Source organism: Microcaecilia unicolor, chromosome 6, assembly GCF_901765095.1.
Source record: "Microcaecilia unicolor chromosome 6, aMicUni1.1, whole genome shotgun sequence".
In the NCBI taxonomy this organism is placed as follows: Eukaryota; Metazoa; Chordata; class Amphibia; order Gymnophiona; family Siphonopidae; genus Microcaecilia; species Microcaecilia unicolor.
Genome location: NC_044036.1, coordinates 18,019,118 through 18,137,701, shown reverse-complemented (window position 1 = coordinate 18,137,701; position 118,584 = coordinate 18,019,118). Strand labels below are relative to the sequence as shown.

Below are 118,584 nucleotides of genomic sequence, written 5' to 3'. Positions count from 1 at the left end.
AGATAAGAACTCAGTGTCTGCTCACTGCATATAAATACTTTTAGTAATTTAGGGGAAGCCAAAGCGGACTTCAACAGCGAGAGACATGTACTATGTTCAAGATAAGTTTTTTCTATTTTTCTTTTGAATTTTGAGCACGTATATTTTGGGCACCAGTGGAGTGTGTTTGCCACAGCATTTATTTAAGGTTTAAGAAAAGGGAGTACCCGATGAAGAGAGGCCTGGCCACTAGGCAAAAACTAATGAAATTGCTTTTAAGTGGCATCGTCCGAGGGCTCCCAATATCCAAACCATATGAGAATTTGCATTACTAAAAGTATTTATATGCAGTGAGCAGACACTGAGTTCTTATCTTTGGCTATTCCACTAGCAACATTCCATGTAGAAGGCTGCGCAGGCTTCTGTTTCTGTGAGTCTGACGTCCTGCACGTACGTGCAGGACGTCAGACTCACAGAAGCAGAAGCCTGCGCGGCCACATTGGTGATCTGCAAGGGCTGACTTCTAGTGGAATAGCAACATTCCATGTAGAATCTCAAATAGTAAGAACAGTGGAAGAGTGGCCTAGTGGTTAGAGTGGTGGACTTTGGTCCTGAGGAACTGAGTTCAATTCCCGGCACAGGCAGCTCCTTGTGACTCTGGCAAGTCACTTAACCCTCCATTGCCCCATGTAAGCTGCATTGAGCCTGCCATGTGTGGGGAAAGTGCTGGGTACAAATGTAACAAAAATAAAATAGATACTATTGGAGATTCTACATGGAATGTTGCTACTATTGGACATTCTACATGGAATGTTGCTACTATTGGAGATTCTACATGGAATGTTGCTACTCCACTAGCAACATTCCATGTAGAAGGCTGCGCAGGCTTCTAGGACGTCAGACTCACAGAAGCAGAAGGCTGCGCGGCCACATTGGTGATCTGCAAGGGCCGACTTCTAGTGGAATAGCAACATTCCATGTAGAATCTCCAATAGTAGCAACAGTGGAGGAGTGGCCTAGTGGTTAGGGTGGTGGACTTTGGTCCTGGGGAACTGAGTTCAATTCCCACTTCAGGCACAGGCAGCTCCTTGTGACTCTGGGCAAGTCACTTAACCCTCCATTGCCCCATGTAAGCTGCATTGAGCCTGCCATGTGTGGGGAAAGTGCTGGGTACAAATGTAACAAAAAAAACAAAAACATAAGCACCGCCACACTGGGAAAAGACCCACGGTCCATCAAGCCCAGCACTCCATCTCCGACAGCGGCCAATTATCCAGGCCCCAAGAACCTGGCAAAAACCCCAAATGTAATAATGATCAATGGACTTTTCCTTCAGGAATCTATCCAGACCCCCCTTTAAATTCAGCAAGGCCAGCTGCCGTCACTACCTTCTCCAGCAATGAGTTCCAGAGTCTAACTAGGCGCTGAGTAAAGAAAATGGAGATATATCTCACATTTATTTACCCTCACGCTTGCTTCAGAAATTACTGAAAAGCATTCAGGCTGCAAATTCTAAACTGAGATTTAAATGCAATAGAAGATCAGGTCTGCAGTGGCGTACCTAGCGTATTTGGCACCCGGGGCCGATCATTTTTTAACACCCCCGCCTCTATATGAAAATATTATTTTTAGTAATAATAATAATCCACGAGTCACACAACAAGGGCGTACCTAGGAAAGGCAGCATCTTAAACACTGCAGTGAGCACTAGAACATCAACACACCCATTGTAAAACTAACCAAGACATTAGTAAAAATGATCCTGTCAACAGAAAACCATGTCTTTTTCAGAAATATAGAACACCAACGATACATCCTCACCAAGTACTACTACTACTTAACATTTCTAGAGCGCTACTAGGGTTACGCAGCGCTGTACAGTTTAACAAAGAGAGACAGTCCCTGCTCAAAGAGCTTACAATCTAATAGATAAGAGTGAGACAAATATAGGACAATCAAGCCATTGTGACATCACTGATGAGGTTGGCTCTTAGGCATTGGTGGAATGAGGCATTATGACATCACAATCTCAGCTCTGGTTAAATCACTGCTATATGTAATACTACTACTACTACTTAACATTTCTAGAGCGCTACTAGGGTTACGCAGCGCTGTACAATTTAACAAAGAGAGACAGTCCCTGCTCAAAGAGCTTACAATCTAATAGATAAGAGTGAGACAAATATAGGACAATCAAGCCATTGTGACATCACTGATGAGGCTGGCTCTTAGGCATTGGTGGAATGAGGCATTATGACATCACAATCTCAGCTCTGGATACCAGAGACTGAAACTCTTCACACTAAGGGGGGAAGTGGCCCAAGTATAGGACAGTCGAGCCATTGTGACATCACTGATGAGGTTGGCTCTTAGGCATTGGTGGAATGAGGCATTATGACATCACAATCTCAGCTCTGGTTAAATCACTGCTATATGTAATACTACTACTACTTAACCTTTCTAGAGCGCTACTAGGGTTACGCAGCGCTGTACAATTTAACAAAGAGAGACAGTCCCTGCTCAAAGAGCTTACAATCTATAGGACGAAATGTCAAGTTGGGGCAGTCAGGATTTGCTGAATAGAGGTATGGTGGTTAGGTGCCAAAGGCGACAAGGTTTTGAAGATGGGCAGGGAGGGGGCCTGGCGTATGGGCTCATGGAGTTTATTCCAAGCATGGGGTGAGGTGAGGCAGAAAGTATAGAATAAGTAACCACAAACTACTCCAGTGGCCTAGCTACAGGGGGCCTTGGGGGCCTGGGCCCCCCAAAATTGGATCTGGGGCCCCTAGTTTGGCTGGTGGAGGTTCACACCCCCCACCCGCTGAAGCCTTTCTCCAGCACTGTTCTCTGTGCATTGCCTGCCCTGCTTCCTCTCACGTCACGTGCATGCCCCCCGCATTTTGGGCTCCGAACCCCCCAAACATTGAGGTCTGGCTATGCCTCTGCCCTACCCTCGAGGTATCCAGCATCTCCCTCCTTCTCAATCTGCCCCTGTCTTTCACCTGCCAGATCGACCTTTGATGAATGCATTGCACAACCCTGTCTGCCCATACCATGTCCTTTAAACTACAGTGAGACAAGCAGGTCTCGAGCTGCATGAATGCTGAAAACCCTGCAGCCAGCTGACCTGCCACTGACTGCTGCCCTGGTGCCATCCTCATAATTGTGCTGCCCTAGGCAGATGCCTTAGCTGCATGGTAACTGGGCAGTCCCTATAGATATGCTGTTCAAGGTCAGTGGGGAGGAGAGGGAAGACACTTTTTTTTTTTTTAAAGTTGTTGGGATTCTGTCCTGGGAATTAAGGAGAATCACATATTGCCACTGAGTTTACCATAATCCCCATCCCTCTCCCTTTATAGCTTTCAAATCTTATCTCTTTTTAGGTTTTTCTGATTAATACAAATTACTCTTTGCCTATTGCCAACCACAGGATGATCTCAGTCACACAGGTGACCCATTTCCATGGATCTACAATGCAAACAGCAAATCCCTGGTATCCTATATAATAATTCTCACCTCCAACAGGATGTGCTTGGGACCGTGCCTGCCAGAAGTGGTCTGCTAGGCAGGCACGCACTGACCTCAGTGACATCAGTGACAGACAATTTGGCAAAGCAAAACAATCTGAGTGCTGGCCATTAGGACACAGGGTAAATAGGAGAGTTTTAAAAGACTGAAGGAACCAAAAGTGTTCGGGGGGGGGGGGGGGGGGGGAGTTCTGAATGAATGAAAGAAATGAAAATTTACGAGAGGAACACAATCTGAATGCCGGGCATTTGTACACAGGGTAGATAGAACACTTTTTTTAAAAATTCGTTGCCGGAGAACGTGGTACGGGCGGTTAGCTTGACGGAGTTTAAAAAGGGGTTAGATAGATTCCTAAAGGACAAGTCCATAGACCGCTATTAAATGGACTTGGAAAAATTCCGCATTTTTAGGTATAACTTGTCTGGAATGTTTTTACGTTTGGGGAGCGTGCCAGGTGCCCTTGACCTGGATTGGCCACTGTCGGTGACAGGATGCTGGGCTAGATGGACCTTTGGTCTTTCCCAGTATGGCACTACTTATGTACTTATGTACTTATGTAAAGTATTACATCTTGGGGGAGGGGTGAGGAGGAAAGCGGTGGGGTATCCGGATACTGGGCGTTAGGGCCACGGGGGTACATAGACTTTTGAAAGCCTTAAGGAACCCAAAGTGTGGGAAGGAGGAGGAAAAGGAGGGGAGGGAACGGGGTGAGGGGCATTAGGAACAGGGGAGGGGGCCCTGTCACACACTCTCATTCTCACACACGCACTGTCACACAGACAGTCTCACTCTGTCACACACCCACACATTCACTCTGGCTCTCTCTCTCAAACATACACACTCCCAAGAAAACCTTGCTAGCGCCCGTTTCATTCGTTCCAGAAATGGGCCTTTTTTACTAGTATATTCATAATCTTCTTAAATGTAGTTACGTATAAAAATATATATACAGCCATATATTGTACTGATGGCAACAGATGCAAAAAGTGACTGAACAGACTCAGCCAGTCAGGTTTTCAGGCTATCCACAATGAATATGCATGAGACAGATAAAGCTAGTGCATTCAGATTTCCCTCATGTATATTCATTGTGGATAGCCTGAAAACCAGACCAGCTGGGTTTGTTCTGGGTTGAGAACTCCTGGGGCCAGATGCACTAAACTTAATGAACCATTAATGAGCCATTAAAGAGCCATTAACGAGCAAGTAGTAAACCCTGGCATGCACTAAAGACTTTTTTCCCATGATGGTAGCAGCTAAGGAAAACAGAATGCAAATGAGCAAATTCTGTGGAAACCCTATTGTAATGAGATGCACTAACCTTTTCCGATTGCCTTAATGCTGGAAAATCTAACGAGAGGTCTGTACCTCTCGTTAAACTGCTACAAAAGTAAAAAAAACGAAAAATCGGGGGAAAAAAGTCAAGTGCTCATCAGTGCAATAATAAAAACATCTACTTTAGCTGTCATTCCCCCCCCCCTCGAAGACACCGCGCTGCTCACCCCCTCCAATGCACCTTGATCCAGAGGACAGTGCAGTTGAGGACGCCCATCCAAAAAAACGCCCATTTTGGCCGCCTTTCCCCCCCTTGCAATAATAAAAGTGTCTTTTTTGGCAGTGCTTCACTCAGCTGAGAGACCTGGAAGTCTCTGAGCCAATCACAGCGCATTGACCTTGTTGAGAATTCTAACCTTACTTTGGCTGCATAAAGAGAGCGATCTGCCACCAGGTACCAGGGGAAATGACGCTCTGCTTGCCAAACGCCAGCGCATGCGCGCAGTAGACATGTCCTTTGCATCTTAAAGACGTCTTGAGTTTGTCAGGTGCCTATCCCTAGCCACTCTACTTCCTTCTTTCGACTCAGCGGGCTCACAGTTTTCCATTCAAATATCAATCGCGTTCTTTAAAAAACATTTTCCGCATTATCTTACCCACTTCCATTATATGCAAATTTACTGGGATATCCTGAAAGGTCGACTGGCTGGTGGTCCTCCAGGACAGCTTTAAGAACCAACTGCTATATGCAAAGATAGAAGTTTATCCACCCTTCTTGGCATTTCAAAGAAGCCAGCAATGGAAATTCCGGTTTGGTCCACAAGAGGCAGAAAAGAGTGAGAAATGCCCCCAATTTGGGGCTCAAAATAGAGAGAGAGAGAGGCACAGTGTGGAAAACTCCCAGTGGGGTTTTATTTATTTATTTGTGACATTTATATCCAGTGGTGTGCTGGAGCCAGCTCGCACCGCCTCGCAAGAGCCGGTTGTTAATTTTTGTAGCATTTTGCGAGCCGCTTGTTCAGACAGGGCGAACTGGTTTGCCTCTCTTCCCCCCGAGCTGCAGGGTCCCCGCACAGTCTTTCCTGCCTGCTGCCCGCGCTGACCCTCCCGCCAGGGGCGTAGCCAGACAACAGATTTTGGGTGGGCCTAGGCAAGAAGTGGGTGGGCATCAAGTGTTCTCCCCTTCACCCACCACCAAACAAAAATCTCAGCTGGTGGGAAAACGCTTCTTTCCACCTTAGTAGTCTGCAGCAGGCATGCATGAAAACTGAGCATGCGCAGGTCAGTGGCGTAGCCACACGTGGGCCTGGGTGGGCCGGGGCCCACCCACTTAGGGCTCAGGCCCACCCAACAGTAGCTGATGGGGATTCCAAGCTCTACCAGCTAAAGACTTCCCCCTGATGGTAATGAAAATGGTGTGCTCCACGTTACTGGCACCTGTGAATGCTCAGTTTTCAGCTCATGCATGCTGCAGACTGCCAAGATGGAGAGAAACATTTTCCACCAGCTTAGATATTTTTTTTGGGGGGGGGGAGGGGTAGAACACTTGGTGCCCACCCACTTCTTGCCTAGGCCCACCCAAAATCTGCTGTCTGGCTACGCCCCTGGCGCAGGTGCCAGTATCAAGGAGAGTAGCGTTTTCATTACCATCAGGGGGGAAGTCTTCAGCTGGCGGAGCTTGGGATTCCCACCAGCTACCGCTAAATGTGTGCTACTGTTGGGTGGGCCTGAGCCTTAATTGGGTGGGCCCAGGCCCACCTGTGGCTACTACTACTACTACTACTATTTAGCATTTCTATAGCGCTACAAGGCGTACGCAGTGCTGCACAAACATAGAAGAAAGACAGTCCCTGCTCAAAGAGCTTACAATCTAATAGACAAAAAATAAATAAAGTAAGCAAATCAAATCAATTAATGTGTACAGGAAGGAGGAGAGGAGGGTAGGTGGAGGCGAGTGGTTACAAGTGGTTACGAGTCAAAAGCAATGTTAAAGAGGTGGGCTTTCAGTCTAGATTTAAAGGTGGCCAAGGATGGGGCAAGACGTAGGGGCTCAGGAAGTTTATTCCAAGCGTAGGGTGCAGCGAGACAGAAGGCGCGAAGTCTGGAGTTGGCAGTAGTGGAGAAGGGAACAGATAAGAAGGATTTATCCATGGAGCGGAGTGCACGGGAAGGGGTGTAGGGAAGGACGAGTGTGGAGAGATACTGGGGAGCAGCAGAGTGAGTACATTTATAGGTTAGTACACCACTGCCTCCCGCTGCCGCATTGCTCTTTAAAAATGGCTGCTGAGACTTCTGTTGGAGTCTTGAGGGGCCACCCTTGTAACCACCTCTGTGCCCCCTCCCCCCCCCCCTCAAATTGCAGGGCTGGCTATACCCGAGAAGAGAGAGCCTGTTGTTAAAATTTTGCCAGCACACCACTGTTTATATCCCACATTATCCCAAACAATTTGAGTTCAATGTGGCTTACAATAAACAGTATACGTAACAAAGGATAATGCATAAGAAAGTACTTTGTTTGTAAGAATCCAATTTTACAATACAGTATCGTAAACATACTGGGATAACTATGGGAGTTTAACATTTAGAAAACCTATTATGAATGAGAAATTGTACATGAAGCAAAGAGAAAGTTAATGGTAAATAGAGTAATAACCAATTCAGGTCATAATTAGTTGTTTGAGATATGGTTGTTCTTTGTGAGGGATTGTTTGAATAGGAACGATTTGAGGATTTTCCGGACTCTAGTATATTCCTGTAGATTTCTTATTTTGAGTGGTAAGGAGTTTCACCGTTTGACTCCTAGGTATATAGTAACATAGTAACATAGTAGATGACGGCAGAAATAAGACCTGCACGGTCCATCCAGTCTGCCCAACAAGATAACTCATATTTGCTACTTTTTGTGTATACCCTACTTTGATTTGTACCTGTGCTCTTGAGGGCACAGACCGTATAAGTCTGTCCAGCACTATCCCCGCCTCCCAACCACCAGCCCCGCCTCCTGATCTTGACTAAGCTCCTGAGGATCCATTCCTTCGGCACAGGATTCCTTTATGCTTATCCCACGCATGTTTGAATTCCGTTACCGTTTTCATCTCCACCACCTCCCACGGGAGGGCATTCCAAGTATCCACCACTCTCTCCGTGAAAAAATACTTCCTGACATTTTTCTTGAGTCTGCCCCCCTTCAATCTCATTTCATGTCCTCTCGTTCTACCGCCTTCCCATCTCCGGAAAAGGTTCGTTTGTGGATTAATACCTTTCAAATATTTGAACGTCTGTATCATATCACCCCTGTTTCTCCTTTCCACCATCGTATACATGTTCAGGTCAGCAAGTCTCTGCTCATACGTCTTGTAACGCAAATCCCATACCATTCTCGTAGCTTTTTTTGCACCGCTTCGATTCTTTTTACATCCTTAACAAGATACGGCCTCCAAAACTGAACACAATACTCCAGGTGGGGCCTCACCAACGACTTATACAGGGGCATCAACACTTCCTTTCTTCTGCTGATCACACCTCTCTCTATGTGAAGTCTGTGGCGTGTACATTTTTTAGATAACTTTTTTTGCAATTTGGGAGGTGCAGTCTGAGATAGTTTCTCGCCTCGTATTTAGTGTTTCTGTGACGCAAGTTTATTAATTTTGTATGATGAAAAGCATTTCAGTGAGAAGGCGGAAGATTTTTTATAAGAACTAGAGGTCCAAGTTCAAGGGATTAGGTTTACCGAGAAGCTGGGAAACCCTAAATTCTGAAGAATTGGCTGCAAACATTGAAATGGTGTGTTTTCGTGTGACCCAGTGTGGTAAAACTCTGTATAAAGCGTTCTTTCAAAGCCATTTCCCCCCATTTTACACAAAGTTGGAAAGACTAGCTATAACATCCCACAAAGGACCTGGTGAGCCTGGATGAGTCACTCTGAGTCTTGAAGGAAGATCTGTTCCCGTTCAGCTCCCATTGCGGTGTGTGCATGTTTATTCATTTATTAGGATTTTATTTACCGCCTTTTTGAAGGAAGTCAGTCAAGGCGGTGTTCAGTGAGAATAAATCAAACATGAGCAATAGGCAATTACAGCAGTGAAAACATTCAAATAACAATACAAAGTATGGCATAGTAGACTACTTACAATGTCAACACAATACGTAATAGAACATTTTAATTGACAGTGGAGGAGGAGTGGCCTAGTGGTTAGGGTGGTGGGCTTTGGTCCTGGGGAACTGAGGAACTGAGTTGATTCCTACTTCAGGCACAGGCAGCTCCTTGTGACTCTGGGCAAGTCACTTAACCCTCCATTGCCCCAGGTAAGCCGCGTTGAGCCTGCCATGAGTGGGAAAGCGCAGGGTACAAATGTAACAAAAATAAAATAGATACTATTGGAGATTCTACATGGAATGTTGCTACTATTGGAGATTCTACATGGAATGTTGCTATTCCACTAGCAACATTCCATGTAGAAGCCTGCGCGGCCACATTGGTGATCTGCAAGGGCCGACTTCTACATGGAATGTTGCTAGTGGAATAGCTACATTCCATGTAGAATCTCAAATAGTAGCAACAGTGGAGGAGTGGCCTAGTGGTTAGGGTGGTGGACTTTGGTCCTGGGGAACTGAGGAACTGAGTTTGATTCCCACTTCAGGCACAGGCAGCTCCATGTGACTCTGGGCAAGTCACTTAACCCTCCATTGCCCCATGTAAGCCGCATTGAGCCTGCCATGAGTGGGAAAGCGCAGGGTACAAATAAAAAAAATAATAATAATATAAGCAAAGATGGAACATAGAGATAGGTAAGAGAGTAAGAGGAGTTAGAAAATAAGGTGACTAATTTAAGAAAGGTGCACATGAGGTCAGAGAGACGATTAAATGTGATCTCAGATAGGGTAGGAGCGGATACGTATGCCCTGATTTGCGCACACAACTCAAGTTGCGCTATATAGAATCTTGGGGATTACGGCTGAGCACAGGGCCCCTTTTACAAAGCTGATGGTCTTCGCCATCTCTGTTCGTAGGGGCTCTTTCAGGCCTTCCCATCTTCGTCTTTGCTTCCTGTAAGACCAATCATTATAGGGTTACCTTATGTCCTCTTTTTGGACTTCTTCAGAAAAGGCCTCCAGGTTTTTTTAATTTTTAGGGACTGTCCTCTTTTTCTTTTATGTGCCTATGACCAACACATGATGCAAAAAAAAACAAAAAACAGAAGAAACCAACAATGCACAAAACAGCGAAGATGACTAACAAAAATGAGAAAAGGGGGAAGGAAAAAGAAAAATAAATAGAGCAAGACACTCTATACGGTGAGAAGACTCCTGACACAGGCCTGACCGGCCGAAATACAGCTGTGTCGAGTCCTGTTCTCCCTAATTTTGTATTATTTTTTATGGCTAATAAATTTTTTAAAGTTTTTATATTTAAAGTTTTGTCTTTATTTTTATTGTTTTTTTATATTTTTCATATTTATTTTTCTTTTTCCTTCCCGCTTTTTTCATTTTTGTTAGTCATCTTCGCTGTTTTGTCGACCTATGACCAACACACCTATCCACATAATGAGAGAAACCATAAGTACATAAGTATTGCCACACTGAGACAGACCAAAGGTCCATCAAGCCCAGCATCCTGTTTCCAACAGTGGCCAATCCAGGTCACAAATACCTGGCAAGATCCTGAAAAAGTTCAATACATTTTATGCTGCTTATCCCAGAAATAAGCAGTGGATTTTCCCCATGTCCATTTTAATAAAGCCCTATGCACTTTTCCTTTAGGAAGCTGTCCAAACGTTTTTTAAACCCTGCTAAGCTAACGGCCTTTACCACATTCTCTGGTAACGAATTCCAGAGTTTCATTACAGGTTGAGTGAAGAACCATTTTCTCCGATTCCTTTTAAATGTACTACATTGTAGCTTCATTGCATGCCCCCTAAACCTAGTATTTTTGGAAAGAGTAAACAAACGATTCATATCTACCCGTGCCACTCCACTCATTATTTTACAGACCTCTATCATATCTTCCCTCAGCCATCTTTTCTCCAAGCTGAAGAGCCCCAGCTGCTTCAGTCTTTCCTCATAGGGAAGACGACCCATCCCCTTTCTCATTTTCGTCGCCCTTCTCTGTACCTTTTCTAATTCCACTATATCTTTTTTGAGACTGTGGCCTATTAGTCAATGCTGATCACCTCTTTGTTCCCCTGCTGGTTGAATCTGTCAAAGGATTTGTGTTTGTGCAGCATAACTTTAAGCATATGTCATGCAAAGACTTTCACACATATCTCAGAAGCCAGCCAAAGTTGTTGAGGGATAGTCGCTCTTCTGATAAGTACACTTGAGCCCAGACTCAGTCATACTCAAATCCGGAAGTTTTTGAAAAGCAGATTGTCTACTGCTGTACTGTAAATAAATCACTGTTTGATGTGTGTTCATTAACTAAAGGCTGTGATTAAATATTTCTGTAGCAAAGGTAGCAACCATTTTTATTTTTTCTATCCTCTTTTTTTTTGTCTCCACAAATATGGTAACCCTAAATCATTAACCAGATACTTGGGCCCCTACGGGTTGCTGCGGTAACATGACAGTACTTCCCCTTTAGCGAGCATTAAGCCCGCATTGGGCTTACCGCCGTTTCATAAAAGGACCCCTTAGTGCTTCCTAAATAGGTGATATAGAGGGACATAATTGAACAGGGGCGTCCATCTCTAAGGGCGGCCATCTCCGGGGATGGCCCGGGAAGGGGCAGAGCCAACCGTATTATCAAACAAGATGGGCGGCCATCTTTCGTTTCGATAATACGGTCGGGGCTGGCCAAATCTCAACATTTAGGTCAACCTAAATGTTGAGATCGCCGGACTTAGAGATGGCGGGCCTCAGTTTTCGCTGATAATGGAAACCGAGGCCGGCCATCTCAAATCCGGCCAAATCCAAGCCTTTGGTCCTGGGAGGAGCTAGCATTTGTAGTGCACTGGTCCCCCTCACATGCCAGGACACCAACTGGGCACCCTAGAGGGCACTGCAGTGGACTTCATTAATTGTTCCCAGGTACATAGCTGCCTTCCCTTGGGTACTGAGCCCCCCAAATCCCTCTCAAAACCCACTCTCCACAACTGTACACCACTACCATAGCCTTAGGGATGAAGCGGGGCACCTACATGTGGGTACAGTGGGTTTCGGGTAGGTTTTGAAGGGCTCCCATTTACCACCACAAGTGTAACAGGTGGGGGGGGGTGGGCCTGGGTCTGTCTGCCTGAAGTCCACTGCAACCAACAAAAACTGTTCCAGGGACCTGCATACTGCTGTGATGGAGCTGGGTATGACATTTGAGGCTGGCATAAATGCTGGCAAAAAAATGTTTTTTTTTTTAGGGTGGGAGGGGGTTGGTGACCACTGGGGGAGTAAGGGGAGGTGATCCCTGATTCCCTTTGGTGGTCATCTGGTCAGTTCGGGCACCTTTTCAAGGCTTGGTCTTGAACAAAAAAGGACCAAGTAAAGTTGGCCAAATGCTCGTCAGAGCCAGCCTTCTTTTTTCCATTTTCGGCCGAGGCTGGCCATCTCTTAACCACGCCCCCTTCCCGCCTTTGGTACACTGCCGACATGCCCCCTTAAACTTTGGCCGGCCCTGCGACGGAAAGCAGTTGAAGCCGGCCAAAATCAGCTTTCGATTATACCGATTTGGCCGGCCTTAGGAGAAAGCCGGCCATCTCCCGATTTGTGTCGGAAGATGGCCACCCTTCTCTTTCGAAAATAAGCAGGCTATACTCCTCCGTGTGTGTGGGTTTTTTTTTTTTTTTTGCAAATACCATGTGCTAATGCAAACAGTAACATAGAACCTGTAATAAAAGAAAACTGCCCAACTTAGATACCATTACAAATCTGGGCTTAGCATGCAAAAAAGTCCAGATTTTGGCGTGGCTTAGTTAAAAGGCCCCTAAGTACTTACAAAATATCAGTACATAAGTACATAAGTATTGCCCTACTGGGAAAGACCAAAGGTCCATCGAGCCCAGCATCCTGTTTCCAACAGTGGCCAATCCAGGTCACAAATACCCGGCAAGATCCCAAAAAAGTACAAAACATTTTATACTGCTTACCCCAGAAATAGTGGATTTTCCCCAAGTCCATTTAAAAATGGTCTATGGACTTTTCCTTTAGGAAGCCGTCCAAACCTTTTTAAAACTCCGCTAAGCTGACTGCCTTTACCACATTCTCTGGCAACTAATTCCAGAGTTTAATTGCACGTACCATAGGTACCATAGTTGAGTTTTGAAATGGCTTTAACCCGAGCCCCTGAAGAAAGACTCTATGAAACCCGCAGAGTTGGGCGTTTCAAGGGGAGGCCATAATCTGTTGTGAAGCAACAAGGCAACATATTTTGATTCAGATAAGTTCACATTTTGATTTCATTTTGAATAGGGCACTAAGGTGTGAGGCAATAGCACATACAGAAAATTAAGAGAGACCCGATGAAAGAAGTGCTATACCACTTGGCAAAGAAACATATTGCCTTCAAAAAAAAGTGGTTTTTGCTGAGGGCTCTCCTTATCACATTTACACTAAGAGCAGTGAGTAAAAAATCTGTATTGCATTAGCCAGGATTTGGAACGGTTCAGGAGTCTTGGTTTTTTGTTTTTTGAGTTCCAGAAAAAGGACATATTGACCCAATCCTGGTTTTGCTTCCAATGAAAGCAACGGAAGTAAAACCCAGACTGGCTCAATCTGTCCTCTTTTTCTGGAGCCATATGGTAACCCATTGTGCACCCTATCTAGAGGAGTCACATACCTGATGTATGACCCATGAGGAGGGAGAGATGAGGAGAGGCACTGGTGGCAAAGGAGCACTGCACTTTTCCCTCTGAAACCCTCCCCCCAGGCAGTTGCCTGGCTTGCCTACCCAGCTACCCCCTTCGTTCAGCCCCGACTCCATATAATTGGCATTCACATGGTGCACATGTAGAGTGCACATGTAAAAAAGTTTCATGTTTCTCCGAGGTCTCCTGGCCTGCATTTCTGAAAATTACACCTTCTGTGAGTCATTCACATGGAGCACATGTAGAAAAGTTTCATGTTTCCCCGAGGTCTCCTGGCCTGCATTTCTGAATATTACACCTTCTGTGAGTATCACCACACTGGTTATGTGGTCTACAACTCTGTATATAAATATTTAGGATCCAGTGAAGAAATCTGGTGAATATTGTATGGCCACAATACATAATAAACCGGTGAATATCCTTTTGGGTATACCTATTTTCTTAGCGTCATTTATTAACAGTTAGTATGTGAAAACGTTGTTATTACATGTAATTTGCCACAGGGCCCATTTTATTCTGTATTATTGGCATTTAACACCTACTGTTAGTGAATGGCATATTCTCCCCCACGAATGCTAGAATTTAAAGGTAAAAGCCCAACAATCATTACACATATTAAACTTAGGAGCATCTACAAGGGTCGCTAAGAAGGAGTCACTGAAATAGGCTATATTCTGTTTCAATACAAAAATGTATATTACAGCCCTGATCATACCACTATTTTGGAGGCAATGACACTGCTACCAAAAGGTCACAACACTTTCCATGTCTTTGTGTATCTGATATTAGTATGCTTTGAGTTCATTCAGGAGGTGGGAAAACATTATCTCAGCCCAAGATAAGGCTATGCACCATCAGGCCCTTTTAGTTAATATTAATTATACATAAAAGTGATTAGGTGAAAAGTTACTTTCATCGGCAGTCAGGGTTCTCCTATGTGGGGAGGAGAGATGAATTGTGACAGCTGCCTAAAGTTACCTTTCCCCCTTCCAAAAATAAAATCCATCCAGTCAGCAAACTCGATAGGTCATGTGGTCTTTACTTCTCATTGTTTTCTACATTTACATAGACATCAAATAAGATGATACCTTTTTTATTAGACATAACTTAATACATTTCTTGATTAGCTTTCGAAGGTTGCCCTTCTTCGTCAGATCGGAAATAAGCAAATGTGTTAGCAGATAGTATATATAAGAGAAACATCAAAGCATTGAAATAAGAATGATTGAATATTTTGACACCCAACAAACAGGACTTAACAAGGATCTGGGTTTTCTAACCCATTATAAACCATAAAGCTGTATTTCTCAGTTTATTTCTCTGTTTATTACCCTCCTCTCACCTACCAACACCCAACCTGTTAGAATATCAATGAAATGCTTTGATGTCCCCATGCATACCCCCACCCTCCCACTCTGTCAGACTGTCAAAGTAATGCTTTGATGTTTCTCTTATATATACTATCTGCTAACACATTTGCTTATTTCCGATCTGACGAAGAAGGGCAACCTTCGAAAGCTAATCAAGAAATGTATTAAGTTATGTCCAATAAAAAAGGTATCATCTTATTTTCTTTTCCATGTTTTATTTTGTTTGATTTCTACTGATAACCTTAAGAGTGGACTAACACGGCTACCACACCTCTCTACATTTACATAGAAACATAGAAATATGACGGCAGATAAAGGCAACCTGATACAATCAATGGTACTAAGCCACAGATTACTGCAATGGAATTTATGCAGGATGTAAAGAACAAACCTTAAAGAAACTTCAGATAGCTCAAAACACGGCAGCTAGGCTTATGTTTGGTAAAACGTGATTTGAAAGCGCAAAACTCCTTCGTGAAAAACTACACTGGCTTCCAATCAAAGAACGCATCGCCTTCAAAATCTGCACCCTGGTTCAGAAAATCATCTACGGAGAAGCCCCGAGTTACATGATAGACTTGATCGACTTACCAATTAGAAATACATCCGAATCATCACAATCTTATCTAAATCTGCAGTACCCAAGCTGCAAAGGACTTAAATACAAAACAACTTACGCATCTAGTTTTTCCTACATAAGCACACAACTGTGGAACGCATTACCAAAAGCCTTGAAAACGACGTACGACCACCTAAACTTCCGGAAATCACTAAAAACCAACCTGTTTAGAAAGGCATACCCTACCAATCCAACTTAAATGCCTAATCTCTGCAACTCAACCAAACTAAAGCACGTAATGGACATAACACAACTCTTCCGTTCTCCGATTGCCTAATGTGGCTGTGCCACATGAACTTGATCTTAACGCAACATCACCCTGTATTTGTTCACACTGGAGCCTGCAAAGGCCTCTCCGGTACTATGTAAGCCACATTGAGCCTATAAATAGGTGGGAAAATGTGGGATACAAATGTAACAAATAAATAAATAAATCCAGTCTGCCCGACCACCATAACCCTCAACTCCTCCTTTTCCTAAGGGATCCCACATGCTTGTCCCATGCTTTCTTAAACTCTGACACAGTCCTCGTCTCCACAACCTCAACCGAGAGGCCATTCCATGCTTCCACCACCCTTTCCGTAAATTAATAACTTTCTTAGTTAGATTCCTCCTAAGCCTATTTCCTCTTAACTTCATCGTATGCCCCTTCATTCCAGAGTTTTCCTTCATTTGAAAAAGACTCTCTTCCTGTACATTAATGCCCCTGAGATATTTAAATGTTTCGATCATATCTCCTCTTTCCCTCCTCTCTTTCAGCATATACATATTGAGGTTAATAAGCCTATCCTTATATGTTATGTCCAAGACCACTTACCAATTTTGTAGCCGCCCTCTGGACCGACTCCATCCTGTTTATATTTTTTCATAGGTGCGGTCTCCAGAATGTAGCTACTTGGGGCCACGGGGGCCTGGGCCCCCCAAAATTTCCTGTGGGCCCCTGGTTTTGCTGGCGGGGGTCCCCAACCCCCACCAGCTGAAGCCTTGTCCAGCACCAGTCGCTGCGTTGCCTGCCTTGCTCTGTCTTCCCCTCATGTCCGGCACACAGTGAAACTGAGCATGCTGAGCATGCTCTGAGGCTTATTAACCTCAATATGTATATGCTGAAAGAGAGGAGGGAAAGAGGAGATATGCTCAGTTTCACTAAAAGGAGCGTGCTGGGCATTAGGAGAAGACAGAGCAGGGCAGGCAACATGGTGGCGCCAGAGACTGGTGCTGGACAACGCTTCAGCTGGCAGCGGTTGGGGACCCCCGCCAGCCAAGGTATTTGTTGCGGCAGTGGGTGGGAAGTGGGAGGGTGGCAGACCAAAATGTGCCCCCCTCCTCGGACTCTGGCCCCCTCCCACCGCGAGGTCTGGCTACGCCCCTGGCACACAGTAGTCTAAATGGGGCCTCACCAGAGACTTATAGAAGGGCACCATCACCTCTTTCAACTCTTCCCTTGCTCCTCTTGGATCTCAGCAGCCAACCTGAAGTCACCTCAGGGTAGTGACAGCAGCAGCAGCTCATTGTGAAACAGCGACTGAACCAGTAAAGCCTGTGTTCCCAGACTCCCACCTCCTACCTGGAAACCAGGACGAGGACAAGAGTGGAAGGTGCACTGGTCCCCTAAATGCCCACACTTGAAGAATTGCTATCACCGAGAACCACTTATGATCTTGGGCAATTCACTCAACCCTCCATTGCCTCAGGTACAAACTCAGACCGAGCTCTTCAGGGACATATAAGTACATAAGTACATAAGTAGTGCCATACTGGGAAAGACCAAAGGTCCATCTAGCCCAGCATCCTGTCACCGACAGTGGCCAATCCAGGTCAAGGGCACCTGGCACGCTCCCCAAACGTAAAAACATTCCAGACAAGTTATACCTAAAAATGCGGAATTTTTCCAAGTCCATTTAATAGCGGTCTATGGACTTGTCCTTTAGGAATCTATCTAACCCCTTTTTAAACTCCGTCAAGCTAACCGCCCGTACCACGTTCTCCGGCAACGAATTCCAGAGTCTAATTACACGTTGGGTGAAGAAAAATTTTCTCCGATTCGTTTTAAATTTACCACACTGTAGCTTCAACTCATGCCCTCTAGTCCTATTATTTTTGGATAGCGTGAACAGTCGCTTCACATCCACCCGATCCATTCCACTCATTATTTTATACACTTCTATCATATCTCCCCTCAGCCGTCTCTTCTCCAAGCTGAAAAGCCCTAGCCTTCTCAGCCTCTCTTCATAGGAAAGTCGTCCCATCCCCATTATCATTTTCGTCGCCCTTCGCTGTACCTTTTCCAATTCTACTATATCTTTTTTGAGATACGGAGACCAGTACTGAACACAATACTCCAGGTGCGGTCGCACCATGGAGCGATACAACGGCATTATAACATCCGCACACCTGGACTCCATACCCTTCCTAATAACACCCAACATTCTATTTGCTTTCCTAGCCGCAGCAGCACACTGAGCAGAAGGTTTCAGCGTATCATCGACGACGACACCCAGATCCCTTTCTTGATCCGTAACTCCTAACGCGGAACCTTGCAAGACGTAGCTATAATTCGGGTTCCTCTTACCCACATGCATCACTTTGCACTTGTCAACATTGAACTTCATCTGCCACTTGCACGCCCATTCTCCCAGTCTCGCAAGGTCCTCCTGTAATCGTTCACATTCCTCCTGCGACTTGACGACCCTGAATAATTTTGTGTCATCGGCGAATTTAATTACCTCACTAGTTATTCCCATCTCTAGGTCATTTATAAATACATTAAAAAGCAACGGACCCAGCACAGACCCCTGCGGGACCCCACTAACTACCCTCCTCCACTGAGAATACTGGCCACGCAATCCTACTCTCTGCTTCCTATCTTTCAACCAGTTCTTAATCCATAATAATACCCTACCTCCGATTCCATGACTCTGCAATTTCTTCAGGAGTCTTTCGTGCGGCACTTTGTCAAACGCCTTCTGAAAATCCAGATATACAATATCAACCGGCTCCCCATTGTCCACATGTTTGCTTACCCCCTCAAAAAAATGCATTAGATTGGTGAGGCAAGACTTCCCTTCACTAAATCCGTGCTGACTTTGTCTCATCAGTCCATGTTTTTGTATATGCTCTGAAAAATACTTCTGTACCTGAATGTTCATTGCTTTATAGCTTTTGGGCTATTAAAATAAAAATTTTGCATATGTCAATAGGGGCTGAAAACTGGGCCAACAAGTGAGGACATGTGTGAAAAACAGTTGCCCGATGTTAGGACCAACCCTGGCTGTCACCCCCGTGATCGGGCCTGATCAGATTGTGCTGTTTTTGATATTTTTAAAAAGCTTATCACCTATTCATCTGCAGATCTAGGTGAGGTACAATAAAACAATTATAAGCATACACAATAAAGAGGATATTATCCACAGGGCTTTGAAGAGGGAGGATGGAGTTTGTACTGGTCTAGAGGCCGATGATCAGAAGCAAACGCGGGCACTAAAGGCTATTAGTGCCATACTAGCGACTGCGTTCTCTACCGCCCCATGATTAGAGCTCCCAAGCATGTGAAACAACGTGTTTGCAGGCTCTGAACGCAACTAGCATGCAAATGCATGCAAAACAGGGATCTTAGTGCAAGTAGCATGCAAATGTATGCTAAACGTATTCCTCCTCAGTGAGCAGTGTGCCAACCATTGGCGTGCTGTCCGCAGCAAACCCTACACCAGCTCAGAGGAATGGTGAGCCTTGTCCAGCATGCATGCATCCCCCCCCCCCACAGGAGCAGGAACCCCAACCCCCCCACCCAAGCCAGTGACACAGGGGCTGGAGATCCAGTGTACCTCCATTCCCCCCAACCCCCCACACACAAATGTTTTGGGGGGTCTGGAGACCTGGTGGGTTTCCAGCTCCCCTAAGCCCCCCTGGCACCCCCCCACCCCAAAAAAGCCCTGGTGGCCCAGTGGGCCTCAAATCAAGCCTCCCCCCCGACCTGGTGGTCTAGCGGCCCTATCTCCATACCTTTGTTGGAGGAGGGAGGTTAACTCCCTCCTCTTCCAGCAGCGCTACCTCAAAAATGGCAGTGCCCAGTGCATCCTGGGATGTGCTGGGCAGGGCTTATATGGTGTGAAGCCCTGCCCAGGACATCTCAGGATGCACTGGGCAGGGCGCCACCATATTCAAGGCGGCACAGCTGGAAGAGGAGGGCATGTACCTCCTCCAACAAAGGTATGGGGGGGGGGTGGGGAAGAAGGCCACTAGACCACTAGGTCAAGGGGGGGGGGTGATTTGCAGCCCACTAGGTCACCAGGAATTTTTTTGGGGGGATGCTAGGGGGGTTAGGTTGGCTACAGACCCACTGGATCTCCAGCCCTCCCTGAACTTGTGTAAGGGGTTCCGGGGGCCTGGGGGTCTGCTGGACCTCCAGCCGTCATGTCATTGGCTTGGGGTGGGGGTTTGGTGGGGGCACTGACCAGGGTCATGCTGTTTGGGGTCTGGTGGTCCCATGGACCTCCAGCCCCTGTGTTTGACAGATCTGGGCTTTACCCTATGACAGGTCTGGGCTTTACACTATGATCAGAAGTAATAGTGCACATAAATTTGCATGTTATTATCGCTGATCATAGGGGCAGTAAAGCCCGGCGATGTTTCAGTGCTATTTTTAGAGCACTGTTTGGAACATTTTTGAGGGGTGGGAGCAGGTTAGTGACCACTGGGGGAGTAAGAGGAGGTCATCTGACAGAGTAGGCCATGCTTTCAATTCCAGGACTCTACCACCTGCCCAAGGAAACTGAGGAGAACAAGTAGCGTACTCAGTCTGATCACCATCCTCCGAGTGAAATAACACACACTTAAAATGAGACCATGCTTAACTGATGCACTCGTAAATGCCACGCTTAAATGTCACAGTCGCTTCTGCTGCCGCTTAAATGGAAGCTACTCAGCGGGAGATCCCGTCTCCCCAGCAGATGACGACCCACAAAAAAAATCAGGAGTCTCCCATTGAATACAGGAGATTTGCTAGGTCTGAATTCATCAAGGGCCAGTCTCGCCACCGTTTTCGAACATGGCCATGCTTTTCAGCCCCATTCTTGAGCTCTTACTGTCCTATGCAAATGAGGCTCCATAATAAATCCCTGCACAGGATCGCCACACATCCCTATATAATCCCCCACAGGCTGCCCTTGAATTCCATCTGCAAATCCTATCCCACAGAAGGGAAAGTGGGGGCATTGTGACAATCATCATCATTATGCGGGAACCTTGAGAGCCTCTCTCTGATTGGCTCAGATTTGTTCAGTCACACCAATGACCAGTGAGGGCTTCTGTGCTAGAATAATAAAATGAAAAAGTGTAATACTATATTACACCATTAAATAGCACTGGCGCTCTTTTATACTACTACTACTACTCATCATTTCTATAGCGCTACTAGACGTACGCAGCACTGTACACTTGAACATGAAGAGACAGCCCCTGCTCAACAGAGCTTACAATCTAATTAGGACAGAAAAACAGGACAAGTAAGGGATAAGGACAAAGAGTAGCAAGATTCCGGAATCCCACAGTAGCAAGATTCTGTGCAGAATCCCAAAGAGTAGCAAGATTCCGGAATCCCAAAGACTACTACTACTACTTATCATTTCTATAGCTCTACTAGACGTACGCAGCGCTGTACACTTGAACATGAAGAGACAGTCCCTGCTCAACAGAGCTTACAATCTAATTAGGACAGAAAAACAGGACAAGTAAGGGATAAGGACAAAGAGTAGCAAGATTCCGGAATCCCACAGTAGCAAGATTCTGTGCAGAAACTCAAAGAGTAGCAAGATTCCGGAATCCCAAAGACTACTACTACTACTTATCATTTCTATAGCACTACTAGACATACGCAGCGCTGTACACTTGAACATGAAGAGACAGTCCCTGCTCAACAGAGCTTACAATCTAATTAGGACAGAAAAACAGGACAAGTAAGGGATAAGGGAATATTAAAGTGAGGATGATAAAATAAGGGTTATGAACAAGTGAATAAGGGTTAAGAGTTAAAAGCAGCATCAAAAAGGTGGGCTTTTAGCTTAGATTTGAAGACGGCCAGAGATGGAGCTTGACGTACCGGCTCAGGAAGTCTATTCCAGGCATATGGTGCAGCAAGATAAAAGGAACGAAGTCTGGAGTTAGCAGTAGAGGAGAAGGGTGCAGATAAGAGAGATTTACCCAGTGAACGGAGTTCTCGAGGAGGAGTGTAGGGAGAAATGAGAGTGGAGAGGTACTGAGGAGCTGCAGAGTGAATGCATTTATAGGTCAATAAGAGGAGTTTGAACTGTATGCGGAAACGGATAGGAAGCCAGTGAAGTGACTTGAGGAGAGTGTTTATTAACGTTTTCTTAACTGCCTTTCAATGATAATCACCTAAGTGGATTCCAATATCTATGAAGTCATAGATGGGGGTGGGGGGAGGGTAGAAGTGCAACGGATGCTGACCCTCCCCCCCCCCCCCCCCCCCCCCGAAACCTTATGTGGAGTATACATACACCAACTGGAAAAAAATAAAAGGGTCTTTGAGTCCATGTTTTTGCTCAGTTGTTGCTTCCTGTTCTAAAAATCAGCATGTGCTCAACGCATCTTAGTGTTTAATGCAGGCTAAATCCGCTAGTGCGCCTTCGCAAAAGGGACCCTTTATTTGAAGGGACAGACCAAATAAAGGTGTTTTTGCATACAAGTACACCATGGTGTAAAAATGACTTTCCTTCAGGAGTGGCGAGCGTTTGGTAGTCATGTGTCAACCAGTGAAGGTCTTGAGGTATCCTGCCTCCCCATCCATCAGAACTCCATCGCTTCAATTTTGTGGGGCGGAGGAGGAGTAGCCTAGCAATTTAAGTACCAGTCTGACAACTGGCAAAGCCAAGTTTAAATCCTGCTGCTGCTCCTTCTGATCAAGTCACTTAATCCTCCATTACCTGAAGTGCAAAATAAGTACCTGTATATAATATGTAAGCTGCTTTGATGGGAATCCCAGAAGGGCGGTACAGTACAGTCTTGATTATCCAACCTTTGCTAATCTGACCATCTGGCATATCAGACATGCACCCCTCATGGCCATTAAGAAGTACGTGGCTTCTCTTCCAGTTTTCCAGCACTGCATGTGTAATAGCTTTTGTTGCAGCGAGGGAACCATGTTTGATGTGAGATGCTGCTTCTAACGATGCATGTTTGAGCATTGGAAGATGCTAAGTAAAGTGAACATTTAAGATGTTTAGAGCTGAGCCCTTGCTTTTACAGCATGGCAGCAATTTTTAGTCCTGACACTGCTGCTCTGCACTATTTGACCCGAGAGCCTGCTTTTCCTACCAGGATCCGAGACCACACTTTTGCAGGAAGGGAACCATAGTAAGATTCTTGTGCACAGTGAGTTTTATGCAGTACTGCATGTACACCTATTCCTGTTTGTTCATTTGCTTTTTACAGTGCTTTCTTTATTCTTACACTCATTCTTAGATCTGTTTGCCTCTGAGTGTGGAGAGTTTCCAGTTTCTTCATGTCTGCTTCATACAGTACTGTTATCGAATCGAGAAGAGAAAGCAGCGAGCTTGAGAAATGGAGCTCCAAATCGCCTGCTGAAGAAGACAACCCAAGTGAGGCTGGACGTGCAATAGATAAATTCTATATGGTTCCCTCGCTCGGTTCTGTAATTTTGTTCACATTGCCTTTGTACAATTGCTGTTTTGTACAGTACTGTGAAATATACGGTGTGTTTTTGCTCAAACTGCCTGCACTATCATGCCCTATACAATTTTCCGGGGATTTTTTTTTTTTTTTGGTTGTTGCACAGTGTGAATAAACAATACTGCATTTTAAATGCAGATACCAAATGCTTGTTATTTATGCATAAAGTATTTTTTTCTGTATTATCTGACAACAGCTCGGTCCCGCTCAGTGGTGTGCTGGTACATTTTTAACAATGGGCTCTCTCTCCAGGCGTAGCCAGCCCTGCAATTTGGGGGCGGTAATACATGTCTCTCCGCCCCACCCATGTGGACATTAGGCATACCTTTGCTGGCAGGAATGCCGAGCCCCACCAGCCAAAATACACTGCCACTGCTCCCCACTGGTTGTTTCTGGCTCTGAGCAGCATGCCGGGACTTCTCACGCATGGTCAGAGCATACACGAGAAGTCTCGGCCTGCTGCTCAGAGCCAGAAACAACCAGTGGGGAGCAGTGGCAGTCTATTTATTTGGCCAGTGGGGCTCAGAGTCCCTGCCAGCAAAGTAAAAGGGAGTTCAGGAGGGGGCTCGAGCCCACATTTTGGGAGCAGGTTATTAAAGTAGCCACATGGGGCCTATTTTAACAACCAGCTCTTAAAATTCTTAAAAATTTAACAAACGGCTCTTGCAAGCTGGTGAGAGCCCACTCCAGCACACCACTGGTCCCCCTTGTGTTGGATAATTGAGACTGTACTGTATATCATAGTAACATATAGTAACATAGTAGATGACGGCAGAAAAAGACCTGCACGGTCCATCCAGTCTGCCCAAGAAGATAAATTCATATGTGCTACTTTTTTTATTTGTACTGTCCTCTTCAGTGCACAGACCGTATAAGTCTGGCCAGCCCTATCCCCGCCTCCCAACCACCAACCCCGCCTCCCAACCACCAGCTCTGGCACAGACCCTATAAGTCTGCCCAGCACTATCCCTGCCACCCACCACCGGCTCTGGCACAGACCGTATAAGTCTGCCCAGCACTATCCCCGCTGCCCAACCACCAGCCCCGGCACAGACCGTATAAGTCTGCCCAGCACTAGTCCCGCCTCCCAACCACCAGCCCCAGCACAGACCGTATATGTCTGCCCACACTAGCCCCGCCTCCCAACCACCATCCTCTTACTTCAGGTACAACCCCCCCCCCCCCCCCGTTTACTAAACCACAGTAGCGGTTGTCATGCGCTAATACCGACACAGCACATTCACTCTGAACGGGCTGTGTCGGTATTGCCACACGGCTTAGTAAACAGGGGAGGTTAGATTGCGAGCCTTCTATCGACAGGGAAACATCTATGGGCCGATGATCAGAAGCAAACGCGGGTGCTAAAGGCTGTTAGTGCCATACTAGCGACTGCGTTCGCTACCGCCCCAAGATCAGAGCTCCCAAGCATGTGAAACAACGTGTTTGCAGGCTCTGAACGCAACTAGCATGCAAATGTATGCTAAACGTATTCCTCCTCAGTGATCAGTGAGCAGTGTGTCAAACATTGGCGTGCTGTCCGCAGCAAACCCTACACCAGCTCAGAGGAATGGTGAGCCTTGTCCAGCATGCATGCATCCCCCCCCCCCCCCCCACAGGAGCAGGAACCCCAACCCCCCCCCCCACCCACCCAAGCCAGTGACACGGGGGCTGGAGGTCCAGCGTACCTCCATTCCCCCCAACCCCCCACACACAAATTTTATGGGGGGTCTGGAGATCTGGTGGGTCTCCCCTGGCATCCCCCCCCCCAAAAAAAAAAGCCCTGGTGGCCCAGTGGGCCTCAAATCAAGCCCTCCCACCCGACCTGGTGGTCTAGCAGCCCTATCTCCATACCTTTGTTGGAGGAGAGAGGTTGACTCCCTCCTATTCCAGCAGCGCTACCTTGAAAATGGCGGTGCCCAGTCCTGCCCAGTGCATCCTGGGATGTGCTGGGCAGGGCTTATATGGTGTGAAGCACTGCCCAGGATGCTAGAAATTATTAGGAAATGGACGGTGAAGAAGACCAAGAATATTATAATGCTTCTGTATCGCTCCATGGTGCGACCTCACCTTCAGTGTTGTGTTGAATTCTGGTCGTGGTATCTCAAAAAGATATAGCGGAATTAGAAAAAAGGATAAAAGAGCAACCAAAACGGTAAAGGGGCTGGAACTCCTATGAGGAAAGGCTAAGGAGGTTAGGGCTCTTCAGCTTGGAAAAGAGACAGCTGGGGAACTCGATGCCAGAGGATGCGGCAACAACAGTTAGTGTATCTGGGTTTAAAAAAGGTTTGGACAAGTTCCTGGAGGAAAAGTCCACAGTCTATTATTGAGATGGACATGGGGGAAGCCACTGCTTGCCCTGGGACTGGTAGCATGGAATGTTGCTACTAATTGGGTTTCTGCCAGGCACTTGTGACCTGGATTGGCCACTGTTGAAAACAGGATACTGGACTAGATGGACCATTGGTCAGACCCTTATGGCTGTTCTTACGGTATAAATGCCAATGAGGACATTTTTTAAAATATGTGCATGCTTATGATATTGGGGTCAGTATTAACCCTGCACATCAGTATCCATCAGAAGACTCTGCACTTTTATGAAATTTCACTTTATTGCACATAAGCGTATTTAATTTACTTACAGTTCATAGTAGAATGCTAGATACATTTTTTTCTGTGTAAGTTGCGTGAAATAAAAAGAAAATGAAGGCAAAAATTACTGTCTCCATTTATTTAACAGATATCCATGCATACAGGTTACAAATAGTTACTGGTGGGTCCTCTTAATTTTCTTTAAGTACAGGTGGATACCATTCATGGATGTCAGAACTACCTGAGGTATTTTGATAGGGGGGCGTGTTTCATCAGGGGAGACTTGGAAGCGCTGCAGGGTCAGAGCGGTGGCCACTTTCATCTCGTTCATGGCGAAGTTTTGTCCGATGCAGTTCCTGAGACATGAGATGAGAAATGCTTTAAAGCAAAAAAAACAGCAAGTACTCTATCATTCTACACACAGAAAGGGAGAAAGCCTTTGCAAACACAAACCTAAAATCTATAATCAGTGATATAACTGTGCTCCAACTATTACAGACCAAAACAGGCATTTAAATTGCATTAGGTGTGCAACCAGTGGACAAATGCATGTTTGGCCTCTGTTCTACAACCAGGCAGTGGCGTAGTCACGGGGTGGGCCCAGGCCCACCCACTTTGGGCTCAGGCCCACCCGGCAGCAGCACACCTATGATGTGGCTGGCAGGGATCCCTGAGCCCCACCAGCCGAAAACTCCAAACAACTGTCCCTACTGCATACCTTGTAAATAACAGATCTTCGCTTGCAGCGAGCAGGAACTGATACATGCTATGGGGCCAACATGAGCAGTGCGTATTAGTTGCTGCCTGTGATAATCCGATATTTAAAAGGTATGCGGAGGTGGAGGTGGGGGAATGTATCAGAGACCACATGATATACAGGCGAGAGAGGGAGAGCCCAAATCACTTGTGGGACAAGGTGGAGTTCTTGGGCCCAGGCCCACCCAAAATTGGGTGTCTGGCTACGCCCCTACTACTACTACTACTTAACATTTCTAGAGCGCTACTAGGGTTACGCAGCGCTGTACAATTTAACAAAGAGAGACAGTCCCTGCTCAAAGAGCTTACAATCTAATAGATAAGAGTGAGACAAATATAGGACAATCAAGCCATTGTGACATCACTGATGAGGTTGGCTCTTAGGCATTGGTGGAATGAGGCATTATGACATCACAATCTCAGCTCTGGTTAAATCACTGCTATATGTAATACTACTACTACTACTTAACATTTCTAGAGCGCTACTAGGGTCACGCAGCGCTGTACAATTTAACAAAGAGAGACAGTCCCTGCTCAAAGAGCTTACAATCTAATAGACAAGTGAACGGTCGGTCCGATAGGGGCAGTCAAATTGGGGTAGTCTGGGTTCACCGAACGGTAAGAGTTAGGTGCCGAACGCAGCATTGAAGAGGTGGGCTTTAAGCAAAGACTTGAAGACGGGCAGGGAGGGGGCTTGGCGTAAGGGCTCGGGAAGGTTATTCCAAGCATAGGGTGAGGCGAGGCAGAATGAGCAGAGCCTGGAGTTGGGGGTGTTGGAGAAGGGTACTGAGAGGAGGGATTTATCCTGTGAACGGAGGTTACGGGCGGGAACGTAAGGGGAGATGAGGGTAGAAAGATAGTGAGGGGCAGCAGACTGAGTGCATTTGTAGGTACTACTACTACTACTTAACATTTCTAGAGTGCTACTAGGGTTACGCAGCACTGTACAATTTAACATAGAAGGACAGTCCCTGCTCAAAGAGCTTACAATCTAAAAGACAATTGAAAGGTCGGTCCGATAGGGGCAGTCAAATTGGGGCAGTCTGGATTCACCGAACGGTAAGGGTTAGGTGCTGAACGCAGCATTGAAGAGGTGGGCTTTAAGCAAAGACTTGAAGACGGGCAGGGAGGGGGCTTGGCGTAAGGGTTCAGGAAGGCTGTTCCAAGCATAGGGTGAGGCGAGGCAGAATGAGCGGAGGCAGAAGCCCCTGTAATCAGAGCACTTAGCCGGCATCAGAAGCTGGATGAAAATACTGGCACATGACGTACAGAGACCTGCCTCTCTCGTCCCCACACACATAACAAGTTATAGCAAGGAAATGCAGGCCGTAAAGCAAAATAACACAGTAAATCATAAACACCACAGTGGGCTAAGCTGCCCAGTTGAGATTCATCCATCCTGGTAGATGAACACATGATCTTATCCCCAACTTATGGACCCCCAACTTAAAGTCTCAACAATAGGGACCACAGCAGATACTATCACAGGCAAACTAAGGGCCCCTTTAACCAAGTTGCGGCAAAAGGGGGCCAGCACTGGTGTCGGCGCATGTTTAACACTCGCTCCGAGGCCCCCTTTTACCGCAGCTGGTAAAAGGGAAGGTCTCGCTTTCCTGCAGGAAATGGCCAGGTGGCAAGTGAAGCACTTGCAGCAGGGCCATTTCAAGGGGGGGGGGAGTCCTTACCGCCACCCATTGAGGTGGCAGTAAGGGCTCCCACGCTAACCCAGCAGTAACCGGGCAGCATGCAGCACCACCCATTTACTGATGGGTACAGTCCAGCGCTACAAAATATAAATACATTTTTTGTAGCGCCAGAAATGATGGCACAGTAAGGGTGGGAAGTACCACTGGGCTGCTGCGGTAGCCTGGCGCTACTTTTTTTTTTTTGTTACATTTGTACCCTGCGCTTTCCCACTCGTGGCAGCAGCAGGCTCAATTTGGCTTACATGGGGCAATGGAGGGTTAAGTGACTTGCCCAGAGTCACAAGGAGCTGCCTGTGCCTGAAGTGGGAATTGAACTCAGTTCCCCAGGACCAAAGTCCACCACCCTAACCACTAGGCCACTCCTCCACTGTTGCTATCATTTGAGATTCTACATGGAATGTTGCTAGTGGAATAGCAACATTCCATGTAGAATCTCCAATAGTAGCAACATTCCCTGTAGAATCTCCAATAGTATCTATTTTATTTTTGTTACATTTGTACCCTGCGCTTTCCCACTCATGGCAGGCTCAATGCGGCTTACATGGGGCAATGGAGGGTTAAGTGACTTGCCCAGAGTCACAAGGAGCTGCCTGTGCCTGAAGTGGGAATCGAACTCAGTTCCTCAGTTCCCCAGGACCAAAGTCCACCACCCTAACCACTAGGCCACTAGGCCATGTTGGGCTTTCCGCTGTGATGGAAAATATTAAAAAATGCTTTTCAGTCTTGCTTTAATCGATAATACATTTTTTTAAAATCCCCTGTCTTTGACCCGAAAGTGACTTTCCTGGTATATCTCAAAGAACAGGCTGGAATGTAAGGCACATAGTAACACAATAACATAGTACATGACAGCAGAAAAAGACCTGCACGGTCCATCCAGTCTGCCCAACAAGATAATTTCACGTGTGCTACTTTTTGTGTATACCTTACCTTGATTTGTATCTGCCATTGTCAGGGCACAGACCGTGTAAGTCTGCCCAGCACTAGCCCCGCCTCCCAACCACCAGCCCCGCCTCCCACCACCGGCTCTCAAGAACAATGTATATAAACCAAATTCTGAGTTCAAACTCATAAACTAGTCACTCATCTAAATATACTACACGTACCATACAGTGACCACCTTATTTTTTCTTTGATGTTTCAATATGCTTTATTTCTTAAATTTTCAAATCTTAATATGCACCTCATGTAAATATCATATACTAATTATCCTCACCATCCAATCACTTCACTCATTCATACATTCTTACTCATACTTTCAACAGAACTTGCCACAATGTATCAAATACACATTTTCAAGGTGTTAACAGTTTCCTTGTTTTCAAGCCTGTATAACTAACATAATACCACTAACTACTCGCTGTTGAAAATTCAGAGTCCCACGTAGGTCTCTAGCCTCTATAACGTCTTATCTCTCTTGTGCAGTTAGAACTTCTTAAGCCAAAACTGGCTACAGTTATATTTAGTCCCGATTATACAAGCAAACTCCTTATACGACCTTTGTGTTCTTTCTGTAGAGAGGAAACTTCCCTTGAAAATTGCGTGCTAAAACAAATGTTCTTGATGTACTTTCAGTTTGCTGTCATCCGAAGAAGACCACTGTCACAGGTCTGATATCCAATTTCTTATGTCAAGAACAATGTATGATAACAATGTGCGATAAGGCACACTCAAGAACAATGTATGAGATAAGGCACCTCTCAAGAACAGGTTGGAATGCCTCTGAAGCCAGCTTGTGCAGGAGGGAGGCGGGGTATGCTTGAGGTTCGGGAGATAAACCACCTGGCCAGTGGTTTGTTTACCTGAAATGAGAGCATATGACTGAAACCTCATGTACATTCCTGGACAAGTTTAAGCTTAATAAGAAGGGGGCTTTTTGCAGCAGAGCCTTGGAGCTCATTCTGTGGATGGACGCATCGTGCAGAAAAGACTTGTTCCTGATCATATGGAGACTTCGGGCTTTTCGCTGCAACGGGCCCCCCAGCTGATTAGATAAGGGCCTGAATGATGTAATTCCTGACCAGTGATGATGTATGTATATATATATCTCTTTCTTATTTTACTTTTCTATAGCCTTCCTTTAGTAATGTACTAGTGTGTGTATTTCTTAATCATTGTGTAGTTGCAACAATAATGACTTATACACTCTCCAATTAAAGTGCAAATAAAGAGTTTCATTTACCCAATACGAATCTAAGAGAATCTGTAGTATTTTAGTCTTTGAGCAGTCTGTGGTGATCAAGTGAGCAGGCTGCAATACCAAAGCAATACAACCGCCACTTAGGAAAAGGAGCCCTAAGGTGCCAACGATCAAAATAAATGTGGGCACTAGAAGCCATTAATGCTGTACTAACATCCGCATTTATCAGTGCTGAATGAATGATTAGAGGGGTCTAGTGTGGTAAAACAACAAGCACACCAGGCCTTAGTGCAGATAGCATGCGAATATAATCAAGCTCATTTAAATTAGGTCATTTTGTATTCCTCCCCAATGATCAGAAAAGAGTGCCTGAAACAAAGGTGCCTTAACGCTGTAAAAAATAACGCCAAGTTGGAGCAGGCGTTAGGATGCTGGAAGCGAGGAATTCCCATGATTCTTTCTGCAAAATCTACTGGTTTGAATTGCTTTTGGAGCAGAAGGAAGCCTGTGCGAGCCCTTGAGCACTGTTGTGCCAAACAGCAGACCCAAACGTGAAGCACACATTGGCGTTCTTGTCCTACATCGAAATTTAAAGTGGCCATGTTTAAAATGAAACTCAGAGCACACATTGGTGTCTGTTACTTGCATCCAGTGGCGTACCAAGGGCGGGGCAGTGGGGGCGGTCCGCCCCGGGTGCATGCTGCTGGAGGGTGCAGAGAGCAGCCTTGCGCCTCTCGGCTCTGCTGGTTTCCTACTCCCTCTGCCCCGGAACAGGTTACTTCCTGTTCTGGGGCAGAGGGAGCCAGTGGAGCCGACAGGCGCGCGGCTGCTCTCTGCACCCTCCAGTAGCAAAGAATGCACCCGGGGGGGGGGGGGGGGCTTGATGCGCAGGGGAGGGGGGTGTCATTGCGCCGGGGGGGGGGGGGGGGGTGTCATGCTGCACCCTGGTGGGACGGACGCTGACCTAGGATCTCCACTGTTTGCATGTAAATATGAGCATCCAAGGAAAATAATTTAAAACACTTATATTTAGGCTGCAGAAAACAGATGCTAATGTGTGTTTCACCTTCGGGTTTTACCAGGTGCATGCGCACAGGAGCTGAGCTTACCGCTGAACTCTTCTGCGATTGCGCCAAGCATGATCCTCCTGTGCCAAAGCGCTGAACTCCCTAATGCTCAAAACTATGAGTGCACCTATATTTACATGTCATTAGATTTGAGCATTAGGGCATTGTTCTGCACTGTTCCGGAAGTATTTGTATGGCGCTATTCAGAATACTGCCGGAGTTTTGATCATTGGACCATTACTGTCACTACCGAACAACACAATACAGGTGGAGGAAAACCCCATACGAACACCAGCTGGTCGGATGACTTTTGCAGCTCAACTTTTGTGTTCCATTGAGGATCCAATGACTTGGATGTTGACAATACTATTTTCTTAAATGTTTCACCATAACATTAGAGATTTACTGGACCCTTGGGGCTGGCCTTTTGTGCCAAAATACGGCCATTTCAGGTCGTTTTATAGCTTGTTCACAATAAAGTTTCTTCGATATCCTCTCTGGATCCACCTCACTTTTGTACCTACTACTCATAGTTTCGTGAGGGTTGGCTCCTCCTCATCTTGTTCCAGAAGGGCTCCCATATTTATTTATTTATTTATTTATTTGTTGCATTTATATCCCACATTTTCCCACCTATTTGCAGGCTCAATGTGGCTTACATAATACCATGATGGTGATCGCCAGTTTCGGTAGGAGAAATACAAAGTGGTCTATTGTTGATGTTCATAGATGACAGAATATTTTAAGTGATCATGGAGAGAGAGTTAGATTATGTACAGTTCTGGTAAGAGTTTCAGTTGTTTTGCAGAGTTCAGGTATTTAGGTTGATTCTTTCTGGTATGCCTTTGTGAACAGTTGGGTTTTTAATGATTTCCGGAAGTTTGTTAAGTCGTGCATTCTTTTCGTGATGTTTGGAACTGCATTCCATAGTTGTGTGCTTATATAAGAGAAGCTGGATGCATGTTGTTTTATATTGTAGACCTTTGCAGCTTGGGAAGTGGAGATTTAGGTAAGATCGTGCTGATCTTTTTGTGTTCTTGGTTGGGAGGTCTATAATGTTTGCCATGTAGGCTGGGGCCTCGCCATGAATGATTTTATGAACTAGGGTACAGACCTTGAACGTGGTTCGCTCTTTGATTGGGAGCCAATGTAGTTTTTCATGTAAGGGCTTAGCACTATCGTATTTCGTTCTTCCAAATATGAGTCTTGCTGCGGTGTTTTGGGCAGTTTGGAGTTTCTTCAAGATTTGTTCTTTGTATCCTGCGTAGATTGCATTGCAGTAATCTATCTGTAGAAAGCATTGCCCTTGAGCAGAAGACAAGTCCATGACTTTACATCTTTCCATAGATAACATATTGATCATCTGAGATCTCCATAGTTGTTCTGTTGGGGCTTCAGGAGAAATCCAAAGCAACATTATAGATTTCAAGGTCTTCAATATTGTCCATCTCAAGAATGCCCGTATTCCTTTTCTTGAGGGTCAGGCTCTGGGATAACACCAAATCAGACAGATGGAGTAGGAGTCATTGATACCAACCAAATATTGCAAACAAAATCGAAAATGCATGTCCATAATGTTTTAATTAATCCACGTCCAAAACATATGTCCCAACGAGGCTTCCAGGCGTGTACACCTTGGGCATGTAGATGTCAATTGCAGTTTAAATAAAGTTGCCTTTTGGGGGGAAACATATAACCTCAGGAGGATTTTATACTGCATCTCCCAAAAGGACGTATAATCCGAAAACAGTCTTAAACCCTTCAGACCAGATAAGATCACCTCATCTTGAATTTGTATTCCCAGATCAGTAGTCCAAGACAAGGTAAGTCGATTACAATCCAGCCAAGGTGTGTTCTCTTGAAGATGCTTGTAATGAAACTTTAATGGAACTTTTATCTGAGATATCTGAGCTGTTTTGTTTTTTTTGCGCTATATTTGAGTTTGTGTAGGTCACATGTATGCTGACAAGTTGAGCAGGGAATTTTGTTTTTGATTGTATGGTAGTTTGCCCTGCTTCCTCTGTAGACTGTATATATTGTCTCCCATATCATTTACAGGATTTTATTTTTTTTGGGGGGGGGGGGAGGTAGCAATGTTGTTAAGCGTGTATGCTCCATCAGAAAGGGTGTGCAATGTTCCAGAAGAGTACACATTCTTTCCCAATAATACATGCATGTGTAATGGTTTGTGTATGTGCAGACTATTGGGAAAGAGTGTACCCATCTTTGCAAATAGTCAGTGGCGTAGGAAGGAGGGGGCGGTGGGGCGGTCCGCCCTAGGTGCATGCCGCTGGGGGGGTGTCGGCTCCGCTGGTTCACTGCTCTCTCTGCCCCGGAACAGGTTACTTCCTGTTCCGGGGCAGAGAGAGCAGGGAACCAGCGGAGCCGACGCAGCTCCCAGTGACGACGTGCACTCAGGGCGGAGCGCCAGTGGTAAGAATGCGCTCCGAGGGGGGGATGTGTGCGCCGGGGGGGAGGGGGTGAGCAGTGGCGACCCACCCCGGGTGTCAGCCGCCCTCGCTATGCCACTGCAAATAGTTCACACTCTTCATGACACAACCCCCCCCCCCCCCCCCCAGGTTTTGTTGTTTTTTTCCTGTCAATTGTGTTTGAAAGTGACATGAAATGAATGCACTTCCTTAGCTGTAACACTGTTGTTTCCTGTTGAAAAACCACAGGACTTGCACCATCAGACTGAATGTGTGGCAGGAGTGAAAGATAACATAACAGGCTGAGTGTGAACGGGGAAAGATGGGTCTTCCATATCTTCCCAGAAGATGGAAAGGCTGCAGCCCACCAGTAAAATTGAGCACAGCAATTAGAACACACTTTGATCCCCTGACGAAGCTATGGATGAAACAGGTCCCCGTTGGAACAGATAAGTGCTCTTTATGTTCCACTTTTTCAAAAGAAGATATGACGTTATTAAAGCATTTTTGTTGAAATGACTTAACACTTTTTCAAGTTTTGCACATTAACGATTATATGGAGGTCTTTTGATCGATGATTGATTTTAGCCTATTTCAGCAGCAACAAATTAGTCCACCCAGGTTAGCAGGACATCAGTGTTGCTTTAGCCATCAGCAACTGAGGTCTTTTCCTCCACAATTAAATTTATGTTGATATTCAATATTGAGTCAACTTTGTTCCACAGTTTGGGGTTTTTTTTGCACCGTACCTTACTCCAGCAGCAAATGGCACAAAAGCATGGCAGTGTCGACCGGACGAATTCTCTGGTGAAAACCTCAGAGGGTCAAACACCTGCAACAGAAAAATCCAACCTCCTGTGAAATTCAAAGAAAATGCAACTTTCCTTCATCTAGCAATTATACTGTAAGGGTCTGAATTAGAGAGTTCCACGGGGACAGAAATCTTACCCATCCCCGTCCCTGCTGGAATCTTACCCGTCCCCACTGGAATCTTACCCATCCTCATCCATCCCCGCAAAACCTTAACCCATCCCAACCCATCCCCAGTAGAATTTAATGGTACATAAAAGAAAATTCCAGTCAGCTCCCTCAGTCTCTCTCTGGATTTGAGCCACAGCACTGTAGGCAAGGAAGGAATGAAAGTTGAAACTTGGAACACTCTGGTGTGCACATGTGAGATTTGTCTCTGATTTACTGGCACTGTGTGCTGAGAGGTCAGGATATGCACGTGCCAGTAGGTCAGGTGACATCCAATGCTCATGCCTGTGTCAGAGCTGAGGTCTGCACATCAGCCCAGGAGCAAAGAGGATTAATTGTATCATAGTAAGTGACAGCAAATAAACACCTGACCGGTCCATCCAGTCTGCCCAATAGTCACACTCATTAGCAATTCATGATTAAATCAACGAGTGTGATATTATATGCTTGATTACGGTCTTTCTTTTGTGTTTCTGGAACATAGACAATAGAAGTCTATCTGGCCCTATCCCACTAGGAGTAACCTAGTGGTTAGTGCAGTGGACTTTGATCCCACAGAACTGAGTTCGATTCCCACTGCAGCTCCTTGTGACTCTGGGCAAGTCAGTTAACCCTCCATTGCCCCAGGCACAAAATAAGTACCTGTATATATGTAGATCACTTTGAATGTAGTTGCAAAATACCATAGAAAGGTGGTATATCAAGTCCCATTTCCCTTTCCTTTTCCCCCTTATGCCTGCAGGTGTCACTTCCATGTAGGTACTGTAGGTTTTTGGTGGGATTTGAAGGGCTCACACTTTCTACCACAAGTGTAACAGTTAGAGTGGGATATGGGCCTGAGTCCCCTTCTTCACTGCATTGACCACTAAGCTCCTCCAGGGACCTGCTTGCTGCTTTTGTAGGAGTGGCCATAATATCTGATGGTGTCATAGAGGTTGATGTGTACTGTTTCTTTCACATCTTTGAGGGGTGGGAGGGGGTCAGTGGCCACTGGAGGAGTAGGGGGGTTTACGCCTTAATCTCTCCAGTGCTCACTTGATCATGATTGAAACAGGTCTAGCCAAAAAGTCTTAATTTTGGCCCTAGATGTTTTCATTTTGTTCCATTATAGCAGAAAAGGTCTATCTTTTGGTGGGGCCCATTTCCAGCCCAAAACACGCTCCCAACCTGTCCCTGTGGAGGAAAACATAAAATCAGGGTGTCGAAAATTGCAACTTGGACGTTTATGAGAGAAAAACGTCCTTCTGCCTCCTTATGGCGGTTTTTTTTTGTTTTACATTTTTCTCTTTCAAAAATGTGGCAAACTCTAAAAATACCCTTGTGCACATTTAGTTTGAGGACATTCTGGAGCCCCTAGTGCAAACTAGTGCAATCACTGGTATTGAGCCATTTGGATTACTGCAATTCCTTATATGCGGGATGCAAAGCTCAAACCATTAAGAAACTCCAGACTGCCCAGAACACCGCAGCCAGGCTGATATTCGGAAAGGCGAAATACTACAGTGCTAAACCCCTTAGAGAAAAATTACACTGGCTTCCACTAAAGGATCGAGTTACATTCAAAATATGCACCTTAGTTCATAAAATTATTGATGGAGATGCCCCACCTTACATATCAGACCTTATAGATCTACCAGAGAGAAACAACAAAAGTTCATCACGTACTTTCTTAAACCTCCATTATCCCAATTGCAGAGGACTTAAATACAAATCAATACATACATCTAGCTTTTCATACATCTGTACACTACGATGGAATGAATTACCAACCACTATAAGAAAAACACGCGACTTGATGACCTTCTGGAAACTATTGAAGACCTACTTGTTCAAAAAAGCGTACAAAATGGATCCCTCATAACGATCTGACTCCTAAACTACACCAGACACAATTTTATATTGGAACTCTTTTATTTTGCCTATTTTATTTACACCCTAATTACTGATAATCATACCCTGTCCTGATATCATTGTTATGTCATAAGTACATAAGTACATAAGTAATGCCATACTGGGAAAAGACCAAGGGTCCATCGACAGCGGCCAATCCAGGCCAAGGGCACCTGGCAAGCTTCCCAAACGTACAAACATTCTATACATGTTATTCCTGGAATTGTGGATTTTTCCCAAGTCCATTTAGTAGTGGTTTATGGACTTGTCCTTTAGGAAACCATCTAACCCCTTTTTAAACTCTGCTAAGCTAACCGCCTTCACCACGTTCTCCGGCAACAAATTCTAGAGTTTAATTATGCGTTGGGTGAAGAAAACTTTTCTCCGATTTGTTTTAAATTTACTTCACTGTAGTTTCATCGCATGCCCCCTAGTCCTAGTATTTTTGGAAAGCGTGAACAGACGCTTCACATCCACCTGTTCCACTCCACTCATTATTTTATATACCTCTATCATGTCTCCCCTCAGCCTTCTCTTCTCCAAGCTGAATAGCCCTAGCCTTCTTAATCTTTCTTCATAGGGAAGTCGTCCCATCCCCGTTATCCATTTATCCTAATTACTGACAATTATACCTTGTCCTGATATCATTATATTATGTTGTTATCCACTTACCCACTTCTTAATCAACATAATTTTCGTATGAACCTTAATAGCAATAATTCTGAAATTCTTCTCCGTTAATATGATTGCCATAATATTCCTAGGCACCTTATCTGTTATATATACTCTGCTTCTCTATTCCATCAATGTGATTGTAGTTGTATTATATTGTAAGCCACACTGAGCCTGCAAATAGGTGGGAAAATGTGGGATATAAATGCGGCAAAATAAATAAATAAACTATGAAAGGCCACGTGGTCTTATAGAAAGGGGGTGTGGAGATTTCTGCTTAAGGAAGGAGTAGGGGTGTTCTTGTTTCCAGGGTGGTCTTAGGCCTGGACAAGGAGAGGAGCTTCCATATACCAGCTAGGCCTATACACTGCAAAGAGAGGGCCACGGAGAGCTAGAGTTTTGAGATGTGTATATTTGTGATAAACACGACTTTTGGATACATTTTTGTAGGACTTTTTTTGAGGGGGTACTTGGGGGTACTGAGTACCGGCACCTTTTCCATTGTCTGCTAAAATTGACCTGTGGTCCCCAAGTTTTAATGAAAGAGCTCAGGCTCTACACACCAATTCCGCCTTGTCATAGATTCTGTGACTGGCTGCAGGGGGCCTGGCTATTGTGGGGTTTGTCCCTCAGTGATCACCCCACCCCTGAAGGGTGGCCTGGCATTTGAGTACTGGCACCTTATTTGCTAGAAAAAATGCACTGCATTTTTGGAAGATGAGAAGCTTTTTGGCAACCTTCTTTAGGTGTATATTAGAGAATTTGTGTCATTTTTTTTTTAAATGAGATGTTTTGCTGCCTTCCTAGGATCGATCTAGATACTGAGTGTATTTTTGAAGAGGTGTTTCTGGATGCCTCACAGGTGCTCCACAGGGAATAAGTCATCTACAACCTAGGAAACAGAAAGGAGACCATCCTTCCTGTACGAGAGGCTGTAGAGAAAGCCAGAAGCATTGTCTAGTTCAGTTACTCAGCAGAGGTGGAGAAAGGAAGACCTACTGAGAGAGTATTTACTGTTTCTGAAAAGAACCTTTTGCACTGTCATTCTTCATTCTATTACTCTCTTGACGCCCCCCCCCCCCCCCAATTCACTATAGCTATTCATCTCCCATTCCCTTCAACTGCTCGCCCTAACCGAAACCTGGCTCACCCCTGACGACTCTGTCTCAGTCGCGGCCCTATGCCACGGAGGCTATCTTTTCTCCCATTCGCCCCGCCCAGTTGGCCGCGGTGGCGGCGTTGGTCTACTACTTTCACCCTCCTGCAGTTTTCAACCCCTCCTCCTACCACAGTCTCACTGCTTCTCATCCTTTGAAGTCCACTCCATCCGTCTATTCTACCCGCTGCCACTCAGAGTGGCAGTCATTTACCGCCCCCCTGATAAGTCCCTCCCTTCCTTCCTTACCGACTTCGATGCCTGGCTCTCCGTTTTTCTTGACCCCTCATCCCCATCCCTCATTCTTGGTGACTTCAACATACACATTGATAACCCATCCGACTCATATGCTTCTCAGTTCCTCACTCTAACCTCCTCCTTCAACCTCCAACTGAGCTCCACCACCCCCACTCACAAATCTGGTCACTGTCTTGATCTCGTCCTCTCTTCTACCTGCTCACCCTCCAATTTCTGCGCCTCAGCTCTTCCTCTCTCTGACCATCACCTGATCACATTCACACTTCATCACCCCCCCCCCCCTCAGTCCCACCCAACACTAACCACTACCTCCAGGAATCTCCAGGCTGTTGACGCCCCCACCTTATCCTCTAGTATCTCTGATCTCCTCCCGTCCATCATGTCCTCCGAGTCTGTCGACAAGGCTGTCTCCGCTTACAATGCCACTCTCTCCTCTGCCCTAGACACCGTCCATTTCCCGTCCCACAAGGCGCACTAATCCCCAGCCCTGGCTTAACCCTTGCACCCGATACCTCCGCTCCTGCACCCGATCGGCTGAATGCCTATGGAGGAAATCACTACAAATTCATGCTATCCTCCTTCCAGTCCTCCCTATTCCTTGCCAAACAGGACTATTACACCCAATTGACTAATTCCCTCAGCTCTAACCCTCGTCGTCTCTTCGCCACCCTCAACTCCCTCCTCAAAGTGCCCTCCGCTCCCACCCCCCCCCCCTCACTCTCTCCTCAATTACTGGCTGACTACTTCCGCAACAAGGTCCAGAAGATCAACCTCGAATTCACCACTAAACCTTCTCCTCCTCTTCATCCCATAACCCACTCCCTTAACCAACCAACCCAGGCCTCCTTCTCCTCTTTTCCTGATATCACCGAAGAGGAATCCGCCCATCTTCTCTCCTCCTCAAAATGCACCACCTGTTCCTCTGACCCCATCCCCACCAACTTACTTAACACCATATCTCCTAATATCACTCCCCCATCTGTCATATCCTCAACTTCTCTCTCTCCACTGCAACTGTCCCTGACACCTTCAAGCATGCTGTAGTCACACCACTCCTCAAAAAGCCATCACTTGACCCTACCTGTCCCTCCAACTACCGCCCCATTTCCCTCCTACCCTTCCTCTCCAAAATACTTGAACACGCCGTTCACAGCCGTTGCCTTGACTTTCTCTCCTCTCATGCCATCCTCGATCCGCCTCAATCTGGCTTTCGCCCACTACACTGGACAGAAACGGCACTATCTAAAGTCTGCAATGACCTGTTCCTCGCCATATCCAAAGGTCATTACTCCATCCTCATCCTCCTCGACCTATCTGCCGCTTTTGACACTGTCAATCACAACTTACTTCTCAACACACTGTCCTCTTTTGGGTTCCAGGGCTCTGTCCTCTCCTGGTTCTCCTCTTATCTCTCCCATTGTACCTTCAGAGTACACTCTCATGGTTCTTCCTCCACCCCTATCCCGCTCTCTGTTGGCGTCCCTCAGGGATCTGTCCTTGGACCCCTTCTTTTCTCAATCTACACCTCTTCCCTGGGCTCCCTGATCTCATCTCATGGCTTCCACTATCATCTTTATGCTGATGACACCCAGCTTTATCTCTCCACACCAGACATCACTGCGGAAACCCAGGCTAAAGTATCGGCCTGCTTATCCGACATTGCTGCCTGGATGTCCAACCGCCACCTGAAACTGAACATGGCCAAGACCGAACTTCTTGTTTTCCCACCCAATCCCACTTCTCCTCTCCCTCCACTCTCTATCTTGGTTGATAACACCCTCATCGTCCCCGTCTCATCTGCCCGCAACCTCGGTGTCATCTTCGACTCCTCTCTCTCCTTCTCTGTGCATATCCAGCAGATAGCCAAGACCTGTCGCTTCTTTAACATTAGCAAAATTCGCCCTTTCCTCTTGGAGCACACCACCCGAACTCTCATCCACTCTCTCATTACCTCTCGCCTTAACTACTGCAACCTACTCCTCACTGGTCTCCACTTAGCCATCTATCCCCCCTTCAGTCCGTTCAGAACTCTGCTGCATGCCTTATCTTCCGCCTGGACCGATACACTCATATCACCCCTCTCCTCAAGTCACTTCATTGGCTTCCAATCAGGTACCGCATTCAGTTCAAGCTTCTGCTTCTAACCTACAAATGCACTCGATCTGCAGCCCCTCCTTACCTCTCAACCCTCATCTCCCCTTACGTTCCTACCCGTAACCTCCGCTCTCAGGACAAATCCCTCCTTTCAGTACCCTTCTCCACCACCGCCAACTCCAGGCTCCGCCCTTTCTGCCTCGCCTCACCCCATGCGTGGAACGGACTCCCTGAGCCCATACGCCAGGCCCCCTCCCTGCCCATCTTCAAATCATTGCTCAAAGCCCACCTCTTCAATGTTGCCTTCGGCACCTAACCACTACACCTCTACTCAGGAAATCTAGACTGCCCCAACTTGACATTTTGTCCTTTAGATTATAAGCTCCTTTGAGCAGGGACCGTCCTTCTTTGTTAACTTGTACAGCGCTGCGTAACCCTAGTAGCGCTCTAGAAATGTTAAGTAGTAGTAGTATTTCAGAAGAAAAGGTTACCTCTGGATCTTCCCACACACTGAGACTTCTGTGAATAGCATAAATGTTCAGCATAACCAAAGACCCTGTGAAAAACAGTAGGATAGAGTTTGTTAGAAAGGAATCTGTGACATTCTATGAAGGGGCCCTTTCACCAAGCTGCGGGAAAAAGGGCCCCGCGCTGGCGGCGGGGGCCATTTTTCCCGTGCGCAAGGGCCCTTTTTACCACAGTGGGTAAAAAAGCCCCCAGCACACGTGGCCATGCGGTAAGAGAGCTCTTACCGCATGGCCATGCGACGGGGAGCCCTTACCGCCACCCACTGAGGTGGAGAGAAGGGATCCTGCGCTAACCCAGCGGTAACTGGGCAGTGCGCGGCGATGCCTGATTACCGCCAGGTTACCATCGCGCAAGCCATTTCCGGGGGTTTTCTCTTTCCACCGGAAATGCCACATGCTTGGGGCGGGATGACCACCGGCAGCTGCGTTGGGTCCGGCGGTCGTCCCAAAAGAGAGATCGGTAAGCCCGCACTGGGCTTATTACCGCTCTGTAAAAGGGTCCCTAAGGTTTTATATTTAATTAGACAGTCATTTGCTAACAACGTTCGCACGTCCATATATCACAGGGTCTTTAGAAATAGATCTTTTGGAAAATGACCCTCGAGCTGTTGCGTTCCCTTGCCCAAATGGCCGTGTGCTCAGGTTCATTTAGGGTGGCCAACTTTCGTAACTGGAGAAAAATAAACAGCCCTTCCACCAACTTCATCATCCCCTCGATATAACCAACAATTGCACATCCTCTAATCCTCCCTGTCCTGCAGACCTGTTCTGCTCCCCAGTATCTCTCCACACTCGTCCTTCCCTTCACCACTTCCCGTGCACTCCGTTCCCTGGATAAATCCTTCTTATCTGTTCCCTTCTCCGCTACTGCCAACTCCAGACTTCGCTCCTTCTGTCTTGCTGCGCCCTATGCCTGGAATAGACTTCCTGAGCCCCTACGTCTTGCCAGTGGCGTTCCTAGGGGTGCTGACACCCGGGGCGGTTGCCCCTGGGTGCAGCGTCTCGCCCCCCCCCCCCCCGGTGCAGCGCGAACCCCCTCATCACCCTCCCACCCCAGCGAAAGAACCCCCCGGGTGCACACCGCTGGGGGGGGGGGTGCCGCACGCCGGTCAGCTTCGTTGTTTCCGTGCTCCCTCTGCCCCGGAACAGGAAGTAACCTGTTCTGGGGCAGAGGGAGCATGGAAACAATGAAGCTGACCGGCGCACGGCACCCCCCCAGCGGCGTGCACCCGGGGCGGGCCGCACCCCCACCTTAGTACGCCACTGCGTCTTGCCCCATCCTTGACCATCTTTAAATCTAGACTGAAAGCCCACCTCTTTAACATTGCTTTTGACTCGTAACCACTTGTATCCACTCGCCTCCACCTATCTTCCTCTCTTCTTTCCTCTACACAATAATTGATTTGTTTGCTTTATTTTTTTGCCTACTAGATTGTAAGCTCTTTGAGCAGGGACTGTCTTTCTTCTACGTTTGTGCAGCGCTGCGTACGCCTTGTAGCGCTATAGAAATGCTAAATAGTAGTAGTTCTTGGTAAAAGCAGGAACACTATGCTGGCTTCAAGGAGAACTGATCTGAAGAGCCCATCCTTGCACATTTCATTGCCAGACCCCAGGGTGGCTCTGGCCCTCCTGCTTCTGTACAGCAGGTAGGGCGTGGGTGTGGAGTGAGCCCTGCCCAATTCACCTTTCCAAAACAATATTGTTGCAAACTGGCCCCTGCTTTACCAAAATCTGGTCCACAGGATACGGAGGACTCTTTTCCAGTTTGGAGGCTGACAGTGAGGAGAAAACTGACACACACATTGACTGGTTGAAAGTTCCTGCTGATTAGCTATCTCCCTTAATGGAAACTGGCCAGGCTGGTTGGCAACCCTAGGATTTCTCTGAGCAGAGTTTCTTGCACCTTTATCAGTACCTGAAACTCTGCTTCTTTGTGTAATTATTCACTAAGCAGAAAGATTTCACTGCAAAAACATGGTTTGGCTTTGGGCTCCAGAAAACAAAACAAAACAAAAAAAACCTTTCTGAAGTCACAAGCAATCACCTCTGGGAAAAATGTGACTAAACAGCATGCATGGGGGGGGGGGGGGGGGGGGGGGGTTGGCACTGAAGCAGCAGCTCATGGGCAGTGCCACCGACTGCAGAGTGTAGGGAAGTGTTCTCACTCATTAGTGACCCAAGAACTTGGAAAGCACAACATGGAATAAGCTGGCCAGGAATCATGAGTAAAACAATCAAAAATATTCCTGACTATTTAGAGAAAAAGTGATCCAGGTGCTTTTGGCAGAGATGATGCCCTAAGCAAACCATCAGCCTTTTGCCCCTCCCCCAATCAACTTTTAGGCTCCTTGGTCCTCCTCCCTCCCCCCCCCCCTCAAAAAAAAAAGATGATCCGAGCACAACTCTTCCCAGAATAGGGAAAGTCACTTCTTGCCCTGGGATTGGTAGCATGGAATGTTGCTACTATTTGAGATTCTGAATGGAATCTTGCTACTCTTTGGGGTTCTACATGGAATGTTGCTACTCTTTGGGGTTCTACATGGAATGTTGCTACTCTTTGAGATTCTGAATGGAATGTTGCTACTCTTTAGGGTTCTGCATGGAATGTTGCTACTAATTGGATTTCTGCCAGGTACTTGTGACCTGAATTGGCCACTGCTGGAAGCAGGATACTGGGCTAGATGGACCATTGGTCTGACCCAGTCTGACTGTTCTTGTGTTCTTATGTTATGTTCAGAATAATCTGGGTAAATGGGCTATTTCAAAACTGCCTCCACTCCCCTGCTGGTTAAAGAACCTCCCGTTTCTTCGAGTTTGTGTGGTTGATAGGACCTATTGTTTTGCACTGACTACTGCTGCTCTTTGGTGCCCCCCCCCCTAAAAAAAAAAATAATAATAATAAAGCTGCAGTCTTAGGCAACTGCCTAGACTGGCCAAATGATTGAGCTGGCCCTGGCTCTTAGCATTATCTGCCATACATAAGACTTCATAAAAAACTGACCTGCAGGGAGGGAGCGTCCATCAAAGAAAGTGATAGGTTTGGTGAGCTGCCGTAACACTAAAGGGGCTGGCGGGTACATTCGCATACTTTCCTTAATGCACATTGTGGTATAATTCATCTTCCCAAGGTCATCCCTAAAAATAAGCATAACAAGTGTTGTGAGATCATGACAGGAATGGTTCTCTCTATTTACTGTCCACTTTTTCCAGTTTAAGCTCAGGGCAAATAATGGCATACATTTCCACATATACTCCCAGATTCTATATAGCACGACTTTAGGCTGCGCGTGCAAATCCGGGCATATTCTTAATTAGTTAACAAGCCAATCAGCACCGATAATTGCCAATTAGCAGGCAATTATTAACTCTAATTGGCATTAATTAGAATTTATGCACACAACTGTTTAAGTGCATTCTGTAACATGACGCACCTAAATTGTAAGTTACGTGGAAGGGCATAATCGAACGGGGCCAGCCATCTATAAGGGCGGTCATATCTAAGGCCGGCCCTGGAAAGCGGCATACCCGACCGTATTATCGAAACAAGATGGCCGGCCATCTTTCGTTTCGAAAATGCGGTCGAGGCCGGCCAAATCTCAACATTTGGGCCGGCGTTACAGATTGCCGCCATTGGTTTTTGCCAATAATGGAAACTAATGGCGGCCATCTCAAACCCGGCCAAATCCAAGCCATTTGGTTGTGGGAGGAGCCAGCATTTGTAGTGCACTGGTCCCCCTCACATGCCAGGACACCAACCGGGCACCCTAGGGGACACTGCAGTGGACTTCACAAATTGCTCCCAGGTACATAGCTCCCTTACCATCGGTGCTGAGCCCCCCCCCCAAGCCCCCCAAACCCACTCCTCATAACTGTACAACACTACCATAGCCCTTATGGGTGAAGGGGGGCACCTAGATGTGGGTACAGTGGGTTTTGGGTGGGTTTTGGAGGGCTCACATTTGCCACCACAAGTGCAACAGGTAGGGGGAGTGGGCCTGGGTCTGCCTGCCTGAAGTCCACTGCAGCACCCACTAAAACTGCTCCAGGGACCTGCATACTGCTGTCATGGAGCTGGGTATGACATTTCAGGCTGGCATAGAGGCTGGCACATAAGTGTTTAAAAAAATTTTGGGGGGGGTGGGAGGGGGTTGGTGACCACTGGAGGAGTAAGGGGAAGTGATCCCCGGTTCCCTCCGGTGGTCATCTGGTCAGTTGGGGCACTTTTTTGAGGCTTGGTCCTAAAAATAAATGGACCAAGTGAAGCTGTCCAAGTGCTCGTCAGAGCCGGCCTTCTTTTTTCCATTATTGGCCGAAGCTGGCCATCTCGTAACCACACTCTCGTCCCGCCTTCCGTACCCTGCCGAAACGCCCCCTTTAACTTTGGCCAGCCAAATTCAGCTTTCGATTATACCCATCTGGCCGTGTTTATGAGATGGCCGGCCATCTCCCGATTTGTGTCGGAAGATGGTTGGCCTTCTCCTTCGAAAATAAGCAGGATAGTTGGAAAGGGGGCATGGCCGTGCATATGCAATGGGCAGGTTGTGGGCGTTTCTAAAATCTATGCACGTCATTATAGAATTCACCCGCTCCGCACCTAATTTTGGCATCAGCGTTTACACCAGGTTTTACTTGGCATAACTGCCCGTGACTAAATTTAATCACATGGACAGGTGCTTGGCATTTTCTATAAACTGCACAGAAATGTAGGTGTATTCTATAAAGTAGGCGTACTTTATAGAATATGCCTAGGTGGGGTTTTTTGGTGTTGATTTTTTAAGGACTGATATATAGAATCTAGTCCATATTGCTAGTCAGAGAAAAGAGAGGTAAGGACTTCAGAGCTGGAGCTGGAATAAATTATCATCTGTATCTTTAGCAGATTAGTTGTATGGCTAGAATAATTCCTGTGGGTTCTTCCTCTGCAAACTGTATAAAAGATTTTGTTGGAAAATCAAGCACTCAGTGGTAAATCATGCATGGTCTCATGTCTGAATGTACTGCATCTATTGTAACGTAATTGCTGAGTTTAATTATTTATTTATTTATTTATTACATTTGTACTCCGTGCTTTCCCACACATGGCAGGCTCAATGCGGCTTTCATAGTAAAAAAACATTACAAAGGACATGTAAGAAGACTATTATAAACTGTGATAAAACATAGTGGCAACAGTGCCCAATAATATATAGTAGATGACGGCAGAAAAAGACCTGCACGGTCCATCCAGTCTGCCCAAGAAGATAAATTCATATGTGCTACTTTTTTATTTGTACTGTCCTCTTCAGGGCACAGACCGTATAAGTCTGGCCAGCCCTATCCCCGCCTCCCAACCACCAACCCCGCCTCCCTCCACCAGCTCTGGCACAGACCATACAAGTCTGCCCAGCACTATCCTCGCCTCCCAACTACCAGTCCCGCCTCCCACCACCAGCTCTGGCACAGACCGTATAAGTCTGCCCAACACTATCCCTGCCTCCCACCATCGGCTCTGGCACAGACCATATAAGTCTGCCCAGCACTAGTCCCGCCTCCCAACCACCAGCATATGGGGAGGTAGACAAGGATAGGATAGGATAGGATAGGTAAGAGGGGAAGGAATAAAAAGAATAAAAAGGTCCTTGTAAATACACTGCATCTGGATTTCCATGCGAAGCTTGTAAGTTCATTCAAACAAGAATCTGGATGCAATCCATCAAGTGTTCTGTGGACTGCTCCAAGTTCTGTAACCTAGTGCAAAATGTCCCCGGATCAGGGCCAGCCCAAGGATATCCGATGCCCTAGGCAAACCTTCAGCCATGCCATACTCTTTATGTTAGAGGTCTGAATGCGCAACTGAAACAGGGCTCACCACGAAGAGTAGCAGAAAGCGTGCGGCGGTGTTGTTCAACTGAACAAAGTGGTTGGAAGCAGTATGCTGCGACGTTGTCTTGTCCTTCTGGAGTTACATATATTGTAAGTGCAAAAAATGCAAACGATTGTAAACACATTGATTTTCAAAAAACGTTTGCAAATAGAATCCGCTTCAGACAACAGTTAGCGGTGATAATAATAATATGCGGAACATGCTACTACCGAGTAGCGATGCAGGTATTAGTGAGCAGTGACTGTAAAATACCAACCTATGGAAGCTAAATTAAATGGCAATGCTATAATAATAGGTAGTGGCATTCAGTATCAGCGAGGGGCGTAGCTACGTGGGGCCACGGGGGCATGGGCCCCTGTAGATTTGGCTCTGGCTCCCCCTGCCGCCAACCCCTTTGACCCCCCCCCCTCCCGCCGCCAACCCTCCCCCGTTGCCATTGGGTACCTTTGCTGGCGGGGGTCCCCAACCCCTGCCAGCCGAAGGCCTCTTCTCCGGCGCGGCCGCGTTGCTGATCTGCAAAGGCAGGCTTCTGTTTCTGTGAGTCTGACATCCTGCACGTTGTGAGGACTCTGAAAGGAGTCCAGTTCCAGTCATGCTGAGACCAGGATGGGGAAGAGGTTTTCCTTTGAAATGTAATGATTCTTCTTCACTAATCCCTTCTAGACAAAAGGTTTGCCCTCTAGTGGTCAAAGCCCCAGTGAAAACACTAGTTAGGGAGAGAAACTACCAGTCCCAGAAACCACTGGGGCATCAGCAGGACTCTCAGGAACTGTAGGGAGGGGTGAATGATTGGGAAATGAGTTCTGATCCAGGGAATGAGCAGCAGCTGGGGGAACCCAGGGTGGAGGAGGAGATGGAATGGGATATAGAGGAAGGAGGAGAAGAGAAAAAGGAGGGGTGCATGGAGGTTGGAGGCAGGGGCGTAGCCACGGGTGGGCCTGGGTGGGCCCAGGCCCACCCATTTTCCCTCCAGGCCCGCCCATCCGCATTGCTGTCTCCCTTTTGTCCCACGGAGGCAGCGCTTCCTTCCTGCCCTGTCTTCTCCCGAAGCTCGGCTGCATCGGTCCCTCCCTGCAAGTAGAATCCTCCTTCGCCGGTCGCGCAGCTACGCTCCTCCCCCTGCCGCGTCTATCTGGCCCTCTGTGATGCACTTCCTGTTTAGGGCCGGATGAACGCGGCAGGGGGAGGAGCGAAACTCCATGTGCATGGCAGCGCAGCGCAACCGGCGAAGGAGGATTCTACTTGCAGGGAGGGACCGATGCAGCGGAGCTTCAGGAGAAGACAGGGCAGGAAGGAAGCGTTGCCTCCGTGGGGCAAAAGGGATAGAGACAGCGCGAAGGATGCGGATGGGCGGACCTGGAGGAAAAATGGCTGAGCTGCTGGGACATGGGAGGGAGAGGAGGAAGGGGCTGGAGGGAAGGGAGAGAGTTGCTGGGACATGGGAGGGAGAGGAAGAAGGGACTGGAGGGAAGGGAGAGAGCTACTGGATATGGGAGGGAGAGGAAGAAGGGACTGGAGGGAAGGGAGAGAGCTGCTGGGACATGGGAGGGAGAGGAAGAAGGGACTGGAGGGAAGGGAGAGAGCTTCTGGGACATGGGAGGGAGAGGAAGAAGGGACTGGAGGGAAGGGAGAGAGCTTCTGGGACATGGGAGGGAGAGGAAGAAGGGACTGGAGGGAAGGGAGAGAGCCGCTGGGACATGGGAGGGAGAGGAAGAAGGGACTGGAGGGAAGGGAGAGAGCCGCTGGGACATGGGAGGGAGAGGAAGAAGGGACTGGAGGGAAGGGAGAGAGCTACTGGATATGGGAGGGAGAGGAAGAAGGGACTGGAAGAAAGGGAGAGAGCTGCTGGATATGGGAGGGAGAGGAAAAAGGGACTGGAGGGAAGGGAGAGAGCTGCTGGGACATGGGAGGGAGAGGAAGAAGGGACTGGAGGGAAGGGAGAGAGCTTCTGGGACATGGGAGGGAGAGGAAGAAGGGACTGGAGGGAAGCTAGAGAGCTTCTGGGACATGGGAGGGAAAGGAAGAAGGGACAGGAGGGAAGGGAGAGCCGCTGGGACATGGGAGGGAGAGGAAGAAGGGACAGGAGGGAAGGGAGAGAGCCGCTGGGACATGGGAGGGAGAGGAAGAAGGGACAGGAGGGAAGGGAGAGAGCCGCTGGACATGAGAGGATAGGGAGAGGAAGAGGGGAGATGGATGGAAGGATGCAGAGAGAAAGGGGAGAGACTGGAAGGATGTGGAGAGAGAGAGAGAGGGGAGACTGAACAGAAAAGGGTAGAGAGATAGAGACACTAGATGGAAGGATCAGGAGAGAGGGTAGATGGGTGGAAGGATGAGGAGAGAAAGAGGGAAGACACTGGATGGAAGGGTAGGGAGAAAAAGGAGACGCTGGATGCAAAAGAAAGAGGGGAGACACTGGAAGGATGGGGAGAGAAAGAGGGGAGCTGCTGGATGGAAAGAGGGAGAGGACAGAGTAGGGAAAGACTGGAGAATAAGAGGAAGGGGCATGTGGAGAACAAGGGTGAGGAAAAGATGAAAAGCCATAGGTGGTGAATGGACAGGAAACCCTGGCAAGAGAAAGACGAAGGAAAGCAGAATCTAGAGACTGGGAGCAACACAATGAGAAAAAGTAAATGGCCATACAACAAAGGTAAAGAAAATAATTTTATTTTAATTTAGGATAAAGTAATATGGTACCTGTGTTAATAAAGTTTCAGAGACCAATACTTCCTTCCTTAGGTCAGGCGAGGATACCGTAACAGCATTATACTGACCTGAGGCAGGAGGTTTTGGCCTCTGAAAGCTCATTGAAAAGGATGTTAAGCTATGAAATCTGATGCACTGAAAAGCACTGAAAAGGAAGAAAAGGGTCGGCGCTGGGGAGGGGTCAAAGGTGGTGGTGGCGGCGGGGAGGTAAAAAATGGCAGGTGGGGATCAGCGGCGGGGGCTAAAGTGTGCCTCCTCACCTCAGGCTGACCTCCCTCCTGCGAAGTCTGGCTACGTCCCTGGTATCAGCATATATATTAGCGAATGTCGCCTTGTCTAATGAGTGCTGGGAAGCAGCAACCCTTGAAGGTAGCCATAATTCTTTGAGCTGACGCCGTGAGGTTTAAAACAATATGTCTATTGCGGTGCTGAGGTTGTGTGGTATTAAAAACAAACGGTCCAGAGAGATGTGGCAAAAAGGCGGGAAAAGCCACTGATTCCGGCGTTTACACTCACACACATTTAAAAAAACGGCTTAATTTCAAAATTAGTACTTATAGAGAAGAACGGAAAGACTGAATAAAATATATTATAAGGTTACGTTCAGGCAGTTGTTCTAAAAGAGCTTACCGTCGCAAAAAATCATCAAAAAAGATTCTCGAGTAAAGAGACGCTCTCCTTCAGTAACGGAGTCAGTGAAGTAAACAGAGCGACTGTTATCGGCACTGATATAAATATGTATAAGCTAGTGACGTCAATGATGACGTCCCTAATTCTAAACGTAAAATGCAGTAAGCTCAGCACAATTAGTATTGAGAATAACTAATGTGTGTGTCCAAAATGATATATATTGATTAGGAATAATAAAAACATTTTTTAAGAATAATAAGGACATTTTTAATTGTTGTAAGGAAGGACGTGTACATGTGTACTGCCATACTGAAAAACGCTAACCGGTCATCGTTTGCATATGTATGAGTTCAAATTCAAGTTAAACCAAGGTGGGCAAATATCATGACCTGTGCTGAATAATAATTATATATGTTATTTAGTGACAACACAAATCTGAAAAATTGTATTATTAATTAAAAAGAATAATGATTGCTTGTTTGGATTCTTTATCAGATGTTTACATTGCTATGAGAAGATCAAAATATACCCTTATTATAAAAAGATCAAAAAAACAAAAAATACATTATGAACAGCTTGCCAGGTGCACCTATGAATGTGCAACGTGGATATAGACGTGGATATGTACATGCGTGCACATAAACATGCATGTTTAGGGACAATAAAGAATTTCTTGACAAATGGAGGGGCATTTTCGAACGAGGACGCCCATCTCTAAGGGTGCCCATCTCTGAGGATGTCCCTGCGAAGGGGTGAGGAAACCCGTATTATCGAAACAAGATGGGCGTCCATCTTTCGTTTCAATAATACAGTCGGGGACGCCCAAATCTCAACATTTAGGTCGACCTTAGAGATGGTTGTCCCCGGTTTTCGGCCATAATGGAAACCGAGGACGCCCATCTCAAAAATGACCAAATGCAAGCCCTTTGGTTGTGGGAGGAGCCAGCATTCGTAGTGCACTGGTCCTCCTCACATGCCAGGACACCAACCGGGCACCCTAGGGGGCACTGCAGTGGACTTCAGAAATTGCTCCCAACCCCCCCCCCCTAAAACCCACTCCCCACAACTGTACACCACTACTATAGCCCTTAGGGATGAAGGGGGGCACTTACATGTGGGTACAGTGGGTTTCGGGTGGGCTTTGGAGGGCTCACATTTACCTCCACAAGTGCAACAGGTGGGGGGGGGGGGTGGGCCTGGGTCCGCCTGCCTAAAGTGCACTGCACCCACTAACAACTGTTTCAGGGACCTGCATACTGCTGTGATGGAGCTGGGTATGACATTTGAGGCTGGCATAGAGGCTGGAAAAATGTTTTTTTAATTTTTTTTTTAGGGTGGGAGGGGGTTGGTGACCACTGGGGGAGTAAGGGGAGGTCATCCCCAATTCCCTCTGGTGGTCAACTGGTCAGTTTCAGGCACCTTTTCGAAGCTTGGTCGTGAAAAAAAAAGGGAACAAGTAATGTCGACCAAATGCTTTTGAGGGACGCCCTTCTTTTTTCCATTATCGGCTGAGGACGCCTATCTCTTAACCTCGCCCCCATCCCGACTTCGGTACACTGCCGACAGGCCCCCATGAACTTTGGTTGTCCCCTCGACGGAAAGCAGTTGAGGACGCAAAAAATTGGCTTTTGATTATGCTGATTTGGGCAACCTCTGGAGAAGGACGCCCATCTCCCGATTTGTGTCGGAAGATGGGCGTCCTTCCCTTTCGAAAATAAGATAGATGGTGTGCCATTCTGAACAAGTGTTCATTTGATTTAATGATCTTGCTAATAGAGACATCAAAAGAAAAAGTGGATGATCTTAAGAGAGAAATTCAAATAAAAACTGAAGAACTATCTAAAAAAGACACTAATTATGACATGCATTTTCGAAGAGAAATTAAGCGAAATAAATATGAGAAATTCAAACACAATGAAAATGATTATAAAAGAGGAAACATATACAAAAGGGCAATTCCCAAACATATTAATAAACAGAACAGACATAGATCAAGCTACAGAGATGAATTTATGCAACACCATACTAACACACAGGCCAATGAAGGGCCTTCAAAAGCCTTTCCAGAAAGGGCCAGAAAAAGGATTAGAAATGATTTTGATGAACTATTTATATCACCTTGTTCAACCCCTAAGCAGGACTCAACTATCGTCAATAGAAAGATGGATGATAAACAACAACAGGATCATTTTTTAGACAAAGTTTGGAACCTGAACAATCCAACCAGGACCACCAGAGGAGCCTATCATTCGACCAATTCGTACCGTGGAAGAGGACGAGGCAGAGGAAGAATATGGAGAGGAAGAACATGGCGGACGAACAGCTTCCAACAGTGGGACAACAGATTACCGAAATCCCGGTAATCAACCTATCTGAGTATACACTAACTAATGAGCAGCTGAATGTTTTATAAAAAGGTCTCAAATTCATATCAACTAATCGTTATGACCCTCTACAGTCAAGAATTGACCTACACTGATTTGAGAGGAAATTAAAAATCACTCATTTCTTCAATGAACAATCCGTCAACTACAATGACCAAAGTGTCATCAAAAATAAATCACGTTGGAACCCACCAGATCCACTTATTCAAACATTCCAGAAATGTGTGATATGAGATCTGACTGTACTAGAAAATTATTACAATTTGTAAAAAAATGAAAAAGAAGCACTGATGTCCCTTCGTTCCAACAACGATATTGTTATCAAACCAGCAGATAAGGGAGGAGGAATCGTCATACAAAATACAAATGATTACATAAATGAAGTCCTGCGACAACTATCAGACACCTCCTTTTATCAACCTTTGGAGAAGGACCCAACCACTGACCTGAAAGTCGAAGTAGATTTCTGGATAAACTTTGGATTTGACTCCGGTTTCTTAACTTATAAAGAAAAAGATTTTCTGACAGTCCTTCATCCAATCACAGCGACCATTTACATGCTACCTAAGGTGCACAAAACACTCTACAATCCACCAGGGAGACCCATTGTCGCTGCAATCGGATCACTATTGGAACCACTATCCAAATTTGTAGATGTTTTTCTGCGTCCTTTTATTCCACAAGTCAAATCCTATGTACACGACACCGCTCATGTAATCCAATTGTTAGATGAGTTTGAGGGAGACAATGAGAATATTATACTTGTCACATTTGATATCGAGAGTCTTTACACCAACATTCCCCAGGACAAAGCACTTACTATACTCACTGACATTCTCAATGACCGTATAGAGACACTATCCAGCTTATTTTCGAAAGAGAAAGACGCCCATATTTCGACCCAAATTGGGAGATGGGCGTCTTTCTCCCATGGGCGTCCAAATCGGTAAAATCGAAAGCCGATTTTGGGCGTCTTAAACTGCAATCTGTCGCGGAAATGGCCAAAGCTGATGGGGGCGTGTTGGAGGCGTAGTGAAGGCGGGACTGGGGCGTGTTTATCGGCCGAGGAGAGATGGGCGTCCTCGGCCGATAATTGAATAAAGAAAGGTGTTTTTAGCGTGAATTTGGGTCACTTTTTTTGGACCTTTTTTTTCACGAACAAGTCCCAAAAAAGTGCCCTAAATGACCAGATGATCACCGGAGGGAATGGGGGATGACCACCCCTGACTCCCCCAGTGGTCACTAACTCCCTCCTATGCAAAAAAAACAACTTTAACAACTTTTTTTCCACCCTTTATGCCAGCCTCAAATGTCATGCCTAGCTCCATCACAGCAGTATGCAGGTCCCTGGAGCAGTTGTTAGTGGGTGCAGTGGACTTCAGCCAGGTGGACCCAGGCCCATCCTCCCCCCCCCCACCTGTCACACTTGTGGTGGTAAATGGGAGCGCTCCAAACCGCCCCCACAACCCACTGTACCCACATCTAGGTGCCCACCTTCAGCCATAAGGGCTATGGTAATGGTGTAGAGTTGTGGGCAGTGGGTTTTGGGGGGGATTTGGGGAGCTCAGCACCCAAAGGAAGGGAGCTATGGACTTCAGAGGTAGTTAACTGTTTATTTTAAATTGTTACAAGTGCCCCCTAGGGTGCCCGGTTGGTGTCCTGGCATGTGAGGTGGACCAGTGTACTACGAATCTTGGCCCCTCCCACGAACCAATGCCTTGAATTTGGTCGTTTTTGAGCTGGGCGCCTTCGGTTTCCATTATCGCTGAAAAATGAAACCGCCCAGCTCAAATCCGCACAAATCCGATGCATTTGCCCGGCACAAAATGTATTATCGGAATAAAGATGGATGCCCATTTTTTTCCAAAATACAGTTTGTCCCGCCCCTTCACGTACCCGTTCTCGGAGATAGACACCCATGGAGATGGGCGTTTGCATTCGATTATGCCCCTCTAAGGGTACCAACCTTTTTCATTGCTCAGCTAGCAACATTAGCGTTAAAAGAGAATTTCCTATGCTTTCAAGGGAAATTTTATAAGGGGTACAGCCATGGGGACAACCATGGCCCCATACATCGCCATTTTATATGTTGCACACTTTGAACAGAAATTTTTAGAATCTCACCCCTTCAAAGCAGTGGCGTAGCCACAGGTGGGCCTGGGTGGGCTCAGGCCCACCTAGTTAGGGCTCAGGCCCACCCAACAGTAGCACATGTTTAGTGGCAGCTGGTGGGATCCCAAGCTCGGCCAGCTGAAGACTGCGAATGTTCAGTTTTCAGTGCATGCCTGCTGCAGACTGCCAAGGTGGAAAGATGTGTTTCCCCACCAGCTGAGATATTCTTTGGGTGGTGGTTGGGGGAGGGGGGGAGAACAATTGGTGCCTACCCACTTCTTCCCTAGGCCCACCCAAAATCTGTTGTCTGGCTACGCCCCTGCTTCAAAGATGAAATCATATTATGGAAAAGATACATCGACGACATTCTGATGTTCTGGAAAGGTGATCTTGAAGGACTCCAAACATTTCACATCTGGCTTAACTCTCTGGACCCTAATTTAAAGTTCACTATGCACTATCATCACCAATCTATCTCAATTCTGGACATTAATATATCACCAAACATATGGTTTTGACACCACCATTTTCAGAAAGACAATAAACAAGAATCAATTCTTGCATTTTGACACCTTTCACAGTAGGAACCTTAAAGAAAACCTCCCCAAATCTCAATTCCTACGTTTAAGAAGACTATGTAGTCAATTCGAGGAGTTTGAACAACAATCTATACCAATGAAAAAAAGATTCCAAGATAGAGGCTACCCTCTATGATGCATCAGCACAGGTCTTCAAAAAGCAAAGGCAGCAGACAGAGAGCAACTCCTTAAACCACGCGCCAAGAAAGAACCACCGGATATCGTATGCAGTTTAAGATTTTCCAACCTCTCTGGTGACATTCGGAAAATTATTGAAAAAAATTGGCATATTCTTGAAGGACTCCGCTGTTTCCAAAACAAAAAAGTCACTGTTGCATATACCCGGGGAAGAAACATTAAGGAGATTATCGCACCATCTACTCTACCGGTCAGCAAAACTTTGTAAAACCTTGAGACAAGAGATCCTGTTACAGGACACCATCCATGTGGTGAGTGTTCCGTCTGCTCATTATCATTAGACATTGATAGCTTCAAGCATCCACGGACTGGCAAAATTTATCCTTTACATAACAACACAGACTGCAACACAGCACAAGTCGTTTATGTTATAACCTGTCCTTGCTCACTGTTATATGTAGGTAAGACCACAAGGAAGATCAAGACATGCATTATCGAACTCAGGAGCAATATCAGACGGGGCAATCTCACCACCCCTCTTGTCCAACACTTCATAGACTCATCACACTCCCCTTCTGAGCTTCGGTTCTTCATATATCAGGTCGTCAAAACACCATGGCGGGGTGGTAATCTTGACCTGTTACTGCTACAAAAAGAACAGAGATGCATTTTCGAACTGAATACGGTCACCCCAGCCGGCCTTAACATTGATATTGATCTGTCTGTCTTTTGATCTATCCAGTGGCAATCCTAGGGGGGCTGACACCCGGGGCGGATCGCAAATGCGCCTCGTCCCCCCGGGTGCAGCACCCCCCCGGATGCAGCGCGACCCCTCCCGGCGAAAGGTCACCCCCCCCGCCCGGGTGCACGCCGCTGGGGGGGTGCCGCACGTGCCTGTCCGTCGTTCGTTCCATGCTCCCTCTGCCCCGGAACAGGAAGTAACCTGTTCTGGGGAAGAGGGAGCATGGAATGAACGACGGACAGGCGCATGCGGCACCCCCCCAGTGGCGTGCACCCGGGCGGACCGCACCTACCGCCCCCCCAGGAACGCCACTGGATCTATCAAATCATCATCCCCCTGTTTGGACTTTCATTTTGGACCATTATGTTGTGCTTAAGGTTTTTGTTCGCATTGATTTGTCATAGTGATTTTTGTTATGCTTTTTATTATATCTCTGTAGTTTTTATGGAATTTCTGCAACATTCGTGCCATACGCACATGTGTATATTCCTGCTCTATTTATTTTGTATATATTTTATGTATCATTTTTTATACATGTGGTTATGCTTCCCATCCAATTTATTTAATGTCTACATTTCTATTACACCTCTGCATTTTCATGGCATGTACATAACCATGCATGTATATTTTTTCATATTTTTAAAAATCTTTTGACACTCACACAGACATGCATGTATATACATGTTTGTATGCACACGTGTACATACTGTATGTATGTTCTATATCCATGTCGCACATTCATAGGTGCACCTGGCAAGTTGTTCATAATGTATTTTTTGCTTTTTTTAAATCTGCTTATAATAAGGGATTAGTAATCTACCATGCAACCCCATTTGAAATACAAAGATGTTATTTTATCATTGCTAATGCAGATGGATTAAACCTCCTACTTTAAAATTTAAAAATATATAATATGAAAATGAAATACTAAATAAAAGCAAGGTTTAAGATGTTGAATACAGACACTCTCACCATTCCACCGTGTCACGATCTCCCAGAATCTCTCGGATTTCCTCCCTGCATTTTTCCTGGTGCTCTGGGTACTTGGCCATGCAGTACAGGATCCAGGAGATGCCGCTGGCTACAGTATCCTGGCCTTCAAACATGAAGGTGTCCACCTCAGCACGGAGATCCTTGTCGGAGATGCCGTTTCCATTGTCATCCTAAGCACGAAACCTCAGAATTAAGAAAAGGTCCACTTCGAACTGATTTTTATATTTCTGCAATAAAATGAACACTTTAAGCACAAAAGCTTCTATGCACAAAATTTTATCGATTGTAGAAATGTTCTGTCCCCTGACAGCCTGGCACTAGTTATAGTGTGACCCTAAAATGTGTTAATGCCTTCACTGCTATTCTTACTCCTAAAGATCTTGACTGCTGCAGTCTTCACTGCTAAGATATGTGTGTGAGCAATGCATTGTGTGTAATGTAGTTCACAGACAACGCAACCCCACTTGCCTGTCTGTATAAGATCTGTTACTACTGGTTGTGATGCTGCTTAGATCACTCCTCTGTCTCAGCCAAGCTTGGCTTCTTTGTTTATGTGCCAGCACTTCCTGGCCATTCTTACTATCTCTGTCCTGAGAGGTCAGCCAGGTATGACCTTTTCCTCCAATCAGTGGCTGCCTCCTAGAGCCGACCTTGCCACTCGAGGGCAGGCTTTGTCCCTATTGACCTTTCTACTCTTTCCTTTCTAAATCTGTATGAGCTCCTGGCTCCACCCCCTCTGCCCATGAGGAGGACAGTATTCCATCTTGCTCTAGGACAAAGCAATGATCCTGTTGTAGCTCTGGAAAAGCACTAGTCTTTTCACCCTGAAAATACCCTCCTAAAAGAGGGTACTGCACTCCCAAACACCTAACTCCGAGCTGCCTCTATCTGTGGAACTACTTTTCTTATCTCTGCAATGAGCTGATCCTGGTTAAACTTCTACCTTCTCTCCACTGATAAAGCTCACAAACTACAGGGTTCCTTTGTGCTTGTGAACATCTAACTGTGAGTAATCATCTATGTTATTCAATAAAGGAACTTCAGAAAAGAACAAGAGATTTAGGTGTGTTGATGTGCTAGGGGTTTATACTTCAAGATATTGAGACTTACAGCTAAATAACTCTTAAGAAACAGCTATACAAGTCTCGAGAGACTTGACAAAAACAGATAGAGTCAGCACATGTTAATGTTCACCCTGTGCTTTGGTAACACTGGAAACAAATGGGTCAATCTCTACCTGCTGTGGTCAGTGCTTTTTTAAAATGCCAACTGCAGCAGTCAAAAAATATGCAGATACCTGTATCATTCTGCTATCCAGATAATTTAGGAGAGCCGTTTATCTGTCCGAAATTATCCAGTTAAGTTATCGGGATAGCAGGCTGCATATTGCCACTATCAGGATACGTCGCAGGAGTGTCTTGGCTCCGCCCACACTCCGCCCTGGCCCTAGCTGCATTGTGCAGAGTCAGCATATATGGATATTCAAGACATTATGGGCTGGATGCAGTAAATGGTGCCCAAATTTGAGTGCTGTAAAAAATTGGCCCCCGGCGCTATTCTGTAAAGGGCATTCTGGGATGAGCATTCTTTACAGAATAGCATTGGGAGCAGAAGCTGAAACCTGATGTAAATCCTCTCATGCAAGTTGGGTGCATATCCATGGGATTCTATAAAACTGAGTCTAATTTTCTGGAACCCCCGACCTGCCCATGCCTTTCCCATGGCCACGCCCCCTTTACAGTTACACGCAAAAACACTTAGGCGCTTTCTTATATCTGCTGTTTCAGTCTCATTTCAGCATCCCTTTCCAAATCAAAAGTTGGCTGCCAAATTGGGGCCCTTTTACTAAGACGTGTAGGTGCCCACGCACGCCCAATGTGTGTCCGTTTTGAGTTACCGCCTGGCTACCATGTGGCCCTTGCAGTAATTTCACTTTTGATGCACGTCCGCTACGCGTCCTGGAAAATATTTTTATCTTCTGGCATGCGAGTGGTAATCGGCATTTTATGTGTGTAGACCATTACCACCCGGTTACCGTGTGAGACCTTACCACTAGGTCAATGGTTGGCAGTAAGATCTCAGACCCAAAATGGACGTGTGGCAATTTTGCATTTTGCCGCACATCCATTTTCGGCAACAATTTTAAAGAGGCATTTTTTACAGGCATGCCGAAAAATGATTCTACGCGAGCCCAAAACACGTGTCTACACTACCGCTGGCCATTTTTCAGTGTGCCGCCCCTTAGTGTCTAACTTTAGCTGTCATCTATAGAATTCCCTAATTTAGGAGTTGTGCCTCTGAATATCCCAGTTAGCAGGTGCTGGTATTCGGACCAGTACTTTGGAATATTAACTCAAAAATGTCTAGTGGTATCCACTGGGAAAGCATAACACAGGTTATGTTCAAATACTTCTGCTTTTTCCCTAGAAACATAGAGGGGCATTTTCGAAAGTAACGTCCAAGTTGCGATTTGGACGTCCTTGCAAAATGACGAAATCCATAAGCACATAAGCACTGCCACGCTGGGAAAAGACCAAAGGTCAATCAAGCCCAGCACTCTGTCTCCGACAGCGGCTAATCCAGGCCCCAAGAACCTGGCAAAAACCCCAAAATTTAATAACGATCAATGGACTTTTCCTTCAGGAATCTGTCCAGACCCCCTTTGAACTCAGCAAGGCCAGCTGCTGTCACTACCTTCTCCAGCAGTGAGTTCCAGAGTCTAACTACGCGCTGAGTAAAGAAAAACTTTCTCCGAATTGTTTTAAACCTACCACATTCTAATTTCATCTTGTGTCCCCTGGTTCTATTACTGTTAGAAAGTGTAAACAAACGCTTCACATCTGTCCGCTCTACCCCACTCATTATTTTGTAAACCTCTATCATATCACCTCTTAGTCGCCTTCTCTCCAGGCTAAAGAGTCCTAGCCGTCTTAATCTCTCCTCATAGGGTAGTTGTCTCATCCCTTTTATCATTTTTGTCGCCCTTCTCTGCACCTTCTCCAATTCTTTTATATCTTTTTTGAGATGAGGCGACCAGGATTGAACACAATACTCCAGGTGCGGTCGCACTATGGAGTGATATAAAAGCATTATAACACCCTCATGCTTGTTTTCCATCCCTTTTCTAATAATACTCAACATTATGTTCGCCTTCTTAGCCGCTGCATTTCATTGAGCTGAAGATTTCAACATCCTATCCACGATGATTCCCAGATCCCTTTCTTGGTCCGTAACTCCTAAAGCGGAACCTTGCATAACATAGCTGTAATTCGGGTTCTTCCTTCCCACATGCATCACTTTGCACTTGTCAACACTGAACTTCATCTGCCATTTGGACGCCCAATCCCCCAGTCTCATGAAGTCTTCTTGTAATCTTTCACACTCCTCCTGCGACGAGACGACCCTGGATAACTTTGTGTCATCTGCGAATTTAATTACCTCGCTAATTACTCCCATCTCAATGTCGTTTATAAATACGTTAAAAAGCAGCGGTCCCGGCACAGACCCCTGAGGGACCCCACTAACTACCCTTCTCCATTCAACCCTACTCTCTGCTTCCTATCTTTTAACCAGCTCTTAATCCATAATAATACACTGCCTCCGATCCCATGACTCTCCAGTTTCCTTTGGAGTCTTTCATGAGGCACTTTGTCAAATACCTTCTGAAAATCTAGATATACAATATCCACCAGCTCCCCTTTGTCTACATGTTTGTTCACCCCCTCAAAAAAATGCAGTAGATTTGTGAAGCAAGACTTCCCTTCACTAAATCCGTGCTGACTTTGTCTCAGTAGCCCATGCTTTTGTATGTGCTCTGTAGTTTTATTCTTAATAATAGCCGCCACCATTTTTCCCAGCACCGATGTCAGACTCACCGGTCTATAATTTCCCGGATCTCCTCTGGAACCCTTTTTGAAAATCAACGTTACATGTACATGCAGGATGTCAGACTCACAGAAACAGAAGCCTGCGCGGCCACGCTGCTGATCTGCAAGGGCAGGCTTCTACATGGAATGTTGCTAGTGGAGGAGTAGCCTAGTGGTTAGTGCAGTGGACTTTGATCATGGGGAACTGGGTTTGATTCCCCCTGCAGCTCTTTGGGACTCTGGGCAAGTCACTTAACCCTCCATTGCCCCTGGTACAAAATAAGTACCTGAATATAGGTAAACCGCTTTGAATGTAGTTGCAAAAACCTCAGAAAGGCAGTATATCAAGTCCCATTTCCCTTTCCCTATTTGAGATTCTACATGGAATGTTGCTACTATTGGAGATTCTAGATGGAATGTTGCTACTATTGAGATTCTGTTGCTACTATTTGAGATTCTACATGGAATGTTGCTATTCCACTAGCAACATTCCACGTAGAAGCCTGCCCTTGCAGATCAGCAGTGCGACGCGCAGGCTTCTGTTTCTGTGAGTCTGACGTACGTGCAGGACGTCAGACTCACAGAAACAGAAGCCTGCGCGGCTGCGTTGCTGATCTGCAAGGGCAGGCTTCTACATGGAATGTTGCTAGTGGAGGAGTAGCCTAGTGGTTAGTGCATCGGACTGATTCTGGGGAACTGGGTTCAATTCCCACTGCAGCTCCTTGTGACTCTGGGCAAGTCACTTAACCCACCATTGCCCCTGGTACAAAATAAGTACCTGAATATATGTAAACCACTTTGAATGTAGTTGCAAAACCTCAGAAAGGTGGTATATCAAGTCCCATTTCCCTTTCCCTTAATTAAAGCAGAAAGGCTACTATCTTACCAAGATTTTTCTCTTCAAAGCATTTTTTTTCATATGCACCCTTTTCTTTCTCACTCATTCGGTGGCCTACAGTAGGTCAATTCCTTCAACTTTAGACTAGAGACTACTTTCTTTAATTTTCCTAATACATCTGGCTCAAAAATTAACCCTTGCTTTACCCATGGACACTGGGCCTAATTTCACCATCCTGCCCTGCTCTTCACTCTTCTATGTATTTTTAGTCAGGTGGTGGTGGGGGGTTTGCAACCAGGATAATTTACCCAGATAAATGGCTTTGAAAATTGTTCTCAAAAGTATTTATTTTCCTGAGTAACAGCAGGCAGGCAGGCAGAAGGCACATAATATATTTGATACACCACCTCTCTGTGGTATAACCAAAATGGTTTATGCATTATTTACAGGTAGTTTCTCTGTTCTTGACGGGCTCACAATCTCTGTTTTGTACCTGGAGCAATGGAGGGTTAAGTGAATTGTTCAGGGTCACAAGGAGTTGCAGTGGGAACTGAACCCAGGTCCCCTGGTTCTTACCTCACTGCTCACCTAACCAGTGCTTTACCCAGCAACCAGCCCAAATAGCAAATTGCTTTGCTGTAGTGACTTCATTTAATTGGGAATTTGCATACCACTTTTTCAAAGACTGAATGTGGATTACAGCACATCAAAGTAACAATATAGCAGAATTGGAAAAGGTGCAGCGAAGGGCGACTAAAATGATAGCGGGGATGGGACGACTTCCCTATGAAGAAAGACTAAGGAGGAAAGGGCTTTTCAGCTTGGAGAACAGACGGCTGAGGGGAGACATGATAGAGGTATATAAAATAATGAGTGGAGTGGAACGGGTGGATGTGAAGCATCTGTTCACGCTTTCCAAAAATACTAGGACTAGGGGGCATGCGATGAAACTACAGTGTAGTAAATTTAAAATAAATCGAGGAAACGTTTTCTTCACCCAACGTGTAATTAAACTCTGGAATTCGTTGCCGGAGAAAGTGGTGAAGGTGGTTAGCTTAGCAGAGTTTAAAAAGGGGTTGGACGAAACCACTACTAAACGGACTTGGAAAAATCCACAATTCCAGGAATAACATGTATAGAATGTTTGTATGTTTGGGAAGCTTGCCAGGTGCCCTTGGCCTGGATTGGCCACTGTCGTGGACAGGATGCTGGGCTCGATGGACCCTTGGTCTTTTCCCAGTATGGCATTACTTATGTACTTATGTACTAATCACACAATGTATATCTCATAAAACTATATCTGATCTTCAAGGCCCTCAAAGGAAATGGCCCTGAGTACCTGAAGAATAGGACAATCCTCTCCATACCGCCAAGGACACTAACCAGCTTATAATTGAAAAAGAAAAACGCCTATATTGCGACCCAAATCGGGAGATAGACGTTTATCTCACAAAAACGAATAAAGCGGTATAATCGAAAGCCGAATTTGGACATTTTCAACTGCACTCCGTCGTGGATGCGGACAAAGTTGATGGGGGCGTGTCAAAGGCGTGGTGAAGGCGGAACTGGGGAGTGGTTATCGGGCGATCAGAGATGGGCGCCTTTTGCCGATAATGGAAGAAAAATATGCGTTTATAGCGAGAATTTAGGGCACTTTTCCTGGATCCTGTTTTTTCACGAATAAGGCCCCAAAAAGTGCCCTAAATGACCAGATTACCACCAGAGGGAATTGGGGATGACCTCCCCTGACTCCCCCAGTGGTCACTAACCCCCTCCCACCACAAAACATGATGTTTCACAACTTTTTATTTTCACCCTCAAATGTCATACCCACCTCCCTGGCAGCAGTATGCAGGTCCCTGGAGCAGTTGTTAGGGGGTGCAGTGGACTTCAGGCAGGTGGACCCAGGCCCATCCCCCCCCTACCTGTTACAATTGTGCTGCTTAATGCTTAGTCGTCCAACCCCCCCAAACCCACTGTACCCACATGTAGGTGCCCCCCTTCACCCCTTAGGGCTATAGTAATGGTGTAGACTTGTGGACGGTGGGTTTTGAGGGGGATTTGGGGGGCTCAACACCCAAGGGAAGGGTGCTATGCACTTGGGAGCTCTTTTACCTTTTTTTTTTTGTTTTTGTAAAAGTGCCCCCTAGGGTGCCCGGTTGGTGTCCTGGCATGTGAGGGGGACCAGTGCACTACGAATCCTGGCCCCTCCCACGAACAAATGCCTTGGATTTATTCGTTTTTGAGCTGGGTGCTTTCATTTTCCATTATCGCTGAAAAACAAAAACGCCCAGCTCACAAATTGTCGAATAAAACATGGACGTCTATTTTTTTCGAAAATACAGTTCAGTCCGCCCCTTCACAGACCCGTTCTCGGAGATAAACGCCCATGGAGATAGACGTTTTCGTTCAATTATGCCCCTCCACGTTCCTCTCAAGGAGTATCACTAACCACAACAAGAGGCATTACACGATGTGATACCCGCAAGCGAGCCTTCTCCGGAGTAGCCCCCACACTCTGGAATGCACTGCCTGAAAGGCTCCATTTAACGCAAGACTATTTCTACTTCAGGAAGCAGGTGAAAGCTTGGCTCTTCAACCAGGCCTTTAATGGAAGAAGTAACTAACTTGTTAGTCTCACTCACACACACAAGGAGTGACATGGGCTGCACATACCACGGTGGGGTATGTTTGTCCACTGCTACCCTAGCTGGGATAATATTAAACCATCTCTGACATCATGTGCAACTTTCTTTGAATTGATCATCTTGCTTTCTAACTTTTCTTACTCTCTTGCCTATCTATATGTTCCAACTTTGCTTTACCCTTCACTATCAATTAAAGTGTTCTATTGCGTATTGACATTGTAAGTAGTATACTATCCAGCTTATTTTCAAAAGAGAAAAACGCCTATAGTGTGACCTAAATCGGGAGATAGACACTTATCTCGCAAAGGCGCCCAAAGCGGTATAATCGAAAGCCGATTTTGGGCGTTTCTAACTGCAGTCCGTCACGGAAACGAATAAAGTTGACGGAGGTGTGTCGGAGGCGTGGTGGAGGCGGAACTGGGGCATGGTTATCGGCCGAGGAGAGATGGGCGTCTTTAGCTGATAATCGAAAAAAAAGGCATTTTTACCGCGATTTTGGGTCACTATTTTGGACCCTTTTTTTTCACGAACAAGTCCCAAAAAAGTGCCCCAACTGCCCAGATGACCACTGGAGGGAATCGGGGATGACCTCCCCGGACTCCCCCAGTGGTCACTAACCCCCTCCCACCAAAAGAATCCCACTTTACAAACTTTTTTCCCAGCCTGTATGTCAGTCTCAAATGCCGTACCCACCTCCATGACAGCAGAATGTGTTCGATCCTGTCACAGCCTTTCCCTGGTCAGATGTGGCTCTCGGGTGCAGTACAGGGTCACATCAGCATTGCATTGTGGTGGGTGTAGGGTATTGGGCTCCGTGATTTCATTAGCTTGTGTTACAGTCTCACGATGTTGGTAGTTGGTAGGCTCTTCTCCCATGGTGCTTTTCCCCCTACCTACTGGGTCAGAGTGTGCCCTGTTGTGTTTCCTGTTGTAGTCCATGCGGTAGTGGCCATTTTTGTAAGCCAGTTTTAGTTCCCTTTCCTGTGTTAGCCACGTTACAGAACTTAGTTCTTCCCTTGAATGTGGCTGAAAGAGGGCATTGTACAGCATTCTGCTAGCTCTGACCTACTGCTCATCTCAGTACCAGGGAGACTCGTTGCCAGTGGGGCACAACCTCTGATCTGCAGTTAACTGTGAGTAAAGGCTGTTATTCCAATAAAGGACGTTTTCGGAGAGATTAGTCTTCAGGTGTCAACTGGTGTGCCAATGTTATATAGCAGCAACCAGTCCTAGAGGCCTGCGTGTATGCAGGTCCCTGGAGCACTTTTAGTGGGTACCGCAGTGCACTTCAGCCAGGAGGACCCAGGCCCATCCCCCCCCCCCCCCCGTAACACTTGTGCTGGTAAATGGAAGGCCTCCAAAACCCACTGTAACCACATGTAGGTGCCCCCTTCACCCCTAAGAGCTATGGTAGTGTTATACATTTGTGGGTAGTGGGTTTTGGGGGAGGGGGGTTGGGTGCTCAGCACCCATAGTAAGGGAGCTATGCATGTGGGAGTGTTGTCTGAAGTCCACCGCACTGACCTCTAGGGTGCCCAGTTGGTGTCCTGGCATATCAGGGGGGCCAGTGTACTACGAATCCTGGCCCCTCCCATGACCAAATGGCTCGGATTAGGACGTTTTTGAGCTGGGCATTTTTAGTTTCCATTATCGCTGAAAAAAACAAACGCCCAGCTCAAAAACGTCCATTTTTTCGAAAATACTGTTTGGCCCGCCCCTTCACGGACCCGTTCTCGGAGATAAACGCCCATGGAGATAAGCATTTCCGTTCGATTATGCCCCTCCATGCCATACTTTTTATTGTTATTTGAATATTTTTACTGCTGTAATTGCCTATTGCTCATGTTTGATCTATTCTTACTGTACACCGCCTTGAGCAAATTCCTTCAAAATGGCGGTAAATAAATCCTAATAAATAAATAAATAAACAATAAAATCTGAGTCCTTACAAAATATATACATTTAGATAAATACAAAGAGGTCATCTCTGTGGGTAAGTGACATTATTCTATTCTGAGCTTGGTAACTTAAAGATTAGGGTTTAAAAGAGGACTTGTAGGATATTGACAAACACAGAATTTTAAAATAAAAAAAGCAAGCAAACTTTATTAGCTAGACTCCATAGCCTTTTCCCCATAGTTTTAAAGCTTGAAGTTTCTGCCACAGCTTAAAGATAGGGGTTTAAAAGAGGAATTGTGAGATATTGATAAACACAGTTAGAATTTTAAAATAAAAGTAAAAATAAAAACAAGCAAACTTTATTAGCTAGTCTCCTTAGGTTTAACACTTGAAGTTTCTGCCGCAGCATTAACAGATAGTCTCTAGAAAGCACAGAAGGGCCCAGTTTAGTCCTCATTCCTGCCCACTCTCCTCAACTCCCACCCACCCCTTGCTCAACTCTTTCTTTATTTATATTCAATTATTCTAATTAAGACAACAAGAGGGGAATTTTCAATTTTCATTAGTCTGAATTACATGTAATTAGTTTCTAAGAAGCAAACCCTAAATAAATTGCAAATTATAACAGTCAAAAGATCATTATATTCATCTGATATCCCTAGTGCCTTAAGAAGTTTTAATTAAACAACTCTATAATATTAAGATGCAGACAGTAGTCCAGAAGCGAGAAGGGTGCAATCCAGTCTTTTGCATTGAGTGTCACATGTACGATTATCTCCCATTTGGTGAGATGTCATATGTGTGCGCTCGATGCAAAGAGCTCCTAGCTCTCAGAGAATGAGTCTGTTCTCTTGAGGCTAGAGTAGCAGACTTGGTGGAGCTGAGGGAGACAGACAGGTACATAGAGGAGACCTACAGGGATGTTGTAGAGAAGTCCCACCTTCAGTCTGGTAGCCCCTGTGCTACTTTGGAGGAGGGAGGTCTCCTAGAAGGAGCGCATCACCCTAGTGAAGTAGGAAGTACTGCCCACCAGGGGATGTATTATCCTCTCACACCGAGGATATGTCTCCAAGTGCTGCCCAGGAGGGAAGGGTTAGGACAGCTGTTGTAGTTGGTGATTCAATCATTAGGCATATAGATAGCTGGGTGGCTGGTGGATGTGAGGATCGCCTGGTGACTTGCCCGCCTGGTGTGAAGGTGGCGGACCTCACGCGTCACCTAGATAGGATTTTAAATAGTGCTGGGGAGGAGCTGGCTGTCTTGGTACATGTGGGTACCAGTGACATAGGAAAATGTGGGAGAGAGGTTCTGGAAGCCAAATTTAGGCTCTTAGGTAGAAGCTCAAATCCAAAACCTCTAGGCAGGGCCCAAGAGACAGGCAGAGCTCTGGAGTCTCAATGCATGGATGAGACGACGGTGCAGGGAGGAGGGTTTTAGATTTGTTAAGAACTGGGCAACATTCTGGGGAAGGGGGAGCCCATTCCCAAAAGGATGGGCTCCACCTTAACCAGGTTGGGACCAGGCTGCTGGCATCGGCATTTAAAAAGGAGATAGGGCAGCTTTTAAAGTAGAGACTGGGGGAAGGCCGACAGTTGCTCAAAAGCATATGATTCGAAATAAGGTATCTTTTAAAGATATCACCAAAACAGGGAAGATAGGGTATCCCGATAGTGAGGTTGCAAAAGAGACCATAGTAGATCAGGTGTCCTTAAATAAAAATAAAAATCAGAGAAAAGATTGCAATTTAATACAGTCAAGTACTGAGCATGATGCAAATAGGAACAACAAACATAGTTTGAAATGTCTATATGCGAATGCCAGAAGCCTAAGAAATAAGATTGGAGAATTAGAATATATTGAACTAAATAAAAAATTAGATATAATAGGAATCTGAGACCTGGTGGAAGGAGATAACCAGTGGGGCATTGTCATACCGGGGTACAAATTATATCTTAGTGATAGGGATGATTGAATTGGTGGAGGGGTAGCATTGTATGTTAAGGAAGGCCTTGAATTAAATAGATTTGAAAATTCTACAGGAAACAAAACACATCTTGGAACCCCTGTGGATTGAAATTCCATGTGTAATGGGGGGAAAAGGATAGTGATAGGAGTGTACTACCGTCCGCCAGGCCAGGATGAACAGAAGGATGTATAAATGTTACCGGAAATTAGGGAGGCTAACAAACTGGGACAGGGCCGCCGAGAGCCGGGGCCGGGCCCGGGAAAAGGCCCCCCGCCCCCCCCCCCCCCACCCGAGGTCGCCGCCCACTTGAAGTCGCCAGGCCCCCCCCTCCACCCGCTACCAGGCCCGGAACTAACCTTAAGTCTCCTTCTTTCACTTCGCGCAAACAGCAGCAGGGCAGACCTCTCCTCCTTCCTTCCGTGCCCCACCCTCGCGGACGTTACGTCAGGCGAAGGCGGGACACAGAAGGAAGGAGTGGCCTGCCCTGCTGCTGCTTGCGCGAAGTGAAAGAAGGAGACTTAAGGTTAGTTCCGGAGTGAGGCGGGCGGGCCACACTGCAGCGGCGGTGCCGGGCCCCCCCCGGAGGCCCGGGCCCATGGACTTTTGTCCCCCTTGTCCCCCCCTCTCGGCGGCCCTGAATGGGGCTACACGATAATAATGGGTGCCATAGTTGCCCCCAAACACATTGTATGCAAGGTAGAATTTTGAAAGACTTTTGATATTGTATTCTACTTATTCCGGATATTTTCAGTGATTTCAATTACTCCAATATTCACTGGGTAAATGTAACAACGGGGTATGCTAGGGAGGTAAAATTCCTTGACAAAATCAAAGATTGCTTTATGGAGCAGCTGGTACAGGAGCCAATGAGAGAAGGAAAATTCTAGACCTAGTCCTTAGTGGAGCGCATGATCTGGTGCGGGAGGTAATGGTGATGGGGTCGTTTGATAACAGTGATCATAATATGATCAGTTTTGATATTAGCTTTGGAGCAAGTATATATAGGATATCCAATACGTTAGCATTTAACTTTCAGAAAGGAGACTATGATAAAATGAGAAGAACGATGTAAAAAAAAACTTAGAGGAGTGGCTGCGAGGGTCAAAAATTTACAACAGGCGTGGATACTGTTCAAAAATACCATCCTGGAAGCAGAGGCCAAATATATTCTGTGTATTAAAAAAGGAGGGAGGAAGACCAAACGACAGCCGTTATGGTTAAAAAGTGAGGTGAAGGAAGCTATTAGAGCTAAAAGAAAATCCTTCAGAAAATGGAAGAAGAACCAACTGAAAATAATAAGAAACAGCATAAGGAATGTCAAGTCAAATGCAAAGCGCTGATAAGGAAGGCTAAGAGGGACTTCGGAAAAAAGATTGCGTTGGAATCAAAAACACATAGTAAAATTTTTTTTAGGTATATTAAAAGCAAGGAGCCGGCAAAAGAATCGGTTGGACCGCTAGATGACCGAGGGGTAAAAGGGGCGATCTGGGAAGACAAAGCAGTAGCGGAAAGATTAAATGAATTCTTTGCTTCAGTCTTCACCAAGGAAGATTAGGGAGTGATACCGGTGCCAGAAATGGTATTTGAAACCTACGAGTCGGAGGAACTGAATGAAATCTCTATAAACCTGGAAGATGTAATGGGGCAATTTGACAACTTGAAGAGTAGCAAATCTCCTTGACCGGATGGTATTCATCCCAGAGTACTGATAGAATTGAAAAATGAATTGGCGGAACTATTGTTAGTAATATGTAAATTATCTTTAAAACCGAGCGTGGTACCGGAAGATTGGACGGTAGCCCATGTAATGCTGATATTTAAAAAAAGGTACCAGAGGGAATCTGGGAAATTATAGACCGGTGAGCCTGACGTCAGTGCCGGACAAAATGGTAGAGACTATTATAAAGAACAAAGTTACAGAGCATATTCAAAAGCATGGATTAATGAGACAAAGTCAACATGGATTTAGTGAAGGGAAATCTTGCCTCACCAATCTACTACATTTCTTTGAAGGAGTGAACAAACATGTGGATCAAGGCAAGATGGTTAATATTGTGTATCTGGATTTTCAAAAGAAGTTTGACAAAGTACCTCATGAAAGACTCCAGAGGAAATTGGAGAGTCATGGGATAGGAGATAGTGTTCTATTATGGATTAAAAACTGGTTAAAGGACAGAAAACAGTGAGTAGGGTTAAATGGTCAGTATTCTCAATGGAGAAGGGTAGTTAGTGGGGTTCCTCAGGGGTCTGTGCTGGGACTGCTGCTTTTTAACATATTTATAAATGACCTAGAGATGGGAGTAACTAGTGAGGTAATTACATTTGCTGATGAAACAAAGTTATTCAAAGTGGTTAAATCACGGGAGGATTGTGAAAAATTACAAGAGGACCTTACGAGACTGGGCGTCTAAATGGCAGATGACATTTAATGTGAGCAAGCGCAAAGTGATGCAAGTGGTTAAGAGGAACCCGAACTATAGCTACATAATGCAAGATTCCACGTTAGGAGTCACCGACCAAGAAAGGGATCTCGGCGTCGCTGTTGATGATACGTTGAAATGCTCTGCTCCGTGTGCTGCAGTGGCTTAGAAAGCAAATAGAATGTAAGGTATTATTAGGAAAGGAATGGAAAACAAAAGTGAGGACATTATAATGCCTTTGTATCGGTCCATGGTGCGACCACACCTCGAATACTGTGTTCAATTCTGGTTGCTGCATCTCAAAAAAAATACAGTGATATTAGAAAAGGTACAGAGAAGGGTGACGAAAATGATAAAGGGGATGGGATGACTTCCTTATGAGGAAAGGCTAAAGCAGCTGGGGCTCTTCAGCTTGGAGAAAAGACGGCTGAGGGGAGATATGATAGAGGCCTATAAAATAATGAGTGGAGTGGAAAGGGTAGACGTGAATCGTTTGTTTACTCTTTCCAAAAATAATAGGACTAGGGGGACACGTGATGAAGCTACAAAGTAGTAAATTTAATACGAATCGGAGAAACATTTTCTTCACTCAACGTGTAATTAAACTCTGGAATTCATTGTCAGAGAATGTGGTAAAGGCGGTTAGCTTAGCGGGGTTTTAAAAGGGTCTGGACAGCTTCCTAAAGGAAAAGTCCATAGACCATTATTAAATTGACTTGGGAAAAATCCACTGCTTATTTCTGGGATAAGCATCATAAAATGTATTGAGCTTTTCTGGGATCTTGCCAGGTATTTGTAACCTGGATTGACCACTGATGGAAACAGGATCCTGGGCTTGATGGACCTTTGGTCTGTCCCAATGTGGCAATACTTATGTACTTGAAGCCACAGTTTACAAATCTGGCCCAGGGCAGGAGACAAAAGTTACAAGGGCTTCCGACAAGTACCTTGGCACAGAGGAGAATGTCCAGAAAATCCAAATGTCTCTTCTGCTGAATCTTTTCCAGTTCATTTTCATTCGCAAGGGCAGCTTTCCTCTGCTTTATCACTTCATCTGTGCAAGAAAATGAGAAACAGATTCTTCTTGATGGGTCCAGTATTCAATAGAACTTATGGGATCAGCACTTTTTCAATCTCTAGAACTTCTATGAATAACTTTAACCTATATAAGCCGTCAAGGGCTCGATTCTATATATGGCATCTGAAAAATTTGCGCGGAAAAGAAATACGCCTAGGTGTATTCTCTAAGGTACGCCTAAATTTTATAGGCTTGGCTTAAAGTTCTGCACAGTGTATAGAATATGCCTAGCGGCTCTCCACGCAACCAAATTTAGACATGACCATTTAGGCCACGTTTTACTTGGCATAAATCCCAACGCCTAAATTAGGCACAGAGCGAGTGTATTACATAATAATGCGCATAAATTGTAGAAACGCCTTCGCCATGACCTCTTTTGAACTATGCGACTTAGAATTTGGGCGAACCAGGTTACAGAGTATACTTAGCGAGCTGTGCATGTAAACCTCAATTAATGCCAATTAGTGCTGATAATTGCTTACTGACATCCAATTAACAGCGCTGATTAGCTTGTTAACCAATTAAGTTATGCCAGAAGTCATCCATTTTAAACTGGGACCTACAGAAAGCAGTGAAATTTGCCCACTCTCTACATAACATTGAGGAGCTCACAGCTAAAGTCTTCTGCCGAGTAAGGACCAAACCACATGTGAGTTTCCAGTCCAGTGTGAGCCTGTCCTAGCCCTACTCGCTGCCACAAATGATAATGATGCGATGTAAGGGCTTGAAGACAAAGCACCATTGACTAGCTTTTGATGATGGCAACGTGTTTTTCCCTGTTAAACACCACCCTCTCAGAGCAGTGGGCTGAGAAATAGGGAATCCTGGGTTCAAATCCTTCTAACAACTTCTTGCGGCTTTGGGCAATCTGTTCGTCATCATCGGCTAAAATGTCCAATGTTGTGCTTCTAACAATTACAGAAAAACATGCAAAAACACCTCCCAATAACTTCAGATGGCAAGTACTCTGATATTTATTTTATTTATTTAGATTTTGCTCACACCTTTTTCAGTAGTAGCTCAAGGTGAGTTACATTCAGGTACTCTAGCTATTTCTCTGTCCCAGGAGGGCTCACGATCTAAGTTTGTACCTGAGGCAATGGAGGGTTAAGTGACTTGCCCAAGGTCACAAGGAGCAGCAGTGGGATTTGAACCAGCCACCTCTGGGTTGCAACACTGGTGCTCTAACCACTAGGCCACTCCTCCACTAGTAGCAACATTCCATCTAGAATCTCAAATAGTAGCAACATTCCAGAATCTCAAAAACTGGCAACATTCCATGTAGAATCTTCAATAGTAGCAACATTCCATATATTTATTTATTTATTTATTTAGATTTTGCTCACACCTTTTCAGTAGTAGCTCAAGGTGAGTTACATTCAGGTACACTGGATATTTCTCTGTCCCAGGAGGGCTCACAATCTAACTTTGTACCCGAGGCAATGGAGAGTTAAGTGACTTGCCCAAGATCATAAGGAACAGCAGTGGGATTTGAACTGGCCACCTCTGGATTGCAAGACCGGTGCTCTAACCACTAGGTCACTCCTCATCCAAAGCTCAGTCCAAAGCTTAGCAGTGAAAAACTTAGCTTTACTCGATGCAGTCATCCGTCATACAGTCTCAAATTCTGCTCAAGGCACTCCTAAACTTTGGACTGAGTTTTTGAGAATTTTACTTACAGATAGCCCAGCTTAACATAATCTATAAAGAGATGCAAAGTCACTCATTATTAGGGGAGAAAAATACCATAGCTTGCAAGGGGGTTACTTTACAGAGTATCGGGCAATTGAGGATCCAAGTACGGGGAATAGTGCAAAGGTATTTGTGAGGAGGGGAGGGACATGCTTTGGATTGTCCCCTGTAATTGATAATGGGCCTGCCCTAGTGCTCACTATCTTTGCAGTGTAGCAACTGTGAATACACAATACTCCTTGCTGTAGCAATGTAAAAAAAGGATTCACCAACCTTATACAGAAATACTACACCTAGCAGTAGTACCATCAGACTACCACTAGGGGTCATCTGTGTCATTTTGGAAAAAGACGAGGCAAGGGCAGAAGTGATTGGGGATTGTTCCTGCCCACACAACTAGAAACTAGGGATTTAATAGTTTAAAAAACTTGATGTACCACCCCTATTTGTCAGACAAGTCAGCGTGGTTTCAATATTAATAATTAAGAGCAAAGCAGAATGCAATTAAAATAGGAAAGCAACTTCCATTCAAACTCCAACCAACACAAATCAAGCAGCACTAATCCCCAAACACACACAGTTACAAATTTATATACTTGATTACTTACAAGCCACCTATCTGGGAGACAACACAGACCTTGGCATCTCAAAAATGTAGTAAAAAAAATAAGATTTGCACTAAGATAGTCCCTGGGGGCCTTTGGGAGTGTGGAGGAGCCAGGTTACTGCCTAGGGAAAGTTATTTTGGGGGGTCAGCCACTAGGGGGGGGGGCCTTAGGTAGGGAGAACGGATTGAGCCAGCCGGGTTTTACTTCCATTGCTTTCCATCAGGGCCGTGCCGATGCGGTAAGCGGGGTAAGCACCGCAGGAGGGCGCCCACCTCTGGAGGGCGCCACCGCGGTGCTTACCCTCGCCCCGCGCCGCCGAGGCCTTTAAATCTTTTACTTGCAGTCGCAGCAGCGTCTGTGAAAGTGGAGCGCTGCCGACGTCTCCCTTCCCTTCGCGCTGTTGGTTCCCTCAGTGTCCCGCCTTCTTCTGACGTCAGAAGAAGGCGGGATACTGAGGGAACCAACAGCGCGAAGGGAAGGGAGATGTCGGCAGCGCTCCGCTTTCACAGACGCTGCTGCGACTGCAAGTAAAAGATTTAAAGGCCCCCAGGGCGCGCCGCGATCATCTTCACGGGGGGGGGGGGCGCGCACGCCAACTGTTCATCTGCGCGGGGGGGGGGGCGCCAACTGTTCGTCTGTGGGGGGGGCGGCGCAGACCCTTGGCACGGGCCTGCTTTCCATTGAAAGCAATGGACAATGGACAATTATTTCCATTGAAAGCAATTGCTTTCCATTGAAAGCAATGGAGGTAAAACCCGGCTGGCTCACTCCATCCTCCTTTTTCTGGAGCCATATGGTAACCCTACCCTTAGGGTTTGGGAGGGGCTTGATGAGAGGAAGCCCAAGAGGGACTTTCTACTGGGAGACCCACTCTGTCTGGGACTGTAAGTCCCTGCTTTGCCCCCAACATTTTCCCACTCAATCAACGTCCCAGTCATTTTCTGCTCTGTTCCCTTCCCCCATCCATTAGTCCCATATTTCCAGGGTCTCCTGTCCATTTGACATCTCTTTTCTCCCCATGTCCAGCATCTCCCCCTCTCTCCCTGTCCCCAGGGCCGCCGAGAGGGGGGACAGGGGGAACAAAATTCCCCGGGCCCAGGCCTCTGGGGGGGGGCCCGGCGCTGCGGCCGCAGTCCATCCCGCCCACCCTCCGTTGCTCCCTGGCATTAAACTTAAGCACCTCACCTTCGAAAGCGCAGCAAGCAGCAGCAGACCACTCCTTCCTTCCGTGTCCTGCCCCCGCCTGACGTAACTTCCGAGGGCGGGACACAGAAGGAAGGAGTGGTCTGCTGCTGCTTGCTGTGCTTTCGAAGGTGAGGCGCTTAAGGTCAGTGCAGAGGGCCCGGGGGTGGAGAGAGGGCCCGGTGGCGGGTGGAGGGGGGGGCCCCAGGGTGGCCTTGTCCCGGGCCTGGTCCAGTCTCTCGGTGGCCCTGCCTGTCCCGCTTCATGTCCAGGATCTCCCTCTATCTTCCCTTTCTTTTGCATTCCCTCTCTTGAAGCAGAATCTCTCTCTCTCTCTCTCTAAGGCCACTTTACCGCAGCGGGTAAAGGGGTGTTTTTTTTAAAGGAGGCAGTAAGTGGCCATACGGTACTTAAAAAATTGCCGGGCAGCCATTTACTGCTAGAGTTCTTACTGCCTCCTATTTAAGAGGCAGTGAGGGCTTCGGCATTAACCCAGTGCTAATCAGGCAGAGCATGGCGCTGCCCGATTACCACCAGGCATGCCCACTCCCCGCTGGAAATGGCAGGCGGCAGGCCCAGAACTACTGCCTGGCTCCTGGGCCGATTTGCTGTGCGTAAACCCAGTGGTAGCTCTACCACCTCTTCGTATAAGGGCCCCTTAGCTGGTTTACTACATATTTCTACGAAGACCTACTTTTTGTTATTTCTTCATTCATGTTTGTTATATTGAAGTATGTGTCACATCAACATGTTGTTTAATTGTTAAAATGGATTAAACCCAATAAAGATGGTTTGTACATTTTTTTTTTTAAACGTTGTAAAACTGCCTTACAGTGTGCTCACAAGGAACCATCACTATCCCCACAGGAGTGGAGGAGTGGCCTAGTGGTTAGGGTGGTGGACTGAGTTCTATTCCCACTTTAGGCACAGGCAGCTCCTTGTGACTCTGGGCAAGTCACTTAACCCTCCATTGCCCCATGTAAGCCGCATTGAGCCTGCCATGAGTGGGAAAAGCGCAGGGTACAAATGTAACAAAAATAAAATAGATCCTATTGGAGATTCTACATGGAATGTTGCTACTATTGGAGATTCTACATGGAATGTTGCTATTCCACTAGCAACATTCCAAGTAGAAGGAGGCTGCGCAGGCTTCTGTTTCTGTGAGTCTGACGTCCTGCACGTACGTGCAGGACGTCAGACTCACAGAAGCAGAAGCCTGCGCAGCCACATTGGTGATCTGCAAGGGCCGATTTCTACATGGAATGTTGCTAGTGGAATAGCAACATTCCATGTAGAATCTCAAATAGTAGCAACAGTGGAGGAGCGGCCTAGTGGTTAGGGTGGTGGACTTTGGTCCTGAGGAACTGAGTTTGATTCCCACTTCAGGCACAGGCAGCTCCTTGTGACTCTGGGAAGTCACTTAACCCTCCATTGCCCCATGTAAGCCGCATTGAGCCTGCCATGAGTGGGAAAGCACGGGGTACAAATGTAACAAAAATAAAACAGATACTATTGGAGATTCTATATGGAATGTTGCGTTGCTATTCCACTAGCAACATTCCATGTAGAAGGCTGCGCAGGCTTCTGTTTCTGTGACTCTGACGTCCTGCACGTACGTGCAGGACGTCAGACTCACAGAAGCAGAAGCCTGCGCGGCCACATTGGTGATCTGCAAGGGCCGACTTCTAGTGGAATAGCAACATTCCATGTAGAATCTCAAATAGTAGCAACAGTGAAGGAGTGGCCCAGTGGTTAGGGTGGTGGACTTTGGTCCTGAGGAACTGAGTTTGATTCCCACTTCAGGCACAGGCAGCTCCTTGTCACTCTGGGCAAGTCACTTAACCCTCCATTGCCACATTGAGCCTACCATGAGTAGGAAAGCACAGGGTACAAATGTAACAAAAATAATAACCCTATTATACCAGCATATATTTATTGCATAAAACATGGACCAGGCTGTAGAAAAACAAGTCCAACATTAAAACAGTTAAAATTACCCTATAAACTCCATAAAAAACCCAAAGAAACAAACAAATCATCAGTGGCATACCAAGGGGGGGCAGTCCGCCCCGGGTGCACGCCGCTGGGGGGGTGCCGCGGCGCACGCCTTTTGTCCTGTCACCGAGTTTGCAATTTGCACGTGTTCACTGCTCCCTCTGAGTCTGCCCCAGAACAGGTTACTTACTGTTCCGGGGCAGACTCAGAGGGAGCAGTGAACACATGCGAATTGCGAACTCGGAGACAGGGCAACAGGCGTGCGCCGCGGCACCCCCCCCCCCCCAGCGGCGTGCACCCGGGGGGGGGGGGGGGTCGCGCTGCACCCGGGGGGGGGGGCGCATCGGCGATCCACCCTGGGTGTCAGCTAGGGTCGGAACGCCACTGCAAATCATATAGGCAAGACTCAGCATTTATGGGTCCCCAGGAGTTGGCATGCTGGAGCTACGGACTGCTGATTGTCTTTTTTGTAACAAGGGCGTATTTTTGATCTCATCCTTTTGGCCTCAGTGAGGAACTGGATCTTACTGTGTTTTTATGAATTATATTTTCCGGGGAGGACACTACAAGGTTGAAGATGTTTTTCTATAATGATGATAATTATTATTACTGTTATTATAATTTATTATTATCACTGTTGATTACTTCTTGTTCATCTTTCGTATATTCTATTATTATTGCATTTTGAGTTTTATTTGAAGGCTGTATTGTTCCCTTGTCATGACACTCCACCCAGCACACCCCTTCCTTTGATATGGTGTAACCTATTGCTCATGTTTTATTCTTACTGTACACCGCCTTGAGTGAATTCCTTCAAAAAGGCGGTAAATACAAGAACCTTACCTCAGATGCACGTATATCTGACTTCTTCTGAAACTTTTATTTTCCCTTAAACAACTCCAGTCTATCAAACCACTTCTCAGTCACACTCTTAACATAGTAACATAGTAAATGACGGCACATAAAGACCTGTACGGTCCATCCAGTCTGCCCAACAAGAATACCTCATTTTACATGGTATGCGATACTTTATACCCGAGTTTGATTTGTCCCTGCCTTTCTCAGGGCACAGACCGTAGAAGTCTGACCAGCACTGTTCTTTTATTAAAAGTTCTGAAGATTCTGGAATCCTAAAGAGTTACAAGATTCTGGAATCCCAATTAGTAGCAACATTCCATGTAGAACCCCAAAGAGTAACATAGTAACATAGTAAATGACAGCAGATAAAGACCTGTACGGTCCATCCAGTCTGCCCAACAAGATAAACTCATTTTACATGGTGTGTGATACTTTATATGTATACCTGAGTTTGATTTGCCCTTGCCTTTCTCAGGGCACAGACCATAAAAGTCTGCCCAGCACTGTTCTTTTATTAAAAGTTCTGAAGCTAACGTTGAAGCCCTTTAAAATTTACACTCAAACCCATCCATATCTATTCAGTCACAATCAGGACGTAGACCGTAGAAGTCTGCCTAGCACTGGTTTCGCTTCCCAATTACCGGCGTCACCACCCAATCTCTGCTAAGATTCCGTGGATCCATTCCTGCTAAACAGGATTCCTTTGTGTTTATCCCACGCATGTTTGAATTCCATTACCGTTTTCATCTCCACCACCTCCCGCGGAAGGGCATTCCACATCTCCACCACCCTTTCCATGAAAAAATACTTCCCGACTTACTTCTTATCTTGATTCGACTGTAATTCCCTCTTTCAAGGTTTGAAAGTCTCTCAACTTTATTGTGTACAGTTAATTCAAAACATCACGGTGAAACTGCTCCACAGAAAGAAAAGGTTTGATCATGTCACTCCCCCCCCTTTTTTAAATGGAAGAACATTAGCTCCCCGTATCTTATCATGTTCTTTTATACGATTGCACACCAAGCTTTCTACAAATACCCTGGTTTAAGTAAGGACTCCGGTCCTAACCTGGCGTTAACCGGGCGGCACGCGGAACTGCCTGATTACCACCGGGTAAACACCAGCACTACACAGGGCCTCCAAGAGACACCGGGGCAGAACCGGACCGCGTTAAGCTGCCTCCTAGCCCTTCTGTCTCTGCCTCCAAGGGGGAGCCCGTGTCCGGCGCCAGGAAGCTTCTTCCTGCCTGCCTGCTCCCACAGTCTGTCCTCTCCATGCCGAGAGTCGGGACACGGAGGATTGCAATAACGCAATATCCTGAGTGACATGCAGGAGCAGGAGAGGACAGAACCGGAAGCAGGCAGGCAGGAAGAAGCTTCCTGGCACCGGGCCTGGGCCTCCCCTTGCAGACCAGGCTCAGGGAATTTTTCCCTCCCCTCCCCCCAGCTTTCCCCTCTCAGCGGCCCTGGCGCTACAAGAATGCTTTTATTTTTGTTGCGCCAGAAATGGCATGCACTGGAGGCAGGAACTACTGCCGGGCTGCTGAGGTAGCCCAGTGGTACTTCCAGTTTAGCCCTTTGCCCTGTCCCTTTTCCCTTTACCGCAAGTACATGTGCTCTGAAACCAGTGTATATACTTTTAACTACTGGGTGGAAGCCAATTTTTGACTAAAATATTTACCCAAATTGCTCCCCACTTTGTCTGTACTCTTTCAGAGGCTCCAAAGAAAAGCCAATATCGTTTAACACTGCCTTGATTCATTTTCAAAGCAATACTAACTTAAATCATTCTAGATTTATTCCCTGGAGGTACCGTCTAAAAAAAATCTCACTCTTTGGCCTTCAGTTTTGGTATGGTAAATCTCACTCTTTGGGATAGTTCACCCTTAGTATCTTTACTAGCTTAAGCTCTTTAATTTCAGAAGCCCCAACTGGGCAATAATTTGAACCCACATCTCCCTTCTCACAATACATTTATATTTTGCAGTGAACAGAAGCACGGCAACTTACAATTAAGAGTTTGGGAAAGGTGTACTACTACTACTATTTAGCATTTCTATAGTGCTACAAAGCGTACGCAGCGCTGCACAAACATAGAAGAAAGACAGTCCCTGCTCAAAGAGCTTACAATCTAATATTCAAGAAATGATATGGTGAGAATCATACCTGTGTGCTGATGAGCCAGTTTGCAGGCCTTCCGAAAGCGAAATCCTTGGGGACTTAAGTGGAAAATGAGGTCACTCTGGAATAGAACCCGACGGAATCTGAGGTACACCAAGGAGCAGAGGTCAAGAATGACTTTTGTGTAGGTGCTGTCACTGCAGGAAAAGAGCAAGAAAAACTCAGTTGTACACAGAAGCAGGAAGTTGAAATTACTGCTTATCCTATATAATAAAACGCACCTCCAACATTCTGAAGCTGACTGCATGGCTGAGGCATTCCTGCTCTCTGTATCCATCTCCTGAATTGACATCACATACTTCCGGGTTCGTCACAAGCAGAAGTGACCAACCACACGAGGTTTCTCGGCTTCAGAATGTTGGAGGTGCATTCTATTAAATAGGATTGGTCAGTTCCTTGAAGCACAGCCAGAGCTCAGCATCCTGCACAGTAACTCTCAGACACCAGAGAGAGAGGGGGGGCTGACACCAGAGAGGGGGGATAGGTATCTCTGTCACACACACACTCTCTCTCTCTCTCTCTCTCTCACAGTCAATGTATTTCTCTCACTCTCACACACTGTCTCGCACACACACTCTATGTCTCACACTGTATCACATTCACTCTCTATGTGTCACACAGTCACTCACACACTCTCTTGGTCTCAAACACTCAGTCTCACAGAGAGTCTGTGTCTCACAAACACTCTCTCTCTTGCACACACTGTATCTGTGTGAAACACACTCTCTTACACTGTGTCTCACATACGCACTTGCACACACTCTCATTCTCACAGACACACTCGCACCCAGACTCTCTCTCTCACACACACACACTCACACATTCACTCTCTCTCTCTCTCACACACAGTCACTTCTCACATACACTCTCTCAAACATACACACTCCGATGAAAACCTTGCTAGCGCCCGTTTCATTTTTGTCAGAAACGTCCCTTTTTTTTACTAGTTGTAAGATAATCTTTGATGTGCCCTGAATGATTTCCATTTTCTGACAGTTTACAATATTTTTATCTGGACACCTAAAGAATTCCACAATCTCTTCTAAGATCTCCGTGAAAGAGAGGTTTACCTCCTAGAAGGAGGAAGACTTCTCGAGAACTCTACTACTACTTATCATTTGTATAGCGCTACTAGACGTATGCAGCGCTGTACACTTGAACATGAAAAGACCCTGCTCGACAGAGCTTACAATCTAATTAGGACAGACAAACAGGACAAATAAGAGATAAGGGAATATTAAAAGTGAGGATGATAAACTAAGGGTTCTGAACAAGTGAATAAGGGTTAGGAGTTAAAAGCAGCATCAAAAAGGTGGGCTTTTAGCTTAGATTTGAAGACGGCCAGAGATGGAGCTTGACGTACTGACTCAGGAAGTCTATTCCAGGCACATGGTGCAGCAAGATAAAAGGAACGGAGTCTGGAGTTAGAGGTGGAGGAGAAGGGTGCGGATAAGAGAGATTTACCCAGTGAACGGAGTTCCCAGGGAGGAATGTAGGGAGAGATGAGGAGCTGCAGAGTGAATGCACTTATAGGTCAATAAGAGGAGTTTGAACTGTATGCGGAAACGGATAGGAAGCCAGTGAAGTGACTTGAGGAGAGGGCTAATATGAGCATAACGACCCTGGCGGAATATTAGTCGTGCAGCAGAATTTTGAACAGATTGAAGAGGAGAGAGATGACTAAGTGCCACTGCCTTCCCCATGAAGGCAAATGAAACATATACTGTTCGAAAAATATTTGAGGTTAGTTTCTGAGTGAGAGGCTAAGGGTGCCCCTAGGAGTCAGGGCCCCCTCCACACAGAAAACTTGGGTTTTCAAGAGTATAACACCTGGGTGTTGGGTCCCTTCCTAGGGCTTAACATCTGTTTTCTGTTTGCTTGTCTCACAAATAGGCAGATGGTTACCTTTCTTCTAGGAGGTGGGTGAGATGAGGGTTACCGATTCTATTTAGGTGTTTATTCTCTAATTGTTGATTTTATATGTTTTCTGCACCTCATAGAGCAGCTTTAGAGATACATTCGGTAAGTGTAATTAAACAAATAAATATCTAGCTTGCGGGTGAGCTGCAGGCTTGGGTAGTCACTGAGGGCCCTGTTTACTAAGGTGCGTTAGCATTTTTAGCGCATGCACAAAATTAGGACACGCTAACTGTGTAGTGCGGCTTAGTAAACAGGGCCCCGTTTTAGTCACATGGATTCAACCGTCGTGACTGAACTGTGCTCTAGGGTGGCTCAGACAGCTTCTTTCTCCCTGGACTCCTGTGACGTAAGACCCAGGCTTTTCAAACTCTTTCATACTTCACTCCAAAAATTAAGGTGTCTCCTCCTGCCTCTCTTTGCAAACAGTACATTTGTGCATGGTATCATCGAAAGTGTGCAAACTAGGGCCGCACGGCGATTAAAATTTTTAATCGCGATTAACTGCGTGATTGGGAGCGGTCCATGGGGGGTGGAACAGGGGGGCACGCATTTCCTCACCCTCCCTCCCATATTAGTTATCATATCTTTGCTGGTGAGGATGCTGAAGCCCTGCCAGTAGAAGAATCCCACTGCCAAAGCAGCCCCTTTCCTCCTTGTGCTAGTGTGGAAGTCAGTGGGGTGCCTCCAGCCACCGATGCCAGCACTCTTCAGGCATGCTCAGTTCATTCCGGGTCAGAAGGAAATGCCCGGTGCAGGCCGAGGCGGCGTTTCAATACGGCTGCCCGCTGCAGGGCGAATATTTACTGAAAAATAAAAGGTAAACTGGGAGGGGAGGGGAGAGAGAACCTCCAGCGGTAGGGGAGGGGAGGGAGAGATGCTGGACCGACTGTGCGTGTATGCGTGCAGGTGGTCCGTAAATTATTGATCATGATTACAAATTTTAATTGCGATTAATAAATAACATGCTGCTTCCATTGTTAATCGCAATTAATGTGCAGCCCTAAAAAAAAAACACAAAATGTTGGGGGGGGGGGGGGGGTTCAGCTTGTTTTCATTTGCTAATGACATGCAATGACAAGGGATATGCAAATGACAGGCCAGATATTGCGCTTGTATAATATTAGTTGCTGTTCAACATAATCAGTATGAAAAACAGGAAAGCAAGAATTCTAGTTACATTTGTACCCTGCACTTTCCTACTCATGGCAGGCTCAATGCAGCAATGGAGGGTTAAGTGGCTTGCCCAGAGTCACAAGGAGCTGCCTGTGCCTGAAGTGGGAATTGAAGTCAGTTCCTCAGTTCCCCAGGACCAAAGTCCACCACCCTAACCACTATTTGAGATTCTACATGGATTCCACTAGCAACATTCCATGTAGAAGTCGGCCCTTGCAGATCACCAATGTGGCCGCGCAGGCTTCTGCTTCTGTGAGTCTGACGTCCTGCAGGACGACAGACTCACAGAAACAGAAGCCTGCGCAGCCTTCTACATGGAATGTTGCTAGTGGAATAGCAACATTCCATGTAGAATCTCCAATAGTATCTATTTTATTTTTGTTACATTTGTACCCTGCGCTTTCCCACTCATGGCAGGCTCAATGCGGCTTACATGGGGCAATGGAGGGTTAAGTGACTTGCCCAGAGTCACAAGGAGCTGCCTGTGCCTGAAGTGGGAATCGAACTCAGTTCCTCAGTTCCCCAGGACCAAAGTCCACCACCCTAACCACTAGGCCACTCCTCCACTGTTGCTACTATTTGAGATTCTACATGGAATGTTGTCAGCCCTTGCAGATCACCAATGTGGCCGCGCAGGCTTCTGCTTCTGTGAGTCTGACGTCCTGCACCAGGACGTCAGACTCACAGAAACAGAAGCCTGCGCAGCCTTCTACATGTTGCTAGTGGAATAGCAACATTCCATGTAGAATCTCCAACAGTAGCAACATTCCATGTAGAATCTCCAATAGTAGCAACATTACATGTAGAATCTCCAATAGTATCTATTTTGTTACATTTGTACCCTGCGCTTTCCCACTGATGGCAGGCTCAATGCGGCTTACATGGGGCAATGGAGGGTTAAGTGACTTGCCCAGAGTCACAAGGAGCTGCCTGTGCCTGAAGTGGGAATTGAACTCAGTTCCCCAGGACCAAAGTCCACCACCCTAACCTCTAGGCCACTCCTCCACTGGTTTTGCACAATTAGCTCTAGAGTCAAGTATAACGTGACCTTCAATAGATCCAGTATATTCCCTGGCCACAGACTTTTATCTGAGTGATTTATAAGTATGAAGACAGGTCTTCCATGGATAAAGCCATAGGTGGTCCTTGGCCTCTTCGGTTTAGAGTCAGGTACAATCATCGAGCGGAGGCGTGGCCTAATGGTAAGTGCCCGTTACCAAGCTGAAATTCCAAGTAGTAATCACTTTCACGATGTTCATATTATCTATGATATTTAATCAATTGTTTTTATATTAAATGGAGGAAAAGACCTCGTCTTCGCTTGGCAGCAGATCAAAGTTTCTAAGTGCCAGCTTATTTAGACCTCGGTTATTATCACTAATTAACATTAAGTATTAATGTTTTTTTACCTCATTTTTCTGTTATGATACTAATTATTAGAGGTGCACAGAAAAATTTGGCAAAAAATTTCAGCTTGGTAAAGGGTATTCATAAGAAATTTCGCTGAAAGATCGAACTAGTTTGTACTGTATTTACAGCTAATGGTTCAATTCCCTTTCCAGCTCTGTCTGACCCTGGACAAGTCACGTGGAGGGGCATAATGGAACAGAAACGCCTATCTCCATGGGCGTTAATCTCCGAGAACGGGTCCGTGAAGGGGCGGAGTGAACCGTATTTTCATAAAAAAATAGACGCCCATGGTTTATTCGCCAAGGTGTGAGCTGGGCGTTTTTGTTTTTCAGCGATAATGGAAAATGAAATCGCCCAGCTCAAAAAGGAATAAATCCAAGGCATTTGTTCGTGGGAGGGGCCAGGATTCATAGTGCACTGGTCCCCCTCACATGCCAGGACACCAACCGGGCACCCTAGGGGGCACTTTTACAAAAACAAAAAAACAGGTAAAAGAGCTCCCAGGTGCATAGCACCCTTCCCTTGGGTGTTGAGCCCCCCAAATCCCCCTCAAAACCCACTGCCCACAAGTCTACACCATTACTATAGCCCTAAGGGTTGAAGGGGGGCACCTACATGTGGGTACAGTGGGTTTGGGGGGGTTGGACGACTAAGCATTAAGCAGCACAATTGTAACAGGTAGGGGGGGGGTGGGCCTGGGTCCACCTGCCTGACGTCCACTGCACCCCCTAACAACTGCTCCAGGGACCTGCATACTGCTGCTTGGGAGGAGGGTATGACATTTGAGGGTGAAAGTAAAAAGTTGTGAAACATCATTTTTTTGTGGTGGGAGGGGGTTAGTGACCACTGGGGGAGTCAGGGGAGGTCATCCCCGACTCCCTCGGGGGGTCATCTGGTCATTTAGGGCACTTTTTGGGGCCTTATTCGTGAAAAAACAGGGTCCAGGAAAAGTGCCCTAAATTCTAGCTACAAATGCATCCATTATCGGCGAAAGGCGCCCATCTCTGTTCGGGTGATAACCACGCCCCAGTTCCGCCTTCACCACGCCTCCGACACGCCCCCGTCCACTTTGTCCGCATCCGCGACGGAGTGCAGTTGAAAGCGTCCAAAGTTCGGCTTTCGATTATACCGCTTTATTTGTTTTTGTGAGAAAGACGCCCATCTCCCGATTTAGGTCGGAACTTGGGCGTTTTTCTCGTTCGATTATAAGCTGGATAGCCTTCCATTGCCCCAGGTACAACATATAACTTAGATTGTGAGCCTGTTAGAGACAGTGCAAAGTACCCGTAATAGAAAACTGTATACCACGTGGAGGGGCATAATCAAACGGGGCGCCCAAGTTTTCATTAGGGCACCCTCGCAGGACGGCCCCGTAAAGGGGCGGGGCAGCCCATATTATTGAAACAAGATGGGTGTCCAAATTTCATTTCGATAATATGATCGGGGACGCACAAATCATGAAATTTAGTTCGACCTTAGAGATGGTCGTCCTTAGGTTGTTTTTGAGATGGTCGTCCCCGGTTTTCGGCGATAATGGAAACCGAGGACGCCCATCTCAAAAACGACCAAATCCATGGCATTTGGTCATGGGAGGAGCCAGCATTCGCAGTGCACTGGTCCCCCTGATATGCCAGGACACCAACCGGGCACCCTAGGGGGCACTGCAGTGGACTTCAGAAAAGGGTCCCAGGTGCATAGCTCCCTTACCTTGTGTGCTGAGCCCCCCAAACCCCCCAAAACCCACTACCCTCAACTGTACTACTACTACTACTTAACATTTCTAGAGCGCTACTAGGGTTATGCAGCGCTGTACAGTTTAACAAAGAAGGACAGTCCCTGCTCAAAGGAGCTTACAATCTAAAGGACAAAATGTACATCACTACCATAGCCCTTACAGGTGGTGCAACACCTAGATGTGGGTACAGTGGGTTTCCGGTGGGTTTTGGAGGGCTCACATTTATCACCACAAGTGTAACAGGTAGGGGGGGATTGGCCTGGGTCCGCCTGCCTGAAGTACACTGCAGTACCCTCTAAAACTGTTCCAGGGACCTGCATACTGCTGCAATGGAACTGAGTATGGCATTTGAGGCTGGCAAAAAAGTATTTTTAAAGATTTTTTTTACGGTGGGAGGGGGTTAGTGACCACTGGAGGAGTAAGGGGAGGTGATCCCCGATTCCCGCCGGTCAGGGCCATGCCTAGGGTCTCTGGCGCCCCCCCCCCCCCCCCCCGGACCTGCCTGGCTCCAAGGCGCGTGGAAGAGTGTGAACAGTGTACATTATATTGCTTTTGTCATAGCCATGCTGATTTAAGCTACTTGCACAGGTTACTTTTATTTATCTTTCTCCATTGAGCACTGCTTGTGTAATGTGGCAGAAGTAATTTGTGATTTACTACTTACTGAGGTTATCAATAGAAATCAAACAAAATAAAACATGGAAAAGAAAATAAGATGATACCTTTTTTACTGGACTAACTTAATACATTTCTTGATTAGCTTTCGAAGGTTGCCCTTCTTCCTCAGATCGGAAATAAGCAAATGTGTTAGCTGACAGTGTATATAAGTGAAAACATTCAAGCATTACTATGACAGTCTGACAGGGTGGGAGGAGGGGGGTGGGTCGGAGGTATGCATGGGGACATCAAAGCATATCATTGATATTCTAACAGGATGGGTGTGGATAGGTGAGGGGGGGGGGGTGATCAACAGAGACATACAGCTTTATGGTTTATAATGGGCTAGGAACTTCCCTGTAATTTTTTCCAGTTGCAAACTATGCCAAAATATTTCACAGGACACCCAAAGTCATCCACAAAGGAAAGATATTCAACATAAAGGGATCTTTCACTTGCTCATCTTCCAATGTGGTATATATCATTCAGTGTAAAAAATGTAACGAAGGATGCTATATTGGAGAAACAGGCCAGATGCTTAAGACAAGATTCAATTTACATAGACATCACATGAACAATACTGGTGCCAGTAGGGCTCCCACCCCTGTTGGTCAGCATTTTACAGGACCAGGACACTGTACCAGTGACTTCACAGTGAGAATCCTGAAAGGTAACTTTAAAACCATACAAGAACGTAAGACCTTTGAAGTCAGAATGATTGAATATTTTAACACCCAACAGAAAGGACTTAAAAAGGATCTGGGGTTCCTAGCCCATTATAAACCATAAAGCTGTATGTCTCTGTTGATCACCCTCCCCTCACCTATCCACACCTATCCTGTTAGAATATCAATGATATGCTTTGATGTCCCCATTCATACCTCCTACCCACCCCCATCCTCCCACCCTGTCAGACTGTCATAGTAATGCTTGAATGTTTTCACTTATATACACTGTCAGCTAGCACATTTGCTTATTTCCGATCTGACGAAGAAGGGCGACCTTCGAAAGCTAATCAAGAAATGTATTAAGTTATGTCCAATAAAAAAGGTATCATCTTATTTTCTTTTCCATGTTTTATTTTGTTTGATTTCTATAGATTCTACATGGAATGTTGCTATTCCACTAGCAACATTCCATGTAGAAGTCGGCCCTTGTAGATCACCAATGTGGCCGCGCAGGCTTCTGCTTCTGTGAGTCTGACGTCCTGCACATACGTGCAGGACGTCAGACTCACAGAAACAGAAGCCTGCGCAGCCTTCTACATGGAATGTTGCTAGTGGAATAGCAACATTCCATGTAGAATCTCCAATAGTAGCAACATTCCATGTAGAATCTCCAATGGTATCTATTTTACTGTCATAGTAATGCTTGAATGTTTTCACTTATATACACTGTCAGCTAGCACATTTGCTTATTTCCGATCTGACGAAGAAGGGCAACCTTCGAAAGCTAATCAAGAAATGTATGAAGTTATGTCCAATAAAAAAGGTATCATCTTATTTTCTTTTCCATGTTTTATTTTGATTTCTATTGATAACCTTTAGAGTGGACTAACACGGCTACCACACTCCTCTACTTACTGAGAGAACTGTTAACTATTTAAAGGCTGACAGGCATTTTCTATGTGTGTTAGTTTTGTAAAGCTGTTCTTTTCATAACATCTGCTCTGAAGCTTTCACAGTGTCCTTGCTGTTTGTTTTAAATTGGAGTCTGAGTTTCTGCTGATAAGAACATAAGTACTAACCAGCTTTCTTTAAAGGTGGGCAGCTGAGCGGGATACCATAACAGTTTTACAGCCAACTCTGATTTGTTTACAGAAACATGGGTGGCAGACAGCATTTTGGATCAATATTTATTTATTTATTGCATTTGTATCCCACATTTTCCCAACTTTTTGCGGGTTCAGTGTGGCTTACAATACGTTATGAAAGATGGAAATACAGTTTGTTACAACTCGGTTATGGATTACATTGGGAGGAGTTATGCGAGACAAAGTCAAGTATCATTAAGGAATATAACAATGGAAAAGAGCATTGAAACATTGGAAAGGAAACAACGGGAAACTAAAAGGGGCAGTATATAATGACAGGAAAGCATTTGGTATACATTTTCTGTGAGTAAAGGTATGAGTGTGCAGAGATTACGGGGGATGAGAAATTCAGAGTGGCTGTAATGATGCATTATTGAACAGTGAGTGTGGGCTTTATGTGTTTTGGTTCTTTCCGTAAATTTTCTCAAAAAGATGGGTCTTCAGTAGTTTGTGGAAGGTGGTTTGCTCGTAAATCGTTTTCAGGTTGCGCGGCAGTGAATTCCAGAACTGCGTGCTCATGTAACATAGTAGCATAGTAGATGACGGCAGAAAAAGACCTGCATGGTCCATCCAGTCTGCCCAAGAAAAACTCATATGTGTATACCTTACCTTGAATTTGTACCTGTCCTTTTCAGGGCACAGACCGTGTAAGTCTGCCCAGCAGTATTTCCCGCCTCCCAACCACCAGTCCCGCCTCCCATCACCAACTCTGGTACAGAACGTATAAGTCTGCCCTCCCCTATCCTAGCCTCCCAACCACCAACCCCTCTTCCCCCCACCTGCGTGCAGCGCCTTGTATTTCAAGCCCTTGCAATTAGGGACGTGAATATACTTGGGTCTTAGCTAGCCTTGCAGAACTACGCTTTAGCATTTAATGTGTGTGTGAAATTCATACATAAAATACTTGTTTTCGGCGTGCAAGATGATAGTGCCAGAGGCAGGAGCAAGTGGGAATTGCTCCTAACTCATTTAAAGTATGGGTTCCCAATAGACACTAGGGACTTAAAAAAAAACCAAACAAAACAGAGCCAGGTTGGATGGGAGGGGGTGAGTGGGAGGGAGATCAGGGCCGATACAGACCGCTGGCCACTTCAACTTAAAAGACATCCCTTCCTGTCAATGCCTGAGCCAAATCGACACAGGCATCCCCACTAACTATTTGCCGATTTTGAGAACACAGGGAACTTCACTAGATTTAAAAAGTAACCAAATCCAAATGTACAAATGTTGATTTCAGAAGCTCCGTCAAGAACACAAAACAAACAAATGTGGGGAAGATCCTGGATAGAAAGTAAATAGAGTTTTCCTTACCTGCGCTCTTGGTTTTGGAGAGTAAAGGACACCCTTGCGTCTGCCCAGCTGCTTGTAAAACAAATAAATCTGTTCTCCTCGTCAATCATCATCGGGCCTCACTGTGTCCCGCCCTTGCGGAAATAGGAAGTTACCTCAGAGGAGGGCGGGACACAGTGAGGCCCGATGATGATTGACGAGGAGAACAGATTAATTTTTTTTACAAGCAGCTGGGCAGACGCCAGGCGCTGCCTTCAACTTGGCTTCACAAAAACAATTTTTAAAGGTAGGTGGGAGGCGGAGCAGCGGGAGCGGTAAGGCGGGGCAGCACCGCAGCGGCGCCCTTGAAGGCACAGCGCCCCCCCCCCCCCCCCCCCCGCGGTGCTTACCTGGCTTACCGTGTTGGCACAGCCCTGCCTCCGGTGGTCATCTGGTCAATTCGGGCACCTTTTTGATGCTTGGTCATGAAAAAAAATGAACCAAGTAAAGTCGCCCAAGTGTTCGTCAAGGACACCCTTCTTTTTTACATTATCGGCCGAGGACACCCATCTCCTAAGCACGCCCCAGTCCCGCCTTCACTACACTGCTGACACGCCCCCCATGAACTTTGGTTGTCCCTGCGACGGAAAGCAATTGAGGGCGCCCAAAATCGGCTTTCAATTATGCCGATTTGGGCGACCTTGCGAGAAGGGCGCCCATCTCCCGAGTTGTGTCGGAAGATGGGCGCCCTTCTCTTTCGTAAGTTCACCTGATAGTCACCTCAGGGATCAATTGCAGTATATCAAATACTATAAATAAATAAACTGGAGGTAGGGTCATTATCCACACTGCTAATGTCCACCCATACAAACCTCAGACCAACCAATAAAATCAGTTGTGACTATGCCACTGCTGTCTTCATCTACAAAAGTATTCGGAAAAAAAAAAAAAGATTTTTATATCAACGATAGAAATATAGGGGCTGATGTTCAGACCGTGGGAATTAGCCCGGCCAAACTCCCCGGTCGACGGTGATGCCAGATATTCAATGCCAGGTGGTTTCCTGTGACCGGTGGAGCCGGTGGGGGGAAGAGGGGTTGGTGGTGGGGAGGCGAAGATAGTGCTGGGCAGACTTCTACGGTCTGTGCCACATCCGGTGGTAGGAGGCGGGACTGGTGGTTGGGAGGCGGGGAATAGTGCTGGGCAGACTTATACGGTCTGTGCCAGAGCCAGTGGTGGGAGGCGGGGCTGGTGGTTGGGAGGAGGGGATAGTGCTGGCCAGACTTATACGGTCTGTGCCCTGAAAAAGACAGGTACAAATCAAGGTAAGGTATACACATGAGTTTATCTTGTTGGGCAGACTGGATGGACCGTGCGGGTCTTTTTCTCCTGTAATCTACTATGTTACTATGTAAATATATGGTTTGGCCACTAAGAACTCAGCCAGCCAAGTTGATATTCAGCACTGGCTGGCTAAGTTCATAGCAGCCAAAGATAGATCTGGTATTGACATGGCCAGATTTGGCCGCCAAACCTAGCCAGCGATGCACTGAAAATGATAGTAGACGGTTATATCGCACGATATAACCGGTTATCCGTTAAGCGTTAACTGGGAATATTCAGCAGGAGACAGCCGGCTATCTCCCACTGAGTATCAGCGGATAGCCAATTAAGTACCATTTAACCAGCCAGGTGCCATTCCTGGCCGGTTAATTGGTTTTAAACATCAGCCGGATAGAGTATGACAGCAGATAAAGACGTTTAAGCCCCAAACAATCTGCTTATTTACCTTCATGTAAAATAACATGGTCCTCAGTTAAGCTAAGAGTTTCCTGTTCTAATTAGATTCTCATATTTACGTCCTGTGATCAAGGCCTTTCTCCATTGGCATTGATAGGGAAAACAGCTTTAATGAATCAAGTGGTTAGAGTGGTGGACTTTGGTCCTGGGGAATTGGGTTCAATTCCCACTGCGGGCACAGGCAGCTCCTTGTGACTCTGGGCAAGTCACTTAACCCTCCATTGCCCCATGTAAGCCGCATTGAGCCTGCCATGAGTGGGAAAGCGCAGGGTACAAATGTAACAAAAATAAAATAGATACTATTGGAGATTCTACATGGAATGTTGCTACTATTGGAGATTCTACATGGAATGTTGCTACTATTGGAGATTCTACACGGAATATTGCTATTCCACTAGCAACATTCCATCCATGTAGAAGGCTGCCATGTAGAAGGCTTCTGTTTCTGTGGTACGTGCAGGACGTCAGACTCACAGAAGCAGAAGCCTGCGCGGCCACATTGGTGATCTGCAAGGGCCGACTTCTACATGGAATGTTGCTAGTGGAATAGCAACATTCCATGTAGAATCTCAAATAGTAGCAACAGTGGAGGAGTGGCCTAGTGGTTAGAGTGGTGGACTTTGGTCCTGGGGAATTGGGTTCAATTCCCACTGTGGGCACAGGCAGTTCATTGTGACTCTGGGCAAGTCACTTAACCCTCCGTTGCCCCAGGTACAAATAAGTACCTAAGCCGCATTGAGCCTGCCATGAGTGGGAAAGCACAGGGTAAAAAAAAAAAATATATATATATATATTTTCAGAATCTATATAGTCAGCATTGCAAGATACCACCTGAAGAACATTTATTTTTGTTACATTTGTACCCTGCGCTTTCCCACTCATGGCAGGCTCAATGCGGCTTACATGGGGCAATGGAGGGTTAACTGGGATTCAGCAGAATGGGATGCTGATTGGGCCGGCTCCATCATTAGGCAAGCCTAGGCAATCACCTAGGCAGTAGCTTCTTAGGAGCTGCTGCAGTCAAAGCAAAACGATAGACCCTGATGACCAAACTCAATCATCAGCACGTAGCTTAGCCAGCATTTTTATGGGATGCTTGTGTGACGATCAATGATCACAAGTTTAGTTATCAAAATCATAGGCGGGCTACAGGCCAACGAGCCAAAAGTTAATTTTTGGGGGGGGGGGTAGAGCTGAAGGTGTGCCCAGGTTTTCTACTACTGTTCCACCAGCTGTGGATACCTACCCCTCATTCTGGCAGTTGCTGTTGTAACTGAAGGCGCATTTCATGATGCTGTCCAGAGTCATCAGGCTGACGTGCTGAAAGAGTTCCACCGACTTGTTCTGATAATCGAACTTTTCCCATTTGTCCTGAAGAGAACAGGAGAAAGACAATGAAAACCAATCCTACAGAGCACCGTGTTACCCATGGAAATCACAGTACTTCCATCTCTCTCGCCACTGTAGCTTTGGGAGAGGTACGAAACATGACAGTCAAAAAGCCATGGTCATGCTCAGCAAGTTGATGTGATTCTCTTTGGCGAATGTTTGATGATGATGAACTATAAGTATCCATCAGTACTGGACCAATGACCTGATCTTAGTCAGCATCTAAGGAACTGGTGACCTGCCCTCTTCTGGAAGGTCTCCCTGAAGTATGACACTTATTTTCAAAACATATGGATGTCTCAAAATACCCAAATAGACATCCATGTGCTTGAAACGTCCAAATTACGATTTTGCAAAAGCAGAAAAGAGGTGTCCGACACTGAAGTATGTCCAAATAGCAAGGGGGCATTTTGTGGCTGTGTTTTGGGCAGGACTAGGGAAAACCCAAAATCAGGATGTGCAACAGCAGCGATAACCAAATGGGATGAAACACCCATGTCTAAAAAGAAGAGGGGTTGGTGGTTGAGAGGCTAGGATAGGGGAGGGCAGACTTATACGGGGTCTGTGCCGGAGCCGGTGATGGGAGGCGGGACTGGTGGTTGGGAGGCGGGAAATACTGCTGGACAGACTTATACGGTCTGTGCCCTGAAAAAGACAGGTACAAATCAAGGTAAGGTATTCACATATGAGTTTATCGTGGGCAGACTAGATGGTCTTTTTCTGCCGTCATCTACTATGTTACAATGTGCCCCCCCCCCCCACCTCGGGCTCTGGCCCCCTCCCACCACGAGGTCTGGCTATGCCCCTGGTTTTAACTTGATCAAGGAGCAATAATGATCACCCTGTACCAATCTGTTTTAGCAAATGTAAAAGAGTGGACCAGAAAATGGTTTTAAAATCATCTGACAGAAGAGGCCTCACCAGCATGACGTTAGTGGAGTCTGACATCAGCTTCATGTAAGGTTTCAGGATGTCGTAGTGAAAGGCTGGAGTCAGCAGCCTGCGGTGCTGGAACCACTTTTGGCCGGAGAGGAGCAGCAATCCCTGCCCTGTTGGGGACACCGGTAGGAAACTGGTCACATCATTTCATAAGATCCAGCCCTGTGATTCATGGTAAAGCTGTGAAACCTGGATTCAATTTGCGTGCCTAGCCAGGGCCTCTGAGGAAAATGAAGCTTAGATATTGTGCAATAGTCACAGAGGGTACACAGAGATTAACTTCCAGAAAAAGTCATGGTCTGTGGTTTATGGCCAAGAAATGTCTCCCCAATAACTGAACTAAGCGAAGCAGTGGCATAGCCAGGGGTGGGCCTGGATGGGCCTAGGCCCACCCACTTTGGGTTCAGGCCCACCCAGCAGCAGCACACCTATGATGTGCCTGGCAGGGATCCCCAAGCCCCGCCAGTCGAAAACTCCCAACAACTGTCCCTCCTGCGTACCAGCCTTCCCTCTGATGTATTCCCGCCTATGCGGAAACAGGAAGTTGCATCAGAGGGAAGACTGTGGGGGCAACATGAGCAGTGTGTATTAGTTGCTGCACGCTGCCGGTGAAAATCTGCTATTTAAAAGGTATGCGGGGTAGGAGGGGATGTTTGAGAGACCATATGGCATGCAGGCAAGAGAGTGAGAGACCAAATCACTTGTGGGACAGGGCGGAATTCTTCTGCCCACCCATCTTGGGCCCAGGCCCACCCAAATGTGGGTGTCTGGCTACTCCCATGAAGCGAAGGGAGAGGTAACTGCATTAAAAAAAAATAAGCTACAGCATTAAGCCAGCATGCTTGTTAACAAACGTTCTTGACAGCAAACCCCAACGAAGATCAATTCTGATTAAGCTAAAAGACTTTGCAGGAAAATGTCAGGCCTAAAAAACTAAGGGGTCCTTTTACTAAGGTGCCCTGAAAAATGGCCTGCGGAAGTGTAGGTGCATGTTTTGGGCCCGCAGATCCATTCTTCAGCATGCCTGCAAAAAAAAAAAAACCTTTTTAAAATTTTTCCCGAAAATGGACGTGCAGCAAAATGAAAATTGCTGCGCGTCCATTTAGGGTCTGAGACCTTACCGCCAGCCATTGACCTAGCGGTAAAGACTCACGCGGTAATGACCTACACAACGCCAAATGCCATTACATGCGCCCTAAAATAAAAAATATTTTTCAGATACGCATATCGGATGCGCGCCAAAAATGAAATTAGCGCAAGAGCCATGCGGTAGTTGGGTGGGATAACTCCATTTTGGTGGGCGTTGGGCGCACGTAGACTCTTATGTTGCTCTTTGGAAACGTTGTGCACTTTTTACCCAATGGAGGGGGGCACTGTTTTCCCGATGGTGTGCACAATGTGAGGAAACAAGGTCACACTCTTTTCAGCAAAAGTCCTACTTTTTCTGCTCATTTTTGTTTGTTAATGACATCAGGGGCGTAGCCAGATTTTGGCAGGAGGGGGGGTCCAGAGCCCGAAGTGAGGGGGCACATTTTTGCCCCTTCCCGGCGCCGCCGCCCCTTCCCCATCCCCTTCGACCCCCCCTCCTGCCGCAGCCAACCCTCCCCCGCCACTGCCAGGTACCTTTGCTGGTGGGGGTCCCCAACCCCCGCCAGCCAAAGCCCCCATCAGTGTCGGTCTCCGAGTCTGGCGCATTTGCTGATCTGTTTCTGTGAGTAGGAATGTGCATGACACCAGGACTCGCAGAAACAGAATCCAGATCAGCAACGCGCCGGAGACCGTCGCTGAAGAGGACCGGCTGGCGGGGGTTGGGGACCCCAGCCAGCAAAGGTACCTGACGGCGAGGGAGGGTTGGCGGCAGCGGGAGGTCGAATGTGGCAGGGGAGGGTGAAAGCAGGGGGGCCAGGGCTAAATCTGTGGGGGCCCATGCCTCCGTGGCCCCACCTAGCTACGCCCCTGAATGACATACAACAACTTGGTTAGGTTGTCAGCATTTAGTACTACTAATCACTTCTACAGTGCTACTAGACGTACACAGCGCTGTACACATTATATACAGGTACTTTCTCTGTCCCTAGAGGGCTCACAATCTAAGTTTTGGTGCCTGGGGCAATGGAGGGTTAAGTGACCTGCCCATGGTCACAAGGAGTTGCAGTGGGAATTGAACCTAGGTAGCCAGGATCAAAGCCCGCCGCACTAACCACTAGGCCACTCCTCCTTCCTGTCATGGAAAACAACAGCCCATCCCTACATGTTACCTGGCTTTGCGTTGATCCTATCTCATGGGAAGTCATATGACTGCAGTTTACCTGCAAAAGCAGCCAAGTGACTTTTCCTGTACAGGGGGCTTCCCTTAGGAGTCTCGTAGAACACTCTTAGGAAGTTAACGCACTTGGTACTGTAAATAATTGTCACAAATTGAATGCAGTGAAAAACAGGTTCAGGCTTTCTAAAGTAAACTAGGCCTCTAAAATCATAGCATCTCTCAGTCCTGATACTTCACTGAAGAAATGTGACAGCCTGATTAAGCTTGGCAGAGTTACAAAGTTGGCAAGGGATGTGTACAGCTGGATGTAGGCATGCGGAGAAACTATAAAAAAAATAATTGGGCCAGGTGCGGAAAAGTTAAATTTAAGGATGAGCGAAAAACTTACTAAGGTTGAAACTTGGTCATAATTGGATGTATGTGCCAATTATGATGAAATTGCAGGTGGCTCATAGGGGTCTATGGGATTAAAAAAAAGTATAAAAGTCTGCTAACTAAGCAGTGAAAGAGAGAGAGAGAAGCCAGTAACCTTTGAAGGCACATGTCATCCGTCGTGAAGTGCTGCTCCACGATGTGAATTTCAGAGCTGCCTGGTTTGCCTGTACTGTCCTTGGGTAAGACATTGATGCTAATAAATTATCTTATTATATCTACTGACTACTGGGTTTCTTTCTAATTATGTAGTTTGCTACTGCCCAGACTGTGTAAAACTGTCATGAGCAGATACAAGGTTGGGGTAATGATGTATTTAGAGGGAGCCTGCAATCGTTTTCAGGATAGTAGAAAGCCCATGGCTTCTGCTGCCCAACCTGCGCTGGCAGGACCCATTATATTCAGTACACAGAGACAAGAGGCTGCAGTGTAGGTTTTTCTTATTTCCCCCAGAAATTTTTATTGAATTTATTAAGTAAGTACAAATCGTACAGGATACACTGGTGAATGATAACATATTGCAAAACAATAGCATTATGGTCTAGTCCTAAACATATACAGACTTAGTTGATACGTAATATGTTAATAAATGGGAATAATATAATGTAAGTTTTTCAGTGGGCCATATTATTTGAATACTGCCCTGTCCTTAACCTGTTTTTGCTCAGTGTTCCAAAATTGTTTTTGAGATCTAGGGCGAAAATAAGAATCTGAGCAAATATTGATTAAATATCTAGGGTGCTACAAATACTGCAGGCTCTGTATTTCATGCCCTTCAGATCCTTAAAATAATTTGTATTATCATTTGTGTTCAAGAAGAGAGATCAGAGGTGATTGTGCTTACCAATCCAGGGTTCCAAAAAGTTGTAGGTCCAAGCCTTAGGATCTGCAAGGTCCAACACATATGCACAGTAAGCAGATTCAACACATTACATGTATCGTTAACACATACAAATGTTCACCATCACAAGCACCAAAAGATCAGGATTTCTTTACTACATAAAACCAGCAGCAGAATTTAACCCTGCTGCCAGCGGTCAACAGAAGGCACTCTGATTGGAGGCGTAGCCAGACCTCGAGGTGGGAGGGGGCCAGAGCCCAAGGGGAGGGGGCACATTTTTGGTCCGCCCCGCTGCCCCCATCCACCACTGCTGCTGCTTCATATACCTTGGCTAGCAGAGGTCCCCAACCCCCACCAGCTGAAGCATCGCCGCCACCACCGCACATGCCTTGGCTGGTGGGAGTCTCCAAGCCCCGCCAGCTGAAGCGCTTTTTCCACGTCACGGCCGGCGTGCTTGTTTTAATGAAATTGAGCATGCGCGCCTGCTCAGTTTCACTAAAACGAGCATGCCAGATGTGAGGGGAAGACAGAACAGGGCAGGAAATGTGGCAGCACCAGAGACCACCGCTGAGAAAAACGCTTCAGCTAGCGGGGGGTTGGGGACCCCTACCACCCAAACCAGGTGCGCATTTCCAGTTTTGGAAGGCCCAGGCCACCGTGGCCCCCCGTAGCTATACCCCTGGCTCTAAGACTGTAGAGGAATCACAGGATTGCAGAGGTCAGTGCTTTGCATGAAAATGTGCATGCTGCCTGGTAATCTCTCCTAAGATGTCAAAAAACTGCTTTGTAAAGATCAACCACCGATTAGGGTTTTAGGGATTCAGACTTCAGATGCCATGCAGTTGGCTCGACCTCACAAAGCGTTCTAATTTATTTGCAGGTAGAATGTAACCTTCAGTGCACACGCAGCGCTTATGAACATTCATTTCACACCAAAAAAAACTTCTGCTCAGCAGAATCCAGTGTGTGATGGCTCCTTACCTGCTCTGCCAAACACAGTCTTAGCGTAGTCAGGGTGCGTGATGATGAAGATGGGGAAAAAATTGCCCAACCAGACGAGGAAGCCGTAGGGGAATTCCTTGGCCCAGAGCTCCAGAGTTTCTAAATCGGTCCCATCTTGGCGACACTAAGGTGAAGATTGGAGGGAGAAAGAGAGCGTAAGGTGCTGTCCTAGGCAGAATCTGTTTGTTTGGAAGCTTAATGCAAGGAACTGGGACATCCGGTCCAGGTTGTACCCTACTGTATGCACAAGCTTGTATTGCTACTTCCAATAAAAGCCTTTGATTCATATACAGCGTCTCTGGTCTGTTTTGAGGAGCCTGACTCTGTTCACATACCTTGTTTCTGTACTTGCAACATAGCACAGGACGGCAGCTAAAAATTAATTTGTCTGTCCCGTCTGCTCAGTTTTTTCTGATCTACACTGCTAAAGATATATCTCTTGCTCAGGGGTGTGCTGGTAAATTTTTAACAACAGGCTCTTTCTCCGGACGTAGCCAGCTCTGCAGTTGGAAGGGCTAGGGGTGGCCGGGGTGGGGGGAGCAACACTTGCCTCTTTCTCCTCCCTCCCTTCGTGCGGGCACGCTAGGCATACCTTTGCTTGCAGCCAATAAATGGACTGCCACCATTCCCAACGTCTTGCTCTGAGCAGCATGCTGGAACTTCTCACACATGCTGGAGAAGTCCCAGCCTGCTGCTCAGAGCTGGAAACAAGGAGCGGGGAGCAGCAGTAGTCTATTTACTTGGCTTGCAGGGCTCAGCATCCCCACCAGCAAAGTAAAAGAGAATTCAGCAGGGGGCCCAAGCCCACATTTTGGGAGTCAGTTGTTAAAGTAGCCATGGAGGTCCCTACTTTAACAACCGGCTCCCAAAATTCTTAAAAACTTAACAACCGGCTCTCGCGAGCCTGTGAGAGCCCCCTGCTCCAGCACACCACTGCTCTTGCTGCTCGTGGGATATTAATCTTGATCCAAATCTGTGTTTAGGTGCATTTTTTTCCCAAGTAATAGCACTTATTTGAGAGGCTTCTGTTTTTTGTTTTTTTTTGTCCGTAGGTATAAAGATACCACATACATCATCATTCATATATGCAAAGTTCTGCCAGACGTGAGGCAGCCCTATTCCCACTTCTCCTACCTGGAGTATCTTTATTTATTTTATTATTTATCTTCTGATTTCTGTATTTTCAGACGTTATTTGAACTGGATTATAATCAAACAGGTCTCTGTACCCAATCTTCCTGGTTGCATAACCTAAAAAAAAGTTATCAACAAAAAGTGGAAGGAAAAAAATAAAGACCAACCTCCACCCCCAGCCTTTAAAGGCCTTGTTTGCTGGCTTTCACAAAATATGTAGAAATAAACAAATATTAACCCTGGCATTCACAATAACAGGATGTATTGGAAAAAGAGAAAAATTAAACTGCCCAGCACGTGGTGGAGATGAAAACGGTAACGGAGTTCAAACATGCATGGGATATGCATAGAGGAATCCTGTGCAGAAGGAATGGATCCTCAGAAGCTTAGCTGAAATTGGGTGGCGGAGCAGGTGGGGGGAAGAGGGGGTGGTGGTTGGGAGGCGAGGATAGGGGAGGGCAGACTTATACGGTCTGTACCAGAGCCGGTGATGGGAGGCGGGACTGGTGGTTGGGAGGCGGGAAATACTGCTGGGCAGACTTATACGGTCTGTGCCCTGAAAAGGACAGGTACAAATTCAAGGTAAGGTATACACATATGAGTTTGTCTTGGGCAGACTGGATGGACCATGCAGGTCTTTTTCTGCCGTCATCTACTATGTTACACTTTGGCATATTTTCAAAGCACTTAGCCTCCCAAAGTTCCATAGAAACCTATGGAACTTAGCCTCCCAAAGTGCTTTGAAAATATGCCTCATTGTGTATGCGGCTCATTTACATAGTAACATAGTAGATGACGGCAGAAAAAGACCTGCACGGTCCATCCAGTCTGCCCAACAAGATAAACTCATATCTGTATCCTTACCTTGATTTGTACCTGCCATTTTCAGGACACAGACCGTAGAAGTCTTGCCCAGAACTAGCCCCATCACCCATAACACCAGCCCCGCCTCCCAATCTCGGCTAAGCTTCTGAGGATCCATTCCTTCTGCACAGGATTCCTTTATGTTTATTCCACGCATGCTTGAATTCCGCTACCGTTTTCATCTCCACCTCCTCCCACGGGAGGGCATTCCAAGCGTCCACCACTCTCTCCGTGAAAAAATATGCTGCTCATTTATTCCATGCAAACTGAATAATACTTCAGGAATTGTCAATGAAACTGCAGGGATGCTTTTTTTTATTTTATTCTTATATCCCACATTACCCAAAATAAGTTTCAGTTCAATGTGGTTTGCAGATAACATTAATATAACAAATTACATACAGTACCATAGACTTTAGTGTTTAGTTAACAATTAATTGAGAAACATTCTTTGAACAAATTAGTTTTTGGTGCTTTCCTGAATCTTTTGGAATTAGATTTTTGATAGTGGCTGTCATTCATTCCAGTGTCTCCTGCCCCTATGTGGGCTCTGGATTTATTTCAGGGCTAAATGTATATAAGTCAAACCTTTCCTTACCTTATGGGCATTGCCAAACAGCCAATGGCAAGGGGGCCCAGGGAAACAAGCAAAACTTTTGTTCAACTCTCGTCTTCTGAAGTAAAGTTTCATCAGCTTCCCCAGCAGAGCGACAACCCCCAGTACGACAGCATACTGCAGAATCTGGAAAGTGTCCAAAGAGACCCAGGAGGGGCTTAGAACATTCTCTACCACAGATGTCATAGTCATACCGCTCCAAACCCTCTGAAAATACACTCAGATGACTTCTTTCAAATTCTGCTGTTAAAATCATCCAGAGAAGGAGCCTTGAATGTATAAACAGCCAACCGGAGAAACTCTCAGATGTGCCAGTCCTTACTGCCTGCCAACGCTTCCACAGCCAACCTCACAATCAGAATTTCTGGTTCCTGTTACTGCCCCGGGCATATAGTGACGTGTACGTGACGGCAGATAAAGACCTGAATGATCAAAAGTACATAAGTAATGCCACACTGGGAAAAGACCAGGGTCCATCGAGCCCAGTATCCTGTCCACGACAGCGGCCAATCCAGGCCAAGGGCACCTGGCAAGCTTCCCAAACGTACAAACATTCTATACATGTTATTCCTGGAATTGTGGATTTTTCCCAAGTCCATTTAGTAGTGGTTTATGGATTTGTCCTTTAGGAAACCGTCTAACCCCTTTTTAAACTCTGCCAAGCTAACCGCCTTCACCACGTTCTCCGGCAATGAATTCCAGACTTTAATTATGCGTTGGGTGAAGAAAGATTTTCTCTGGTTTGTTTTAAATTTACTACACTGTAGTTTCATCGCATGCCCCCTAGTCCTAGTATTTTTGGAAAGCATGAACAGACGCTTCACATCCACCTGTTCCATTCCACTCCTTATTTTATATACCTCTATCATGTCTCCCCTCAGCCATCTCTTCTCCAAACTGAAAAGCTCTAGCCTCCTTAGTCTTTCTTCATGGGGAAGTTGTCCCATCCCCGCTATCATTTTAGTCGCCCTTCGCTGCATCTTTTTCAATTCTACTATATCTTTCTTGAGATGCGGCGACCAGAATTGAACACAATACTCAAGGTGTGGTTGCACCATGGAGCGATACTGCATTATAACATCCTCACACCTGTTTTCCATACCTTTCCTAATAATACCCAACATTCTATTCGCTTTCCTAGCCGCAGCAGCACACTGAGCAGAAGGTTTCAGTGTATTATCGACGACGACACCCAGATCCCTTTCTTGGTCCATAACTCCTAACGTGGAACCTTGCATGACGTAGCTATAATTTGGGTTCTTTTGTCCCACATGCATCACCTTGCACTTGCTCACATTAAAAGTCATCTGCCATTTAGCCACCCAGTCTCCCAGTCTCGTAAGGTCCAACAGTCACATTCATTATCAATTCAAGATTTAGATCAACAATGAATGTGATGTTATATACTTGGCCATAGTCTTTCTTTAGTGTTTCTGGGGCTTAGACTGTAGAAGTCTGCCCAACTCTGTCCTTCGGGCATATGTGGGTTCAGGATCCCACCTACATGAACTGGAAAGATTCACATTTGGACAATTTGATGGAAAGCCTAACTCAGTTATAGTTTTTTCAATATAGAGAGTCAACAGTGAGAGCGAATGGAACTAGGTCACTGCCAAGCGTGAACAAAACAGCATTTAAATTTGCTAGACAGCTACACACGGTATCCCAGATTGCTTTTTGAATGGTTTTGGGGACAGTGGTGTAAACCCCCTAGTGGTGGAGTAGAGAATTACAATCATTAATAAATGGATAGTAGTGTCATGGTTTAGGGTAGGGTTCAACCACAGAAGTGGAGAAACTAGATCAGCTATTTATTTATTTATTTATTTATTACATTTGTACCCCACATTTTCCCACCTATTTGCAGGCTCAATGTGGCTTACATAGTACCATAGAGTCTGTTGCCAATTTGGTTAATAACAGATACAGTGTGATATTGTGATCATATGAGGTAGGTTGTATGAGGGGAATACAGAGACAAGGGAGTAGTGTGATCAATAGAACACTTCCAAGTACGACCAAGGAGATAAGAGATGGAGGGAATATCCTTTAATGGTGACTAAAATACAGTAGGGTTCTCAAAGAATTTGACAAGAAACATTTTAGATATTTTATTAAATAGTAAATATATGGAAACACTTGGGTATGTTTCTTTAAGTTGGTACCAATTGCTTAAAGTCTGATGATATTAAAGAGAAGTGGTACAAAGTGATAAGTACTTTGTAATAAATTACAAAGACATGTTCGAACTTACAATTAAAATTTACCGAAATTTCAATTCAACTTCAGCAACAACACAAGATCTATCAAACATTTGTACAGACTTAATTGCTGTGTCGCTCCATTGGTATCTCCACTACTAAGAACCAATTACTCCACAACCAGCAACTTCTAAGGACTACAGCCTCAGATACGTATATGAAATTACTCTTTCCCCTCAATGAAATCTCAATTTTGTCTCCTAAGAACCAGACCTCTTTGCTCTCGAATTTCAATTGTGTTTTACAGGTTTCAATGAATTTACTTACACCCAGGCTTCCCTCAGATATGTGTGTTATGGTGGGTGTATACTGTTAGTTAGTGTATTCAGATCTGATGGTCGCCGCATCTCAAGAAAGATATAGTAGAATTGGAAAAGGTGCAGCGAAGGGCGACTAAAATGATAGCGGGGATGGGATGGCATCCCTATGAAGAAAGACTAAGGAGGCTAGGGATTTTCAGCTTGGAGAACAGACGGCTGAGGGGAGACATGATAGAGGTATATAAAATAGTGAGTGGAGTGGAACAGGTGGATGTGAAGTGTCTGTTCACGCTTTCCAAAAATACTAGGACTAGGGGGCATGCGATGAAACTACAGTGTAGTAAATTTAAAACAAATCAGAGAAAACTTTCTTCACCCAACGTATAATTAAACTCTGGAATTCGTTGCCGGAGAAAGTGGTGAAGGCGGTTAGCTTAGCAGAGTTTAAAAAGGGGTTAGACGGTTTCCTAAAGAACAAGCCCATAAACCACTACTAAATGGACTTGGGAAAATCCACAATAACATGTATAGAATGTTTGTACGTTTGGGAAGCTCGCCAGGTGCCCTTGGCCTGGATTGGGCGCTGTCGTGGACAGGATGCTGGGCTCGATGGACCCTTGGTCTTTTCCCAGTGTGGCATTACTTATGTACTTATGAGATTTTCTTATTGGGATAAACGTGTATGCCCACAATGATATTTTCATATGTGGGCTCAAAATGGTGAAATTCTATTCCAAATGAGATAAAAAGTATTACCAACTATCTAACATTTCATAAATTTCTAAATGCCTTCTTTTTTGAGACATTTTTACATTAATTATATGATTTACTAAAATGCTTTTGATCCTAAATAATACATTAATATGTATAGCTCCTACAACGTTACCTTTCATCTTGCTTGAAACTATATATTGCATAATTTATCCCTTCCTTAATATTATAAGCTATAAAGAACTGAATAACTGGAATTCGGATTAAGTGGGATATAAGCACCAATAAATAAATAAATAGTACAAGTATATCAAGTCTTCGCTAGCATCATAGATGTCTTGCATCAGGTACCTTGATCGCCTCTGCATCCATATTTCTTCAGGTGACAGAGGGGCTCATTTTCAAAGCACTTAGACTTACAAAGTTCAGTAGGTCACTATCAGGCTTATTTTCGAAAGAGAAGGGCGCCCATCTTTCGACACAAATCAGGAGATGGGCGTCCTTCTCCCAGAGTCGCACAAATCGGCATAATCGAAAGCCGATTTGGGGCGTCCTCGACTGCTTTCCGTCGCAGGGATGACCAAAGTTCACGAGGGCGTGTCAGAAGCATAGCGAAGGCGGGACTGGGGCGTGCATAACACATGGGCATCCTCGACCAATAACGGAAAAAGAAGGGTGTCTCTGATGAGCACTTGGGCGACTTTACTTGGTCCATTTGTTTTTATGACCAAGCCTCAAAATGTTGCCCGAACTGACCAGATAACCACCGGAGGGAATCAGAGATGGCCTCCCCTTACTCCCCCAGTGGTCACCAACCCCCTCCCACCCTAAAAAAAACTTTTTAAATATTTTTGCCAGCCTCTATGCCAGCCTCAAATGTCATACCCAGCTCCATGACAGCAGTATGCAGGTCCCTAAAGCAGTTTTAGTGGTTGCAGTGCACTTCAGGCAAGCGGACCCAGTCCAATTTACGCAAGATCACACAAAATCCAGGCATGATTGAATTGGTGGAGGGGTAGCATTGTATGTTAAGGAAGGCCTTGAATCAGATTGAAAATTCTACAGGAAACAAAATACATCTTGGAACCCCTGTGGATTGAAATTCCATGTGTAATGGGGGGAAAGGATAGTGATAGGAGTGTACTACCGTCCTCCTGGCCAGGATGAACAGACAGATGTAGAAATGTTAAAGGAAATTAGGGACACAAACAAACTGGGCAACACAATAATAATGGGTGACTTCAATTACCCTGATATTGACTGGGTAAATAACCCATAGTTCATCCTCAAACACCAGAGATCCTACAATCCAAGGACTCAAAACTGACCAAAACTGGGAATCTTTTCAACCACTAACAGTTGAGGATGTAAGATCACTGCTGTTGAAATGCTCCCGAGTCAACTGCTCCCTGGATCAATGCTCAAAATACCTACTCAAATCCATCCCTATGGAAGCAGTAAACTGGTTACTCAATCTCAATGAGCTGTTAAAAACTGGTTGTCTTCCTCCTGATATGGGCAAAATGTTTCTCACTCCGCTGTTGAAGGGATCTGGGCTAGATGTAACTTCACCTGCAAACTACCATCCAGTGGCAAGCATACTACTACTACTACTACTTAACATTTCTAAAGCGCTACTAGGGTTACGCAGCGCTGTACAATTTAACATAGAAGGACAGTCTCTGCTCAAGGAGCTTACAATCTAAAGGACAAATGTACAGTCAGTCAAATAGGGGCAGTCAAATTGGGGCAGTCTAGATTTCCTGAAAGGTATAAAGGTTAGGTGCCGAAAGAAACATTGAAGAGGTGGGCTTTGAGCAAAGATTTGAAGATGGGTGGGGAGGGGGCTTGGTGTAAGGGCTCAGGAAGTTTATTCCAAGCATAGGGTGAGGCGAGGCAGAATGAGCGGAGCCTGGAGTTGGCGGTGGTGGAGAAGGATACTGAGAGGAGGGATTTGTCCTGTGAACGGAGGTTACGGGCGGGAAAGTAAGGGGAGATGAGGTTAGAGAGGTAATGAGGGGCTGCAGACTGAGTGCATTTGTAGGTAAGAAGGAGAAGCTTGAACTGTATGCGGTATCTGATTGGAAGCTAGTGAAGTGACCTGAGGAGAGGGGTGATATGAGTATATCGGTTCAGGCGGAATATAAGACGTGCAGCAGAGTTCTGAACGGATTGAAGGGGGGATAGATGGTTAAGTGGGAGGCCAGTGAGGAGTAGGTTGCAGTAGTCAAGGCGAGAGGTAATGAGAGTGTGGATGAGAGTACGGGTGATGTGCTCCGAGAGGAAAGGGTGAATTTTGCTGATGTTAAAGAGAAAGAAGCGACAGGTCTAGGCTATCTGCTGGATATGCACAGAGAAGGAGAGGGAGGAGTCGAAGATGACTCCGAGGTTGTGGGCAGATGAGACGGGGAGGATGAGGGTGTTATCAACTGAAATAGAGAGTGGAGGAAGAGGAGAAGTGGGTTTTGGTGGAAAGACAATAAGCTCGGTCTTGGACATGTTCAGTTTCAGGTGGCGGTTGGACATCCATGCAGCAATGTCGGATAAGTAGGCCGATACCTTGGCCTGGGTCTCCGCGGTGATGTCTGGTGTGGAGAGATACAGCTGGGTGTCATCAGCATAAAGATGATACTGGAAACCATGAGATGAGATCAGTGAGCCCAGGGAAGAGGTGTAGATTGAAAAAAAGAAGGGGTCCAAGGACAGATCCCTGGGGAACTCCAACAGAGAGCGGGATGGGGGTGGAGGAAGATCCATGAGAGTGTACTCTGAAGGTGGAGGAGAACCAGGAGAGGACAGAGCCCTGGAACCCAAATGAGGACAGTGTGGCAAGAAGTAAATCATGATTGTCAGTGTCAAAAGCAGCGGATAGATCGAGGAGGCTGAGGATGGAGTAGTGGCCTCTGGATTTGGAAAGGAACAGGTCATTACAGACTTTAGAGAGTGCTGTTTCTGTCGAGTGTAGAGGGCGAAAACCGGATTGAAGCGGATCGAGGATGGCATGAGAGGAGAGAAAATCAAGGCAGCGGCTGTGAATGGCATGCTCAAGTATTTTGGAGAGGAAGGGTAGGAGGGAGATGGGACGGTAGTTGGAGGGATAGGTAGGGTCAAGTGATGGTTTTTTGAGGTGTGACTACGGCATGCTTGAAGGTGTCAGGGACAGTTGCAGTGGAGAGAGAGAGGTTGAGGATATGACAGATGGAGGGGGTGACAGTATGAGAGATGGTGTTAAGTAAGCTGGTGGGGATGGGATCAGAGGAACAAGTGGTGCATTTCGAGGGTTTCCTCCTCGGTGATATCAGGAAATGAGGAGAAAGAGGCCTGGGTTGGTTGGTTGAGGGAGAGGGTTGAAGGGTGAAGAGGAGGAGATGGCTTGGTAGTGAACTCAAGGTTGATCTTTTGCACCTTGTCGCGGAAGTAGTCAGATAGTGATTGAGGAGAGAGTGAGGGGGGGGGGGGTGGGAGCGGAGGGCACTTTGAGGAGGGAGTTAAGGGTGGCGAAGAGACGACGAGGGTTGGAGCTGAGAGAATTGGTCAGTTGGGTGTAATAGTCCTGTTTGGCAAGGAATAGGGAGGACTGGAAGGAGGATAGCATGAATTTGTAATGAAGGAAATCTGAATGGGTGCGAGATTTCCTCCAGAGGCGTTCAGCAGATCGGGCGCAGGAGCGAAGGTAACGGATGCAAGGGGTCAACCAGGGCTGGGGATTAGTACACCTTGTGGGACGGGAGATGGATGGTGCGAGGGTGTCCAGAGCAGAGGAGAGAGAGGCATTGTAAGCGGAGACAGCCTTGTTGACAGACTCGGAGGACATGATGGAGGGGAGGAGATTAGAAATACTAGAGGATAAGGTGGGAGGGTCAATAGCCTGGAGATTCCTGGAAGTAGTGGTTAATGTTGGGCGGGCCTGGAGGGGGTTGAAGAAGTGTGAAGGTGATCAGGTGATGATCAGAGAGAGGAAGAGCTGAGGCGTGGAAATTGGAGGGTGAGCCGGAAGAGGAGAGGAAGCATACCCATTTTTACTAAAGAAACCTACATTAGTAAACAACTCTCTTTATATCTGGAAAAGATTTCTATATTACACTGGTCACAATTTGGCTTCAAATTGTCAAGTAGTGTGGAAACATTGCTGCTACTTCTAACTACAAATGTGAAACAATACCTATGCAGGGGCAACCAAGTAATTCTTCTCCAATTCGTTATATCAGCAGCGTTCGATCTGGTTGACCACGCATTGCTACTCGAATGCCTGGACCAGATATGAATAACAGGGACTGTGATCAAATGGTTTAGTGAATTCCTTTCAAATCAAAGTTATTCTGTCAAGCAAACATCAATTCAAGATTGGGCTAAACACAACAAACTTTGCTTGAACCCAAGTAGAACCAAGATTCTCTGGGTCCCTAACACAAGTGGATACTGAATATATATGGCCACCCTTGCTCTCAGTAAAATACAGGTCAATGGCTCAGGCTAAAGAGCTAGGCCTCTACAAGCAAATGGCTCATAATAAGAGCTAGGCTTCTCTTAAAAATCCAAAGTCATCTCTGATACAAAATACATTTTTCTGCAGCACAAGCTGAACTGAGTTCTCAGGGAGCTGGCACGGGAGGGGGTCCTTTGCTCTTATAAACATGCCTGGGACTGGCATCGGTGAAGAGTCATGAAAGATGTTTTGGGCTAATGAAAGTAGATAAGGGGTAGATGTACGTAGTTAGAGAGTACTCAGAGGGAGGGGGAGCTGAGAATAGCTGAGAAGAGCAGAATGACCGATGAAGTCATCTCGCCACCTGTGCTTTGCACCCCTTTTGTGTATAGTTAGAACCTGGGACCTAATGAAGTCACCCTTATCGGTTCCTTATCAACTGATAAGGGATAGCAAGTTCTGCTGACAAAGCTGGATCCCATTGGAATCCATTGGGTTGAGACAGTATAAAGGAAGCACCCCGAGAAGTGTAAGACGCAGAAGGAGAGACAGAGCGAGAGAGACAGACGCAGATACAGAGGCAGATGCTGATGGAGGAGAGAGACAGAGTACCACCGAGAGCTGATGTGTCGTGTGATTCTGTTCCACTGTATGATTGACTGAATTGCTGTTATCCTCATTATTGGGTAATGTATCAATGCTAATTAATACTAATAAACTATATCTCTTTAACTAATTAAAACTGGGTTCCTCTTTAATTACAGACTTAGCTACGGCTGAGTCTGTACCGAACTGCCATGAGCAGATTCAAGGTTGGGAAAGCTAGATATTTGGAGGGCATATGTAACTTTGCCCAGAGAGATGAGACGGGCCACTGCTTCCGCTGCCTGATTGGTAAAGGCAGATTCTGAGAAAATAAACAATACATACCTGACATCAAAATCCCTTTTGGAAAGTATGAACTCCTCCTCAAATCACAAGTCAGGAACCTTGGAATATAGTTAGATTCAACACTTACTCTGATTAACCAAATCCAAGCAACCTTGAAGAGCTGCTTCTACTATTTGCGACAGCTACGCTGCCTCTCTCCTTACATCGAGAAGGTAATTTTATCCCAGTTGTGCATGCCATGATAACATCGAGACTGAATTACTGCAATGCACTATACAAAGGTCTGACTACAAAGGGCCTGCACCAGCTCCAGTTGATTCAGAATGCAGCAGTAAGACTCATAGAAGGTTGCAAGTGACGTGACCACATCACACCATTTTTGCAAAAACTTCATTGGTTACCAGTACAATAGAAGGCTAAATTTAAAACTCTATGTCTGACCTCCAAGGCCCTCAGAGGAAATGGCCCTGTGTAACTGAAGAATGGGATGATCCTCTACATACCGCCAAGGACACTAAGGCCCTCTTAAGCAGGGCCGTGCCAACCCGGTAAGCCGGGTAAGCGCCGCAGGGGGGCGCCTGCCTTCAAGGGCGCCGGCCGCGGCGCTGCCGTCCAGTTGAATTTTAAAATTAAAAAAATAATAAACTTTACAGCGTTGGTGCGTATGCGCATGCGCTGCTTCCTCGCTCGCGGATGCGGAGCACATTGTGAATTTGCGAGTCGCTGCAACTTAAGGTCCATCCTCCCTCCCTCTCAGTCTGACATCCCGCCTTACCGAAAACAGGAAGCTGCGTCAGAGGTGAGCGGGCCCAAGGAGGAGGTTAGATCAGTCCACTGGAAGAGCTGAAGCCAAAACAACAGCAGGCCTAGGCTTCATTCCTGCTCAAAAAACCACAGCAGCCAAAGTCCAGGAGCTCCACTGGAAACTCAAATATGTATGTATTTAAGGGTTTCATAGTGAGCCCATTTTTAATTAGCACTCTGACCCCTGTCTTTCAGTACTGTATAGACCAGATGGGGGGAAAATAACAGCCGGTATAGTCAGGAGAAAGCAGGCCAGCGGAAGATACCCTATAAAACCATCTTTATGATCTCTCGGTTTATGGCCTTCGATTTTAGACATTGGCTACTCGATGATTTTCCTGGACTGCGGCTGAAGGCACTGAAATATTAGGCTTGAAGTGTCCTCAGAATATGGCAGTGCAAATCAGAGGAGAGTTTCTGTTCTGGACCCGGCTGCTACCAGCTACATTAGGAATGGGCCACGGAAAAGGCGCTGCAAAGTCCCCAAACTATTTTTTTACACGCTTTCTTCTCCATTTCGTGTAACCTGTAACGCGGCATTTAAAAATTATGCGCATCGATTTATTGGATTGATTTTTCCAACGGCCACAATTCCCTTGCTCTTCGGTGCACTATAATTTAAAAGTTGTCGCTCAGGAGCATGTATGATGATGATCCCTAGTGAACTACTGAGAAAGGCGAGAGCTAAATACAAATTTAAAATCCCACTTCCAATACATACAGAGTGGCAGAATAAAGTTAGTTCTATGATTTCTTTAGGAGGAAGTTTTACAAGTATGTTGATACAAAAGGATAAACTATCTGTTTTTAGTTCCCTATCGCTAAAACTGCTTAAAAAATTATTGTAGCCGGTAGCAGAACTAGTTATAAACCAAAGTTTCAGCGTGCTTGTCTGACATTGCTGCCTGGATGTCTCAACACCACCTGAAATTAAATATGACCAAAACCGAGCTTCTCATTTTCCCCCCCAAACCCACCTCCCCGCTCCCCCCGTTTTCTATTTCTGTTGATGGCTCTCTCATTCTCCCTGTCTCCTCAGCTCGAAACCTTGGGGTCATCTTTGACTCTTCTCTCTCCTTCTCTGCTCATATCCAGCTGACCGCCAAGACCTGTCGTTTCTTTCTTTACAACATCCGTAAAATCCGCCCCTTTCTTTCCGAGCACTCTACCAAAACCCTCATCCACACCCTTGTCACCTCTCGTTTAGACTACTGCAAGCTGCTTCTTGCTGGCCTCCCACTTAGTCACCTCTCCCCTCTCCAGTCGGTTCAAAACTCTGCTGCCCGTTTCGTCTTCCGCCAGGGTCGCTTTACTCATACTACCCCTCTCCTCTTCACTGGCTCCCTATCCGTTTTCGCATCCTGTTCAAACTTCTTCTACTAACCTATAAATATACTCACTCTGTTGCTCCCCAGTATCTCTCCACACTCGTCCTTCCCTACACCCCTTCCCGTGCACTCCGCTCCATGGATAAATCCTTCTTATCTGTTCCCTTCTCCACTACTGCCAACTCCAGACTTCGCGCCTTCTGTCTCGCTGCACCCTACGCCTGGAATAAACTTCCTGAGCCCCTACATCTTGCCCCATCCTTGGCCACCTTTAAATCTAGACTGAAAGCCCACCTCTTTAACATTGCTTTTGACTCGTAACCACTTGTAACCACTCGCCTCCACCTACCCTCCTCTCTTCCTTCCCGTTCACATTAATTGATTTGATTTGCTTACTTTATTTTTTGTCTATTAGATTGTAAGCTCTTTGAGCAGGGACTGTCTTTTCATGTATGGTGTACAGCGTTGCGTATGCCTTGTAGTGCTATAGAAGTGCTAAATAGTAGTAGTAGTAGTCTCTTGTAACCAGAGCTAATATTGTGATGTCATAATGCCTCAGGCCACCAATAAGAGCCAACCTCATCAGTGATGTCACAATGGCTTGATTGTCCTATACTTGGCTTACTTTTATTACATAGCTCTTTGAGCAGGGACTGTCTTTCTTCTATGTTTGTGCAGCGCTGCGTACGCCTTGTAGCGCTATAGAAATGCTAAATAGTAGTAGTAGTAGTAGTAGTAGTAGTATTGTGTGCTCATTTTTATACACTGTTCTCTATACAATACAGATTACAGTTTCAGTGAGGATATCCTAATTCCTGGTGGGTTCATCTTTACTGTTGTTGGGAAGCCTGGTGTTATAAAGATGGAAATATATTGAAATTAAATATATTTGAAAGTAAATGAAAGTAAAATTAAACTCTCCTTTCATTGAGGCACATGGAATCATATCTTCATCTGTTTTGTACTAGTTTACGTTTTAGATACACAAATGGATTATTCTGTTTTGTACATGTTTCAGGGGCAAGTGGTTTATAAGTCAAAATAAAAAATAAATAATTTGTTTCATGCAGATCTTTTTTGTTTAAACATAACTAAATGGGCTGTAAGCCCCTAATGCAGTCCATGTGTTCTTCGAGGGACTGAAATGTGCTTACGTTTCTTCATTCAGGACAAAGTTTAGCATTTTCTTTTCGTTTCATTAATTTGTATTACATTTTTAACTTCAAAAAATAGTTAACTTATCTTCTATCTCAAATCAAATCCACAATCGGCAAAAACCTCTTGAAGTATTGAAAATGTAAGTTTTTGATAAATGTTTACTTGCTTTTCATGTCACATTTTTATTAATGTAAAAATGCAGCGTTTTTACATGAAAATATTAACATGGAAGTAGTCTCTCTACAGCAGTAGATTATTTCCATATGAATTTTTATATCTGCAGAGTCAGGAAACCAGGAACTGTAATTATATAGTTACTTCAATAATGAAATGCTTTGAAAACTGCTGTTTAAAGAGTTGCAGTCCACTAAATCTGGAGCCGAGAGAGAAAATAATTTGATGCATGGAATAGAGAATGACGGGACGGTGACAGGGGACAAACTTTGTCCCCAGGTCATTTTCTACTTTAAAGCCTAAATTCTACAGCCCTTGTCATTCACCTTTTATGGTAATGGGCTGAAAAAGGGGGCAGGGTGGGAGAAGAGAGAAAGGAGATGCCACACGGGAGGGGGGGGGGGGGTGCGCCAACTGATAGTCTGCAGGGAGGCGCCAGAGACCCTAGGCACAGCCCTGCTCTTAAGGACTATCACTGACCACACCCTCTCCCAAAGACAATACACAATGTGATACCCGCAAGCGAGCCTTCTCCGGAGTAGCCCCCACGCTCTGGAATGCACTGCCTGAAAGGCTCCGCTTAACACAAGACTATCTCTACTTCAGGAAACAGGTGGAAGCTTGGCTCTTCAACCAGGCCTTTAAGGGAAGAAGTAACCAACTTGTTAGTCTCATTCACACATACAGCAGGACATGTTTACCCACTCCTACCCTAGCTGAGATAATATTTAACCATCTCTCTGACCTCATGTGTACCTTTCTTTAAATTAGTCACCTTATTTTCTAACTCCTCTTACTCTCTTACCTATCTATATGCTCCTTCTTTGCTTATACCCTACACTATCAATTAAAATGTTCCATTATGTATTGACATTGTAAGTAGCAGTGGTGTAGCTATGTGGGGCCTGAGGGGGCCTGGGCCCCCGTAGATTTCAGTTGGGACCCTCCTCCTGGCGAACCCGCCCCCACCGCCACCTACCTTCGGTTTTGCTGGCGGGGGACCCCAATCCCCTCCAGCCGACGTCCTCTCCGACCGTTCTGCTGCAGTCAGACTCAGAAAAGTCTTCTTCCTTCAACAGTTGCATGCTGACGTCCTGCAAGGGGTTAAAGGAAGGCGGCGTCGGCAGCGACACAGCACGTCAGCACCAGTGAAACGCGTGCTGGCTCGGCGCACCTTCAGCTTCCCTTCGTTCTGTCTCTCAAGCGCTGGTCCCGCCCTTGCAGGACCAGCACTTGAGAGACAGAATGAAGAGAAGCTGAAGGTGCGCCGAGCCAGCACACGTTTCACTGGTGCTGACGTGCTGTGTCGCTGCCGACGCCGCCTTCCCTTAACCCCGAGCAGGTATCAAGTTTTAAATTTTGGAGGGGGGGTGGGAGGCAGGCGAAGGTCACAACTGGGCTGGGGAGGCTTAGCCTCCCCAAGCCTCTTATATGGGGCGCCTATGAATAGATATACTAGTGTTTCAACTCATCTAAACAAACCAGGGGAGTAGCCAAACAGCAGATTTTGGGTGGGCCTAGGCAAGAAGTGGGTGGGCACCAAGTGTTATCCCCCTCCCCCCCCCCAAAAAAAATATCTAAGCTGGTGGGAAAATGTTTCTCTCCACCTTGGCAGTCTGCAGCAGGCATGCGCTGAAAACTGAGCATTCACAGGTGCCAGCAACATAGAGCACACCATCTTCATTACCATTAGGGGGAAGTCTTCAGCTGGTAGAGCTTGGAATCCCCATCAGCTACTGCTAAACATGTGCTACTGTTGGGTGGGCCCCGGCCCACCCAGACCCACCTATGGCTACGCCACTGAAACAAACTGCACTGGTTTCTCATAGCTGAAAGACTCAGGTTCAAAACTGCTTGTTTAGTTTCTCAAATCTTACAGGGTTTCACCTCTGAACTGCTAAGACCACTTTGCTACGTTTGGTCCAGTCTAACAGACTGAAAGAACAACTGATGTTCAAAAGACAATTCAAAATCTGAAGATTTTCAGCTCTCTAATCCCTGTACTTGGAGTTAAAATATGGAACTCTCTACCTATTGCCATCAGAACAGAAAACAGTTACCTTAGCTTCAGGAAGAGGCTAAAAACCTTTCTCTTCCCAAAGACCTGCTTCATAACAATCCATTGACTTCTACCTCCTAGTATCATCCATTATCCTTTTCTATAATGTTTTTGGTCTCATGCATTACACCAGTGGTCTCTAATTGTTCTCATACCTCACACTAACATTATCGGATTTTGTCTCACCTGGAAAGGGGATATTAGTGGTATACAAGAATTGATTTGATATATACCGTCTTATGCATCTAAGAAGTGAGGATTTCTTATCACATCATTTCAGTTTCCATAAACAAACACCAACAAATTTCTACAGTCTTGGCACTTAGCCCAGTACAATAGCATTAGTCTATAACTCTGATCTATAGACCCAGCAACTTACAGTCTTTCACACCTTTCAAACCCTTTCAGTCTTGCTTGCCAAGGTAGTAGCTAGAAGCTCTTCCTTGCTGCTTAGTTAAGTCAGTGTGTGGGCGTGGCTGTGTTGCCTAGGTCTTTCCTTTCCTTGTAAGTCCACCTTCTCCTAGTACCCTCAGATTTCACCCCTCCCCTGGAGACTTCATGGGCTGGGGGCTGGTGGCTGCTGGACTTCCAGACTGGCTATGCCTGTCTCTACTGCAGCTTCCTGGAAGCTTTCCCTTAGCTCTAAGGACCCTGTCCTCCCAAGAGCTATCCACCTCTGCTGTGCTCCTAGTGCCGATCACACCTTGGAGACCTTGTCCCTTGCTGCTTCTCTCTTCAAGAGGAGACTCTGGGGATTCTTCCTGCTGGGGTTTAGGCTTACCAGCCCTTAACAGGGCTATGTAACCACTAGTATCAGGGTTCCCCACTACAGAGCTACTTCTGCTCTTCTTAGCCCTAGGCATCAATAATGCCCACACAAACCATTTAATTCTGCCCTGAGCTGCTTCCAAAGGCCTTCTTTTTTTTCAGCAATGCTCCCAAGGGCTGCTGCTTTTCTTGTCTTCAGGAGAGCCTCTAAGGGTACTTTACCTGCTGGGGTTCAGAATTACTAGCCTTTAACAGGGCTCTGCAACCACCAGTAACAAGGTTTCCCATCTAGAGAGCTGTCTCTTATCGTAGCCAGAAGCTAAAACCATTCATCAAAGATGAACACAGAACCAAAACCCCACGGTGCATTCCCAACCATGCCACCTCTCTCCCCCTCCCCTAAACTCATGGGGGAACAGGTTTTTTTCAATTCCATTATTCTGATCCAGCTCTCTCCATTCAGTATGTGTGCATCATGGATCCCACAAGCTTTATTCCCTTCAGTGCATTAATCCATTCATAATGTGTAAAATAGCTCCCAACATTCTGCCTGTCGGTCTCCATTTACATGCAGGCAGAGCTGTGAGGCCCATCCTCCTCCTGCAAATGTAACAATGTTCAATCAGCTACAGTTCTCCTAAGGCAAGCTAAAACTAAAGGCTATGAAGTCCCTATTCACCTTAGACAAAACATAGTAACATAGTAGATGACGGCAGAAAAAGACCTGCACAGTCCATCCAGTCTGCCCAACAAGATAAACTCATATGTGCCACTTTTTGTGTATTCCTTACCTTGATTTGTACCTGTCCTTTTCAGGGCACAGACCGTATAAGTCTGCCCAGCACTATCCCCGCCTCCCAACCACCAGCCCCGCCTCCCACCACCGGCTCTGGCACAGACCATATAAGTCTGCTCAGCACTATCCCCGCCTCCCAACCACCAGCTCCGCCACCCATCACCGGCTCTGGCACAGACCATATAAGACTGCCCAGCACTATCCCCGCCTCCCACTACCAGCTCTGCCACCCAATCTCGGCTAAGCTCCATTCCTTCTGCACAGGATTCCTTTATGTATATCCCACGCATGTTTGAATTCCGTTACCGTTTTCATCTCCACCACCTCCCGCGGGAGGGTATTCCAAGCATTTTAAAAGCATTTTACCAAGATTTTCCTCTCTCCTTAATTCTCATTAAAGCCCACCCACTGGTGGGGTTTCAACTGCTATGCACCTCCTTGACTTCTGGGTCCTCTCACCACTCAGCGCTGCACTCAGGCTGCCTCCCGCCAACCTGCAGAGGCTTTATTCTGCCAGATCCCACCCTTCTGATGCAACTTTCTGGGTGGGATCTGGCAGAAAGAAGGCCAGGAGCGTGGGTTGGCTTGTAGCATGATATGAGGAATTTTCAGAGTTATTGATTTTGCTGGAATCAGATACAAATGTATGTATAAAAATATGTAGTTGCAAAGACTTCTTGGAGCAGTATCAGAAAAATGGGTCTGACTTCACCCCTCCCCCTGAAGACCACCGATACCAGTGTAACAAAGGCTAGCCAGGTGGACACTAAAAGTCAATCCCCATATC

At 46.1% G+C, this 118,584-nt stretch overlaps 1 protein-coding gene across 1 annotated transcript; it reads right to left on the bottom strand.

Annotated features, from left to right (window-relative positions):
• Nucleotides 1-25,956: 25,956 nt before the first annotated feature.
• On the bottom strand, nucleotides 25,957-102,431 carry LOC115471793 (cytochrome P450 4B1-like). Its single transcript, XM_030205627.1, has 12 exons — nucleotides 102,144-102,431; nucleotides 99,528-99,672; nucleotides 98,550-98,591; nucleotides 94,990-95,117; nucleotides 93,926-94,050; nucleotides 80,888-81,039; nucleotides 72,257-72,363; nucleotides 57,652-57,842; nucleotides 44,531-44,664; nucleotides 41,494-41,558; nucleotides 34,704-34,786; nucleotides 25,957-26,212 (listed from the first exon to the last, which is right to left on the bottom strand). Exons 1-12 carry the CDS (start codon nucleotides 102,351-102,353, stop codon nucleotides 26,032-26,034), a joined length of 1,563 nt encoding a protein of 520 aa, XP_030061487.1. The 5' UTR covers nucleotides 102,354-102,431; the 3' UTR covers nucleotides 25,957-26,031.
• Between the last annotated feature and the right edge of the window lie 16,153 nt (nucleotides 102,432-118,584).

Excerpts from the sequence above, each read along its gene's own strand:
- LOC115471793 (XM_030205627.1), bottom strand. The coding sequence starts at position 102,353 with ATGACTATGACATCTGTGGTAGAGAATGTTCTAAGCCCCTCCTGGGTC. Across the intron at positions 99,673-102,143 it reads TGTTTGGCAATGCCCATAAG|TGTCGCCAAGATGGGACCGA; the intron begins GTAAGGAAAGGT and ends TCTTCACCTTAG. Across the intron at positions 34,787-41,493 it reads GTGTGTGGGAAGATCCAGAG|GTGTTTGACCCTCTGAGGTT; the intron begins GTAACCTTTTCT and ends TTTCTGTTGCAG.